This window comes from Heptranchias perlo, chromosome 42, assembly GCF_035084215.1.
Source record: "Heptranchias perlo isolate sHepPer1 chromosome 42, sHepPer1.hap1, whole genome shotgun sequence".
Lineage (NCBI taxonomy): Eukaryota > Metazoa > Chordata > Chondrichthyes > Hexanchiformes > Hexanchidae > Heptranchias > Heptranchias perlo.
Genome location: NC_090366.1, coordinates 10,454,574 through 10,594,491, shown reverse-complemented (window position 1 = coordinate 10,594,491; position 139,918 = coordinate 10,454,574). Strand labels below are relative to the sequence as shown.

Genomic DNA, 139,918 nt, shown 5'->3' with positions numbered 1-139,918 from the left:
GTTTCTGATCAGTGACAGACAGGAAAGTCTGATTCAGATGATGATTGTCTTTTGAGTTGAGTGGGCTGCATTTCGGAGCCTCATTTATGTATAGAAACCAAACTTAGACAGCACCTAAACCCGAGAAAGCTGCGTTCAAACCTGAATCTATCATGAAACGGAAGCGTAATGTGGTGTGGCACTGAGCCATCACTTATTAAATACTAATTGTTTCTGATAACATGTGTCACTCTACTTACGGAATACATTCAAAGTGATCTTTGCGGTCGCTACTTTGCCAGCGGGTGAGTCCATAGTAACCCAATAATCTCCGCTGTCCGAAAGTGCCACCGACCTCAAGAGGAGAGAGGTGTTGAACAGCAGCTCCACGTTGCGTTTGGTGTAAGCGATATTGAGATCGGGGGGTTCGACTGTCCAAGCGACGATAGACGCGGTGCCGAACTTCCAGAAGCCGCTTGACACCGGAGAGGAGGGTCTCACCGACAGGACAACGGAATCGCCGGCCGTCGCATTGATCACATTTTGATTCACCAGGACAGTGAAAGGGTGCGGCTGACCTGTGGAAATAATTACATTCGATAAAAGTTTAGTGAGAAATCAAATTCGAAACCAACTCGTGTTGGACCCACACGAGTGTTATCTGTGCTCTTTTATAGACATGATTTGTGTAGGAGTTACGATCTGAGCCGCTACTTAATAATCCAGCTGCTCCACTCCTTCCTTCACTGACACAGGTAGATGAACGCGACTCTCACCAGAAGATATTAAGAAGCAAACTGCAAACGCAGTGAGTCGGGACCGCTCCATCCTGACAGAACCGTTTCTGCTCCTGTTGCAGTCAGTTGCTGGTCAGCTCGTCTTTGCGGGATCACGTGAGCGGTTAACAAGGATAAACCAGCTGACCTCGACTTGCTGCTGGTCACATCTCCTTGGAAACGCCCATTTCAATGCAAGCCAAAGAGCAGAAAGCAGCCTGTTCCAGTTCTATTGTTCTCTTGCTTCCCCACAGAGCACTCTCCTCAATATTGAACAACTCTTCCTTAAACTCTGCTCACTACTTCCAAATAAAAGGTGTCGCTGTGGGGACCCACGTGTGTCCTCGCTCTGTCAGCTTTTTCGAGGGATAGATGGAACATTCTATGTTCCAGTCCCACTCAGATCCCCTCCCTGACCTCTTTCTCCGGTATGTTGATGACTGTGTCGGTGCCGCCTCCTGCTCTGACCCCACAACCGGAAAATGGAATCAACTTTGCTTCCAACTTCCACCCTCACTTACCTTCACATGGTCCATCTCCATCATTTCCCTTCCTCCCATTTCTGGGAATAGGCTGTCCACCAATGTCTCCTATAAGCCCACGGACTCCCACAGCTACACTCGCCCCCACCCCGCTTCCTGTAAGGACTCTATTCCATTCTCCCAGTTCGTCCGTCTCCATCGCCTCTATTCCGACGATGCCACTTTCCACACCAGTGCTTCCCATATGTCTTCCCTTTTTCCTCAGCCGAGGATTCCCCTACACTATGGTTGACCAGGCCTTCGACCATGTCCATCCTATTTCGTGCAATTCCGCCCTCACCCCTTCCCCTCCCTCCCAGAATCATGACCAGATTTCCCCATGTCCTCAGCGTTCACCCCAATATCTTGCACATTCAATGGATCATCCTCCGCCATTTCCGCCACCTCTAGCTTAATAACACCACCAAACACATCCTCGCCTTCCCTGCTCTTTCAACATTCCAAAGGGATTGTTCCTCCCATGACACCCTGGTCTACTCTTCCATCACCACTCACACCTGCTGCCCGTCCTCTGGCACATTTGCATGCAAGCGTGGGAAATTCAACATCCGCCCTTTTGCCTCCTTCCTTCCCACCATCCATTGGTCCAAACACTCCTTCCCGTTGAAACGGCCATTTACTTGTACTTCTTCCAACTTAGTGTACAGTATTCACTGCTCACAATGCGGTCTTCTATACACTGGGGAGAACAAACGCAGATTGGGTGATCGCTTTGCTGAACACCTCCATTCAGACTGCAAGGATTGACTGTCAGCTTCGGGTCCCTTGTCTCTTTAATCCTTCATCCCACTCCCAATCTGACCTCTCTCTCCATGGCTTCCTGTACTGTTCCAACGAAGCTCAATGCAAGATTAATGAAAAGTACCTATTCTTTCTACAAGGCACTTTACAACATTCCGGCCTTAACATTGAATCTAACAATTTTAGGTCTTAACCACCGTTCCCATTTTCTCCCACACAGCAGGTGCTGGTATTGATGGATGGCTGCACCGGAGGCCACTGAGAGTGGAGGAGGTGTGGCTGGTGCTTGAGCTGGGGATACTTTATTGGTACACGGCTGGTGGGGCTGGCGGATGAGTGGGTTCGCATTCCTTGGGTCTACCTGCCTTTATTCCGTCACATTCCTGGCCACGGCAACCCTCTCCACACTGCTTCCCGCCCTGTCTCCTACTCTGTTGGCCCAGTCGCGCACCAAGGTCCCAGATGCCCCGTTGCCCTCGCTGCGCCATTACCCGCTCGCACTTCCAGCAACTCACAGGGCTATGAAGAAATTGAGCTGAAGGAAGTAGGAAAAGTACTAAGTGAACTGGCAGACCGTGAGATGCCCTGCTTCATGAAATTGGGGGCAGCAGCAAAATCTGCTATCCTGGAATTCTCTGCCTAACATTATTTTGGGGGCGCCATGAACTTAAGGCGGGTAATTTTACTTTGGGCAATGGTGTACAATGGGTGATATCGATTTCGCCACCGAATTTACACGCTGCCCGATTTTGCCTAGTCTAATGGGCCGCTGATAGTGATATCACCCATTGTAAAACCACCGCTCAAATTTTAAAATTACCCCGAAGGACTGCAGCGGTTCAGGAAAGCGGCCCATTATCACCTAGGGCTGGAGAATAAAAGTAACCTTGCCAACATCCCAAGAACGGCATATTAAAAATTCTATCATAAGCACTTCAAACATCGCTGCTCTGGAGGGCGTTTCTGATCAGTGACAGACAGGAAAGTCTGATTCAGATGATGATTGTCTTTTGAGTTGAGTGGGCTGCATTTCGGAGCCTCATTTATGTATAGAAACCAAACTTAGACAGCACCTAAACCCGAGAAAGCTGCGATCAAACCTGAATCTATCATGAAACGGAAGCGTAATGTGGTGTGGCACTGGGCCATCACTTATTAAATACTAATTGTTTCTGATAACATGTGTCACTCTACTTACGGAATACATTCAAAGTGATCTTTGCGGTCGCTACTTTGCCAGCGGGTGAGTCCATAGTAACCCAATAATCTCCGCTGTCCGAAAGTGCCACCGACCTCAAGAGGAGAGAGGTGTTGAACAGCAGCTCCACGTTGCGTTTGGTGTAAGCGATATTGAGATCGGGGGGTTCGACTGTCCAAGCGACGATAGACGCGGTGCCGAACTTCCAGAAGCCGCTTGACACGGGAGAGGAGGGTCTCACCGACAGGACAACGGAATCGCCGGCCGTCGCATTGATCACATTTTGATTCACCAGGACAGTGAAAGGGTGCGGCTGACCTGTGGAAATAATTACATTCGATAAAAGTTTAGTGAGAAATCAAATTCGAAACCAACTCGTATTGGACCCACACGAGTGTTATCTGTGCTCTTTTATAGACATGATTTGTGTAGGAGTTACGATCTGAGCCGCTACTTAATAATCCAGCTGCTCCACTCCTTCCTTCACTGACACAGGTAGATGAACGCGACTCTCACCAGAAGATATTAAGAAGCAAACTGCAAACGCAGTGAGTCGGGACCGCTCCATCCTGACAGAACCGTTTCTGCTCCTGTTGCAGTCAGTTGCTGGTCAGCTCGTCTTTGCGGGATCACGTGAGCGGTTAACAAGGTTAAACCAGCTGACCGCGACTTGCTGCTGGTCACATCTCCTTGTAAACGCCCATTTCAATGCAAGCGAAAGAGCAGAAAGCAGTCTGTTCCAGTTCTATTGTTCTCTTGCTTCCGCACAGAGCACTCCCTCCTCAATATTGAACAACTCTTCCTTAAACTTTGCTCACTGCCTCCAAATCAAAGGTGCACTTCCGCCCTCACCCCTTCCCCTCCCTCCCAGAACCATGATCAGATTCCCTTCGTCCTCAACCTCCACCTCAACAGCTTGCACATTCAATGGATCATCCTCCGCCATTTCCGCTACCTCCAGCGTGATGGCACCACCAAACACATCTTCGTCTTCCCTGCTCTTTCAACATTCCAAAGGGACTGTTCCTCCAATGATACCCTGGTCTACTCTTCCATCACCACTAACACCTGCCGCCCATCCCCTGGCACATTTGCATGCAAGCGTGGGAAATGCAACATCCGCCCTTTTGCCTCCTTCCTTCCCACCATCCATTGGCCCAAACACTCCTTCCCGTTGAAACGGCGATTTACTTGTACTTCTTCCAACTTAGTGCACATTATTCACTGCTCACAATGCGGTCTTCTATACACTGGGGAGAACAAACGCAGATTGGGTGATCGCTTTGCTGAACACCTCCATTCAGACTGCAAGGATTGACTGTCAGCTTCGGGTCCCTTGTCACTTTAATCCTTCATCCCACTCCCAATCTGACCTCTCTCTCCATGGCTTCCTGTACTGTTCCAACGAAGCTCAACGGAAGATTAATGAAAAGTACCTATTCTTTCTACTAGGCACTTTACAACATTCCGGACTTAACATTGAGTCTAACAACTTTAGATCTTAACCACCGTTCCCATTTTCTCCTACACAGCAGGCGCTGGTATTGAAGGATGGCTGCACCGGAACCACTGAGAGTGGAGGAGGTGTGGCTGGTGCATGAGCTGGGGATACTTTATTGGTACATGGCTGATCGGGTTGGGGGGTGAGTGGGTTCGCATCCCTGGCGTCTACCTGCCTTTCTTCCACCACCTTCTGGGCCACGGCAACCCTCTCCACAATTCTTCCCTCCCCAGTCTGCTAGTCTGTTGGTCCCATCGTTCACCAAGATCCCAGATGCTCCGATGACCTCGCCTTATCGATATCAACTCACACATCCAGCAATTTGCAGCGCAAAAAAAAAAATTGGGCTGAGGGATGATGAAAATATAAAAGATGGGGCATACCGCGAGATGCCCCGTTCCGGCAATTTCTGGGTCAATATGCCTGAATGCATCTCTTCGGCTGAGGTGTGTGAGTGTTTCAGACAATGTAGAGCACATAGAATGGATGTTAGGCAGTTCTTCTTTTCCCAGAGAGTGGTGAGCCTTTGGAATACGTTTCCAGCTGGTGAGGTGGGTGTGGACTCTTGCATGCCTTCAAGAGTGTGCTGGAAGGTTCCCAGTTCTTGACTGGGGTCGAGATCACATCATATAGAAGGTAAGTGGCTTCACAGATAACACTTGTTCCATGTGATCTTTTGGACTGATTTTGATTGCCTGAAGGGGTCAGAGAGGAATTTTGCAGAATTTTTTTCCCATGGCTCGGTGTGGGGACGGCTGGGGCGGGGGAGGGGTCGTGTTCGAGTGTCTAGTCATGATGCTCCAGTCGTCTCTGTTAGCGGGAGGACAGCAAATGCAAGTCTCACTCTAAATGTGTTCGGTATGTAGCAGGTCCACCTGCCCGCCTCCTTGTCAGCACTGTCCGAATGGATAATTTTTTACGTTTCATTCCTTGGCCACAACTAGACTACTGAGTACAGTTCTAGTCTCCACATTACAGGAAAGATGTGATTGTATTAGAGGTGGTAAAGAGGAGATTTATGAGGATGTTGCCAGGACTGGAGAATTTTAGTTATGAGGAAAGATTGGATAGGCTGGGGTTGTTTTCTTTGGAACAAAGGAAGCTGAAGTGAGATTTAATTGAGGTGTATAAAATTATGAGGGGCTTAGATAGAGTGCATAGAAAGAACATATTTCCCTTGGCAGAGAGATCAAAAACCGGGGGCATGGATTAAAGTAATTGGTAGAAGGATTGGAGGGGAGTTGGGGAGAATTTTTTTCATCCAGAGGGTGGTGGGGGTCTGGAACTCACTGCCTGAAAGGGTGGTAGAGGCAGAAACCCTCAACTCATTTATAAAGTACTTGTATATGCACTTGAAGTGCCCTAACCTACAGGGCTCGGGTCGAAGAGCTGGAAAGTGGATTTAGGCTGGATAGCTCTTTTTCGGCCGGCACAGACACGATGGGCCGAATGGCCCCCTTCTGTGCCGTAAATTTCTATGATTCAAAGTGATCACTGAATTATTGCAAATTCAGGCTTGGAAATTGTGGTCAAGATTCTATAAGAAGTACGCCTGCAGTCCGGACTCGAGATGAAACTGGATCCGATGGGGCTACTCAAACGGAAGAAATTTCCACAATGTCCTCGCCAATAATTTCCCCTCAACACGTGTTACCAAAACAGATTAACTGGCCTCTCATCTCAGTGCCATTTTGGGAACATTGCCGAATTAGGATGTTTTTGCATCGCCTACAGAACAACGGTGACAGCGCTCTAAAAGTAATGCCAAGAGCTTCGAAACATTTCAGCAACACGATAAGGCTTGATGTTGCCTTACTTCTTGCGTCCCGTATGAAATGAGTGTTTAATGGATCCGTATCAACAATACTCGATTAGATCAATAATACCAAGATTCATTGACTCTGAAACTTTCTGGCAATGCTTTCGTGTAGAGCAGAGAGTTTGTCTCTTGGCCAGCAGTCCTCCTTCAACTAACCACCAAAAACAGATTAACGAATAATTTCTCTCACTTGTCACTTTTTAGGACCTTATGTGAAAATTGTCTTCTCCTTTTGCCTACATAATAACTGTGACTACACTTCAAAAATCAGCGTATGATGGCGTGAAAGGCACCAGATCAATGCAAGTTCTTTATTCTAACTATCAAGATATCGTAGTTTATTACTTTAATTTGAACTCAATTGCCGTAAGGTTTTATTGAATCATAAAGCACAGAAGGAGGCCATTCATCCCATCGTAGCTGTGACCTCTCTTTGAAAGAGCTATCCAAATAGCGCCACTCCACTGCTCTTCCCTCATAGTCCTGCAAAAACATTTCCTTTCAAGTATTTATCTAATTCCCTTTTGGAAATTACTATTGAATCTACTTCCACCGCCCTTTCAGGCCGTGCATTCCAGATCATAACTCGCCGCATAAAATAAATTCTCCTCATCTCCCCTTTGGTTCTTTTGCCAATTATTTAAATCTGTGCCCTTGTGAGTGGAAACAGTTTTTCCTTATTTACTCTATCCAAAGCCCTCATAACTTAGAACTTCGCTCCCTAAATGGAATACAGTTGTGAAATGATACTGGTCATGCCCTTGAGTGGGAAATAAAGATCCGTTTATTGCATTTTTTGTAAAGTGAAGGTATTTGAGGATGCATTTTAAATTCTTAAAATAAATTGTTAATGGCTTGCATTTTCTTTCTGTTGCAGCCTGAAGAAAGAAAGGAAACCTGCCGTGAAGGGATAAACGATAATGATCTATAATATTACTTCACATTGTGAAATAATTTTAATAGTTTGTTGTAAATTATGTGTAGCATTGAAGTACTGTTCAGTACAAGTTTTAAGGGAACTAAAGGGTTGACTAGAAACCTGGAATCATAACTTGCTAAAGGAACCGAGTTTGGTTAAAAGTATTAATTCATCGAAGGGACTATTAAACTGACTGTTCAAGGCGGCTTGCTGGGAATGCTGGCCAAATTCGAAAAGTCTTTTTCAGACTGTCAAGAAGGCTGTGGATAAGGAGGCCTGTGGACAGTGTGGGAAACGTCATAAACACCGGGTGCTGTTTTTGTATCATCAGTCTGTATAACCATGGGAAAGTGAGAGAGGAAAGTTACTGAAAACCTTGTTTTTGTAGGTGAGAATGGCATTGGAGCAGCCATTCTTACATAGAAGACTGTCCGGGAAGGAGACCTCGAGGACAGACTAGAAGAACGCCAATGAGGGTTAGGGTTAGGGTTGCGCCAACTACTGTACTGGCAAGGATCAGGAATTGACCAGCGTACTGCTAAAGATTAGACCACTGGACAGTGATTTACACTTACAGGTGCATTACCAATGAGCAGACATTGAATGATTTAACATATTTAAGGTGGTGGGAGAGCAAACCTCACACTCTATAGCGAAAAGTTTGAGAAAAAGACCAGCAGGACATAAGAACATGGTGGGGACAGAGAACTAGATAGGAATTCTATATGAACGTGGCAAAGGAAATAATACATGAGCGATAGAAGTAGGAATGGAAACGGAAATATCCAGTTCTTTTTTTATCTAGGAGGCACATTACGTTGCGAAGATGGGCAGCAGGAAGTTACAAAGAGACGTAGGCAGACTAAATGAATGGCCAAAACTATGGCAGACGGAGTGTGGGGAAATGTGGGGTCATCCACTTTGGATCCGAGAAATACAAATTGCAATAGTTTCTTAATGTGAGAGACAAGGGACTGTGGAGGAACAAAGAGATTTAGGTGTCCATGTGCATAGATCAATAAAAACTAGAACACATCTACAATAAGTAATCAAAAAGGCTAATGGACGTTGGTATTTATCTCAAGGGGGTCGCAATTCAAATATGAGGAATTGATGCTTCAGTTGTACTGAACCTTGGTCAGACCCCATTTGGAGTACTGCGTTCAGTGCTGTGCAGCGAACCTCAGGAAATATATATTGGTCTTGGAGGGGGTACAGTGCAGATTGACCAGAATGATAACATGAGCTAAAAGATTAAATTATGAGGACAGGCTGCATAAACGTGGTTTGTATTCTCTTGAGTTTAGATGGTTGAGGGTTGATTTAATCGAGATAATAAATTGACAAAGGAATTCGATATGATAGATACAGATGTTTTAGAGGTGTTTATTAAAGGATAAATTTTGGCTAGAACCCCTGGGGTAACTTGTCTACTTCCAGATTTCTTTCACACCAGCGTTACCCCTATCTTTTAGACGGACAATTGACCAGCAGGTATGTTTTGTATATTTCACTCTGCAAAGATTGGAAGAATTGGGAGTGCTACGTATTGAGCTGTACCTCTGTTGATGCTGTAAGTCGAGAGGACTTATTTATTAGCCTGATAGGTAAAGGGGCCACCTACTGTAGGAAGTTCATAGGTTCCTTCTCTGATTGGTACTGTGTTATCTGTTTCAGCTGAGGTAGAAAAATGAGCAGTACAATTAAGATAGAATTTGCATTCACGTATTGCTTTCACGTCTTGGGGATAACCCAGAGAGTTTAATGACTAATGACTTACTTTTGAAGTGATGTCACCGTTGTTTTGTAGGCAATGAAATCAGATAATCTGCGCACAGCAATTTTCTACAAACAGCAATGAGGTAAATGACCAATCAATCTGTCATTGACGGTGTTAGTGGAGGGCTAAGTATTGGTTAGGACATTGAGAGAACTCCTTGCGCTTTTTGGAAACTGCACAGGCAGAGGAGACCGCATGTCAAGACTAATCTAAAAGATAGAACCTCCAGCAATACAGAACTCCCTCAAAACTTCACTGAAGTGTCAGGCTAGTTTATGTACTAAACTCTTTGAGTGAGCGTTGAATTTACGACCTTCTGACTCAGCTGGACTCAGCACCCTTGGGCTAGGCAACTGAATAATTACCACGTGTTACTGTTGGAAAGGATATTGGTCGAGAAGACAATCAGGTCGGCTTGTGACCCCTTGTCTCCAGCCCCTGCCCCACCAGTTGAACTGTACCTCGTCAACAATCAATAGGAAAGGAAGGAAGGTAACTGGAAGAATCAATATGGAAATAGATGACATAAAGAAGCCTCATGAAGGGAAAAGGGGAACAACTCACAATTCATCAAAGAAGGGCAACGTTCTTGCAGACTCTAGTTTACAAGTGATGGAAAGAGAAAGACAAGAATCTGCCTCTAGTAGACCCATGGTCGCCTATCCTTTGGTGTTTATGCTGAGGCGTTTAAGACGATCAAAGGATTTGATAGGGAGGTAGAGAGGAACTATTTTCTCTCCTGGGGGAGTCCAGAACAACGAGTCATAACCTTAAAATTAGAGCTAGGCCATTCAGGGATGATGTCAGGAAGCACTTCTTCACACAAAGGGGAGTGGAAATCTGGAACTCTCTCCCCCAAAATGCTGTTGAGGCTGGGAGTCAAATGAAAATTTCAAAACTGAGATTGCTAGATTTTTGTTGGGTAAGGGTATTAAGGGTTATGGAATCAGGGTGGATAACTGGAGTTGAGATACAGATCAGCCATGATCTAATTGAATGGCGGAACAGGCTCGAGGGGCGGAATGGCCTCCTCCTGTTCCTATGTTCCCGTGTTCTTAATGCAGTACAGGAGTGAAGCAAGCATATTGAAATGGAACATTTTTACATAAGGGTGTAAGTCAGCACACAATTCCATTAATTAGTGGAAACATTAAAACACTGCAAGTTTCACTCCCATTCGCTTCGATTTAAATCGTTTTGCTCGGATTTCATAGAAACATTGAAAATAGGAGTCGGCCATTCGGCCCTTCGGGCCTGCTCCGCCATTCAAAATGATCATGGCTGATCGTCTAACTCAGTAACGTGTTCCCACCTTTTCCCCATATCCCTTGATCCCTTTAGCATTAAGAAATATATCTATCTCCTTCTAGAATATATTTAATGACTTGGCCTCCACTGCCTTCTGTGGTAGAGAATTCCACAGCTTCATCACCCTCTGAGTGAAGAAGCTGTGAGGAGCCGAGCCGAGCGGAGGGAGCGTCCGATAAAAGGCGGGATTTCAGAGCGCTGAGAACAGCTGAGAGGAGCCGAGCCGAGCGGAGGGAGCGTCCGATAAAAGGCGGGATTTCAGAGCGCTGAGAACAGCTGAGAGGAGCCGAGCCGAGCGGAGGGAGCGTCCGATAAAAGGCGGGATTTCAGAGCGCTGAGAGGAGCCGAGCCGAGCGGAGGGAGCGTCCGATAAAAGGCGGGATTTCAGAGCGCTGAGAACAGCTGAGAGGAGCCGAGCGGAGGGAGCGTCCGATAAAAGGCGGGATTTCAGAGCACTGAGAACAGCTGAGAGGAGCCGAGCGGAGGGAGCGTCCGATAAAAGGCAGGATTTCAGAGCGCTGAGAACAGCTGAGAGGAGCCGAGCCGAGCGGAGGGAGCGTCCGATAAAAGGCGGGATTTCAGAGCGCTGAGAGGAGCCGAGCGGAGTGGAGGGAGCGTCCGATAAAAGGCGGGATTTCAGAGCGCTGAGAGGAGCCGAGCCGAGCGGAGGGAGCGTCCGATAAAAGGCGGGATTTCAGAGCGCTGAGAACAGCTGAGAGGAGCCGAGCCGAGCGGAGGGAGCGTCCGATAAAAGGCGGGATTTCAGAGCGCTGAGAGGAGCCGAGCCGAGCGGAGGGAGCGTCCGATAAAAGGCGGGATTTCAGAGCGCTGAGAACAGCTGAGAGGAGCCGAGCCGAGCGGAGGGAGCGTCCGATAAAAGGCGGGATTTCAGAGCGCTGAGAACAGCTGAGAGGAGCCGAGCCGAGCGGAGGGAGCGTCCGATAAAAGGCGGGATTTCAGAGCGCTGAGAACAGCTGAGAGGAGCCGAGCGGAGCTGCGACCGAGTTCGAAGTGACGTCAGGAATCAGATCGGGACGCGACACAGGGGAGGCACCTGATTGGTGAGTAGGTTCAGGTGAGTATTTCTACTGATCGACAGTAACTGAAGTAAAAAGAAAGGGAAGGTCTGCAGGTCTTATAGGAAGTAGCGTTTATTTTTTAGTGAATCAAGGTCCCTAGTGTAGTTAACATTCTCTAAATTGAGAACAATTTAAAGGAGTAAACTCCTTAAAGGGAGTGGTAAGTAGTTTTTCTTTCCTTTTTTTTTCTCTTGACATTGTAGTTGTTCTTAAGCTAATTTAAGGGTTAAGTCATGGCAGGAGATCCCAGCGCCGTGTCATGTTCCTCTTGTGGGATGTGGGAATTCAGGGCTCCTTCCTGTATCCCTGATTCCTTCACCTGCGGGAAGTGTGTCCAGCTGCAGCTATTGTTTGACCGCTTGACGGCTCTGGAGCTGCGGATGGACTCACTTTGGAGCATCCGCGATGCTGAGAAAGTCGTGGATAGCACGTTCAGTGAGTTGGTCACACCGCAGATAAAAATTACTGAGGGAGATAGTGAATGGGTGACCAACAGACAGAGGAAGAGTAGGAAGGCAGTGCAGGGGTCCCCTGCGGTCATCTCCCTCCAAAACAGGTATACCGTTTTGGATACTGTTGGCGGAGATGGCTCACCAGGGGAAGGTGGCAGTGGCCAGGTTCATGGCACCGTGGCTGGCTCTGCTGCACAGGAGGGCAGGAAAAAGAGTGGCAGAGCTATAGTGATAGGGGACTCGATTGTAAGGGGAATAGACAGGCGTTTCTGCGGACGCAACCGAGACTCCAGGATGGTATGTTGCCTCCCTGGTGCAAGGGTCAAGGATGTCTCGGAGCGGCTGCAGGACATTCTGGAGGGGGAGGGTGAACAGCCAGTTGTCGTGGTGCATATAGGCACCAACGATATAGGTAAAAAACAGGATGAGGTCCTACAAGCTGAATTTAGGGAGTTAGGAGTTAAACTAAAGAGTAGGACCTCAAAGGTAGTAATCTCAGGATTGCTACCAGTGCCACGGGTTAGTCAGAGTAGGAATGACAGGATAGCTAAGATGAATACGTGGCTTGAGAGATGGTGCAAGCTGGAGGGATTCAAATTCCTGGGCCATTGGAACCGGTTCTGGGGGAGGTGGGACCAGTACAAATTGGACGGTCTGCATCTGGGCAGGACTGGAACCAATGTCCTAGGGGGAGTGTTTGCCAGTGCTGTTGGGGAGGGTTTAAACTAATGTGGCAGGGGGATGGGAACCGATGCAGGAAGTCAGTGGGAAATAAAGTGGTGACAGAAACAAAAGGCAGTAAGGGAGAGTGTACAGAACATGACCGGACAGATGGTCTGAGAAAGCAGGGCAAAGACCAAGGGAAGTCTAGATTAAACTGCATTTATTTCAATGCAAGAAGTCTGATGGGCAAGGCAGATGAACTCAGGGCATGGATGGGTACATGGGACTGGGATGTTATAGCTATTACTGAAACATGGCTAAGGGAGGGGCAGGACTGGCAGCTCAATGTTCCAGGGTACAGATGCTATAGGAAAGATAGAGCAGGAGGTAAGAGAGGAGGGGGAGTTGCGTTCTTGATTAGGGAGAACATCACGGCAGTAGTGAGAGGGGATATATCCGAGGGTTCGCCCACTGAGTCCATATGGGTAGAACTGAAAAATAAGAAGGGAGAGATCACTTTGATAGGATTGTACTACAGACCCCCAAATAGTCAACGGGAAATTGAGGAGCAAATATGTAAGGAGATTACAGACAGCTGCAAGAAAAATAGGGTGGTAATAGTAGGGGACTTTAACTTTCCCAACATTGACTGGGACAGCCATAGCATTAGGGGCTTGGATGGAGAGAAATTTGTTGAGTGTATTCAGGAGGAATTTCTCATTCAGTATGTGGATGGCCCGACTAGAGAGGGGGCAAAACTTGACCTCCTCTTGGGAAATAAGGAAGGGCAGGTGACAGAAGTGTTAGTGAGGGATCACTTTGGGACCAGTGATCATAATTCCATTAGTTTTAAGATAGCTATGGAGAAGGATAGGTCTGGCCCAAAAGTTAAAATTCTAAATTGGGGAAAGGCCAATTTTGATGGTATTAGACAGGAACGTTCAGAAGTTGATTGGGAGAGTCTGTTGGCAGGCAAAGGGACGTCTGGTAAGTGGGAGGCTTTCAAAAGTGTGTTAACCAGGGTTCAGGGTAAGCACATTCCTTATAAAGTGAAGGGCAAGGCTGGTAGAAGTAGGGAACCTTGGATGACTCGGGAGATTGAGGCACTAGTCAAAAATAAGAAGGAGGCATATGACATGCATAGGCAGCTGGGATCAAGTGAATCCCTTGAAGAGTATAGAGATTGCCGGAGTAGAGTTAAGAGAGAAATCAGGAGGGCAAAAAGGGGATATGAGATTGCTTTGGCAGATCAGGCAAAGGTGAATCCAAAGAGCTTCTACAAATACATAAAGGGCAAAAGGGTAACTAGGGAGAGAGTAGGGCCTCTTAAGGATCAACAAGGTCATCTATGTGCGGAACCACAAGAGATGGGTGAGATCCTGAATGAATATTTCACATCGGTATTTACGGTTGAGAAAGGCATGGATGTTAGGGAACTTGGGGAAATAAATAGTGATGTCTTGAGGAGTGTACATATTACAGAGAGGGAGGTGCTGGAAGTCTTAACGCGCATCAAGGTAGATAAATCTCCGGGACCTGATGAAATGTATCCCAGGACGTTATGGGAGGTTAGGGAGGAAATTGCGGGTCCCCTAGCAGAGATATTTGAATCATCCACCGCTACAGGTGAGGTGCCTGAAGATTGGAGGGTAGCAAATGTTGTGCCTTTGTTTAAGAAGGGCGGCAGGGAAAAGCCTGGGAACTACAGACCAGTGAGCCTGACATCTGTAGTGGGTAAGTTGTTAGAGGGTATTCTGAGGGACAGAATCTACAGGCATTTGGAGAGGCAGGGACTAATTAGGAACAGTCAGCATGGTTTTGTGAGAGGAAAATCATGTCTCACGAATTTGATTGAGTTTTTTGAAGGGGTAACCAAGAAGATAGATGAGGGCTGTGCAGTAGACGTGGTCTACATGGACTTCAGCAAAGCATTTGACAAGGTACCGCATGGTAGGTTGTTACATAAGGTTAAATCTCATGGGATCCAAGGTGAGGTAGCCAATTGGATACAAAATTGGCTTGACGACAGAAGACAGAGGGTGGTTGTCGAGGGTTGTTTTTCAAACTGGATGCCTGTGTCCAGCGGTGTGCCTCAGGGATCGGTGCTGGGTCCGCTGTTATTTGTTATTTATATTAATGATTTGGATGAGAATTTAGGAGGCATGGTTAGTAAGTTTGCAGATGACACCAAGATTGGTGGCATTGTGGACAGTGAAGAAGGTTATCTAGGATTGCAACGGGATCTTGATAAATTGGGCCAGTGGGCCGATGAATGGCAGATGGAGTTTAATTTAGATAAATGTGAGGTGATGCATTTTGGTAGATCGAATCGGGCCAGGACCTACTCCGTTAATGGTAGGGCGTTGGGGAGAGTTATAGAACAAAGAGATCTAGGAGTACAGATTCATAGCTCCTTGAAAGTGGAGTCACAGGTGGATAGGGTGATGAAGAAGGCATTCAGCATGCTTGGTTTCATTGGTCAGAACATTGAATGCAGGAGTTGGGATGTCTTGTTGAAGTTGTACAGGGCATTGGTGAGGCCACACTTGGAGTACTGTGTACAGTTCTGGTCACCCTATTATAGAAAGGATATTATTAAACTAGAAAGAGTGCAGAAAAGATTTACTAGGATGCTACCGGGACTTGATGGTTTGACTTACAGGGAGAGGTTAGACAGACTGGGACTTTATTCCCTGGAGAGTAGGAGGTTAAGGGGTGATCTTATAGAAGTCTATAAAATAATGAGGGGCATAGATAAGGTCGATAGTCAAAATCTTTTCCCAAAGGTAGGGGAGTCTATAACGAGGGGGCACAGATTTAAGGTGAGAGGGGAGAGATACAAAAGGATCCAGAGGGGCAATTTTTTCACTCAAAGGGTGGTGAGTGTCTGGAACGAGCTGCCAGAGGCAGTAGTAGAGGCGGGTACAATTTTGTCTTTTAAAAAGCATTTGGACAGTTACATGGGGAAGATGGGTATCGAGGGATATGGGCCAAGTGCAGGCAATTGGGACTAGCTTAGTGGTATAAACTGGGCGACATGGACATGTTGGGCCGAAGGGCCTGTTTCCATGTTGTAACTTCTATGATTCTATGATTCTATGAAGACATTTCTTCTCATCTCGGTTCTAAATGGCATACCCCGTATCCTGAGACTGTGACCTCTGGTTATGGATTCCCCAGCCATCGGGAATATTCTCCCTGCATCTAGTATGTCTAGTCCTGTTAGAATTTTATATGTTTCGATGAGATCACCTCTCATTCTTCTAAACTCCAGTGAAAATAGGCCTAGTCGACCCAATATCTCCTCATACGTCAGTCCTGCCATCCCAGGAATCAGTCTGGTAAACCGTCGTTGCACTCCCTCCATGGCAAGGACATCCTTCCTCAGATAAGGAGACCAAAACTGCACACAATACTCCAGATGTGGTCTCACCAAGGCCCTGTATAACTGCAGTAAGACATCCCTGTTCCTGTACTCAAATCCTCTTGCAATGAACGCCAACATACCATTCGCCTTCCTAACTGCTTGCTGCACCTGAATGCTAACTTTCAGCGACTGGTGTACAAGGACACCCAGGTCTCGTTGCACCTCCCCTTTTCCCAATCTATCACCATTCAGATAATAATCTGTCTTTCTGTTTTTTCAAACAATGTGGATAACCTCACATTGATCCACATTATACTGCATCTGCCATGTTCTTGCCCACTCACCCAACTTGTCTCAATCACATTGGAGCCTCTTTGCATCCTCCTCACAGCTCACATTCCACCCCAGCTTTGTGTCGTCTGCAAACTTGGAAATGTTACATTCCGCTCAAATCATTGATATATATTGTGAATAGCTGGGGCCCAAACACTGGTCCCTGCGGTACCCCACTAGTCACTGCCTGCCACCCGGAAAAGACCCGTTTATTCCTACTCTCTGTTTCCTGTCTGTCAACCAGTTCTCCATCCATGCCAGTAAATTCCCCCCCAATCCCATGTACTTTAATTTGGCACGCTAACCTCTTGTGTGGGACCATATCAAAAGCCTTTTGAAAATAATTGGCCATTTCTGATTTGTTTTCTTTCACTCAACATCGAGTTGAATTGGCCCAGAAATTGTGAACTCTTGTAATATTTGGGGTTACACTGTCCTATGTTTTCTGTAATTGAACAAGCTAAGTGGACATTGTTAATCCCTCCATCATGAACAAGCTGTAAATTCTTAGACAGTGACAACCAGTGACAGCTAATCCCTTGTCTGCAGCCTATACTGTGACTATCGTATTTAAGATCGCTGTGGTTGAAATGTTTAAACCCCTTTCAGCCACTGGGAAGCGCATTCCTTTCAGCTCTGTACCTGGGAGGATCTCAAAAAGTCCATTCCTTTCGTGGGGAAAGGCTGTTCCAGGGCTAATGGTGACTGAAAGGATTATTCTCCGTCTTGGTTGCAGGCTGAGTCCATCTGGAAAGAGGCGAATGGTTCCCTGGTCCGGACACCAGACTGGCCTATGGCTCGTGCTGAATGAAAGGGTTAATCCCAAAGGAGCAGGCTATCCTCTCCAGAACCGAAGGGTTAATTCCAGCCCTGGGGGGAAATTGACCATTAACTAGTGGTAACTGAAAGTGTTACAGGAACAATAGGAACAGGAGCAGGCCATTCAGCCATTCGATGCTGTTCCACCATTAAATGGCCGATCTGCACCTCAACTCCATTTGCTCTCCTTTGCTCCATATCTCTTGATACCCTTACCCAACAAAAATCCAGCGATCTCAGTCCTGAAAGCTCCAGCTGAACCCTAGCATCCACAGTCTTTTGTGGGAAAGAGTTCCAGATTACCCTTTGTATGAAAAGCATTTCCTGACATCACCCTTGAACGGCCCATCTCTAATTTTCAGATTGTGCCCCCTTTGTACTGAATTTCTCCCACCAGAAGAAATAGTTTCTCTTTATCCCCTGGGGTTAGTGTTGCTGATAGTTGACGAAGTTTGGGTCAATGATCGTTTCTTGTTTTCGAAGGTCCACAGGCGAGTGTTCAGTGAAGATTACTTTGAACATTTCCCCCTATTTCCAGTATAGGAGTTGCTGTGGACTGCAAGCAGACTGTAACCCTTAACCATACAACAACCTCACCTATGATTGTCACCTCGGGGCCAATTTTACGATCAGATGCCCTTGGTGAGTCAGAAAATGCAGCACATCAGCATTCAGCACCCGGATCGCGCCGGCCAGGGCTTCCCCTGGGATTGCCCGACTGCACGCTCGTGACTCTCAACGCAAGTTCATTACCATCAGGAAAATTATGTAATTGACTTAATTACGGACAAATTTAAAGAGTCAAATATTGAGGTGAGAGATCGGCACCAATGCCGACCCCAGTTAATCGTCTCAATCCATCAATTACGGAGCAAAGCTCCGTTTAAATTGCAGATGATGCAAGGCAGTCAATCATAATGACAGTTCAGCTCAAAGAGCCAACCGGCCGCACCCGGTTCAGTTGGTGCAGCGACGGCCTGTTTCCGGGAGTTAAGAGAGAAGAGAAATGATTTGAAGGCCCGACTCGACAACAAAGCAAGTAGCGCTTTATATAAATACCCATCTCCTGCCCCCATACACGGACAAAATTCAGTCCACGCCGAGTACGTCTCGCAGGGAGGCTCGCTTTGGCTGCCTCCCTCTCTTCCGTGGTCTTGTCCGATCTCGGGTGACTGGAGAGGGAATTATTGTCCATTGGACGCGGAGGGCCTCGACCATACCTGTTTAATCGGCAGAGATAACAATATTGTGATTAAGTTTTATAGTAAGCTTCTTTAGTTTTATTTGGAATATTATATTGCACGTGCCTCCTCAGAGGAAGACGCATTTTTAGAGCTGATTATTCCCAATAGTGACACCAGGGAACCAGATCGCTGTTCGGTGGACAGCCAGGAATCGGACCTCCGATATAGAGCCAGGAATCAGACCCCCAATGTACGGTCAGAAATCAGACCCCCAATATACAGCCAGGAATGAGACTCCTGGTATGCAGCCAGGAATCAGACCCCTGGTATATAAGAACATAAGAAATAGCAGCAGGAGTCGATCATCCGGCCCCTCGAGCCTGCTCCGCCATTCAATAAGATCATGGCTGATCTTCGACCTCAACTCCACTTTCACGCCCGATCCCCATATCCCTTGATTCCCATAGATTCCAAAAATCTATCGATCTCAGTCTTGGATATACTCAAGGATTGAGCATCCCTCTGGGGTAGAGAATTCCAAAGATTCACAACCCTCTGAGTAAAGAAATTCCTTCTCATCGCAGTCCTAAATTGCCCATACCTTATCCTGAGACTATGCCCCTTAGTTCTAGACTCTCCATCCAGCTGAAACAGCGTCTCTGCATCTCCCCTGTCAAACCCTCTAGGAATTTTATACACTAGCCCCTCAAACTCTCTCAGGAGAACCTCATTCTTAGTTCTACCTATGTCGTTGGTTCCCATCTTGACCACGGCAACTGCATCCTTCCCCTCATGCCGCATGTTCTTTTGCATCCACGAGAAGATATCCTTAACCCTGGAACTGGGCAGGCAACACAGCCTTCGGGATTCCCGGTCGCAGCTGCAGAGATCAGTATCCTTTCCCTTAGCACCATCACATTCCGTTTTACTCCCCCCCCCCCCACCACTTGAATTGCCTCCTGTAGCACGGTGCTGTGGTCAGTTTGCACATCCTCCCTACAGCGCTTAGGGACGCAATTCCATAAAGTCAAATTTAGGCGGCTGAAGTCACTGCCAACAAAAGTGGGTGCACCAAATCCCACGTTACTTATCTGGTCAGGGGAAGAAGAAAGTGCAGATATGATAAAGCCGGATGCTCCATTTGAACAATCGATCTCCCAAGCAGCACTCCATGTCATGCGAGATTATAAGATCACAAGACAATTACAAATGAGGAAGACTATTTGTAGCATTTCAGTTCATGCATCCAGCAATATCCTTACGATTCTCCACTGTGTCAGCAAATTGGTTGTTAAATTATTCCAGGATTTTGACCTTCACTGTTCTATCTGGGAGTCCATTCATGAAACTGTGGGACGGAGAGCTCACCGATATCTATCGTGAATTATGTTTCCCTAGTTTGAACCTGGAGTCCCTTGTCCTACTCACTGTACGTTTCCCTCCTCCTTTCAATACCATCTTGTCGCATCATGTGCGTTCCTATGGATTGTTCGTTGACTTTGAAACACATGCCTGCTTGCCTGCCTAGGTTAGTGCAATCAAAACATTCTCATGTCTTTCCACTTATGCCCATCAGGTTCGAATGTTCCAGGAACCAAACGAAACCACATTCTCACTAGCTACTGACTGAGTTGCCTCTCACCAAATCTGTCACAAGCTTCCACCATAATTTCGACCTCAAAGCGAGCAACACCACGTGAGACACACTTGGTGATAGTATGACTATTTAGGCTGGTGAAAATATATACTGAGGTTCATTTTCAATTTATCACTGGAGCGTAAAACTGGCGTTGCCTGTCGGGCGCCCGTTATACACCCCACCTGATTTTCCTCTCCATTCACATCAATAGACGCCCTACTAAAGTCGAAATTCCGCCCACAGTTGTTTATTTGAATGGTATGCTGCATATGTAAACTAATACCTATTTCTATATATACGAGGAAGAGTGATTATTTCATATAATTATTTATATTTTTTGATTTGTAGCTTCTTTCGCTCCCCTGGGGAGCAATGGACACATAAGTTGATTTGCTTCTGCTGTTATAATTCATATTAATCCGAGCTGCGGTAATTAAACTGTTAATAGATAATAGGCCAGTTCGATATATCTTTATAGCACAAGATATATCAGAAGCTGAGAATCGACCAGTTCAATTACATACTTTCCCAAACTACTTGTGGTCCCATTATTGCTTGGGATAGAAAGTACAGCCTTCTCTTTGAGGCAGGATGATGCAGAGGATGATGCACATATTTAGTGGTGATAATGCGTCCCTGGCAACAGTGATTCTAAATGAAATGAACCCCGGGGATTTTAACTTGGTTACTTGGTATGAAAGAAGAATCACCATGTCTCTTGCCATAGATTCTTACAGCACAGAAGGAGGCCATTCTGCCCATTGTGCATCTGCCGGCTCTTTGAAAGAGCTACCAAATTAGTCCCGCTCCCGCGCTCTTTCCGCATAGACCTGCAAAATTTTACTTTTCAAGTATCTATGCATTTCCGCTTTGGCTGGTATTTTCATAACGTATACTGACAGGAAGGCGGTTTTGTTTAATTTGTATATTTAATTGTTCGTTTTTAAATAATGGAGAAATAGGAGACTTATGGATATCTTCATTTTTTTTGTTCCAAGATTATGTTTTTTCTTCTCTCACAGATAACAGTCGAATACATTAACAAACCCACAACCGACCAATGTTACTTCTGACGGTAGAACCACATCAATTGTTTCAATATAATCAGGTCATTTATGCACGTTGCGAAACACCTCAAATAAATTCACCCACCTTTGATCCCTATCCCTTGATACTCTCACCTAATAAAAATCTGTGGATACCAGACTTGAACATTTCCATTAACTCAGTGTCCACAGCCGTTTGGGGGAGCGAGATCCAGATTAAGAATGCCCTTCTTTGTGAAAAACTCATGCCTGATTTCACTCCTGAATGGCCTAGCTCTAATTTTAATCCAGAACCCTTGTTCTGGATTCCTCCACTAAAGAAACTCGTTTTTCTGTATCTACTATATCGAATCCTTTTTTTCCATTTTAAACATCTCATTAAAGATCACCCCTCAATCTTCTAAATTCAAGGGAATACAAACCAAGATTACACAAGCTGTCCTCATAATTTAACCATTTAACCCCAGACATCATTCTTGTGAATCTGTGCTGTACCCCGTCAAGGCCAATACATCCTTCCTGAGGTGCAGTGCCCAAAACTGACCCCAGTATCTCCAGATGGAGACTGACCAAGGCATTATATATCTGAAGGATAACTTCCTCCTCTTTGTATTCCAGCCCCTTTGAGATAAAGGCCAACATTCCATTAGCTTTTTCGATTACTTTTTGCACCAGAGGACTAAATTTTACTGATATGTGTACCTGGGCACCCATCCCTTTGGTGCTCCAAAGTTCGTAGTCTCTCTGCAGCAGGAGGGGTGATAGATCTCCCACATCCTGCCGCCTGCAACTTCATAGTTCCCCAGCTCCACACAGCCCGCTTCTACCGTGTCCTTAAATATGCAAAAAGGGTTGTCCAGGTAGATTGATTGTTTCAACTTGATCCTGTCCCACCAAACGAATTTCCTTTTATCTGGAATCTATATCCCCCCTCCCTTATCCAATCCTTAACCACCTACATATGTGATTCTTCTGATGATCTCTGCAACTTTGATTAATTCCGTTTTCTAGTCCCTACCATCAGCTTTTTAGAATGGACGCACGATGCCTCTACACCTATATCCTTCATCAAGGCTTCCTGCTATCCATCTTCCTTAAACAGCGGGCCAACCAGCCCCATCTGTTACCATCCTTCTCCACCTGGCTGAACTTGTGACCATATTGAAAAACTTCCCTAACTGCGCTCACATTCTTCCGAGAAAAATGTGTCATTACAGGAAAATTCTTAGCTTCCAGTTATGTTTGTCCTTTTGTGGGATATGGAAAGACATGCATTTTTATAGCGTCATTGTCGACCTCAGAACATGTCAAAGCACTTTACAACCAATGAAGTACTTTTTGAAGTGTAGTCACTGTTGTAATGTTGGAAATGCGGCAGCCAATTTTTGCAAAGCAAGGTCCCACAAACAACATTGAAATAAATGACCAGATAATCTGTTTTAGATGTTGGTTGAGGGACAACTGTTGGCCAGGACACCGGGAGAACACACGTGCTCTTCTTCGCAAGTTGCATCTGCTCTGATGATATCACCGTCTACACATAATCTTTTGCCCCCCACAAACACGGACCTGAGTGCCCCCTCTCCCCACTTCATAGCCACCTCCACTCCATCAGCCTCGGCATTCAAAAGCGCACGGTCCACCATTTGCACCACTTGGATCATGATCCCACCACAAAGCATGTTTTTCACATCCTTTCCCTTTCCACTTTCCCAGATGACCATTTCCTGCACAATACGCTCGTTCACTTTTCCCACTATTTGCACAATTTCCCCTGGCACATTTCCATGCAACTGCCCATTCCTCTTTTAAATATTAGTATTATGCTCCTTCCTTAGTCTCATTGTGTATTAGTTCAGCCACTTAACCATCTCTTGTTTTCACTTTAAAATCATTTTACTTTTTCTTTATGTGTCCTATTTTTGACTGGCCTGTGGAGTGTTGTCAGTTTTATTGTCTTTGTTTTGTTTTCAATAATAGTGATGACTGTTTTGAATGGACTCTGTCTTATCTATGTGATTATGAATTCGAACAGTTTCCTTTGTAATGATGTGCTCCAGTGTGAGGCCAAAACAAATCACCAGGCACAGAAACATGTTGAGATAGTTCAAATAAATATTTTATTCTGATTAAACCACACAGAAGTTTGCAATAGGTTTCAAGACATTCTCAACATAAAAACAATCTAGATTCGTTTGAATAACTAGATTTAAATTGTTGAGCTAGCAACGGATTAAAGTTCTCACTTTGCAAGTTTACGTGTGAAATGACAACCAACACAATTCAGGTCACTCATCCCGACCGCGTTATCATCTTCCACATGATCCTCAGCTGCTTTACCTTAAGCAGTCACAAGACATGTATGGGTATGCCAATTTATAAAACACAGAAGCAGATAAAAATATATGATGGCATCTAAAGAAAATCAACGGGAGGGAGGTGCAGTAATGCCAATATTATTCGAACAGTAACTTTGCTCTTTAGTTTCAGTAGTGGTCAGTAGTCAGACCATTCCAAGTTGATAACTGCAAGCAGCCAGATTAGGTTGTCTGGATTAATAATTGGGGAAGTCATTGCGACATGTTTAGGTGTTAATCCACCTGATACTATGAATAAGTTAGTTCAATATATCTAGTAAATATGGTCACACATTAAATTTACTGAAAACATTTTTGTATGATCCAAAAGAGGCATGGGTTGAAGATTACAACGCTGACTGCTCCGCCCCCTAGCCCAGGAGCACTGAACCCAAGTTGTACCGATCCTATCATTGTCCGGAGCTCAGGCCCTTTCGCTCAGCACAGACAGGGATTTGAACATGGAACTATACACCACATTGGGCTGAGGAAGCCAGTTAAGAGAATGTTCAAATTATAGAATCATTGGATCTTACAGCATCGAAGGAGGTCATTCTGCACGTCGTGCCTATGCTGGCTCTTTGAAAGAACTTTCCAATTTAGTCCCACACCCCAGTTTCTCCCCCATATCCCCGAATATAAGTCCTCTTGATGTACATGTCCAATTGATTTTGGAAGTTCCTATGGGAATCTGCTTCTACTTCCCTTTAAGGTAGTGCATTCCAGATCTTAACAATGCACTGTGTGAAAAAGTGTCTCCTCATTTTCCTTCTAGTTCTTTTGCCAAATTATTTTAAATCTACCACCTTTAGTTACCGACCCACTTGCCAGAGGAAACAGCTTCTCCATACTTGCTCTATCAAATCCCTTCATAATTATGAATACCTTTATTATGTCTCCCCTTAACCTTCCCTGCTCTAAGGAGAACAATCCCAGCTTCTCCAATCGCTCCACATAACTGAAGTCCTTCATCCCTGATATCATCCTGATAAACCTCCTCTGTACCCTCTCCAAGGTCTTGACATTATTCCTGAAGTGTGGTGCCCTTAATTAAATACAATACTGCAGTTGAGGCCTAACCAATGATTTGCAAAGGTTTAACATGACTCCCTTGTTTATATATTCCACACACTTTCTTAACTGCTTTGTCAACTTGCCCCGCCACCTTCAAAGATTTGTGACTGTGCAGCTCCCTCAGCCCAATGTGGCATATAGTTCCAGGTTCAACTCCCTGTCTGTTCTTGCATCCTCCTCAAAATCGTACCATTTAGATAATACTGCCTCTCCATGTTGTTCCACTAAAAGTGCACCACTTCACACTTATCCACATTAAAATTGCATCTGCCTTGTGTCTGCCCATTTTACCAGTCTGTCTATGTCCTCCTGAAGTCTGCCACTATCATCTTCACTATTCACTACGTTGCCAAGTTTTGTGTCATTCGGAAACTTCAAAATTGTACTCCCTATACCCAAATACAGGTCATTTATATATAACAAGAAAAGCATTGGTCCTAATTGAAGTAGCAGAGTTAAGTTTCAATGCCATTGACTTCTTGTCCTCGTTATGTTAACCATCGCCCTTTCCTCTTTGCCCTTGAGTTGGTAATAATCAGGAGGCGTGTATCAGTGGCCTAGAGACACAAGTCATGGTCTTCTGAATCTAATCTTCACTGTACTAATTATGGTCGCTGTCTCAATAAAAAAATGACGCTGGCAGGAACCAATTGAACATCTCTGAATAATCAATGGTGGAAATATACTTTAGAAAGAGCGTATGGTCCAAATTAGTTTTATGACAATGTTAACTAAATTGGTGGAACTACTGCATACTCACATTGAAAGAGACTCCAAGTGACACATCATCATTGTCTTTGCCATAGGTCGTTCCTTCATTGTCGCTGGGTCAAGACTCTGGATCTCCCTACCTAACAGCATTGTGGGTGTAACTTGACCACATGGACGACAGTGGTTCAAGAAGATGGCCCACCGCCACGTTCTCAGGGCTATCAGGGACGAATCACAAATGCTGGCCTTGCCTGCGACGTCCACATACCGATAGATCATAAAAATCATATATTTTAGCTGCAAGAGAGCTCTTACAAAAACGCCGAGGCAGAACAAAGTAGCGTTTTATTTCAACCAAATAAAGCATTCACAGAGGAAAATGAGTATTTGGTAAAGCATAGAAATAAAAAACAAAAAAGAAATCACACCAAGCATAATATCTACTTCTTAAAGTGAATCTCCAACCTACATTGACAATGGAAAACTTTTGGTATATTCTGATTAATATAAATTTGGGAGCGTATTGAAGATCAAAACTCCAATCATGGAATGGTACCAAAGGCATCACGCCCCAATATGATCCGTTTGTTGTGGTGCCTATTTGGGGAAAGTCATGGAACATAGGAACATATGTCTTGCTAGGCGAAAAAGACCAAGGTCCATCTAGTCATGATGTGGAGATGCCGGTGATGGACTGGGGTTGACAATTGTAAACAATTTTACAACACCAAGTTATAGTCCAGCAATTTTACACATCGTTCACCTGACGAAGGGGGAAGCCTCCGAAAGCTTGTGAATTTAAAATAAAATTGCTGGACTATAACTTGGTGTTGTAAAATTGTTTACAAAGGTCCATCTAGTTCACCTTTTGCCATCCTGGTAGTCGTAAGATGCAACAATGATGGAGGTGTTGATTAATCATAGCAATCAATCCATATGAATTAGTTTACAATAGACCCAGACAGGGGAGTGAGGAAACCTCTATTGGTGGAGAGCCTTGGGAAAAATGGGTCCAAAGTTACCGCTTCCTCCCAATCATGCTGCTGCAAGTCATGTCTCAAATTACTCATACACTGTATCCGAAAATATTATATTTTGAAAGAAATCTGTCTAATTTACAGTTGAATGAATCAATACTAGCTGCATCCACTATCCCCCCAGGGAGCCTGTTCCATAGACTGACCACTCAATCACTGAAATATTGTTTCTGCAGATTAATTTTGAATTTACCCTGCTACAAGAGTAGGCCATGTCCTTTGGTTCTACTTGAAACAACTTCTCATGGTCTACATTATCTAATCCCTTTAGAATCCGAAAAATTGTAATCTTATTACATCTCCACCTTCTCTTTTGCAGTGAGAACATGCCGAATTGACATAATCCCTCAAATCCCTCAGTTATTCTGAATGCTCTCTTCTTTATCCTTTCAATAGCTGCAATATCCTTTTTGTACTGTGGCGATAAGAACTCTACACATTATTATAAGTGCAGTTGCGCCAATGATTTGTATGGTGGCAATATTAGCTCACTAATTCAGCTCAATATTGATCTTTAAATATATCCCAACATGTGATTTGCTTCACTCATTCCCACCGATCTTGCTATAGCTCCAATTTATCGTCAATCACGACTCCCAGGTCTCTTTAATTTCCCGTGCACATTGTTTTCGTTCCATTTAAGTAATAGCCCCTTCCTGGATTTTTTGTTCCCATATGAAGCACTTTGCATTTCTCCACGTTGAATTTCATCTGCCACCTGTCTGCCCAATTCCCAAGTATATTCAAACCTAACTGTAGTTTATCCTGTTCAACTGTGGAGTCTACCACCTTCATTAGCTTTGTAAGATTATCCATTGCGCCTGTGAATCCTGGCTCCAGATCATAGGAACATAGGAACAGGAGTAGGCCATTCAGCCCCTCATGGCTGTTCCGCCATTTGATAAGATCATGGCTGATCTGTGATCTAACTCCATATACCCGCCTTTGGCCCATATTCCTTAATACCGTTGGTTGCCAAAAAGCTATCTATCTCAGATTTAAATTTAGCAATTGAGCTAGTATCAATTGCCGTTTGAGGAAGAGAGTTCCAAACTTCTACCACCCTTTGTGTGTAGAAGTGTTTTCTAATCTCACTCCTCAAAGATCTGGCTCTATTTTTTAGACTGTGGCCCCTACTCCTAGAATCTCCAACCAGCGAAAATAGTTTATCTCTATCCAGAGTATCTGTTCCCCTTAATATCATTTATGAAGATTTTAAAGAAAAGAGTTCCCAAAAGAGACCCTTGTGAGACCCCACTGGTAACATTCTCCGAGCTGCTAACAATCCCAGTACTACTGACCTCTGGGTTCTGTCGGTAAACAAATTACATATCGATTGTAAAATATTTCCACTGATACCACTTTCTTTATTTCCAGTACGAGCCTTACCAGAGTAACTGTATCAAAGGCCTTACTGAAGTCCAAGTACACCACTTTCACTGCCTTACCACTATCAAGTGTTAGGACAATAAATACTGTGTTGTCTGCATCCCAAGAACAAAAACAAACTCTAAAGAATCAGAGCCAGGAAGCATCCATATCATCATGCAAAGATTCAAATCCATTTGTTGAGAGGGGAATGACACTAACCCTACATCACCCAAACCTTTGAAAAAGTTCTGACTGTTTCATCTTGACTAATAACTGAGAACCCATTGTTATCGAGTTGGTTGGCGATTCACTTTAATTCTGAATTCGCGATATTTCCTTTTGCGTTCAAAAATAATGTTTCATTCTGTTGTCTTCTCTTCTTGGGCACTTTCACCGACGTAAGTCGGGTTATCACAGCCTGCAACTGAGATGGCAGGAGCTACCTCATTCTTTACTTGACGTCTTGAAAAAGATGCAGAAACTTTGAAAAGTCAAGGAGATAATTGTGTAAGATCGGTTTCCTCCTCTGTTTATCATAAACATGCAGAGCTGTGTACCTACATATGGGCACACAGACAAACCCCAACCCAACTTAGGGAGGCGAACACCTAACTATTCAACCGAATAACTATTCATCATAACAACTGATGAGGTAAAATTATCTCTCTTTACCATCCATTGTCACGGCATAAATCCATTTGGGAAATTTTCCCGTGTGTACTACGTTAGGACAAACTACAAAATTGTTCCAAACAAACTCACTCACGAAAGACAGGGGATGAACAAATATTCGTCAGCACAACAACAGCTAGAATTTAATCAAGCCGTTAACGTAAAGAACGTACAGCAACAGCGCGATTTAGTTTTGAAGATTGCAAAGGTACAGCGTAGGTATAGTCCATTAAAAAGAAGGAAGCTGCTAGTAGCTGTGGGAAACAATGGATAATTAAAAGGTTAGAAACCAATTACAATTGAAGAATGGGGCCTGAAATGAATATAGTAATAATAAGGTAATAAACTAATAAAAACGAACATGTGAGAATAAGAAGAGTAGGAATGAGATAAGGAAAGTTCAGGGACAGTATGAGGGGGAAAAATCAAAAAATAAACTAGGAAGTATTTACAAATTACCAGTAAAAAGAGAATTGTTAAAAGCGAGGAAGGACCCCTGAAAAGAGAGGACTATATGTCATTATCAAAATATGGCGGATATTGTAGCAGAGGGGAGTGCTGAAGTGATATTATTATGGAATAAAGGCATTTTCTACATAAGTTAGCCAGGGTAAAATAAGGCAAAGTGCCAGGGCTTGAAGAGATACATCTTCAGATCCCGAGGGAGATGAAGGATGAAATTGTTGCAGTCCCTAGAAATTATTATTCGGGGTTCTATTCAGCGAATGTGCTGGATGACTGGAGATGGGCCAATGTAGTAACCATTTTCAAAAAGGGAAACAGCTAATCCGGGTTATTACAGGCCAGTTAACTTAACATCTGTGTTAGAGAATTTTTTGAGTCTTTAATTAAGGATGAAATCACCCACGTATCCAAGTAAAAAGAAAATAGATCGATGTAATCAGAAAAGGGGTATTGATAAGTAGGGAATCAGCTAAAAAGTGGTAATGGCAATTCGATGTCAGTAAGTGTGAAGTGATACCTTTTTTATAAAAAGAAACTCAGCAGGAATGATACTCTGAATGGAAGTGAACCCGGTGCTGTGAATTAGCAGAGAGATTTAGTGTGTCCAGGATCACTGGCCATTAATGCTAGCATCTCAGGTTAATGAGGCCGTTAAAAAGCTAACGAAATTCTAGATTTTATCACAAATAATATAGAATGCAATCATCAGATATAGTGATGAGACCATGCAAAACTATAATACTACTTTAATTAGAGTACTGGGCTCCACATTATAGGAAGCACATTGAAGCTTTAGAGGGGATATGACGCAGATGAGGTGTTACATCGAAACTACAGCACAGATACAGGCCATTCGACTCAGCTGGTCTATGCCGGCGTTTATGCTCCACACGAGCCTCCTCCCTTCCTACTTGACCCAACCCTATCAGCATATCCTTCTAGTCATTTCTCCCTCATGTGCTTATCTAGCTTCCCCTTAAATGCATCTATGCCATTTGCCTCAACCATTCATTGTGATAGTGCATTCCATTCTTACCACTCTTTGGGTAAATAACATGTTGCCTGATAAGACGATATAGAAACATGAAGAAAGACTTGCAAAGTTTGAGATTCTTCGTTTGAACAACGTAGGTTACAGAACCATATTTTAAAAGTGTTTAAAGTTATGTAAATATGGGGCAGGGTTGGCAAGAACAAATTGTTTCCTATAGTTGAAGGGTCAAGAACGAGGGGCCATAGATACAAGATTAAATGCAAGTGACTGGAATAGACAGAACACTAAATTCCAATACACAGGAAGTTATGAGGCTGTGGAATTTACATCCATGGTTAGTAGTTAGGATAGAAACTATGTCAATATTCAAGATTAGACTGGATAGATGCATGAAGGAAGAGGGGGTGAAAGGATATGGGAATAGGATGGGTATATACGATTAGGACTACTTGCTCATATAGAGGGTAAACATCAACAGGGACTGAATGACTTCTACGTATTTCTATGTTACAAGGCGCCTCATGGACACCGCGATGAAAAGGAATACCGAGCCGAGAAGTCAGAGGTCACCAGAACAGACGCAAAGCCTGCTCCAACAGATATATTTTGACAAAAGCAAAATACTGCGGATGTTGGAAATATGAAATAAAAACAGAAAATGCTGGAAACGCTTAGCAGGTCAGGCAGAATCTGTGGTGAGAGAAACTGAGACAACGTTTCCGGTCGATTACCTTTCATCAGAACTGATGTTAGAGGTGGACAATATTTAAGCAAATACAGAGCCATGGAAAGGTGGGGTGGTGGGAGGGGAAGAAAAGAATAAAAGGGAGAGGTCTGTGATAGGGTAGAGGGCAGGAGTGAGCAAAGGACAAAAAGGATGATGGTGGAAGGCAAAATGGGGTGATAATGGGACAAGTAAGCCTCTAACTTCTTGGCTCGGTATTCCTTTCCATCTATGAGGCGCCTTGTAACATAGAAATACGTAGAAGTCATTCAACACAAACAGTCCCTGTCGTTGTTTACCCCCTATATGAGCAAGTAGTCCTAATTGCATATTCCCAAACGAAATATGGGTCCAGAGGAGGTGTAAATGGTTGCAGCTGAATAGCAGAGGAGAAGAGATGCATGGAAATGCGACAACGATAGGAAGATATATTTGATGCATGCTCAGATGACAAATTCATAGCTCCACATGTTTCATGTACTGGATGTACTTAGGTGTACAGGGCACAATGTCAAAATTTGCAGATGACACAAAACTTGGAAGAGTAGTGAACAGTGAGGAGGATAGTGATAGACTTCAAGAGGACACAGAGAGGCTGGTGGCATGGGCGGATGCGTGGCAGATGAAATTTAATGCATAGAAGTGCAAAGTGATACATTTTGATAGGAAGAACGAGGAGAGGCAATATAAACTAAAGGGTTCCATTCTGAAGGGAGTGCAGGAACAGAGAGATCTGGGGGTATATGTGCACACATCGCTGAAGGTGGCAGGGCAGGTTGAGAAAGTGGTTAAAAAAGAATACGGGCTTTATAAATAGAGGCATAGAGTACAAAAGTAAATAAGTTTTGATGAACCTTTATAAAACACTGGTTCGGCCACAACTGGCGTATAGTGTCCAAATCTGGGCACCACACTTTGGGAAGGATGTTGAGACCTTAGAGACGGTGAAGAAAGGAATTATTAGAATGTTTCCAGGGATGAGGGACTTCAGTTATGTGGATAGACTGAAGAAGCTGGGGTTGTTCTCCTTGGAACAGAGACGGTTGTGAGGAGATTTGATAGAGGTATCCAAAACCATCACCGACCTGGATCGAGTAGATAGAGAGAAGCTGTTCCTATTGGCAGAGGGGTCGAGATTCAGAGGTCAAAGATTTAAGTTAATTGGCAAAAGAACCAAAGGCGACAGGAAGAAAAACTTTTTTACGCAGGGCGTGGTTATGATCTGGAATGCACTGCCTGAAAGGGTGGTGGAGGCAGATTCAATCGTGGCTTTCAAAACGGAATTGGATAAATATTTGAAGGGAAAATATGCAGGGCTACGGGGAAAGGGTGGGTGGGGTGGGTGAGTGGGACCAGCTGGATTGCTCTTGCAGAGTGCCAGCACGGACTCGACGGGCCGAATGGCCTCCCTCTGGGCTGTAACCATTCTATGATTCTACAATTCTATAAAGCTCTTGATGCGATTTCCCTAGCTTGTATGAATAAGGATGCTCCCGTCAACAGTATATTCGGAGGGTGACTGACCCGGAGGACATGTTCTCGATATATGAAAGTAATAAAATATAGAAACTTACGTTTTAGGCATGCATTCCAAATGAATATTGTCAGGACGCATAGGAGGATCAGCAGGGCCAGGACACCGAAAGCTATTCCGACGTAACTTCCGATTCCTATAAGGAAACATAATAATAATTACAACTAAATCACCATCACACCAATATCACCTTTTAATCTCAGGGAGAATTACAATGCTTTTCAATTATCTGATTTTGTAGTAAACACCTACAACAACCTGCATTTATATAGCGCCTTTAACATAGTAAAACGTCCCAAGGTGCTTCACAGGAGTGATTATCAGACAAAAGATTGACACTGAGCCACATTACGAGATATTAGGACAGGTGACCAAAAGCTTTGTCAACGTGGTAGGTTTTATGGAGCGTATTAGAGGAAGAGAGAGAGAGGTTCAGGCCTAGGCAGCTGAAGGCACGCCTGCCAGCCGTAGAGCGATGAAAATCGGGGAAGTGCAAGAGACCAGAATTGGAGGAGGGCAGACATCTCGGAGGGTCGGAGGGCTGGAGGAGGTCACAGAAATAGATAAAGCCGAGGCCATGGAGAGATTTGAAAACAAGGATGAGAAATTTAAAATCAAGGCTTTGCCAGGCCGAGAGCCAAGTAGGTCAGTGAGCACAGGGGTAAGGGATGGGCGGTTTCAGTTAACCCCTTTCTTGTGATTAACTGTAGTTTGACAAACAATAGGACACATTGTCCAACCCTTGCCTCCTGGGAAGGCACAAACGTCAATCGGACCGAGTGGGGAGATCTAGAGGGGATCGCTGCCCCTTTACAGTTCCCTCCCCTCACCCCGCGATGTCCGGGGCTTTCCTGATGACGTGGAGGTTGCCCTGAGCCTGCAATCGGTGCAGATCTACTGGACTCATTGAGATGAGGTGGCAGGGGCAATTCTCGGTGTCCCGATCAGCTGCGGTGCGGGTTCGCTGTTCCCACTCAGTGCCCCGGTAGGAATGGAGATGAAAATCTACCCCACTATTTCTACTTTTACCAATAAGCTCTTCTCTCAAGATTGGCTATTGAATTGTTCCTGAAGGAGGCTGCCGAACGTTACACATAACATACACACAACACACAAAAATGACTGCCCAGGAAAATACCCAACACACAAAAATGACTGCCCAGGAAAATACCCAGCCTGACCCATAGATGCTGGATCCTGCATGTGAGTGCCCATTGATCAGCGGGAGGGCAGGCCTGATGGTCTTATATTACTTTATATTACTTCTCTCCAAACCTTTGCCCATGGAGATTTTTTTTTATTTGTTCGTGGGATGTGGGCATCGCTGGCGAGGCCGGCATTTATTGCCCATCCCAAATTGCCCTTGAGAAGGTGGTAGTGAGCCGCCTCCTTGAACCGCTGCAGTCCGTGTGGTGAAGGTTCTCCCACTGTGCTGTTAGGAAGGGAGTTCCAGGATTTTGACCCAGCGACGATGAAGGAACGGCCGATATATTTCCAACTCAGGATGGTGTGTGACTTGGAGGGGAACGTGCAGGTGGTGTTGTTCCCATGTGCCTGCTGCTCTTGTCCTTGTAGGTGGTAGAGGTCGCGGGTTTGGGAGGTGCTGTCGAAGAAGCCTTGGCGAGTTGCTGCAGTGCATCCAGTGGATGGTACACACTGCAGCCACTGTGCGCCAGTGGTGAAGGGAGTGAATGTTTAGGGTGATGGGTGGGATGCCAATCAAACGGGCTGCTTTGTCCTGGATGGTGTCGAGCTTCTTGAGTGTTGTTGGAGCTGCACTCATCCAGGCAAGTGGAGAGTATTCCATCACACTCCTGACTTGTGCCTTGTAGATGGTGGAAAGGTTTTGGGGAGTCAGGAGGTGAGTCACTCGCCGGAGAATACCCAGCCTCTGACCTGCTCTTGTAGCCACAGTATTTATATGGCTGGTCCATAAGGCCATTCATCAAAGTATCTTCCCTGGGATGGACTCACTCCTGGGGCTTCCCTACCTGGGCGGATAGATACAAATGATTGTGGCGCCACTACCACTCCAGGTAGCACTGCATTGTGTTGAAACCTTCTCGGATATTGGCACTAAGATATGGCTTGTTAGTAATTAATTTCAATGGTGAAAACACAGTGAAACTCACCACGTCCAACAAAACAGTAGGAAGTCGAATACCAGTATATGGCTTTGCATTTGTAAACAGTATCCCACTTGTCCACAAACTGTTCTCGGGTGATATTGACAGTGAACCGCGGAGTGTTGGTTGCTGATCGATCTAAACCACCTGGTCCAGTCCAGACGAGAGTGGGGAATGGGAGTCCACCATTGTAGTAACAATCCAAGAGAACGTAATCCCCGGAGTAGGAAGATATGCATGATAAGTACGAACTCCGTTTAGCTGAAACGTTTGCTTTTGTTGAAAGAAACAGGGACAAGTTTAATTCAAGCGGGTCATTTAAAAATATATAGAAACATAGGATCTATCAGCACAGAAGGGGGCCATTCGGCCCATTGTGCCTGTGCCGGCTCTTTGGAAGAGCTATCCAATTAGTCCTATAGTCCTGCATTTTTCCTTTTCAAGAATATATCCAATTCCCTTTTGAAAGTTATTATTGAATCTGCTTCCACCACCCTTTCAGGCAGCGCATTCCAGATCATAACAACTCACTGCGTAAAGTAAAATTCTGCTCATCTACCCTCTGGTCCTTTTGCCAAGTACCTTAAAACTGTGACATTTGGTTACTGACTCTCCCGCCAGTGGAAACAGTTTCTCCCTATTTACTCTATCAAAACGCCTGATAATTTGAAACCCGCTATAGTGCAATGATCCTAGCACTGGACTGGCAATCCTTAGGCCATTGAGCTCAAGTCTCACCCATGACATGTTGTGCAATCTGTTAATTTGCTATGTGGCATGAGGAAAAAAATGTTCAGTACTGCGACCGCAATGTCGGCTCTCGATTTTAACAGTTAACTGTCAAAAATTGTTTTCTCCAGAGAACTGATGAAATGCCCCTTTTTGTGGGTTGGAAAAAAAATACCAACTAACTTACAAGCAGTTAACCATTTGTTACCAGTTATGGACTGACGTTCTGCTAGAGAACCACAAGTAATTGGGAACTAAAATTTCCCTGGTGAGTCTTTCTGAAAGCAATCGTGTAAATAAGGACAAAGGAAAGTTGGTCTTACCCAGGGTGACAGTGATTAACTCGTATCTCACCAAAAGCAACATAAAAAGATAACCTAATATATCTTCTCATCACTACATAATTCCATTCGTCAAATCGTTAGTTTATAACGACTCCTATTGAGCGACATATAAGGCTCAAGTATACATTATTCTTCTATTGAAAAGATCCGAGTAGCTCCGAGAGAACTTCAATGTCCTTTTCAGGGGGTATCATGTGGTTGGTGTACAATTGGGGACGGTTTCCCCGCAACAATATTCACCTCAAAATCGACCAGCCTATATTTTAGAAGACCATAAGACCATAAGAGATAGGAACAGGAGTAGGCCATTCGGCCCCTCGAGCCTGCTCCGCCATTTAATGATCTGATTTTTACCTCAACTCCACTTTCCCGCCTTTTTCCCCATATCCTTTGACTCCCTTGCTGATCAAAAAAATGTCTAACTCAGCCTTGAATGTATTCAATGACTCCGCCTCCACAGCTTTTTGGGGTAAAGAATTCCAAAGATTCACGACCTTCTGGGAGAAGAAATTCCTCCTCATTTCCGTCTTAAACGGGCGACCCCTTATTCTGAGACTATGCCCCCTAGTTTTAGATTCCCCCGTGAGGGGTATCATCCTCTCAGCATCTATCCTATCGCGTCCCCTCAGAATCTTGTATGTTTCAATTCTTGTATGTTTCTTCTAAACTCCAATGTGTATAGCCCCAACCTGTTCAATCTTTCCTCATAAAACAACCCTTCCATACCCGGAATCAACCTAAATAACCTTCTCTGAGCTAAATAACCTTCTCTGTACGCAGTACTCCAGGTGTGGTCTCACCAGCACCCTGTACAGTTGTAGCATGACTTCCCTGCTTTTATATTCCATCCCCCTAGAAATAAAGGCCAATATTCCATTTGCCTTCTGGATTACCTGCTGCACCTGTATGTTGACTTTTTGTGTTTCATGTACGAGTTCACCCAGATCCCTCTGTACTGCAGCATTTTGTAGTATTTCTCCATCCAAATAATATTTTGCTTTTTTATTTTTCCTCCCAAAGTGGATGACTTCACATTTTCCCACATTATATTCCATCTGCCAAAATTTTGCCCATTCGCTTAACCTGTCAATATCCCTTTGCAGACACTTTGTGTCCTCATTGCAACTTGCTTTTCCAACTATCTTTGTATCATCAGCAAATTTGGCCACAAGACACTCTGTTCCTTCATCCAAGTCATTGATATATATCGTAAATAGTTGAGGCCCCAGCACCGAGCCCTGCGGCACCCCACTCGTTACAGATTCCCATTTTGAAAATGACCCTTTTATCCCGACTCTTTGATTTCTGTTAGTTAGCCAATCCTCTATCCATGCCAGTATGTTGCCCCCAGCTCTTAACTTGTGTAGTGATCTTTTATGTGGCACCTTATCGAAAGCCTTTTGGAAATCCAAATATACTGCATCCATTGGTTCCTCTTTATCCACCCTGACCGTTACTTCCTCAAAGAACTCTGATAAATTTGTCAGACATAATTTCCCCTTCATAAAACCAGGTTGACTCTGCTTGATTGTATTATGAGTCTCCAAATGTCCTGCTACTACTTCCTTAATAATTGATTCTAGCATTTTCCCAATGACAGCTGTTAGGCTAACTGGTCTATAGTTACCTGCCTTTTTTTCTCACTCCCTTCTTGAATAGGGGTGTTACGTTTGCGGTTTTCCAATCCGCTGGGACCTTTCCAGAATCTTGTGAATTCTGGAAGATTACAACCAATGCATCCACTATCTCTGAAGCTGTTACGATTTCGCTAACACTACCGATCATAGCAAACCTCCACTAACGTATGATGTCGCTCATTCTTAGTGCCCAATGTTTTATTATTTCCTCACAAAGAATATGCCCATAAGTGTTACTTGGAAATAATCGCGAGGCAAATGATGGATAATTTGCCCCGACGATATCATTTCGCAAATGGCAACAAGGTCAGCTAACAGCGTGCTGCAGTCTGAGTTATAAGCGTCGAAGTTTACACCAGCAAAAGTTATCAGCTAAATTCTTACTGAATGAGGACCTGTTCTTACGTGAAAGAAGGGCCAAGTGCAAGAGGGCCACCAAAACGTTGGTTCTTCCTGTCATAATCGCAGTCGTTAAACGGACGCAATACCTTCCTCAGATCGAAGTCGGAATATCTCTACAAATATCAATGGCAGACAGAAAACACTGACACCCAAACGAAGGTCTCTCGCTGCCCAAGTTACATGGATTTTGAAATGCACTGCCGGTTAGCTGATTCCTGATTTTGACATCCAATTATCTCCACAGATGCTTCCTCCATTACGAAAGGTGTTTTACTCAATTGTGGACGTCGATTGGGATCACAGAGCGATTAAAGCAATCTCCGAATTTCACAAAGGCATTGGCCAATTTGGGACGCCAATTGTGATTGCAACTTGAGGCATTAGAAATAATGAACAGGACAGTGACTCAACTGACGTACTTAACCTGCATTTACGTGACAACCCTACCGCAGCAGAAACAGGGAGTGCCTGCAAATGGCATTTTAAGAATATTTTGTTCTCTTTGTTTCCGATTCAATGTGGAGAAGTTGAAGTGGTCTGCGGTGGAGTTTGAGGAAGTTCCGTCGTTGTTTGCGAGGTGGATTTCTCGCCTGTGGGTTCTGCTTCTGTTATATTCCCGTATTATTGCTCCACTTCAGTCGTTCCGGTTTTATGGTTCGTATTGGCAAGAGGAGCACAGCCCGGATACTTAACTCTTTGCAGTGGCTGTTAAAACATTGTTCACCTGGGATAAACAAAAGTTGTGGTGAAAATGACGCGAAACCTGTTTAGCTATAAATGCTAAGCAGAATCATATTCATTGCGGGGCACCAACCAAACTTCAGCAAATCTCAACCCTTGGTTTTCGGGACCACAAATTGTGATGATAGCCACCAACATTTTTTGCTGGAAGCTGATATAAAGGGCAGCAGGAATGACAGAGTGCATGCCTACCAAATGTGACAAGCAGCGACCTGCAGGAAGCATGAGAGTTGTTGGCGAGCGGTTGATGTGTGACACCTGCAAACCTGTCCAGCCCTAGTTATTCCGAATGGATGTCAATGTGGCCTGAAGGATCTGAGAGCGAATGTCTGACTTTCTGTGGGCATGGGCGGCAGGGTGAATTGTACGTTATGTGGGGAAATATGTGACCCGTGGTTTTGCCATAGCAAACCAGATCTAACCCCACTGCCCTGCTCGCTCCTCGAGGTCAGATTTTATGGCCCCTCCCAACGCCATGTCCACCCCCCCCGCCCGTTCGTTCGTACAGTGTGATAATGTTGTTTGAGATAATTGTGGAGCTCATCGTGAAACAAAAAGCCTCTTCTCACTCACAGGAAGAATCAATACCAGAACTAATCAGTGGGTGGCTTCAGACACCAGCGTTCTCATGACACTGGAAAGACTGGAGAATAGAAGGGAATTGCCATTTGGAAATACTGAGGCAATAAACCTGTGGAATTTATTTTATTGTCTGATGTCAACACCTTGGGAAGAAGATGCTGCCAGAGTCTCAGTAAAGGAAGATATAATTGAGATACTGGATAGGCTAAACATTGATAAAGAAGAGTTACTTGAAGGGTTAGCTGTACTTAAAGTAGATAAGTCACCCCGTCTGGATGGGATGCATTCTAGATTGCTGAGGGAAGTAAGGATGGAAATTGCAGAGGTACTGGCCATCATCTTCCAAACATCCGTAGATAGAGGGGTGGTGCCAGGGGACTGGAGAATTGCAATTGTTACACCCTTGTTAAAAAAAAAGTGTGTAAGGATAAACCCAGCAACTGTAGACGAGTCAGTTTAACCTCAGTGGTGGGGAACCATAATCCGGGACAGAATTAACAGTCACTCAGACGAGTGTGGATTGATTAGAGAAAGCCAGCATGGATTTGTTAAAGGCAAATCGTGTTTAACTAACCTGATAGAATTTTTTGATGAGGTAACGGAGAGGGTAGATGAGGGCAATGCAGTTGATATGGTGCATATGGACTTTCAAAAGGCGTTTGATAAAGTGTCGCATGGTAAGCTTGTCATCAAGATTGCGGCCCATGGAATAAAGGTGGCAGTAGCAACATGGAGACAGAATTGGCTTAGGGACAGGAAACATAGAGTAGTGGTGAACGGTTGTTTTTCGGACTGGCGGAAGGTGTACAGTGGTGTCCCCAGGGGTTCGTGCTGGGTCCACTGCTTTTTAAAAAATATATAATAATGATCTGGACTTGGGTGTATAGGGCAAAATTTCAAAATTTCAAAATTTGCAGATGACACAAAATTTGGAAGGGTGAGAAGGATAGTGATAGACTCCAAGAGGATATACGCAGGCTGGTGGCATAGGCAGACATATGGCAGATGAAATTTAATGCAGAAATATGAGAAGTGATATATTTTGGTAGGAAGAACGAGGAGTGGCAATATAAGCCAAAGGGCACAACTGTAAAAGGGGTACAGGAATAAGGAGATCTGTGGGTATATGTGCAGAAATCGTTGAAGGTGGCAGGGCAGGTTGAGAAAGCGGTTAAAAAAAAGCATAAGGGGTCCTAGGCTTTATAAATAAGACATAGAGTACAAAAGTATTGAAGTCATGATGAACCTTTATAAAACACTGGTTCGGCCACAACTGGAGTATTGTGTCCAGTTCTGGGCACCGCACTTTAGGAAAGATGTGAAGCCCTTAGAGAGAGTACAGAAAAGATTTACTAGAATGATTCCAGGGATGAGGGATTTTAGTTACGTGGATAGACTGGAGAAACTGGGCCTGTTCTCCTTGGAACAGAGACGATTGCGAGGAGATTTGATAGAAGTATTCAAAATTATGAAGGGTCTAGACAGAGTAGATAGAGAGAAACTGTTCCCATTGGCAGAAGGATCAAGAACCAGAGCTCATATATTTAAGGTGGTTGGCAAAAGAACCAAAGGTGTCATGAGGAAAAGCTTTTTTACACAGTGAGTGGTTAGGATCGGGAATACACTGCCCAAGGGGATGGTGGAGGCAGATTCAATCATGGCCTTCAAAAGGGAACTGGATAAGTACTTGAAAGGAAAACATTTGCAGGACTCAGGGATAGGGCAGGGGAGTGGGACTAGCTGGATTGCACTTGCATAGAGCTGGCGCGGATTCAATGGGCCGAATGGCCTCCTTCTGTGCTGTAACCTTTCTATGATTCTACAATTCTAGTTTTGAATAGCATAATCATACAGTTGAGTTAAGAGTGGCCGTTAGGTTTCGTCACAATGAAAATTCCTGTTTGAAAAGGGAAGCTCAATTCTCATAGGAACATAGGAACAGGAGTAGGCCATTCAGCCCCTCGAACCTGTTCCGCCATTCAGTTAGATAATGTCTGATCTGTATGAGTGGGTGTGTTCGTCTAGTTTTAGTGACAACCCCGACGTTGATAAGGAGTATTTGGACCAAATTGTTTGGACTAATGTGTCAGTTTCAATAAATTAATATAGCTGAACTCTAATTTTTTGATTTGATTTTCAGGTGTCAGGAGAAGTCTCAAGGAGGAAAAATATCCTATTTGAAATTGGAACCATAGACCTTAAGAGCACAGAAGGACGGTATCCCGCCTGTTCTATTTGTGCCAGGTCTTTGCTAACAGGTCAAAAGTAATCCTACTGCCTTTCCCTCTCCTCTCACCCAATATTATACTACTTCAAATATTTAACTGAATATTTATTCTGTTCAAGTACGTGTCACAGAACAGTCTACGTATTAATATCTTGTGGCATTTCTGGGGGACTGAAGAACACATTCCTCACTTCAAAGCCATATATTGTTCATTTTGTGGAACACTTTGTTTTTATATTGTTACATACAAGTACATCACAACACTAATCACAATTTGGGAATCAGAGTGGTTTTGGGTGGAGTATAGAAATTTCCCTCTAATACAGGCGGAGGAGTTGAGAGATGCACAACTGTACGTCGGCCTGTATTCTCTGGAGTTTAGAAGAATGAGAGGTGATCTCATTGAAACATACAAAATTCTTACAGGGCTCGACAGGGTAGATGCAAGGTGGATGTTTCCCCTGGCTGGGGGGTCTATAACCACGGGTCACAGTCTCAGAATAAAGGGTAGGCCATTTAGGACTGAGATGAGGAGAAATTTCTTCACTCAGAGAGTAGTGAATTTTTGGAATTTTCTACCCCAGAGGGCTGTGGAGGCTCAGTCATTGAGTATATTCAAAACAGAGATTGATAGATTTCTAGATATTAAAGGCATCAGGGGATGGTGCGGGAAATTGGTGTTGAGGTCGAAGATCAGCGACGATCTGATTGAATGATATAGCAGGCTCGAGGGGCCGGATGGCCGACTCCTGCTCCTATTTCTTGTGTTCTTATGCAGTGCCACCAATGGCGGGATGGCGTATTTACAACATGGTTGATTCGGGCAGTTTCCATGATAAAGGTGGACACAGGGATTTCGAATGCGAAAAGTTGAAACCAAAGGACCACAAAAAGTGACATGAGAAAGTAAAGAGGCTTTTTTTTAGGTAGGAAGTGCACGCAGACATACAAAAACAGTAACAGTTAATGCTAAAAGTCCCGGTTACTTCAGATAACAGTCTTAAAGACAAGTGATTTTTCAGAACCAGTACTGGTGGAGCTAATATTTCAAAGGCAAAAACTTAGGGATAAAGAAGGCGACTTTTATCTTCCATTGTTCCTTTATGTTGTTGTAAAATTGTATTTGTATTTTGTTACTAAGGGCTAATGAGCTATCGGGTATTATTAACCAGATAGCCTGTGTCATATTTACATTAAAATTAAAATAGCTTTAGCATAAGTCATTGATTGTAGGCGATTGGTGTTGGGATCTGTACAGCTTTCGTTCTTGTCAAACTTTACTAATTTTAAGGGGCTCAGATGAAAATGATACATTTCTGCTCGTAAAGACATTTACCCTATTCTCACTTAAAATAAATCACTACAGATAATGATTTTTTCCCTGATTGGATGTGGAAAACATGAAGCAGTGGCTTCAAATCTGGCAGAACCACGTTTCTGAACAAAGCTAAAAGGGTATTATTACAATATGAAAGCAAGTCTTTATTTTGTTTGTGATAATTATGCTGAAAGTCACTTTCTTCTTGACAGTTTGGAAGTAATGTCATGAAATTGCACCCGACAGTACATAGACATTGGTCCCTTCCACACTCCCTCTTTGGAGTGAGCCAACAGTAATGTGGCTTCAGATAGTGTTACTCCTCACTGGTGCTGGTCACTGATCTGCGGCTGGATGCTTTACATTGAATCTCTTTACGAAGAACGATGGAATTCCAAAAACTGTCGTAGCAAAAATAACTTGAATGCCAATCGACAATTTGTGGGAGAGAGTGCCCCATATTGCCTATGTAAGACGTGGATTCCAATTTTGGGAAGTCGGTCGTGGTTTCCACTATTTAAGAAATTTAACAATCCGTTTCAGCGGATATTTCACCAAATTTTTCAACTCCTCTCTGAATTTACTCTGGGTCGCTGCATAAATGCATGTGTTTGTGCAGCAGCTCAGAAGCAGGAGCATATACCCGACCTCTTGCAGGATAAAGACAGGGTCGTTGTAACCCGTGTAAGAATAAATATTTGTGATTCGATAGTATAAGTAATGAATAATAAACGTCATCCATAAGAGTATAAAACTGCCGGATATAGCGAAAAGTAAAATGATGGATTTTTTTCGGTTCTCCAATTCAGGGTCATTGGAATTGTGCGCATTGTTACCACGCAGAGCTTTGCGCGCCCTGTTGGCTATTACAATGTACCTCACAGTTAGTGCATTGAGCAGCAAAATCAGAAAGAATGGGAGGAATGGGGTCGCAATGCAATTAAAGGATGAAAATACTATCCACAAAGGCGCGGTATAAAAACTTGATTTCGTGTGGCAATACCACGGCACCTCGTTAATTGTGTACAAGGGTTCAAACTTGAAATACCAGGGAATGTTCTGCAAACAGCCCAGAACAAACACCGTCCCTACCACCATTGCTGCCGTTTTCTTCGTGCAATATTTCGTCTTCATCTTCCGGCAACAGATGGCTACAAATCGATCAAAAGTGAAAGCGACCGTTAACCAGACGGAAATGTCCCTGGATGCATAAATTAGGACAATTTTGAGACTGCATATCGGAGTGATCGACATGGAGCTGGCTGCGAAGTAAATAGCGACGATCCGATTTAGTATCACACCGGTGATAATGACCAGTAGATCCGCCGCTGCCATGCCCACCAGGTAGTAAGTGATGCATTTGGAGAGGCCGCATTTTCCCCGAGATAGAATCGCGATCGCCACAACGTTAGCTGAAAGCAAACAGGAAAGAAACGTGAAATCAGCCATCTACTCTTTTGATAAAAGACATCTGTTTGACTGGATAACGTAGACCGTGACAAGTTATTTCATCTTGTCCAGAAAACTAGAACCAGAGGACCCGGCCTGTGCTTGAAGGGGCTAAATTCAAAACAAATTTCAGAAAGATTATTTCAATGACCCAGTGTTCAATCTACGGAATAGTCTCCCCAGGGAGATGATGGAATCAGTTAGTATCGATTCATTCAAATACAAATTAGATATATTTCAGAAAATAACATTTTGGGATACAGTATATGTGTAATGTGAGACAGGCCATGTAGCAAGTGTAACATGCTTGGGAGGAACAGGTGAATTTAGGCCTTTGGTTCCCAAAGCTTCACCACTGAGGGTTTTCTCGCCTCGTGTCTGTGCCTGTTGCAGACTAATTGATAAAGAATGATTGCTATGATTAGTTAAGAACTCCATTATCGTTGCACCATGCAACTACCAGAATCGTAGAAGGTGAACTAGACTGATCTTGGTATCTTATGGTCTAGCATCCACAGGATGCACTGCAGCAACTCGCCAAGGCTTCTTCTACAGCACCTCCCAAACCCGCGACCTCTACCACCTAGAAGGACAAGAGCAGCAGGCACATGGGAACAACACCACCTGCTCGTTCCCCTCCAAGTCACACACCATCCTGACTTGGAAATATATCGGCCGTTCCTTCATCATCGCTGGGTCAAAATCCTGGAACTCCCTTCCTAACAGCACTGTGGGGGAACCTTCACCACACGGACTGCAGCGGTTCAAGAAGGCAGCTCACCACCACCTTCTCAAGGGCAATTATGGATGGGCAATAAATGCTGGCCTCGCCAGAGAAGCCCACATCCCATGAACGAATAAAAAAAAAGCAATTCCTATGTTCGTACGACAGAAATCTATATGAATCTTTCAGCTACGTTACTGCATCCAGAATGGGGACGGATTTCTTTATCTGTGCCAGCGCTTTCATGAAAGTAGGTTTCAAGATAAAAGGCAATAATATTTAAAAATATAAAGGCGCCCTGTGACTGTAAAATAGATGAATGTAAGCATTAAGGATGTGCAAGAATGAACCGAAATCATCTGAAATGAATACCGACAGTTTAAAAGGATGAGCGGTTACGATGTATTAAAATTGCTTTTAATAACGGACAACGATTCATGACACTAAATATTTAAGCTGAATAAAATGAAGCCGAAGTGGAAAATCTGCATTTTCAATAAATGCGGCGGAAACGCCTCAGAAACGTTAACGAGCACAGCCGATAACCGCGCTTTTCCCCCGGGGTTTACACGGCACTTACGCCGCAGCTGCGGTGGCCTCTCGGGAGAAATCGCGACGGAATTCCCGACATCCGTGTCCAGATTGGCCTTTGCCAAGCCAGAGCTACATGTGGATATTTTTTTCCAAGTTAATGTAGAGAAGTTGTTCATAATATTTATAATCATGCACTAAATCTTTATAAAATGCAATAATATATCTGAAAACATAGAAAATGATCCGTAATAATACTTGCAATTCGTCCAAAAGTAACTGGTGCAACATTTTAAAGAAAGGGAATTCAGCCTTAGAGAATTTCACCTTGCAATTCACTCCAGTTTCAATCAGCTGGATATTTTACGAAAAAAAGTGCAGTAGAAACTGAAAGAAACACAGTCCACCGTCAAAGCAGCAAATATCTGCTCTGCTATGACAAAATGCATTCTTAAAAATCACTTCAAAGGATAATTAGAAATACTTGCGTGGAAAGATAGCTTGAAAGCACTGAAGTATAAATAGGAGTTTCGCGCTCTTCCGCGCAAGTTACGGTTGGCGAGTACGATTTTAACTTTGGGCGATAGTGTAAAACAGGCGATATCGGATCGGCTACCCGTTGTACACCTCTCTCGATTTTGATTCTCATTGACTTGGGTTTATAACGAGGGTCCAACCAGATATCGCCCGTTTTACACTACCCCTAAAAGGCTAATTTTCCCCCGACCAGCGGGGAACCTCCGCGGAAATTCAGACGCATATTACATGCACCATCTTTTTTGAATGGTTTTCCAGAATCAATCACGTTACCGAAAGCGGGCGAAGATGAAAAATGGGCCACGGAAAGAGTTAGTTGGAGCTGAATCTTTGACTTGCAGTCGGCGCAATTTCACGAATTGTTCGGACACGAGTCACACGCTGTTTCTTTCACTCTGTCGAACTCGCTGCACCCAGCGGAATCTTAGAACAGAGCAACGTGGATGCATATTTGGGAGCATTGGTGTGGATACTAAATTGCAACTTATTTGGTGCCGGGGAATAATTCGGTGATTGCTTGCGTTAGCAATAAAAAGAATCTTGTAATATTAGCTATCTAAGTAAAAATAAGATACGTAAAATCCCCATGTATTGTGCATTGGACTGCAATTCGGAAGTGCCGACTCTTTCAGAAGTGCAGCTAGGCAGACGCTAATTCACCAGTAAGTGCAATAAATCAGTTAGTCGTTGCTTTGCATAATTAAATACGTCATTATCGTGACTTACCGGGAACACCGACAGTTGCGAGAACCGGGTAGTAAATAGCGTACACCAGACCAGTTACTGGTTCATGCATTTTCTGTCAGAAACGTTGATGCCTGTTAATGGTGGACACAATGGCCCTGAAAAACAACGGATCTCTTATGTATACTTCACTAACCTCCCAGAGGGGCCATTAGGCAACATCATTACTGACGTTAGTTACGCTTATTTGAACAAAGAGATAAAAATAAAAACGCAAATTAGGAAGTGGCGTGACTGGGATTCAATCTGATGGCCTACGACCACAACGGAGCACATTAACCATTATCCGATTACAGATGAGCACAGGTAGACTTGTACAGGTGGCTTAGAAAGAATGGACTGATTTCCGAAATTAGCGACCAATATTGGCGTCAATTAGATTAGAAACCCCAACAGAACATATGCTGGTTACAGCGCCTTAGGCTACTCAGCCACTCATTGGCCGCTCCCTAAAACAATTTTGCTGACAACAGATAATTTGACTGAACACCGCAGCTCCGAGCTGCAACTTCCCTCGTGCTCCTCTCCCCAGCAAAATCACACTGCTTTCCGATTGACTGGATGCAAGAAGCCGCGATCTCCGGGAATCGGTAGTGGGATGTGGCTTTTCACCATATATATTAATGATTTCAATGAAGGAATGCAGAGTTGCATATCGAAGTTTGGAAATGCCACAAATCATAGAATCATAGGCCCCTCGTGCCTATGCCAGCTCTGTGAATGAACTGTCCAATTAGTCCCAATCCCTTGCTCTTTCCATAGAGCCCTGCATTTTTTTCCAATTCAAGTGTTTATCGAATTCCCTTTTGAAAGTTATTATTGAATCTGCTTCCACCGCCCTTTCAGGCAATGCATTCCATATCATAACAAATCGCTGCATACATTTTTCCCTCATGTCGCCTCTGGTTCTTCTGCCAATTATCTTAAATCTGTGTCCACTGGTTAGCGAACTTTCTGCCAATGGAAACATGTTCTCCTTATTTTTACTCAATCAAAACCCTTCATGATTTTGAACATCTCTATCACATCATCCCTTGACCTTCCGTGCTCTAAGGAGTACATGCACAGATCCTCCCGTCTCTCCACCTAACTGAAGTCTTCCGTCCCTGGTCCGATTCCAGTAAATCTCCTCTGCACCCTCTCTGAGGTCTGGTCATCCTCCATAAAGTGTGGGGCCCATAATTGGACACAGTACTCCAGGTGGGGCCTAACCAGCGTTTTAAAAAATGTTTGGCATAACTTCCTCGCTTTTGTACTCTATGTCTCTACTTATAAAGCCCACGATCTCTGATGCCTTTTTAACAGCCTTATCAACTTGTCCTGTCATCTTCAAAGATTTCTATACATAAACGCCCAGGTCTCTCTGTTCTTGCACCCACTTTGAAATTGTACCATTTAGTTTATATTGCCTCTCCTCATTCTTCCTACGAAAATCAACCATTTCACACTTCTCTGCGTTAAATATCATCTGCCATTTCTGCCCATTTCATCAGTCTGTCTATGTCCTCCTGAAGTCTGTTACTATCCTCCTCACTGTTTGCTACATTTCCGAGTTTCCTGTCATCTGCAAACTTTGAAATTATGTTTTGTATACCCAAGTCAAGGCCATTAATATATATCCTAAAGAGCAGTGGTCCTAATACTGACCCCTGGGGAACACCACTGTATACTTCCCTCCAGTCTGAAAAACAACCGTTCACCACTATTCTCTGCTTTCTGTCCCTTAGCCAATTTAGTATCCACGCAGCAACTGTCCCTTTAATCCCATTGGATTTCAGTTTTGCTAACAAGCCTATTATGTTGTACTTTATCAAACGACTTTTGAAAGTCCATGTACACAACATCAACCACACTACCCTCATCAACCTTCCCCCTTACTTCATCAAACAACTCAATCAAATTAGTCAAACACGAGTTTCCTATCACAAATCCGTCCTGGCTTTAATTTATTAACCCTTCTAAGTTAAAAATCACAATGGGTTGTGTGAAATGGAGCAGCAAGCTATAAAGGTACATAGACAGATTAAGTGAGTGGGCAAAGCTATGCCAGACGGAATTCAATGTGGGAAAGTGTGAGGTCATCCACTTTGCATCTGAGAAAGGCAAATTTGAATATCTTCTTTATGGTGAGAGACTAAGAGCTGTGGAGGTGCAGAGGGATTTAGGCGCCCATGTACAAAAATCAGTAAAAGCTAATTTGCAGGTAGAAAAAGTAGTCAAAAGGGGAATGTTGCCCTTTAACTCAAGCGGATTGCATTTCAAAAGTGAGTAAGTGATGCTTTAGTTTTATACCGTCCCATTCAGACCGCATTGGGAGGAGTGCGTTCATTTTTGTGCATTAAACCTCAGGATTGATATATCCTGGGGTACAGCTCAGATTCATCCGAATGATACCAAGACTTAAAGGGTTTAATTAGGAGGACAGATTTCATAAACCTAGCTTGAATTCTCTTGAATTTTGAAGGATGAGGGTGATCTAATCGAGGGATTTAAAACGAAGAAGAAGAAGTTCCATAGGATCGATACAGAGAAACTATTTCTCCTGGTGAGGGAATCCGGAACAACAGCTAGTCCATTTAGGAATGAAATATGGAAGGTCATTTTTCACACATAGGGAGGGAAAAATCTGAAACTCTCTCCTCCCAAAAAGGCTGTGGATGCTGGGGGACAATTGGAGTTTTTGAAGTTGAGTTACAAAGGTTTTTGTTAGGAAAGGTTATCATGGGACATGGAACAAAGGCGGGTAAATAGAATTGATGTACAGATCAGCCATGGTCTAACTGAACGATAGAACAGCCTCGATCGAATGAATGGCCTATTCCTGCTCCTTTGTTTCTATGTTAATCCGATTTCAGTCCCTCTGAGTGCTCATTTAAATTGTAAGTTAATACACTCGTTGAATCTGGCCTTTGCGTTGATATTTAGCCCGCTGATGTGACTATAGACAGGAATGAGCCTAAATGAAATGTATTCATGTTTAAACTTGAGTTAACTCTTTGTTTTGGGCTGTACACAGTTCACAAGAGCACTCTACCTGAACACAGCCTTCAGAGTTTCATGTTTATTCAAGCAGCAAATGAAACTAAAGTATGTAAGATTATAGATATGTTTTTACATTGTTTTTATTACAGAACGAAGCCAGAACAGCTGATGTAGGAATTTTGGTTAAACAACATGAGATCACATAAACTGTGCTTTCACATCCTATGTTTGATCATAATGGCACTTCTGAGTAAAGTCATATTTCAGGAAGGGCAGAGATAAGAAGCAAAGGTTATTGGAATAGGGAGGTAACATTGGAATAGGGAGGTAACACTGGGACAGGAAGATAACATTGGAACAGGAAGATCGTGCCTGACCAACCTGATTGAGTACATTGATGAAGTTACAGAGAAGGTTGTTAAAGGTAGTGCAGTAGCTGTTCTATATATGGAGTTTCAAAAGGCATTTGTTAAAGTACCACATAACAGACTTATTCGGAAAATAGAAGCACGTGGTTTTAAAGGGACGGTGGTAACTTGGCTCGCAATTGGCTAAGGGATAAGAGGCAGAGAGTAGTGGTGAAGGGACGTTTTTCTGACTGGAGAGAAGTGTGCAGTAGGGCCCCTCAGGGGTCCGTATTAGGATCATTACTTTTCTTGTTATATATGAGTGACCTGACTTTGTACAGGGAGTATAATTTCGAAGTTTACAAAACTTGGCAACGTAATAAATTGTGAAGAGGATAGTAAAAGACTTCAGGGGGACATAGACAGGCTGGTAAAATAGGCAGACTCATGGCAATTTAATGCGGATAAGTGTGAAGTGATGCACTTTAGGAGGAACAAGTTGGAGAGGCAGAATAATTTAATGGTACTATTTTGAGGGAAGTGCAAGAGCAGAAGGACCCCGTGGGTGCATAGTCCCATTCTTTGAAGGTGGCAGGGGCAAGTTGATAAGGCAGTAATTAGGGGTATTGATTACAAAAACAAGTCATGGTAAACCTTTACAAATCATTGGTTAGGCCTCAGCTGGAGTATTATGTACAATTCTGAGCACCACACTGTAGGAAGGGTGTCAAGGCCTTGGAGAAGGTACAGAGGAGGTCATAGATTTAAAATAATTGGCAAAAGAACTAGAGGGGAAATGAGGAAATATTTTTTTTCCAACAGAGCGTTGTTAAGATCTGGGACAGACTACCTGAAAGGGCGGTGGAAGCAGATTCCATGGGAACGTTCGAAAGGCAATTGGACATGTACTTGAAGAGGTCTAATTTGCAGGGTTATGGGGAAAAAGCTGGGGTGTGAGACTAAATTTGCCCCCTCTTTCACAGAGCTGACACAGGCACGACAGGCCGAATGGCCTCCTTCTGTGCTGTAAGAGTCTGTGATTCCATTCTATGATAACATTGGAAAACGAAGATAACATTGGAACGGGGAGGTAACATTGGAACAGGGAGGTAACATTGGAACTCAGCAAGAATTGAACAATGTGCTAGTTAATGATGAGGATGCTTGAATGCTAAAATGGTATAAATGAGGGTCGAAAGCAGCACTCAGTTAGGAACTTTAGCTACCTTCAAGGAGAGGTACCGTGAATGGCCTGAACAGATAATTGCTCGCGATTCCCGGGGAGTTCTTTACACGTGAGCTTTCTTGACATAGGACGGGCGTGTACTGCTCCGTATGTAGCATTAATATGAATGTTTTGGAACAATAATAAATGTAGTTAATTGTCAGACATTGCTGTCTGGAGCGTCCACGAATCTGTTATTACAAAGTTAAGGATTAACCAACAAAGTATGATACAATGCGTCCAGAAATCCTGATCTGTGTTTCCACCTGATATTATAGCCAAGGCCAGATATTGACTCCTGAGTTCAGTCATCAGCACTTCTTTGCTGGATGCTGATCAGGTTCGATAAACGTCGAATTCTACTTAGCATCGCTGGTAAGTTCAGGAGGAGGAGGAAGGAGCAGATAAATATTCTATGGTGGGATTTTGTTTAACGTCGTTCTATTTTTGTGAAATTGGCGTAATTCCATTCCAATGGGTCCAACTGTAACAGAACTTCACGTCTATATATATATATATCAAAGAACTAACGCCGGTATTGGCTGCAGCCATCGGAGGTTGCAGATGCCGTAGGTTCATCTCATCAACGGAACACATTCTTAAAAGCGATTTCTTAGCGTAGTCACAGCCATAAACTCTCCTCTCAGGATACATCCCTCTGCATACACAATGGAGCTGACACGTAGCCACTTTCCCGGGAGACCCCAGCAGCTTTGAAAAGATAGGTTGTATTTTCCACCTTTACAAATAGTGGTTTTAATTTCGTTATTTTGTTCTCGTGAACAATCATTATATTCCTTTTTGTTATTCATTCTCGGTGGGGGTTGGATGTTAATGGCAAGGCCGGCATTCATAGCCCATTCCCAGTTATCCTTGAGACAGTGGTGGTGAGCCTCCTTCTTGAAATGTTGTTGTCTGTGAAAGTCATCACACAGTGCTGTTAAGTAGGGCGTTCCAGGATTTTGGCCCAGCGACGATAAAGGAATGGCGAATGGATGATGTGTGCAATGCAGAGGAAATGGTGCTGCTATGCGCCTGCTGCCTGCTCCTCCTCGGTGGTGGGCTAGCGGGTTTGTGTGTGCTGCTCATGAAGTGAGTAGAGAGTCTCTCTAGGTGGTGATTGTCATGGCATTTGTGTGGCGCGAATTTACTTGTCATATACCAACCCAAGCCTGGATGTTGTCCAGGTATTGCTGCATACATGGCAAGGATTGCTTCATTATCTAAGGATTTGTGAACGGAGCTGAACATTGGGCAATAATCAACGAACGTCCCAATTCTGACCTTAAGATGGAGAGAAGGTCATTGATGAAGCCGCTGAACTTAGTTGGGCCGCAAGAATTCTTGAAGCGATATCGTGGGGCTGAGATGATTGGCTTCCAACAACCGCAGCCATCGTCTTGGTCTGTCGGGTATGACACCAGCCACTGGAACGTTTTCCCCAAATGAAAAGACCATCTGGTCGATCAAGCGTGTCAGAAGCATCATGATAGACAATCCCTACCGAGCAGCAGCCAAGAAAACTGCTGGGAGAGAGAAACAAAACAGATTTAGAAAAAAACAAGACCAATTCGGGAAAGGAATCTGGAAAATTCCTGTCCATTTAAGCGATCAATACGAGTACAGGAGCCCTCGTTGGCCGTGCTTAAATGTAATATTTCACCTATATTTTATAATCCGTGATCTCCTGCCCAGCGAAGAATTGGCCCAGCTCACTGATGAAGCTGTGCAGAGAGTCAGGGCTCTCTATACGAGCCGGTAAGTCTAAAATCTAACCTAGCCCTACCGTTGTACATCAAGTTACATCGGAACTACAGCACAGAAACAGGCCATTCGGCCCAACTGGTCTATGAGGACATTTATGCTCCACACCAACCTCCTCCCTCCCTATGTTATCTAAATCTACCAGGATATCCTTCTATTCATTTCTCCCTCATGTGCTTACCTAGCTTCCCCTTAAATGCATCTTTGCTCTTTGCCTCAATTATTTCTTGCGGTAGCGAGTTCCACCTTCTTACCACTCTTTGGTAAAGAAGTTTCTCCTGAATTTCCTATTTGATTTGATACCGACTATTTTACATTGATGACCTCTAGTTTTGGATTCCCTCACATGTGGAAACTTTTTTTCTACGCCTACCCGGTCAAACCCTATCATTACATTAAAGACCTCCATCAGGTCACCTCTCAGCCTTCTCTATTCTAAAGAAAAGGGTTCCAGCATGTTCAATCTTTCATGATAAGGATAGCCTCTTATGTACACGAACCTTTCCTTCTCGACTCTATCAAATTGAGATAATGTATCAATAGGATAGCAATCTAGTCCTTTAACTATTTAATAGACTTCTATCATCATCCAAGGCCATCTGTAAAGTGAATAAACCTAGCCTTTTAACCCTATCTGAATAAGTAAGGCTGTTTAAGTCGGGATCGAATCTCGTTGCTTTCCTGAGCCTTTTCCAATCCCTGTATATCACCCAGCATATGAGGGGATCTAAACTGGGAGCATGATTCTAAATGTGGTCTAACCAAGGTCTTTACAAAGACAAAATGATGTGCTTTGTTTTACATTGAATCGTTTTTAATACAACCTTAAAAGCCTATTTGCATGGCTATGGCTTTTCGGCATTGATCATGGACCTTAAAATAATTATAATAATAATGCCAAGATCCTTTTCTCTCTCAACCGATTTCTGTTCCATATAAAGTATAAGCGGACGTGGGGTCCATTGCTGCTCCAATGCATAACGCTGCACTTTTATATGGTAAATACCATTTACCAGTTTGAATCATTCTCCCGGTGCATCGAGGTCTGCTTGAATAAATTTGTACTCCTTCACAATCCTAACACTTGCACAAATAATAGTGTCATCAGCAAACTTGCAGACCATTCCAGCAACAATAACTTACATTTATGAAGCACCTTTAACATTGTAAAACATCCCAAGGCATTTCACAGGAGCGATTATCAAGCACAATTTGACACCGAGCCATATAAGGAGATATTACTGACCAAAAGCTTTTTCAAGAGGAACGTTTTAAGAAACGTCATAGAGCAGGAGATAGTGGTAGAGAGGTGGAGAGGTTCAGGGATGGAATTCCATAGCTTAGGGATTGGTTGGCTGAAGGCGCGGCCACCAGTGGTGGAGCGATGAAAAAAGGGGATGCACAAGAGGTCAGAATTGGAGGAGCGCAGAGATCTCAGAGGGTTGTAGAGCTGGAGGAGGTTACAGAGATAGGGAGAGGGCGAGGCCATGGATTGATTTGAAAACAACGATGATAATTTTAAAATTGAGGCGTTGCTAGACGGGAATCAATGCAAGTCAGCGAGCACAGGGGGTGATGGGTGAATGGGTCATGGTGCGAGTTAGGAAACAGGCAGCAGAGTTTTGGATGAGCTTAGGTTTACGAAGGGTGCAAGGTGGAAGGCCGGTCAGGAGACCATTGAGTTCAGACGTAACATCCTATTTCCAGGTCATTTATGAAGACAGTGAAAAGAAATGGACCTAACAGTAATCCCTGTGAGCGACCACTGGCAACTGTCTTCCAAGGAAATCTAGAGCTATTAATAACAACTTCCCGCTTACAGGAATGCAGCCAATTCTTAATCCAGTGTAGTAACTTGCCACAGATTCCACAAGGATATGGCTTGTAGACTAATCTATTGTGAGGAACCTTCTGAAAAGCTTTCTGAAAATCCAAGTAGACAATATCTACTGGGAAACTCTCATCCACTAACTAGCCCCTTCTTCAGAAAATTATAACAAATTAGTAAGACATGACCTTCTTTTCCAGAAGCCGAATTGCGTGTCTCTGATGAATCCTCTATCCAGGTGATCACAATGAGCATCTCTTATGAGCCCATGAAACATCTTTCCTAATACTGACGTCAGACTAATGGCCCTAGAATTCCTTGGATCTGAACCCCGCGGCCCCCCCCCCCCCCCCCGCCCACGTCTTTCGAAAATTGGAATTTCGTGTCTGGGAAGGGATTCACTCAGGCATTCAATCTGCTGAGACAGAAGCGAGTCCCAATCTAAGGGAACAATCCAAGAGTCTAGTGAGTTGTTAAAGATTGGGCCTTGCAAATCACAACCATTCCCGGACTAGCAGTTCAATATATTTCAACGTACCTTATTCTGTCTAAAATGATATCCTCAGTTATTTTAATATTTACAATTTTGTAATCTACATCGAACCTATAAGTGGCAGTTGAGTATTGTCTAGTGGGGTGAAGACTAGTGCTAACTAATCATGTACACCACTGTCATACTTTGGGAGTCAATTTAAATCTGTTCTAAGGAGTCCTTCAATGGACCAATACAGTCTTTAGTGGACTGCCGACTCCCAACTAATCTCAGAAGAGTCTTTCCCATTGCTACAGCAATTGTATAAAGAAATAATTTGCATTCATATAGTGCCTTATCACCTCCACGCATGTCGCAAAACGCATCACAACCATTTTCCAAAGTCGAGTCGCTGCGGTTAAGTAGGCAAACGTGGCAGGACAAGGTATCTAAACAGAAAATTATATAAATCATCAGTTTCACTATGCATTTGATGTGGGAGTAATGTTGACTGAAGTCAGGGGAGAGTTCCCTGCTTTCTTCTGGATAATGGTGTGCTAAAGGTAGCTGAGATCAGCTGAGTTAGCACAAGTCAGGGATTAAACCAGGGACCTTCTTGCTCTGCATGGCTCATGAAGAATGTCGTGACAAACTTGTATTTGGTATTTAAAACTTTTCAACATCATTTAGATATTTTGTATTGAATTGAACAATAATAAGCACTTGTTCCAATTTGTTTGTTCAAATGCCTCATTTACATCAGTAATGATGTTACCTAATTGCCTCACTGGAGACTTCCCTCAAGTATATATTAGGGATCTCTTGGCTGTTTCAAAGAGCATGTGGCATTTGCGGTCTCCAGGACAAACAGAGGCATCGCTTCTGCCAGAAAATGCATGAACCAGTAACAGATCAAGTATATCTTATTTTCTATCCTGTTCTTGGCGCTGTCGGAATCCCAGGTAGGTCATTATTGCATTAGATATTTCATTACCAAAATCACTGTTTAATTTTTATGCTCAATTGCAGCGTTTTCAGTAACATATTCTCACTGTGTTCATGTATTTGCTAAATAACCATCTCTTCTGTAATAGGGGTGTAAACAACAATGTGTCACGAACCAACAATATTCACTAAGTTCATATTTTGTTATTGAAAGTTACATGTTATTGATGTGATAATATTTGCCTCTCCGACGTAAACAGTGCTACCGTTTTATTTTCCTCCACCAATGACTTACAATCTTTCGTGTGGAGTCATGCATAGTGGTAGCCGCATAAAATTGAAATTCACTGGGTGAAAAATGTTGTACAAACTGGGAAAAGCGAGCACAATGCGTATCTATCCAAATTGCCTTGACAGGTCAGTCGAAATACGCCAGCTAAACTGCTCCAACCTGCTGCCCCATGGATGGTTTACCACCTTCCCTTTCATCAGTTTAACTGATTTTGGAGGATCACATTCCTGCACTTTGGCAGGAAAAATCAGAGAGCAAGTTATTATCTTAATGGCGAGAAACTGGAAAGTACTGCAGTACAAAGGGATCTGGGGGCCCTAGTGCAAGAAAATCAAAAAGTTAGTATGCAGGTGCAGCAGGTGATCAAGAAGGCCAACGGAATGTTGGCTTTTATTGCTAGGGGGATAGAATATAAAAACAGGGAGGTATTGCTGCAGTTATATAAGGTATTGGTGAGACTGCACCTGGAATACCGCATACAGTTTTGGTCTCCATACTTAAGAAAAGACATACTTGCTCTCGAGGCAGTACAAAGAAGGTTCACTCGGTTAATCCCGGGGATGAGGAGGCGGACATATGAGGAGAGGTTGAGTAGATTGGGACTCTACTCATTGGAGTTCAGAAGAATGAGAGGCGATCTTATTGAAACATGTAAGATTGTGAAGGGGCTTGATCGGGTGGATGCGGTAAGGATGTTCCCAAGGATGGGTGAAACTAGAACTAGGGGGCATAATCTTAGAATAAGGGGCTGCTCTTTCAAAACTGAGATGAGGAGAAACTTCTTCACTCAGAGGGTGGTAGGTCTGTGGAATTTGCTGCCCCAGGAAGCTGTGGAAGCTACATCATTAAATAAATTTAAAACAGAAATCGACAGTTTCCTAGAAGTAAAGGGAATTAGGGGTTACAGGGAGCGGGCAGGAAATTGGACATGAATTTAAATTTGAGGTTAGGATCAGATCAGCCATGATCTTATTGAATGGTGGAGCAGGCTCGAGGGGCCGATTGGCCTACTCCTGCTCCTATTTCTTATGTTCTTATTTGATTGTGTCTTTTGCGTATCTGAATTTAAATATGTATTTTTGTGGTTAAAACATATTGAATCTAATTTATTTCGGGTGGTTTGTTTTATCTAATATTTAGGTAGAAATTCCTCTTGGGCGTTAGCGAAAATCGGGCGGTATCCCAACGCCCGTTACACGCCCCGCTCAATATTCGATTCCATTGACTGCTTTAGAACTGAATATTGGATGGGGCGTATAACTGGCGGCCGATACGTTACGATAGCGGCCTTTGTTCACACCCCCAAGGCAAACCCCCAACCCGAGAATGTTTTGGTTCCTTGCGGCTTCGGGGAATTTCCAGGCTAGGCTGCTGCCCCTTATTGAAAATGATCCCAGATGTTTACAGCAGGATTCAGTATAGGATGCACGGAAAACTGTATTCTGTTACATCAGATTATTATACTCCAAAACCTAAGTTTTGTAGACTGTAAAGCAAGGTTAGCAAATTAGTCTCTGTTGGCATTTATATCCCACGTGAGCAGTAGTCCTAATCGCACATTCCAGCCTTGCATTCATACCCCTTTAATTTCCAATTCCCTAACACCAATTTAGCTAGCATTCCTAAATGTTGACACGCTGTCTACTTCAATCACAAACTACGATAGAGCTTTCTCCAGCCTCACAACCCTCCGAGCCATTCTATGGGAAGCACCAGCCCTTGGGCAGACTGCTCAATCTTTAGGGGCCAGCCTCGACAATTGCCGAGTCAGGTATTGGGCCCGCGTCCTATTTCCACGCACTGATCTCACCAGCAGGCATCGGGGGAACAGGGATCACGTCTGTCACCCGTGGATGAGATCCACCCTCGATACGGTACACCAGGGGACAAATTTGCCTGTTTGCAATACACCCGGTCAGCCATCCAGCTCCAAATCAGCCGATGTGTTGCCGCCCGTTTTGCATTACCGCACCCAGTCTGATTCTGGTAACTACACAATCTCGCTCTTGTTTGCATCTGCCAAGACCAATGTTTTGTGATTTTAAAAAAATATTATTCTCGACTTTCTTATGCGATAGCTATGTTCATATTGAACCTGTTCTAGCATATTCCATTTAGGCATCCTACATCCATCATTATTTACTTTCATTGTTTTCTTTCAGTATCTGATTCAGTATTTATTCCATTCAATGCACTAATTTATTGCAGAATTCATTTATGGTTGTTAAACGTTATATTGAACTCTGGTACGTTCTCATCCATTTTAAATTCCTTATTTTATTAATCATTAATTTCAATTGATTGCTGCTCATTCATGTTCAACTTATGTTTCACTTTAAGTATTGTTTTACAATGGACTTGCGTGTACAGGGCACAATTTCCAAGTATGCAGATGACACAAAACTTGGATGTGTAATGAACAGTGAGGAGGCTAGTGATAGACTTCAAGAGGAAATTGACAGGCTGGTCAGATGAAAGTTAACGCAGAAAAATGCGAGGTGATACATTTCAGTGGGAAGAATGAGGAGAGACAATACAAACTAAAGGGCACAATTCTAAAAGGGGTATAGGAACAGACAAACCTGGGGGTATATGTACACTAATCGTTGAATGTGGCAGGACAGGTTGAGAAAGCGGTTAAAGAAGCATACAGCATCCTGGGCTTTATAAATAGAGGCATAGAGTACAAAAGCAAGGAAGTCATGATGAACCTTTAGAAAACACTGGTTCAGCCACAGCTGGAGTATTGTGTCCCGTTCTGGGCACCGCACTTTAAAGGAAAGATGTGAAAGCCTTAGAGAGGGTGCAGAAGAGTTTTACTAGAATGATTCCAGGGATGAGGGAGTTTAGTTACGTGGATAGACTGGAGAAGCTGGGGTTGTTCTCCTTGGAACAGAGACGGTTGCGAGGAGATTAGATGGAGGTGTTCAAAATCATGAAGGGTCTAGACAGAATGGATAGAGAGAAACTGTTCCCAATGGCGGAAGGGTCAAGAACCAGAGAACATAGATTTAAGGTGATTGGCAAAAGAACCAAAGGTGGCATGAGGAAAAACTTTTTTTAAACAGCGATTGCTTAGGATCTGGAATGCACTGCCCGAGGGGGTGGTGGAGGCAGATTCAATCATAGCCTTCAAAAGGGAACTGGATAAGCACTTGAAAGGAAAAAAAATGTAGGGCTACGAGGATAAGGCGGGAGATTGGGACTAGCTGGATTGCTCTTGCATGGAGCGGGCGCAGACTCGATGGGCCGAATGGCCTCCTTTCGTGTTGTAACCTTTCTATGATTCTATGATTTACTCGGTGGAACTAATGCATCCTTATTTTTAAATTCTTTTGAATTTTTACATTCACTAGACATTACTAATATCGATGAAGAAATGAGATAATCGTTGCTCGACTTACCAACCTAACTGTAACATTTAACGAAATTCCTGCCTAACTGACGCTTTTGCTGATAGGCTAGCCAATAATTGTAGTCTGTTTTTTTCTTTCCTATAGTTAACCTAGTGGCGATTGTGATCCTATCCCGTGGGAAGTGCGGTCTCTCCAAATGCATCACTTACTACCTGGTAGCCATGGCTGTGGCGGATCTGCTGGTCGTTCTCACTAGTGTGGTATTGAGTCGGATAATTGGCGTTTATTTTCCAGCTAGCTTCCTGTCCATTACGCCGCTGTGTCGACTCAAAACTGCCCTGATTTATGCCACCAAAGACAGTTCAGTCTGGTTAACGGTCGCTTTCACCTTTGATCGCTATGTGGCGATTTGCTGCCAGAAGCTGAAAAACAAATATTGCACCGAGAGGACGGCAGCCGTTGTTATAGAAACGGTGTTTGCCCTGAGCTGTTTACGAAATATCCCCTGGTACTTTGCATTTATATCTCTGTATACAATTGACAATGTACCCTGGTATTGTACCTTCAAATCTAGCTTTTATACTTCATCCGCATGGAGAGCGTTTTCTTACCTTAACCATATTTTAACCCCGTTCGTTCCATTGATTTTGATTTCACTATTCAACCTACTGACAGTGAAGCATATTTTAGTGGCCAATAGAATCCGCAAAGCTCTCCTCGGCAAGAAAAACGGTGAAAAGGAGAATGATTCCGAAATGGAGAATCGAAGAAAATCTATCATTTTACTTCTTACTATATCAGGCAGTTTTATACTCTTGTGGATGACGTTTGCTGTGCATTACTTATATCATCGAATGACGAACACTTATAATTACTCAGGTTCTGACGACCCTGTATACATCCTCCAGGAAGCCGGGTATATGCTTCTCCTGTTGAGTTGCTGCACAAACACGTGTATTTATGCAGTGACTCAGACTAAATTCAGAGAGGAGCTGAAGAACTTAGCAAAATATCCACTGATGTTAATTGCTAAATTATTTAAATAGTACAAAATAAAAAGAGACTTGCTAATTGGGTGGGGCATCTCAAATTGGGTACACACCTCCCATCGTACCCAATAGCCCTGCAAAGTCTTCCTTTTGAAGTATTTATCCAATTATCTTTTGAAAATTACCATTGACGCTGCTTCCGCCACCCTTTCAAAGAGTGCATGCCAGATCATAACAACTCGCTGTGGTATAAAACACCTCTTAATTTCCCATCAGACTCTTTTGCCAATTATCTTAAATCTGTGCGCTTTGGTTACCGATTGCCAGAGAAAAAAAATTCTCCCTATCTAGTAAATCAACGCTCTTCATAATTTTGAACATCTCTGCTAAATCTCCCCATAACCCTCACTGATACGAGGAGAACAATCCCAGCTTCTCCAGTCTCTCCACATAACTGAAGCCCTTCATCGTTGGTATCATTCTGGGAAATCTCCTCTGCCCCCTCTCCAAGGCCTTGACATCCATCCTAAAGTTTGGTGTCCAGAATTGGACACAATACTCTATCCGAGGCCGAGCCAGTAATTTAGATTTAGCATGGCATCCTTCCTTTTGTATTCTATGGGTAGATCTGGACTTCGTGCCACAGTTTAAAACAGATGATGGTGAATCAGCAGCCCGTTTTAAATATTCCCCGATTTTTAATTCCATTGACTTCAACTCCATGTAATCGTGTTGTTAACGTGATTGGACATATCGGAGACTCTTTTTTTAGTGTATCTTTATCATGTATTCTGCATACTGGTTTGCTGACATGCAACATGTCGCATCTGCACACACCACCGTGGTATCATATTATCATAGCATCATACAGCACAGAAGGAGGCCATTCGGCACATCTTGCCTGTGCCGGCTCTTTCGTGGAGCTATCCAATTAGTTCCACCCCTGCTTTTTCCACATTGCGCTGTATTTTTTCCCTTTAAGTATTTACCCAATTCCCTTTTGAAAGTTATTATTGAATCTGCTTCCACCTGTGTTAATAAGGTCCAGATTCCCATATGCTTTTTAAACAGCTTTCTCAAATTGTCCTGCCACTTTAATATATTTGTACAGATACACCCCCAGGGTCTCTCTGTCCCCGCACCCCTTTAAAATTGTGCCCCTTAGTTTATATTGCCTCTCCTCATTCTTCCTACCAAAATGTATCACTTCATACTTCTCTGCGTTAAATTTCACCTGCCATGTGTCTGCCCATCTATCCAGTCTGTCTATGTCCTCCTGAAGTCTGTCACTATCCTCCACACTGTTTACTATATTTCTGAGTGTCGTGCCATCTGCACAATTTGAAATAACATATCCAACTCCAGGTCATTAATATATATCAAAAGAATCGTGGTCCTAATATCGACCCTTGGGGAACACCACTGTATACTTTCCTTCAGTTTGAAAAGCAACCGTTCATCACTACTCTCTGCTTTCTGTCCCTTAGCCAATGTTGTATCCACGCTGCCTCTGCCCCTTTAATCCTATGGGCTTTAATTTTGCTTACAAGTCGATTATGTGGTACTTTACCAAATGCTTATTGAAAGTCCATATAGAAAACATCAACCACACTACCCTCATCAGGCCTCCCTGTTACTTTATCAAAGAACTCAATCAATTTAGTTAAACACGATTATGCCACACGTGACATCAATTACAAGCAATGCCTGTGCTTTCAGGCTAACTGCTCAAATGTTCAGGGCTGGGGGCGGGGGGTACCTGGAGGTCTTTGACGAGAATCTCCCACTTCATGGTCCCAATGTTTCAGTGGCTAGGCTATAAAATGTATAAAGTGCATTCTTCTCATTGTTCAGTATAGGCAAAGACACAACCATCTCCATGAGAAAGCTTTTAATGAACTAATCTCGTGATTCCTGATTTCCACCAGATTGTGCATTCATTATTGATTGGCATCCCTTGGTGCGTTTTTCCCAGGTGATGTATGTTGCTCGCAGATGTACTCAGGTGTCCTGTTCCCCTGACCCCTTGGTTCTGGTTATCATAAAATTTACTATTATCACCTATGATCACCTAGTGCTTTGATTTTAGACCCCAATTGGTGGTACAATTTGCCTCTGTGTACCTCATACACTCAGTATGTGGAGTGCTTTCAGTTTCCTTAAGAGCTAACCGTCATGGCATTGTTCCCCCCTTCAAGCAATTTGTGTTGGAATCTGATACAGGGAAATGAATGGGTCTTTCAGAGGCGAAGCTTCACCTCGCCTTATCATAATGCAGTGGCACTTGATGATATTGTTCTGATGTCTGCCGAAAACAAAACTTGGGCCATCCACTTGAGTCCTGAAACTTGAAAAATACTCCAGAAGAGCATGATGTCCTTACATTCAGCATTGCAAATTAGCATAATTTTGATTAGTAAATATTCAAGCAGACTTGAAGATCTAATCTTAATTTCTTAATGACTTGGGAACATAGAAGTAAGAATTGAATTCCTGTCATGGTTGTGCAAACTTTGAAAAAGTCTTGCGGATGGAGTCATCCACCGCAACAGCCGTTGCAGACTTGATACATGCCAATAAATTTAAAGAAACAGTGATTTGAAAGAGTTGGAATTGGTTTAAAAGGACACTTTGTAATTCTCCAAACTCTCTTTTACTCTTTTCTGACTCTTTCTGCATTGAATGTTGGTATAATGCGTCCTTGGGAAATGATAAACTTTGCTGCATTCAAGTTAATGTAAAATAAAACTTGCACGCGATGATGATACAATTAAAGTCATAGATATGATTTTCCCAATCAAGTGTATACGAATATTGTTAAATAAAGTACAGCTTAAATGGATCCAGACAACTCACCTTTGATCGTTTTTAACGTGCAAAGACAATTTTCAAACATTATCCGTAAAGGCACAAACGTTTTCCCAATTCGTAACATTGCTACATTAAGCGACTGTTTAACTAACTAAGTGGAAGGTTTCCAAAATTGAACAGTTGCAACCTTCGGAGTTTAAGATCTGATCAAACGAGCAAAAACCATTAGTTGATTGGATATGTCATCATTATCATCCTAATTATGCATCGCTCTGTAACACAATCCTGTTGGGGAAGAAAGGATTTCGTTTTTTCATCTCATTTAAAATGAAAAGTAATGTTTTCTAGCCTTATCTCTAGTGCATAAAAGGATATACCTTCAAATATGCCAGATTAAACCCCAATTTTTGTTAATTCATTTATCCACATTTGTAGCTGAGATGTGTTCAATACCCCTTATTTTATTAATTCTTTGGTGCAAGCGTTGAAGTATTTTGACTTGGGTTTCAGTCGGTACAGTCCAATCGGAAGATGTCTCCAGTTGTTGCCATAGAGATGGCAGAAGACCCTCCAGAACTTTCATGGACTCGGGTCCCTTGGGGTCCCGGTCAGTGACAAGATTCCAAAGGGTATTATTCGTTACCAAACATAATCCAATTTCTTCCAGCATGAATTAACTGTTCTAATTTCTTTACAAAGAAACAAAACGAGATGCAGCAGGACTACCTCAAATGTCCCAGCATTTTGGGGGCACAACTTTAAGCTGTAATTAATTAATGCCTTCTATTTAACTAGTTTTTTTTAGATATCAACTGCATTGGAGTTCTCCGATATTTAACACAACTTCAGTCACCTTATTTATACTGAACAATTCACTAGTATTTGCTCTGATATAGCTAAGATTATTGATTCCCTTTCATGAGTGATGAACTCAGAAATGTGAATTGTTACATGACAGTCCCATGTCACGTACCAGAGATTGTTCACATAATTTACTTATCAGTTTTCGGTGGTGGCCAGTCCCTGAAAATAGGTATTCATAATTTAAGAATTTGATCAGACTCTCAGTGTGAAAACTCAGGTTAGCTTGACTCAATTACTCCAATTAGTACAGACTCAAAAACAAAGGGATACAATATCTCAAATAGCACATACATGCATATATGTATATATACACATATGCGTGTGTATGCATATTTTTATATATGTACATCAAGTTAATAAAAAAAAGACAGCACGTGCTTACAAGATACCCATTAGATTACAAGTAATTTTCATCTTGCTCTTTCTTCAAGCACACCTAGCCATAACTGTAAATTTACTCAATATAACTGAGGAGAATCTCGGTTCTGCTGCTAAAACAAAGATTGAAATGCTTGTTCAGTCTTAATGTTAATTAAGCTAAGGACTTCAATAGATTAACACTGCAGACTGGGAAGGGGTCAGACTCAACCGCAGCCAGCAGCACCGAAAAGCGAACATTCACACACATTTGTAAACAGACAATACACTGAAGACAAAAAAAATCCTGTAGCCTTTTCCTTTTAGCCTTTTTCTCTAAAAAACAATTGTCAAATTTTGAAGTTTTCTACTTAAGCCCATTCGCTACTGATTTTAAACCTTAGGTTTACTTTGGCCCACCTGATTTGTTATTTGGTTTACTAGCTCAGAAGACGTGGGTTTGTGTAACACCCACGATGTTATCAGTGTCATTGGGGCATTGGTCAGAGTTGGTGTTTCATCCAAGCCTGGTGTGGCGAAGGCCCCGGTAATAGCCTTGTGGACCATTAATTTACCTTTCTTTTCCCTAATTATTTTGTTACACTTGGCGTGGCTACCCCAGAGTGTTTTTTTTAACGTAACTCCTTCACATCCTCTGTCTGCTGTGAAACGGCTGATAATAATCTGTCGCCCTCCTGCACAAAATCCATCATTTCCTTACCATGTTTTGAGCACTGTTCAGGTTGTTTTATTTCCGCTTGACGGATTATACACACCCCATTCTTTATCTCATGCTCTAATTCTTTCTTGTGCACAGTTAACATTCTCACGTCTCCAGCGAGTGGAGAGGCTGTTGCCTCTGGACTACATAACCCCGGCTTCAGGTATTAAAACTGGGCCGAGCATTCAGTATCGCGCGCTGATAAGGGAGATGGGGGAATGGGGATTAGCACCAGGTCGGGGGGAATGAGACTGAACACCAGGTCAGTGGGCGTGAGGCTGAGCACCGGGCTCGGGGAATGGGATTTAGCACCTGGTCTGAGGGAATGGGACTGAGCACCCGGTATGGGGGAATATGACTGAACACTGGGTCCGGGGGAATGGGACTGGGTACCGTGTTTGGGGGAGTGGGACTGAGCCCCAGGTGTGGGAGAATGGGACTAAGCACTAGGTCTGGGGGAATGAGACTGAGCACAGGGTCTGCGGGAATTGGAGTGAGCAGCGGGATTAGCTGCTTCTCAGAAAACCGAGGAAAGACATCTCCTTCATCAGGATAAAAATACAAATCATTATCTATTCCGGCAGGGATATGAGCAGTTGGCGACTGCATCTGAAAATGAAGCTGGAGAATGGTTTGCATTTTTCAATCCAATGCTACACTTTGCGTTCGAAATTGCTCATTCTCGTGGAGTAAATCTAGATTTATAAATTACTCTACTTGAGCCGACATGGATATTTTCCGAGAATCTTGTGATGAGTTTCCCTTTCCTCGTCTAAATTCTCACCAGTTAGCTTCTGAATAAAGTTCCGACATTCATTTAATTTAATTTAATTTCTTAGCTGTGACCTTAACTTTTCAGAGTGGAATAGAAGGTTATGCCGAAAGGGTTAAAGAGGAAGGGAGGAGGATAATGTGGAGCATAAAGAGCGGCATAGGCCAGTTGGACCGAATGGCCTGTGTCTGTCCTGGAGACTATGCAATTTGTAATATGTAATTAGCAAGCCCTGAACTATTAACCCACCGATTAATCCTTTTTGCTTTCAATGCAACAATTTTCTCTCTATAAACACTTCTTCGAATCGATAGAGGTGTTCAAAACCATGGATGGTTTTGATAGAGGAAATAAGGAGAAATTCTTTCCTGTGGCAGAAGGATTGGTAACCAGGGGATACAGATTTAAGGTGATTGGCAAAAGAACCAGAGGGGGAGATGAGGAAAATACTTTTTACAAGTTGTTGTGATCTGGAATGCACTGCCTGAAAGAGTGGCGGAAGCAGATTCAATAGTAAAGCGAATTGGATGAATACTTCAAGGGAAAAAAATGCAGGGCTACTGGGAAAGAGCAGTGGGACTAATTTGATAGATCCAGCAAAGAACCAGCACAGGCACGATGGGTCGAAGAGCCTCTTTTTGTGCTGTATCATTTATGATTCTACAGCACAAAAAGATCTTTACTTTTACAGGCATTGGTGGCGAAATTTCTAAAATTATCTTCCGTGCCTCGATTATCACGGTGGAGTTTCCCTTTAAACCGGTCAGCAAGTACAGCTACACTGCCTGCAAACAGATACAATACAATTAAACTGTAACGCGGGGAGTATACATTAATTCATGAATCTGCAATAAGCAAGACACGTGTCCCTTTTTTGGGGCTGAAAATTGTTAGGAATGTGAAACATTATAATATTACAGACAAAGGCAGCACCTGCATCTGTATGCCAAGGATGAATTCTTGGATGCTTTGCAGCAGAAGATACACTCACCACAGCTGAACCCTCCAGATGGCTTCCTTCTCTATCTCCCAACTCACCGAACAATGGGCTTGCTTCCAAGCTTAGCTAAAAAGGTTATTACATCGCCCTCCTGAACTCCTACTCTCAGTCTCCATTCCGACGTATTGTGGTATCGAGTTGTACAGGAAAACATTGATGTTTTCGAGTCAACATGACACATAAGGAGCCAAGGCCCTAAAACAACGGTATTGGATCTCCAATTTAGCGTGATAAAGCGAGTCTAAGGTTAAACATGTGCAAGATTAGCCTAGAAGCAGGTTGCACCCGGCCTGTGCAACAGGGACACTCAGTCTTTCAATTTTAAGGTTCATAAACTGCAGAAATAATCTTAGAAAATGGAACATAATTTCGCGTAAAGTGTTCTTCCTTATTATTTCTCAATCTTAATCTCTAACAGGGCGACCCAGCAGCAAATCGTGTCACAAATACGCTACACGCAATACTGCTTGGGGAAGAAATATTTGCCAATACAACGCCTGAGAAAATCCCTATACATTAATCGCGCTTTCTGTCGTTAATGTCACGGAATCATATATCTCCATCGGAACCACTGGGACAGGCAGGCAGAGGGTGGATTTAATGGGCGTGAAATTGGTCTTGGACAGCAGCGCAAAACGGGCGAAAGCGCATCAACCACTTGTTTGACACTGCGACTGATTTTCTTTTCCATTGGGCCAATGGAAAACGAATCTGGCGGAGTGCAAAACGGGCTGCCCATTGATGAATTTATGCCCCTTTGACTCCAATCTACACACGATCTACGCTGGTCTACTTTAGGGTTCCCTCGTTAGCTCGTCCCCTTCATTATTTACCTATATAGGAAGGAAGGGCTCAGCTTACACTTGTATGGAGACCACGTTTATCGTTACCTCTTCCGTTGATTGCATGCTTTCATTCATTTACAAAAATACCCCACGTACAGTGAAACGTGTATTTGCTGTAACGTCCTCCAGCTTACTGTCGTTCTGTTCAGCTGATCCAAACACCTGTATGTAGCTGACCCTGACTCCACTAAAATCGCCGGTGGCCACCTCAGACTCAGGCCAAAGCTATGTAACCTGAGCTGTTCTGCTTAACCATGAGTCCAGATTCGTCTCAGACGTGGAGTATCTCGTAGGGATGGATTATGCACATGCCTGAACTGAACAGAGTTTTATTGGGCACCTGAAGTAATCTGATAATATTTCTCTCTCTCTCGATCTCACCCAACTCCCCCCACCCCCCACCGTTACCACCCCCATCACACGCACAGATATATATATATATATATATAAACATAGAATTACATAGAATGTACAGCACAGAAACAGGCCATTTGGCACATCAGGTCCATGCCAGCGTTGATGCTCCACAGGAGCCCCCTCCCTCCCTCCCTACTTCATCTAACCCTATCAAGATACCCTTCAATTCCTTTCCCCCTCGTGTGTTTATCGTGTGCTTCCCCTTAAATATATCTATGCTACACGCCTCACCTGCTCCCTGTGGTAGCGAGTTCCACATTCTAACCACTCTCTGGGTAAAGAGGTTTCTCCTGAATTCCCTATTGGATTTATCAATGACTATCTTATATTTATGGCCCCTAGTTCTGGATTCCTCCGCGGGTGGAAGCATCTTCTCTACGTCTACCCTATCAAACCCTTTCATAATCTTAAGGACCTCTATCAGGTCACCCTTCACTCTTCTTTTTTTACGAAAAAATCTCTAGCCTGTTCAATCTTTCCTGACAATCATAACCTCTCAGTTGTGGTATCATCCAAGTAATTTTTTTGCACCTTCTCCAGTGCCTCTATATACTTTTTTAATGTGGAGGCCAGAACTGTTCACAATACCCCAAGTGTGGTTTAAACAAAGTTTTATACAAGTTTAACATAACTTCTCTGGTTTTGAATTCTATCCCTTTAGAAATGAACCACAGTGTTTGGTTTGCCTTTTTACGGCATTATTAACCTGCGTCGCTACTTTTAGTGTTTTGTGTATCTATACCCCCAGATCACTCTGCTCCTCTACCCCATTTAGGCTCTTATTTTCCAAGGATATGTAGCCTCCTTATTCTTCCTACCAAAGTATACCACCTCGTACTTATCTATATTGAAATTCATTTGCCAATTACACACCCATTCTGCAAGTTTATTAATATCTTCCTGTGTTTTGTCTCAGTCCTCTCCAGTATTAACTATACCCCCAATTTGGTGTCATCTACAAATTTTGAAATTGCACTTCTGATTCCCGAGTCCAAATCACTAATCCTTGTGGAACGCCACTTCCCACCTTTTGTCAGTCTGAGTAACCACCTTTAACCCCTACTCTCTGTTTGCTGTGTTGTAGCCAGCTTGTTATCCATTTTGCTACTTGTCCCCTGACTCCACATGTTCTGATCTTATTCATGAGCTTACTATGCCGTACCATATCGAAGGCTTTTTGAATGTTCAAATATATTACATCTAATGCATTAACCTTGTCTACCCTTTCTGTTACTTCTTCAAATAATTCAATAATATTGGCCAAGCATGATCTTTCCTTTTGAAATCCATGCTGACTATTCTTTATTAATGGAGAGGGTTGATGAGGGTAGTGCGGGTGATGTCGTGTCTACAGACTTTCAAAAGGCATTTGATAAAATAATAGACAATTTAGCAAAATTAAAGCCCATGGGATTAAAGGGACACTCTCAGCATGGATACAAAATTGACCAAGGGACAGAAAGCAGAGAGCAGTGCTGAACATTTGTTTTTTCAGACTAGAGGGACGAATAAAGTGGTGTTCCCCAGGGGTCAGCATTAGAACCACAGCTCTTTTAGATATGTATTAATGACCTGGACTTGGTTTCTAGATGTTTTTCTATTACATCTTTGAATAAGGATTCCATTATATTTCTTGCCACCGGTAGAAAGCTATATACATAGATAGATATACACGTAGACAGGTGGGTAGATGGATTTTAATATTGATATAGATATGGTTACATAACTGGATTAAATATGACAGCGCCTTCCACGGTTTGTTTGTTCAAATAACTGTTAACTAATATCACTGATGATGTTAACTAATTGTCTCACTCGGGGCTTCCTTCAAGCATATATTAGTGAACCTTCGAATAACTCATAAAGCACACGTCAGAGCCGGACGGAGATTCTAGCATGAACAGATGACATTCTTTCTGACAGAGAATGCATGAACCAGCGAATGGCCTGGTCTATGCTATTTGCTATCCTATTCTTGCTGCTGTCGGTATTCCGGGTAAGTAATTACGCTGTCAAATTCTTCATTATTCAAACAGCTGTTCAACTAATGATTGTTTTTGCTGCGTATTCAGTATGAAAACCTACCTGACTTTCTAAGCTTGCTACAGAATAATCTTTGCTGTCATTTTTCTTTCGCGAATCTACGTCCAATTGACAAGATATAATAACACAATACTGTTTATTTTATATGATTGATTTGATAAAGTTTGGTGTTCCTCCAATACGGACAAATGATTCAGGCTTATTCTGATTCTGCCAACGATTTGCAATCTCCTATCCTGACCTAGGCATTGCGCTTGGTCATACAATTAAAATACACCAGTGTAGCTGATGATAATGATATTACATAGGTGATACGGGAGTTCTAATGTTTGACAAACTTACGCTTAAACGTCTCAGAATGTAAGCTAAGGAATTCGATTCAAGAAGGTGCTTTCATGAAAGGGTTGCCGTAAGTATTTTTAGTTTTGTATTTTACACATCGGAATAAAATGGTTCTGGGTTTCAGAGTTCCAATGAAAAGCACTTATTCCAAATGATTGGTTTGAAGTAAATTGTAATCCTTTATTAAATCGACTCAATCAGGTCCAGGTATCTTTGTTTCTTGTTTTGACTATGAGGTTAACCTAAAATTAGGGTTAATAACAAACCCCTTTCGTACCAGATTCTTCTCTCTACTCTTTTAATGGAGGCGTCTCCCCTCGCACAATCAAGGCATTAACGGTTGCCTTACAGTAAGAAAGAGAGGACATTGACATGGGAGTCTTAAGCGCTGACAGTAAGTTAGGGACAAGGGAACAGACGTAGTCATTCAGCCCCGAGAGCTTGTTCAGTCAATCAATCAGACCATGGCACATCTGAAACTCAAATGCATTTACCTGGCTTTGATCCATAGCCGTTGATACCTTTACCCATCACAAATCTTTCAAACTTCCAGATTTATCTGCTGCACTGTGGTTGAAAAGATTGCAGCTGATTATAACGTGAGCGGAAATCACAATGATATCCAGTAAGATTAGATCATTGCATGTTGCTATATTTGACGCTATGTACTTAGGACCGAGTTTCAGAACATGCATCATGGTGGAGAAGTTTACCCACTGGCCGCGACCAGTGAGATTTTATTGCTGCAATTATGTCCATATATTTTGAAATATTCCAATTGGTATCCGACTGGCAGCGGTGCCATCACATGATTTGAAGAGTGGTGCATGACTAGGAGGTTTCTTACTTTCTGGTTTATTCCTCCTCCTCTATATTTTGCTGCTGCTGTTCCGTGGAATCTATCAGCCCTGGACCAGGGGGCTCAATTTTATGTGTGAGCCTGAATAAGATCAGTGAGCAGAGGCTTGACCACGGAGGCCATCGCCGATGAGCCGCTGTTAGCCTTATCCCTTTTCCACAAATACATACTTTCCAGCAGGCATCAGAGAATAGGGGAGCAAGATTAGGAACTCCCACGTTGCAATTCTCTACCTTTAATACATTGAGGGCTAGAAATTTGTCTTTGATAGCGCAAAACCGGCGGTATCGCATCGGGAGGTCTGTTATAGACACAGTCACATTTTCAGCTCCATTGAAGTCAAGAGGGCTGAATATCGGACGTATAACAGGCGCACGATGTGGTACCGTCCGTTTTGCGCTCCCACCAAAAAATGATTTTCTAACCCTGAGTCTCATTGTGATAACAGTTGGACTTTGTTGGAGACTAATTGATAGAGATTGATTGATATGATTGGTGAACAGCTCCTTATCTTTGCATCATGCGAGAACCAGGATGGGAGCAGGTAAACTAAGCGGACCTTGGATTTTTTTTGGCCCAGCAATTCCTATGATCTTTTTGTCGATTAGCTGCTTTCACTTCACCCCAAAGGACCGTGCCCAGATTTTTCAAGGATCGGACTTCTTCCTCCTGTCAGTCTTCTCAGCTGATTCCTCCCCCACTTGAAATTTCCAAATGCAAAAACCGGTCTCAACCTATTGTGCTCGGACCGACCACTGTCGATCCCGTGGAACGTCACTCTTACCGCTGGGGCTCGGTGTCTGCATTTTTTACATTTCCCGCTCTGCTATTCGATAAATGCATCAACGTTCCGTGTTATGTTTTATTTTATTCAGCTTATTAATCGCGCATTCGTTATTCCTTACCTTTTATGTAGTTCTAATTTGTGATCGATTCCTTTCGATTGTATTAGAATCACTGCATCGTTGCAGGATTCAAATTAGCTCTTCAGTAAGTTAGTTTGCTATCCCTAATTTTATGGTCGAGCTTCCGCGTGCATTTGAATTGATTTCAGTACCTTCCTACTGCGCCTTATCATTTAATGTTGAATAGAATCATAGAATGACAGAAAGGTTAGAGCACGAAGGAGGCAATTCCGTCCATTGAATCCGCGCCGGCAATCCAGCTAGTCCCACTCCCCCACCTTATCCCCGTAGCTCTGCAAAATTTTCTTTTCAAGTACTTATCCAGTTCCCTTTTGAAGGCCATGGTTGAATCTGCCTCCACCACCCCCTCGGGCAGTGCATTCCAGATCCTAACCACTCGCTGTGTAAAAAGTTATTCCTCATGTCTAAAATCTTAAATCTATGCCCTCTGGTTCTTGACCCTTCCGTCAATGGGAACAATTTATCTCTATCTACTCTGTCTAAACCCTTCATGATTTTGAATACCTCTATCAAATCTACTCGCAACCGTCTCTGTTCCAAAGAGAACAACCCCCGCTTCTGCAGTCCATTCACGTCACTAAAGTCCCTCATCCCTGGAATCATTCTAGTAAATCTCTTCTGCACCCGCTCTAAGGCCTTGACATCTTTCCTAAAGTGCAGTGCCCAGAACTGGACACAATACTCCAGTTGTGGCCGAACCAGTGTTTTATAAAGGTTCATCATGACTTCCTTACTTTTGTACTCTATACCTCTATTTATAAATCCAGGATCCTGTATGCTTTTTTAACCACTTTCTCTACCTGCTCTGCCACCTTCAACGATTTGTGCACATATACCCATAGATCTCTCTGATCCTGTACCTTTTTTAGAGTTGTGCCCTCCAGTTTATATTGCCTCTCCTCATGTTTGACTGAAATGCATCACCTCGCATTTTTCTGCGTTAAATTTCATCTGCCACCTGTCCGCCCATGCCACCAGCTTGTCTATATCCTCTTGAAGTCTATCACTATCCTCCTCACTGTTCACTACCCTTCCAAATTTTGTGTCATCAGCAAATTTTGAATTGTGTCCTGCACACCCAAGTCCAAGTCATTAATATATATCAAGAAAAGCAGTGGTCCCAGCACCGACCCCTGGGGAACACCACTGTACACCTCCCTCCAGTCTGAAAAACAACCGTTCACCACTACTCTCTGTTTCCTGTCACTTAGCCAATTCTGTATCCATGTTGCTACTGCCAGCTTTATTCCATGGGCCGCAATCTTGATGACAAGCCTTCCATGCGGCATTTTATCAAACGCCTTTTGAAAGTCCATGTACACCACATCAGCTGCATTGCCCTCATCTCCTCTCTCTATTTTCTCATCAAAACTCTCTATCATTTAGCTAAGCACGATTTGCCTTTAACACATCCGTGCTGGGTTTCCCTAATCAACCCACACTTGTCCAAGTGACTGTTCGTTCTGTCCCGATTTCTGTCAGAATGTTGCTTCATATTCGTTGGTCGCCTTTTGCTTCTTTATTGTTAACTATTGACATTTTATTTTGCACCTGGATTTCACTAGAAAACACTGGTTTTCAAATGAAATCCAGTTGCAAAATAAAGAGAATGATATTCATTGCTGGATGTAAACAAAACTCTTAGGGTAGATATTGGTCATGGGTGGGATTGCACCCATTATACACCCCACCCGATATTGTTCTAAATTTGAACCAAATATTGGGTGAGCTTATAGCAGACGGCCCATAGTTACCGCCCATTTTGCCCTATCGCCAAGATGAATTTCAACCCGCTTCAGTTCGCACAAAATCCCGCCAAATTGATAGAGAAACAGAAAACACTGGAAACACTCAGTCAGTCAGGCAGCACCCGTGGAGAAAGAAACAGAGTTAACGTTTCAGGTCGAAGACCTTTCGTCAGAACTGGAAGAAGTTAAAGAGTTAACAGTTAATAAGCAAGTACAGAACCAGGGAAAAGGAGGAGGAAAGGGAGGGGAGGGGAGGAAAGACCAAAAGGGGAGGTCTCTGATAGGGTGGAGGGTGGGAGTGATTAAATGACAAAGGGGATGATGGTGCAAGGCAAGGAGGTTGATAATGGGACAAGTTACAAAACAAGGAATGGGTCTAGAGGAGCTGTAAATGACAACAGCGGAACCATTACCAGCATCTGCAGTCCCACAAAAAAATGGGAGCAGTGGTTATGATCTGAAGTTATTGAAATCAATGTTGAGTCCGGAAGGTTGTAAAGTGTCTAATCGAAAGATGAGATGCTATTCCTCGAGCTTCATTGGGACAGTGTAAGAGGCCGAGGACGGAGAGGTCAGAGTGGGAGTGGGACGTAGAGTTAAAATGGCAAGCGACCGGCAGGTCAGGGTCACGCTTGCGGACAGACCAGAGGTGTTCAGCAAAGCGATTACCCCGTCTGTGTTTGGTCCCCCCATTGTGGAGGAGACCGCATTGTGAGCAGCCAATACAGTATACTAATCTGAAAGAAGTACAAGTAAATCGCTGTTTCACCTGGAAGGAGTGTTTGTGGCACTGGACCCAATTCTCTGCCACACTGATGCTTTTTTTCTGAGCGATTGACCAGTAATGCTTTTTTTAAAAAAAAAATCCTTTTCTTGACAGGTAACATAATGGCGATTGTGATCCTATCCCGAGGAAAGTGCGGTCTCTCCAAATGCATCACTTGCTACCTGGTGGCCATGGCTGTAGCGGATCTGCTGGTCGTTCTCACTAGTGTGTTGTTGAATCGAATAATCGCCGTTTATTTCCCAGCTGGCTTCCTGTCCATCACTCCAGTGTGCGCTCTGAAAAGCGTCCTGGTTTACGCCGCCAAAGACAGTTCCGTCTGGTTGACAGTCGCTTTCACCTTTGATCGCTATGTGGCGATTTGCTGTCAGAAGCTGAAAAACAAATATTGCACCGAGAGAATGGCAGGCGGGGTTGTGGGAACGGTGTTTGCGCTCAGCAGTTTACGAAATATCCCCTGGTACTTTGCATTAGAACCTTTATATTTCATTAACAATGTACCCTGGTACTGCAACTTCAAATTTAGCTTTTACAAAACGCCTCCGTGGATCGCATTTTCGTACCTCACTCATATTTTAACCCCGTTTGTGCCCCTAATTTTGATTTTGCTGCTGAATGCAATCACCGTGAGATTTATTTTAGTGACAAGTAGAGTCCGCAAAGCTCTCCGTGGTAAGAATTGTGTCGAAGGTGGGAGTGATCCCGAAATGGAAAATCGAAGAAAATCCATCATTTTACTTCTTACTATATCAGGCAGTTTCGTTCTCTTGTGGATGACTTTTACCGTACATTATTTATATTTCCGAATTACAAATTCTTACACTTACACAGGAAACAATGACCCTCTCTATGTCCTTCAAGAAGCTGGATACTTGCTTCTCCTTTTAAGTTGCTGCACCAACACGTGTATTTATGCAGTGATTCAGACCAAGTTCAGAGAGGAGTTCAAACATTCAGTGAAATATCCGTTTACACTCATGTCTAAATTAGTTAATGGTAACATTCTATTTTGAAATTCGGTATTTCAAACCAAGTGGTACACTCCCAATATTTTGTACAGTTGCTATTGTAATTTCTGAGAGACTGCAATGCAAATGAATATCGGACGGGGCGTATAACAGGCGGCCCATGCGTTACCGCCCGTTTTGCGCTACCGCCCAGGTCGAATTCCTACGCCGGAATATCATGGCTGCGTCGTATTGACAGCACAGACACGTGAGCTGATGGGCTGATTGGGAATTGTAAAACAAAGGCACCATTGGCTTCCCCTCCTCCGCCCCCTCCCCCCTCCATGGCACTGTCGCACCACAAGGACATCCGCTTTGAAAGGCGATGGCGTGAAATGACCCTTTGTCTTGCAGAGCAAATGTAACACCCAGTCGGTCTGGGCGTGGGCGTCTACTCTGTGCGGAAACAACGTGGCTGAGAAAGGACACTGAATGGTTTTTTTAGAGGCTAAGATTTACTCCACCGTGTGACCATGGTGTGAATAAACGCCAGTGTACTTGAAGGCGCTCCTCTAGTGCCTCTCGGATACAAGTAAATCGTCAACATCGAACAAAGCTTGAATCTCTAACTATAAAGGTTCTAAAATAGATTAGTGAAATATATTAGTCAGTTGGTAAATATACACTCAACTTAATTTCTTAAACTGAAAACTCTAATAAAGCACGATTTCTTTACCCTCAGCGTTGTAACAAGCAAAATAATCACTTAGTAAATACTCATTCTGATCTTAAATTCTTAATAACTGGGGAAAATGTATTATATCCATGCTGCCTATAGAAGGGTCCATGACTGCTAATAACGCGTAATATGTCCCTAAGACAGAGGACGGAGCCAGTCACAGTGCAAGCTGTGTCGAGAGTAAGGGCTTTCACACGGCACCGGATTGACTGCAAGATCGATTGAAATCGCCAATAACGTCCACACCAAACAGGATCTGATTCTATAACTGTACGATTGTAATTATTTAAACTCGTTTTTTCTCATTTTCTTGCTCCATGTGTAGTCCATTGTGTTGTAATGTATCCAGTGCCTTTAGAAAAACTGCCGCAATCAATTTGATGCAAAGTAAACTTGCACAAATATCATGATGCAATAAATTCACAGCCTGTATGAATAATACCAAATCAATGGTGTTCAGTGCAGTAGTGTAACGGTTCTAATACTGAACTAATAATCCAAAGGCTGGACTGATAAATCAAGGAACAATTGTCGAAATTCCACCACAGCAGTTTGAGACTCTGAATTCAGTTTTTAAAATTCTTGAACTATCAGTAAAAATGACCATGAAGCAGTTGGATTCCAATAAAACTTCAACTGGTTCACTAATATCCTTTAGGGTAGGAAACCTGCCGTCCTTATCCGGTATAGCCCACATGTGACTCCAGTTCCACAACAACGTGGTTGACTCTTAATTCCCCTCTGAAATGGCCCATCAAATCGTCCTCCCTATGATTCAACATTGGTTCCTCCCTCAATTCATTGCAGAAATAAAAAACACCACCAAATGCAAATTCAAATGCACATTTATAAATTAATACATGCAATTTTGCAAACAAAGTGACACTATTCACCCATGTGCATCCCCCTTAATGTCTGCCTTTCGCGTCTTTATCTTTCCTAGTGCTCCTTTGAGGTGCATCCCCAATGGCTGGAGCATGGGTGGTAGATGGCAGCTAACCTTCAATTGAAGACACTGCAGATGGCCTTGGAGGATAACCTCGAGCGGCTCTGGGCCGAGAGGGCCCAGCTCCAGGCTTACTCATGTCGGCCTGGGCTGCAGCAGTCTGGGCTGGCTGGCTGACTTGCAACAGCAAGGGCATTAGCGGAGTGGCAGGGGTGGGAACAGGAATGCTGTCTTCCTGAGAGAGGACAGCTGGTCGTCTTCCATGGCTTCACTACCACTCTCCAGTGGCGGTGCCTCAGCAATCCTGGTGATCTGTTGGAGAACAGATTGCTGGACCCTTTCATCAGTGGACTCAGAGCCACGATAGCAGGAGTCCGAGCTTCCAAGGCAGCAGTCTGATCTCCAAATGCAGCAGTCAGATCTTTGATCGCAGATGTTTTTTCTGCAATGGATGCTTTGACACTGGTCATCAGACATTGCATCATGGTGGGTTCCACAGGTGCGCTGATGGAGGTGACCACCCGTTCCATGTTGGAAAGGATGGGCTCCAAGCTCTGCGCAAAGCCCTGTTCCAAGTTGGAGCTGGGCTCCTCTATGCTCCTTGACATTGTGCGCAGGCTTTCTGGCAGGCTTCCCAGTACTCCAAGAATTAGGTTGTGTAGGCCCATCAGCCTTCTTCTGTAGCTTGGCGCATCGAAGTCATCATCTGAATCCTCTGCAGCAGATCTGGTGTGCGACCTCACCCACCAGTGAACTGGCACCTGCGGTATCCTTTCCCCCCCACCCTGGCTCCTGCACACTTGTGCCTGGTGTCTCACCACGTGCAGATCCCTTCTCTATCTTAGCCTCTAAAGTACACGTAGTGTCAGTCTCCGGGCTGGTGGCTGCGAGTGTAAGATCGAGTGATGGTGTCTCTTCAACATCCTTGTCTTCTTCCTCTGCCTCCTCTGACTGGGAATGTTCCAGTTCTTGGGTATCTGAAATGACAAAGCGATCGCTCCAGCACCGTCAGTGGCCATGGCCTCACAATTGGCCCTTCTAATGATGGCCAGCACTGTATTCTCTATGAGAGTTAAGATATGTGGGCGTGCTTGTCCTCCTCCTGTTCTTTCTTTCTGCCTCCTTTTATGTGCCACTTTCTCCTGCAAGAAAGAGGGAAGTGTGTCAGTGAGTGTTCTGTAAGATGTTTGGGTGATGTGGCTGTCATGGTTGAATAGCTACCAGTGTGTGTGAACTGTGAGTTGTGGGTGTGAGACTTGCAACAGTGGTAATGTGTGGGGGTCAGATAAAGCATATAATTTAAATGGTAGAGTATTAATTGAAAGAGATTGTTGGCAGGTGGGTGATGGTGGGTGATGGGGGTGGGTGGGGGGTGCAGTGAATTGAGCAGTGGATGACGCTTTGCCACTTGAAATTTGAACTCACTCACCTTGACAACTGGTGTTAAATCATTAAAATTATCCTGGACAGCATCCGTGTTCTTGGAGCTATGCTCCTGGCATTTACCTCCTCTGCTACTTCCTCCCACTGCCTCTTGAGCATGTGTCTGGGGTGCCTCTTGCCCCGCTGCGGATACAGGGTGTCCCTCCTTCTCTCCACCACTTGCGCCAAGATCTCCACGTTCAGCCATTCCTCAAAGTGTCAGATTCAGTTTTGAAACTGCTCCCAACACTCCTTGCAGCCACCATGCACCTCCCCTTTAAGATGTGTAGGTTCCCTTTAAGAAGCGCGAGCCACTCGGAATACCGGGTCTCCTGCTGATGGGTGCAGCGCAGGTAGTGCTGGCGGCAGGCAGCAGGCAGCAATCATTTAAAACATCACATGCTGCCTGTATGGCAACCAACGGGCTCCGGTTCATTACCTACTGCGATCCCAGCGCCCGTTTTCGGGGGTTAACCAATTTAACCCCCATTCAGTTTTTTTTTGAAATATAACGGGCGGCCGTTGTGACACGCAAGACAAATTTCTACCCCAAGTCCCGTCTTCCACGCTGAATATTCCTACCAACACTGTTCTAGTTGGGCTAGATTAAGAACAAATTAGGCAGTCAAAACGGGGCATCCACCAGGCGCTGTGGGATATCGCAGCAGAATTTGATAATCTGTAAACCCCTGCTTTACATATATACATATACAATTTTCAATTAACATGTGTTATCTTTGCACCCACGGAAATCTATCATCTATATTATCTCCACGGTATATTCAAATCCATATTGGTCCAACAGGCAGGACGCTGCTCCTTAGGAAATTACAGATTTTTTTTTTAAGAATTCTAGTTTATATTTTTGATATGTCCATTATAAATTGGCCACGCACAACTGAGTTGTACCTGAAAAATATTCACTTCAAAGCAATTTATTTCTTATCGACAATGAACGGTACATATGCTGTATATAAAACCTCCCCTGCGGTTGGCATCTTTAATACCCCCCACCATTTCTTCTTGTTAATAGGGTCAGTCCCAGGTAATGCTACTTTATTTTGCTTTCTTTTCCCTTTATAAATTCCTAGCTCCCAAGCCAGTTGTGGCTTCGGTTTGACACAGGAATGCTACCCCGCCGACAGAGGCTTTGACATTGCAATGTGCGTACATTGAGGTAGCAGAGCAGAATGGGTTTGTACAAAATCCCTTTCTATGCTATTTTAGAAAAAGCTTTAGGACGTTTTATTTCAATGAGTTAATGCTGCCCTTAAAATACCGGATAAAGGATCCGTTGGGCGCCAGTACGCTAATATTACATGGAATGTACAGCACAGAAACAGGCCATTCGGCCCAACTGGTCCATGCCGATGTTTATGCTCCACGCATTACATGGAATGTACAGCACAGAAACAGGCCATTCGGCCCAACTGCTCCATGCCGATGTTTATGCTCCACGCGAACCTCCTCCCTCCCTACTTCATCTCACCCTATCAACATAACCTTCTATTACTCTCTCCCTTATGTGTTTATCTAGCTCCTCGTTAAATGCATCTATGCTATTCGCCTCAATCACTCCTTGTGGCAGTGAGTTCCACATTCTAACCACTCTCTGGGTAAAGAATAATATTTGTATAGCATTATTTCTCAATGTTTGTTTGGAGTCAACTCAGAAGGGACCCCATTGTTGAACTGATCAAATGTTTCTATTTTAAAAAAAACAGCCATCTAATGGCGGCTGTGCATGCCCCTTGCTGGTGCACTATTATGGGCATTGCTTGGTACAGTCTGATGTTCACTGGTTAAGGCCAGAGCACGTAAACCAAGTAGCATTTCAACCTACAGAAACAAAACTTTCATCCCATGAATCTGGGGTGCATTTGGGGCTAGGTTCCACACCTGATGAGATACCGTAGCAACCTATTGAATCGTTTTATCCATCTCTATTAAGGAACACAATGAACTGAGATAATTTCACACTGTTTTAGTTCTCAACGACAGGCAATCAAAGAATATTCAAAGCCATCCTCCCCCTCGTCCTCTTGTTCTTGAATTCGGTCGGGCCGGTACCCACTCCCCAGGAAATACATGGAGACATATCGAACGCCTCCGTCTCCATTAGACTCGTATTCCATCTGCAAAATGAACAAAAGATACTTAAGTGCCACAGTACCAGGCCATCTGAGATACATTTTACCTTCCGAGAATCAGTAACATGTTATAATATAGCATTTTATAATCTTGACCTCAGTTCCCCACTGCCTACGCAAGCACTGCCCAATACCCAAAGGCCTTAACTCAGAAAGCTCTTGATTAATGTGTCCTGTGAAACCACTACCAACACACGGAAATGTTGGACAGGAAATCACCAACTGGAGAATCCAGCCTTTCCCATACAGTCCTGATGCATTGTACATCACCATATAGTCCTGTACATCACCATACAGTCCTGATGCATTGTACATCACCATATAGTCCTGTACATCACCATATAGTCCTGAGGCATTGTACATCACCATATAGTCCTGAGGCATTGTACATCACCAGACAGTCCTGTACATCACCATATAGTCCTGAGGCATTGTACATCACCAGACAGTCCTGATGCATTGTACATCATCAGACAGTCCTGTACATCACCATGCAGTCCTGAGGCATTGTACATCACCATATAGTCCTGTACATCACCATATAGTCCTGATGCATTGTACATCACCATACAGTCCTGATGCATTGTACATCACCATACAGTCCTGATGCATTGTACATCACCATACAGTCCTGATGCATTGTACATCACCATACAGTCCTGATGCATTGTACATCACCATACAGTCCTGATGCATTGTACATCACCATACAGTCCTGAAGCATTGTACATCACCATACAGTCCTGATGCATTGTACATCACCATACAGTCCTGATGCATTGTACATCACCATACAGTCCTGATGCATTGTACATTACCATACAGTCCTGATGCATTGTACATCACCATACAGTCCTGATGCATTGTACATTACCATACAGTCCTGATGCATTGTACATCACCATACAGTCCTGATGCATTGTACATCACCATATAGTCCTGTACATCACCATACAGTCCTGAAGCATTGTACATCACCATACAGTCCTGATGCATTGTACATCACCATATAGTCCTGTACATCACCATACAGTCCTGAAGCATTGTACATCACCATACAGTCCTGATGCATTGTACATCACCATATAGTCCTGTACATCACCATACAGTCCTGAAGCATTGTACATCACCATACAGTCCTGATGCATTGTACATCACCATGCAGTCCTGAAGCATTGTACATCACTATACAGTCCTGAAGCATTGTACATCACCATACAGTCCTGATGCATTGTACATCACCATGCAGTCCTGAAGCATTGTACATCACCATACAGTCCTGATGCATTGTACATCACCATATAGTCCTGTACATCACCATACAGTCCTGATGCATTGTACATCACCATATAGTCCTGTACATCACCATACAGTCCTGATGCATTGTACATCACCAGACAGTCCTGATGCATTGTACATCACCAGACAGTCCAGATGCATTGTACATCACCAGACAGTCCTGATGCATTGTACATCACCAGACAGTCCTGATGCATTGTACATCACTATACAGTCACTCCCCACCCACCCGAACGCATGTACTCTCCTGGGAGAGGCAAGAAACAGATAAAACCCAGGGCAATTAGGGGAAACAATCTGAACCAACTCTTTGCGATCCCTTTAGACGATCGAACCTAGTCCAGGAGACCACATTGACCCTGACTTATATTACACGGTATCTGCCTCTTGTGCCATACATCTGTGCAAAACTGAATGAGAATTCGATGCTTAATCAGTTGATGAAAGTAATATATTCTATCTCGGTGCGTGTGGGCTTTGTTCTGCTCACATTTTCCTCCCTTGTCCGTGCTTTTCTAGCGCTGTCTGAAGCCTTCCTTAGACGATTGGCGAGGGTGGCGATGGGGGGAGTGGATGTGGTGGTGGTTGGAGGAGACAGGAATCTTTCCCATTGGATGCCCCATGGGCTGGATTGCAGGAATGCACCGTGTTTGATCCCAATCACAGTTTACTTCAAATTTTGGCAGGTGTTTGCTTTAAGTTACATTTTCGTTGCTGCTCTGATGAATGGAGATGATGCATAAATAAGAAGCACGAGCTGGTGCCTAACTGCTTTGGAAATAATAGAGATTCAGGGAAGATCTTGCTTCTCTGAATTCTCAAAGCATAGGGCTACTAAAGTGTGATGAGCTATGTAAAAATACTCAACACGTCTCTCTACAAACCCAAAGTAACTTGTAATGTGCTACGGGTTCATAAAATTTGGAAACACTGCTAGCTTCAATCAAAGCAAACCTTTATGGAACCGTAAACTGTTATGTTCATGCATTTTCATCAGATTTTTCACAAGCCATGTTTCCTTCGGTTAACTAATTTTGAACATGTAACTTGATGTGACAATCGGTATAATATTCACACTCGTGCTCATGAAGGTGGAATTGGTCATGGACTATATATGTCGCATTAACATGCAAACTATATAGGAAATGAATTCGTCAGTGTTTTGATTTCGCTTGACCCAAAACGGTGTGATACATCAAAAACAGATGTATTTCATATATTCTGCAAGAAATATTGCAAGCTACATATTTCGATAGAATATACCCACACTTAAGAATAGGGCAATATGCAAAATAATCTATTGTTATTCTTCAGGAATAATGTGGAAAAGCTACTCACGTCGATTCTGTCCGGTTCGTTGAGGATTTCCCCTCCTGGTTAGAAAAATACCAAAAACAAATAATTAATCTCAATGGTTTTAGTATAACGATAAAATGTCCTTGGCGCTGCTGTCTGAGTGAAAGTAAGGTGCTAGTAATGCATCGAATCGGTATGAACCTGTACTACTAAAAATAGTCATTATGCATCTTCAAAAATCCCCACAATCGACAGTGGGCGTGTGAACTGTGTACATGCAGATGTTAAGAAGAAGTGAGAAAACGAGGAAAGATAGTAAGAGCGAGATAGAGCGAGAGAGAGAGAAAGCGCCTTGTGTTTTCCTAATAATAGCCTCACTTACAGGCTATAACATTATTTAAAAGAAGGTGGCTATCACATTACGTGCTAAACGGAGCAGGCAGGATATGTTCATCCTCTTTGGAAAGTACCTTTACATCTCAAATTAGCAATATTACAGATATGGTCTCTATTACGGTGATACTAATAGGTCGAATGGGGAGGCCAACTTTAACAGTGAAGAGCTTTTTTCCCTCAGAATTTCTCTTGCAAAGTTGCAGTTTTGCACAGAGAATGCAAAAGGGAAATCACGGGCAAAATAGAGAATTATGGGCTCAGATGCTGAGCAGTTCCAAGGTTGAATCAAGATGTCGATATTATCTGACATGGAAGTTGGATTTCAAGAGCCTTTAAGAGCTATAGTATGATGAGAAGTGTAAAGGGAATTAAAGAGGGATGTTACACAGTTTTGAGGTTTTGGTGAAACAATAATTTCGAATAGGACACTGCCTATTGAATCGTAACTTTAACACGATAGCGTGCTGGGAGAGGGAGAATATAACTTCGTCATCTGCAAAGACATTTAATTATGATGTGATTTTAAAAAAAAAAAATTGACACAGTAAAGAAAATAAATCACAGAATGTTTCAAAACTTTACTGCAGCATTCGCGATGATATAGCTTATGAATAGTGTAATCTTTTGTAAGTAGATGTTGGGAAATCTTATTGAAGTTCTCCCTTCTTACGATTCTTACAATGATAATTGTTCTGCTCAACTCTTTGGGAAGACAAAACAGGAATAATAGAAGCAATTTTGGTAACTGCACTTTATCATATATGTGCAGTTTAGTGGATAATCACATTTTAAAACAGAATAAAGAACATTTTAAAGTCATGTTTTTTTGTATATTCTATCTTGCTCCACTGCTCTGCTTGTAGCTGTCTAAATCTTTTTGCGTTGTTCTAGCTTTTTCCTGTTCATTTTATTTTCATAATTTATCTTTTGTTTCCCTCCGTCGTTTCTCCTGTGCTTTCCTCACTGCGGTTCTGTCTATTTCAAGACAAACAACGGTACAGACATAAAGCCAGACAAACAGACATGATAGATAGAAAGATGAACAGATAGATGATAGATGATAGATAGATGATGAATTGATGATAGATAGATAGGTAGATAGATGATAGATAGATCGATGTCTTATAAATAACCACCCAGTGCATCCAGTTCATCACTGGATTAGACTTCGAACAATTAGATTTCAACAGGAAACAGATAGAGCTTTAACTCTGGCTATTGATGCTTGCTATTTATACTTTAATGTTGTCTCTTTACACGGACAAGCAATCATAAGCACTACTGCTGAACTGGATTATACTTAACATACCCATTCCGTTGTTGGGAGGGTCCTGGGATGGTCTTGTGTTGTTTTCTGAGAATACAATTTGGACACAATTTGCCTTAATTTAAGATTGGAACCCAAGGCAATAACACTAAATCTTTCGCTCTCAATTTCATTGATTTGTGATTTAATAACCGATTCTCACCTCTGCTGCTTTTGTCCGTGCACAGCTGGGTTTGAGCTGAGGACGATAAAATGCACCATTAAGCACGCAATCACACCTTAACTTAAAAATGCTACGACTGAAATAATAAATAATTACGTTCAGATACATGGAACGAAATTCAACTGTGAACATCTCTCGAATTCAAAGAAACTTAAAACAACTGCTTGCCATGCTGTTATTTTTACAAAGATTTCGAAACACTAAATTAATTACTATTACTAATTTCAATTATATCATTAAGTTTGTGATGGTAGAATATATCCACCTATCTGTCAAAGAAATATATATGTCAGAAAAAAACAGTATTTTTGTATATCAAACGGATCCCAAAATTCAAAAGAACGCAATACACATTCTACTGCTTATGGGTTTCCTGCCCTGCGAGTTAGGTTCAAATGAACCTCAAATAGTCTAAATTATTCCCATACCTGTGATCCAAGTGAACCAGGTCCGTATTTCTATCTTGCGGGAAAAGCAGAGAATTATTAACATGGACCAATCATTTCTTCACCAAAGGTAATATTATAATAGATTATGAACTGATTCTGATAAATTCAATATCGTGACTTCATTTACCTGTACGGGAATTCACACATTTTTTGATGAAGTTAATGACTAATCCCAACCCTACCACGCAAATAGCCACAGCGATTATTGTAATCAGGTAATTTGAAATCTCACATTTTGAGTCGTCTTCACCTGTAAGTTAAAGAGAGGGAATTTGGTATTGACAGTATTACATTAAATAACAATTATCAACTTGAAGACCTGTGCGAAATTAGTACAGAGCCATTCAGGACCTTTATTTCAAACAAATATTGGTACTAAAATAGCGGACAGTGGAAGAAGAATTGCTTGAGACCTATTTTTGACCACCTAATTTCCTCATTCATTCAAAGCAGAAGGAGAGCCTGAATAGGGAATGAAGAGTGCTTCATCACTGCCGAAATCGTTTGTCCCCCAGAGCAGTGGGAGTGCTGAGGCGCAGCCGGGTGAGAGTGGCATTGGCTCCATGGGAGAGACACATCCTGTCCTTTCTCAGGATGACATAATGCCTGCTCGCCCGGGCAGCCTCTCAACCCGTGCTTTTGAAGTCAATGGAAAAGAAAATCGCCCGTTTTAGCGCTAACACTAAGAGGAATTTATCCCCAAACAAAACCGTCGCTAAGATCTCATACGGTTGGTCGTTCTAGCAAAATCGCAAATCTATTCAAAAATAACGGATTTGGATTTCTCTAGTTAAAGCAAAAGAGGAAACCACATGAGGATATTTGTGCTGTCCCTACACATAGTGATCATGCTGCTTCCTTCCTTTAATAATTCATTCTCGAGATGTGGGTGTTGCTTTAAAAGTCCACACATACTGCCACTCCCTAGTTGCCCTGAGAAGGTGGTGGTGGGCCTTCTTCTTGAACCGCTGGTAGCAGGTTTGATACAACTGAGGGCCTCGTTAGGCCACCTCAGAAGGCAGTTCGAAGTCAACCACGATGGTGTGGCAATGGAGTCAACCACGATGTGTGGCTGAGGCCAGACTGAGTAAGGATGACAGGTTTCCTTTTCTAGAGGGATATTAGTGAACCAGTTGGGTTTTTAACGACAATCCGACAGTTTCATGGTCACTTTGTTGATACGAGCTTTTTATTTCTAGTATTTTCTTAATTGAATTTAAATGATCAAACTGTCATGGTGGGATTTGAACTCCCAATTTTTGGAATATCCATCCAGGCCTCTGGATGACTAGTTCAATATCACAACCATAATGCTGCCATATCCCTCAATGAGCTGCACGTTAATTATTGGCATGAACTTTTTATGCCCGATAATATACTCACCAAACAATGCCCGTGTAGTTTCTTTCTTGCTGATGCCGTTTCGAACTATGCAGGTGTAAGTCCCGCAGTCCGAGTTGGTAAAGTTTCGAATCGACAGGCTGCGGTTGCCGTTCGTTAAGAGAAACCTGAGGCCGCCTGCGAGCTGTTGCTTGTCCTTCCGCCAAACAAACTGAGGCAAGCTTCCTTCACCAATGTTGCAAGTCAAAGTCAAACTGTGGTGGACACTCGAATTATCCTGGTAGACTGCGATTTTGGGAGGGGAAACTGGAACTGTAAAACAAACAGTTGATTTTTTTTTCAATGACTTGGCTTGCTCCTCGCCTCTCCTGTAGGTTTATCAGAGGTGGTCATGTACCCAGTGGGAGGCAACTTTCCCATTCCTCTCCTTGCCTCTTATATGAAGCAGTAAACTGTGCAACAATTATTAAATCAAATTGTTTCATACAACAAAATAAACGCTGATCTACAATATGCATTTAGCAAATCCAGGAGTATGCACTCCTATGGTGGCTATGCTTCACCGTATCATAAATATAGTGGATGATTTTGCCTGATGGATACTAGCCAAATCGCATACCTGTTCCTGTTCAGAGCAGAAAATAGGAAATAGGAAGCTTAAAGGCATCGAAATTCTTGAGATCGGAAGGAGGTTAGGGGTCAAATGTAGCGCGAAAAGGGGAGGGGGGACGAATTTGGGGCGGAACCTGGTTCAGCTGGCTTCCGCTTCATTAATAAGTTATTCTATTTCCATTGGGCGTTTTTTTTGTGCCTGTCACTTCCGTTGTGACGTTGCACAATGGTACTCTTTAGAGAGAAGTGGGGGCGGGGCGTCTGAAGTGTGAAGTGTGCTTCAGAGATCCATGTTCAGCTTAATTGGAGGAATTGTACTGTGCACTGAACTGCTCAGCTAAGAGCATGGTGGCAGTGCTCACTCAATTGGTCGCACTCTTGCCTCTGAGCCTGAAGGTTTTGAGTCGAAATCCCACTCCACAGACTTGAGCAGAGCATCTAGGCGGATACGCACCGGTGCAGTACTGATGGAGTGCTGCACAGTCGGAGGTGTCGACTTTCCGACGAGAAGTTAAATCGAGGCCCTGTCTGCCCTCTCAGATATCCCATCGCACTATTTCGAAGAGCAGGGGAGTTCTACCCAGTGTACTGACCAATATGTATCCCACAAACAACATCAGTAAAACATATTCCTGATCATTTATCTCATTGCTGTGTGTGGGAGCTTGCTGTGCACAAATTGGCTGCTGCGTTTCCTACATTATAACAGTGACTACACTTCAAAAGTATTTAATTGACTATGGAAAGCGCTTTGGGAGGTCACGAGGTTGAGAAAGGCGCTATACAAATGCAAGCCTTTTTTCCTTTATAGTGTTTGTGCCAAATTCCAAAAGTGTGTCCAGCCTCGAAGGTGAAAAACAATCGTCTTGGGGAAAAGTGCGAATATCTCGGGACTCGTCTTTCAGCTTTCCAGCTAACTACAACTTGCATTTATATTGCGCCTTTAACGGAGAAAAATCGGTTTCAGAGGTATCATCAGAAGGAAAAATGGATACCGAAACAAAAAATGAAATATTAGGAGTTGTTGGGCACGGAGCAGGGAGAGGGGGTGGTTTCAGCCGGTTTCATGCACCCCCCAATCACTTTGAGGCCATCTAAAGTTACGCACATAACCAGTAAGCATTGTAGGAGATTTTGAAGCATCCTGCCCGGCTGCAACAGGGCGGTAGCGCCGCCAAAATTAGTGGGGAACGGCGTATCGCCCGGTTCCAGCCCAAGCTGTAGCCGATGATATATTCGCCAGGGCTTATCGCTGGGCGGCCGGTGCGCCTTCCTGAGTCACACTCCAGGCTCTTTCAATATGCAAATCGGCGTTCTGTGACGTCAAGCAGGTGGGTTTTAAGGAGGGTCTTGAAGAAGGATAGGGAGGCCCAGAAGAGGAGTGGATTAGAGATGGAATTCCAGAACACAGTGCTTAGCTGACTGAAGACACTGTCGCCAATGGCGAGTGGGGGTGGGCGGGGGGCTACAGGGAGTGAGTTGGTGTTGTACGGCTGGAGGATGTTGCAATGATAGGGAAGCGAGAACATGAAGGCCTTCAAACATAAAGATGAATATTTAAAATTTGAGGCGGGGGAGCCAAAGCAAATCAATAAGTACAGTGGTGATAGGTGAGCATGTCTTATTGTGGAATAGGTTAGGGGCAGCAGAATTGCAGACGAGCTGACGTTTAAAGAATGTGGGGGAATGCAGGCCGTCCAGGAGAGCATCTAAATAGTCGAGATGGACATGCTAGCAGGAAACCTACACGTGGATATATGTAATTTGACTTCGATCATTTTTAAACATGGTTATAGATTACTGTGCGTTTCATAAACGGCCTAACCAATAGAAAACAATATTACTTACCAGAAACATCTAAATAAACAGATTGATATCTGATCTGACCATCAGTGGCCACGGCTGTTGCGTGATAGACGCCGCTGTCTTTGGTCTGCAGGTCTAAGAGCTTTAAGGAGCAATCGGGGAAACATTCTACACGCTTTTGATATTCCCCGAATATTTTGCAAGGAGCATGCTTCCGGCAGTTTATAAATCTATAACTTCCCTTATCCCACGTGATTTTCTGTATTGGTACTCCTGAGACTTGGCTAATGGACAATAAAACCGATTTTCCGAGGACTCCAGTCACGTGATGTTCTCTTGTCCTGATGACAAATGGATCTGTAATAGAGAAAGAAAGAGAGCGAGGATAATGAGTTCATTTTTTTTTTGCAGGTCGCACATTTTCAGTGTTTCCCTTGAAAATGTAATTATCTCTTGATATCGATCAATGGAGAATACAACTGCTTAAATTTGATATTATGTTCATTTTAGTTAAATTGAAACTTCTAATTTCAGGCACGAAGGATGATTTTCCAACTTTATAATATGATATGAAACTTTGGTGCAAGGCATACTGGGTGGCTTTGTGTATTTACTGCCTGGACAATGACTACACTTCAAAAGTACTTTGTTGGCTGTAAATTGGGACGTCCTGAGGTCGTAGGAGGCTCTGTTTCAATGCAAGTCTTTTTTCATCCTTCCTTCCTTTCTTTCCTTTGTTCTTTCTGTCTTTATTTCATCCTTTCTTTCTTTCGGCGTTAAGCATACGCCCGGGCATAGCGCAGAAAGCAATATTTGGCGAGGAGGAGTGCATAACGCTAACAGGACCGATCTGATTTTCCTTACGTTGAAATTAAGGAAAGAAAATTCGGCGGGTTCCCTAAGGGGCAATTGATCTTCCATTACAGATTTTCCTTTCTGCTCTTTGCACAATCGATGCTTAACGCTATCGGCACAATTCCCTAAATATGGCTTTAAATATGTCCTCTAAATGGCGGTTCAGCATAAATATGTCCTCAAAATGGAGTCTGAACGCTGGGAATTCAAGAAGAGCGAATGCTAATTCAATGAAGGTTTATATAAACAAAACATTCCTTACCAGTTCTAGAAGACAAGCCCTCAAGGCTGCCAAGTCCTACTGTTTAGGGTAAAAGACAGCGCGTGCGTGAGAAACAGACAGCAACAAAGTGAAAGGGAAGTTGGAGACAGAGAAGTGGTGGGCCGATTTTTAACTTGCCACCCAGCTGTAAAACTAGAATGGGAATAGAAATCGGACGACTTCTATAATTGGCGGCCAACACATACCGCCAGCTTTACACTCGGCAAGCAAATTCCAAATAGACGCCAGAATGTATGCAAGAGAAAAAAAAAAGAGTGCGTTATGCAGAAGATGAAATAAGGAGCATGAGAGGAGAAATATAAAAAACAAGGAAGGATGGAAGGAATAAAAACGAGAACTGGGAAGAATAGTCAGGGTAAAAGGGAATAAATGGAGTGAGAGGAATATCAGAAGTCGACTTCCACTCCTACTTGGCCCTCTGTTTCCATTGGATAACCTCCAGCAGTGCGCCCACTGACACACTGCCTCTCGAACAGTCACTAGATGTAAACTCTCTCTCCACGACGGTCACTGGATTTGGACTGCTTTGCCAATGCTCCAAGCGGACTCCGCCCTGTCTGCAAGTCAACTTCATCCCATCACCGGAGCACAGATTTTAAATTCGCACACTCTCAGAATGCCTTCTCTCTGTCCTCTGTTTAACAACCGGGCGATGTCTCTCCTAATCTGTTGCACGCCTACAAAACATGAATAATCGTTGTGCCCATTTGCGACCACGTTTTGGCTGCCGCTGCAGACCCGAGCCCATCCCTTCCATCTTCCAATTCTCTTTTGGCCCCTCTCAGGCCCTTCTTTCCTATTTCATTCCCGACCCAGTCATGGGACGTTTCATTTCTCCCCAACTAGGTTCTTTAGCCCCCTCATCACTACCTTAGTCCATCGCTAATCCTCTGCTGTCCAACTCTCCAATTCCCTTTCAAGGCTTGAAGCCGCCTTGGGTAAGTCTCGATATCAAAGATAACGCCGGCTCGTTTTCTCCACTTCCAACCGGCTCCTTAAACGCCTCTTACTTGCCCCATCCATCCTCACCTCCAACAACAAGTCCAAAGAGCCCATGGATTTCTCTGTCGCTAAAACTCAAATAATTTATTCCTCTGCCTCTGCTGCTAGTCCCCTTCCCCTTGCCCACCGAACCAAAACTTATGTAGGCTCCCCTACCATATTCCTGATGCTGGAGCTTTCTTTGGTTGCTCTCCTACCTCCCACCATGTCCTCCCCGAGTTCATCTTGACCATGAGATCCACCTCCTGTTCTCTTGAACGCAACCCCATGCCTCTTGAACTGGCCCCATGTTAGCTGACATTGCAAATGGTACCCTATCCCTTTATGTCCCTGGCTCTTTGCAAACCACCATCATCACCCCATCCTGAAAAATCCCACCCATGATGAACCATATTTTCAATCCCCCTTTCTTCTTCGTTTCCTTTTGGAAGTCACTATTGAATCTACTTCCACCATCCTTTCGGGTACTGCATTCCAGAATATAAAAACTCGCTGCGTAAAAAAATCTCCTCATCTCCTCTTGGTTCTTTTGCTAATTATCTTAAATCTGGATTCCTCTGGTTACCAACCCTCCTGCCAGTGGAATCTGTTTCTCTCTATTTACTCTATCAAAACCCATCATTTTGAACACCTCTATTAAATCTGACCTTAACCTTCTCTGAAGTAAGGAGAACAATCCCAGCTTCTCCAGTCTCTCCACATAACTGGTCCCTCATCCCTGGTACCATTCTAGTAAATCGCCTCTGCACCCTCCGTGAGGCCTTGACCTCCTCCCTAAAATTTGGTGCCCAGAATTGGACACATTACTCTAGCTGAGGCCTAACCAGTCATATATGAAGGGTCGGTACAACATCCTTGCTTTTGTACTCTATGTCTCTATTTATAAAGCTAAGAATCCCGTATGGTATTTTTAAATAGCTTTATTAACTTCTTCCGCTACCTTCAACGATGGACAATTGTTACTTACACATTTTTGTTACTGAACCGTTCAAAATATATTTTAACACAAAATATTGCAACCAATTAAATTATGATTATTGTTCTGCCCTAATATTGTAACCTAGTTTTGAAATGCACTCCGCTTTTCATTAACTACATTAAGATTAAAGATGTTCAACTGTAGAATTACTAATGGTAAAATATATCTATGCCATGCCTATGTATCTGCTCACAAAAAGCTGCCTGTAGCTCACTAAGATTTTCCACTGGCAATCACCACGGTGAGAGCGCAGTTCCTTGGGGTCAGTTCAAAACGCCTCGCGTGGTCAACTAACAATTTCACTTTACATTGATGACGTTCTTTGCGGCGGGATATGTTCCATCTGATAGACATTTAGGTTCAGAAAAAAGCACGCGATCAGGGCACACAGACCTTTTTCTTCTAATCTGATTAATCTATGATTCTCTCACACTCATTCTTTGTATTGTTACAATTCTCGATTAATCTTCCCATCACTCTTACTTCACTTGTACCGCGGTTTTGCGACTCTTATTTTTCTTTCTGATTTACCTTTGTTTCTGCTTGTTTTTCACTATTTTTCACTTTCCTTCTCTGTCCTCGCAAACCCCAGTCAGTCTATGCTTCTCTCTTCCTGTCCTATGTACCGATTGCAATGTTATTCTGTCGTGAATGTTAATTGCAATATATATATATATATATATATATATATGTGTATATAAAGTGCACAAAAAGGGTGGTGGAAGTAGATTCAATAGTGAATTTCAAAAGGGAATTGGATACATACTTGAAGGGGAGAAAATTTGCAGCGCTTTGGGGGCAGAGCAGAGAGTGGGACTAATTGGATAGCTCTTTCAAAGAGCCGGCACAGGCACGATAGGCCGAATGGCCTCCTTCTCAGCTGTATGATTCTTTGATATATATTAAAACAGCAGAAATAAAATTGAGCAGGAAAAACCTGCCCAATCCCCACGGCTGCATATTTTCCTTTAAAATATGGCGAATTTTAACATAGGAGTTTATCGGACAGGAAAACACCCAGCAGTATAACGCCAGAATTTAAAAACATTCAGTGATCATATATTTCATTGGTCCCCCCATACTACGGCGTCAGTTTCAAGTCGCAGTTCGACATAATTTGTTACTTGTGGCATTTTGACTGTGAGCACGAAATTTCCCCCTTAGTACCTATGAAAAACAACTTGCATTACATGTAAGAACATAAGAACATAAGAAATAGGAGCAGGAGTAGGCCAATCGGCCCTTCGAGCCTGCTCCACCATTCAATAAGATCATGGCTGATCTGATCCTAACCTCAAATCTAAATTCATGTCCAATTTCCTGCCCGCTCCCCGTAACCCCTAATTCCCTTTACTTCTAGGAAACTGTCTATTTCTGTTTTAAATTTATTTAATGATGTAGCTTCCACAGCTTCCTGGGGCAGCAAATTCCACAGACCTACCACCCTCTGAGTGAAGAAGTTTCCCCTCATCTCAGTTTTGAAAGAGCAGCCCCTTATTCTAAGATTATGCCCCCTCGTTCTAGTTTCACCCATCCTTGGGAACATCCTCACTGCATCCACCCGATCAAGCCCCTTCACAATCTTATATGTTTCAATAAGATCACCTCTCATTCTTCTGAACTCCAATGAGTAGAGTCCCAATCTACTCAACCTCTCCTCATATGTCCGCCTCCTCATCCCCGGGATTAACCGAGTGAACCTTCTTTGTACTGCCTCCAGAGCAAGTATGTCTTTTCTTAAGTATGGACACCAAAACTGTATGCAGTATTCCAGGTGCGGTCTCACCAATACCTTATATAACTGCAGCAATACCTCCCTGTTTTTATATTCTATCCCCCTAGCAATAAACGCCAACATTCCGTTGGCCTTCTTGATCACCTGCTGCACCTGCATACTAACTTTTTGATTTTCTTGCACATTTTCTTGCACATTTCTTGCACATGTCTTACCATTGAGAACGATTTGGCACAGCAGCATCTTATAAAGCAGGATAATCTGCCCGGACTCTAACATCCTCGCTCCCTTTATCCAGCGGCATGCACCCGACGTGGACTCTGCGCAGCCTCTGTAGTTGTGTGAACGGAGCAGTGTCAGCTCTTGTGAAAATTAACCAGCGATTGCTTGCGTCAAGCGCATTGCTATAGAAACTTGCAACCGCAAGCTAGCAAGCACCGGATGCATAGTTTGCACAGCGGTTGTATCTTATCTAGGGCAGTTTGTATGAACATCGATTGCAGAAAGACGCAGATAATTGTAAAGCTTTGAAAGATTTTATAGGTGTAATTAGCAAAAAATGAATACACGTTAAAGGAAATAGGGGGTTGGGAGGGGGTCGCGTGTCATTGAGAGTCGGGGTCGAGAGTCATCTGGGGGGTCGGGAGTCAACGGGGGTCGGGAGTCACATGGGGGGGGGGGGTCTGGAGTCATCGGGGGTCGGGAGACATCTGGGGGTCAGGAGTCATCGGCGGACTGGAATCATCGGGAGTCACCAGGGGTCCGGAGTCATCGGGGGTCCGGATTCATTGTGAGGGGGGCATCGCTCATGGTGGGTGTGTTGGGTCTGGGGGCCTGAAGTAGAAGGGAATCCCGGCCTCCAGGGGTTAAAAATTTAAAAAAACTATAAAAATGAAGGCCCGCAGCTTCTTTGAAAGCTTTCAGTGACTACCCGCCTCCTGGTAGGTCTGGTTGGGCGCCCGCCCCTCCTCCTGCCTCTGTTAACACCGAAAGTGCGTGGGTTGGACGCGGGTTACAGTCGGGTGTAGATTTTTTAAATTCTTAATGCCCCCTACCCCAACCGACCCGTTCTTCCTGGTTAAAATTGAGGCCACAGTCACTTATTTTGTTCATCAACGCAGCAGCCACAAACAACAATTATTTCAATTAATCAAGTGACACACAAGTGACAGCTTCACCTCACCCTTCTAGCTACACGTAATTGATATTTTAGATAAAAATGAAGAAAATTGCAGATGCTGGATATATGAAATAAAAACGCAGAATGCTGAAAACACACAACAGGTCAGTTATCATCTGTGAAGAAAACAAATCAGTTGATGTCCAACGTGCAGATCCTTCGTCAGATTTATAATTTTAGGATAGGATAGGTTTATCCTTATTTTTTGCAGGTTTAATTTATTATAACTTTTTTATTTCCCTCTTTCTAAGTTGTATTGGTCCAAGACCCGTATCCCAGGCGAGAACCAACGTGATGGATTTGCAGCCAACATCAGAAATACTCTGTGTCCCACCATCAGGGGGCGCCGCGAATATATCTGGCGCCAATGTCCGACTGATTGCCTATCCTGAAGGAATTTATATTGTTGCCATTCTCACAATAGACCCCTTAGGTAATGAAAATTTATGGATACCAGAATTGGATATCCCTGCAGACCTTTAGAAACGTCCTTGTGATTAGTGTTTTTATGAACGGAGCTCCCTGATCCTGATGGGCATTTCACAAAATGTTCCTGTGTGTCCACAAGTACATTTATACATCTTCTTGTGTCTTTGCTTTCTGCAGAGTGTTAAAATCAAGTCCATTCTAAGAAGTGTGGGAACATTGCAATTCGAGTGATATATATATATATAAAAATGTATACGTCTATATACATATATAAAAACAGTGAATATTGTCTGTTTTGTAGAAATGGATCGAACAAAAGTTTTATTTTTAAAATATTATTTAGAACATTGTATTCTAAAAGCTATAGAATTGTTTCCAGTGGCAGAAGGGTCAGTAACCAAAGGACACAGATTTAAGGTGATTAGCAAAAGAACCAGAGGTGACATAAGGAAAAAAAAATACACAGCGAGTTATTGTGATCTGGATTGCACTGCTGAGAGGGTGGTGGGAGCAGATTCAATAGTAACTTTCAAAAGGGAATTGGATAAATATTTGAAAATAAAATAAAATATTAGGGCTATGGGGAAAAAGCAGGGGAGAGGGACTAATTGGATAGTTCTTTCAAAGAGCCAGCACAGGCATGATGGACTGAATGGCCTCTTACTCTGCAGTATCACTCTAAGATTCTATTGGCATAATATTAAATAGGAAAAATCGGGTGGGTTGGGGGGCAGTAAAAATGGTAAAAATCTAAAACACGACCCCAACCCTTCTCCAACACGCCCACATCCGTATTAGCAGAGATGGGACGAGGGGCGGGTGACTCACCTGCTCTTAGGGGGCGGGTCAGTCAGCAAAAGCTTTCAACGAGGCTGCGGGTCTCCATTTTGACAGTTTTTTTGCTTTTAACCCCTGGGAGCCGGTATTCCCGGGCCTTCCCCTTCACGCCATGTGAGAGGAGGTGAGAAGGTCGGAAACTGCAGGTAAGTGCCTTTATAGCTCTGCTTGTGGGCCCAGAGAAGCATGAGTGCTTCCTCCAGGCCCAACAAGCCTACGTGCAGCGACCACCCCCTCGATGTCCGACCCCAACCCACGATCTCTGACACCCACACGATCTCCAACCCCAACAATGTCCGAGCCCCCTGATGACCCCCGACCCTGGTCCTCCAATGACTGAGCCCCCGTCCAATGACTGAGACCCCTTCCGATTACTGAGCCCCCACCCTATAAACCCCAGATGTCTGAGCCCGCCCCGGTGTCTAACAACTACCACCCCCCCCCCCCACCCCGATTACTGCCCGATGATTGACCTCATCCCCCCCGTGACTGACCACCCGATGACCCCCCGATGACTTACCTCCCCCTACCCTGCCATGACTGATGCCTCAATGACCCCCGATGATTGACCCCCTCGATGACCCCCGGCACCCACATGACTCCCGACCCCTGATGACCCCACCCCTCTCATCCAACTCCTACCTGTTCAAGTGCTCTTCCTTCCTCTTCCCCGGTCCGACTGAGGCCAGCCTGTCAATCAATTCCATTCAATCATAGAATCATAAAAGGTTACAGCACGGAAGGAGGCCATTCAGCCTATCGAGTCCTCGCCAGCTCTATGCACGAGCAAACCAGTTAGTCCCACTCCCCGACCTATCCCCGTAGCCCTATATTTTTTTTTCCTTTCTAGTACTTATCCAGTTCCCTTTTGAAGGCCATGATTGAATCTGCCTCTACCACCCCCTCGGGCAGTGCATTCCAGATCCTAACCTGAGGAGTTATTCCTCATATCACCTTTGGTTCTTTTGCCAATCATCTTAAATCTATGCCCTCTAGTTATTGACCCTTCCTCCAATGGGAACAGTTGCTCTCTATCTACTCTGTCTAGACCCTTCATGATTTTGAACACCTCTATCAAATCTCCTCTCAACCTTCTCTGTTCCAAGGAGAACAACCCCAGGGCGGGAAACCATCAAAAAAACACGTCAAAACCGTAAAGACTTATGGGTTTCCCGTCAGGAATCCCTCCCACCCCTCCTCAGCACCCCCGATAAAATTATGCTCATACGATTCTATATATAAGGCGTTAGTTATAAGTGTGCAACAACGAGGGATGACTCATTAAAAACATAACCAAGGAACTACGCTGCTGACTCCCACTCCCCCTGATCTGGCCCTTCACCCCTGGTTTCATCAGGTGTGAATAAGAGGTGGTGGGCAAGCCGCCCAGGTAAGTTTAAAAATCGTTCTAAGTACGTAATCTGTCACAAGTAACCATGATGTGGAGATGCCGGTGATGGACTGGGGTGGACAAATGTAAGGAGTCTTACAACACCAGGTTATAGTCCAACAGTTTTATTTGAAAACTGTTGGACTATAACCTGGTGTTGTAAGACTCCTTACATTTGTCAGAAGTAAGTGCATTAAGCAGCTCAATGAGGTACATTTGGCTCTTTAACTATCATCCCGCCGGCACTTCCGTATTCAGGACGCCTGCGCGCACACAGGTGCGTCCGTGGGGAACTCGGAAGTCGGCGAGTTGGAGCCGGGCTCCGAACCCGAACTGGGATTTCCCCGATTTTCGGAGCACCCCCGCCCGCAACGCACCCCCAATTCCCCGCTAAAATTGAGCCCATGGTGCGGGTATTTCAGAAAGAGACCAACCCACAGCTACGTTTCCTGGGTTTGACTATGAAGAGCCTATCCCAGCGGGAAAGATTGAGTAGTCAGCATTAGACAAGGTGAACTCTGTTGATGCGTATTTCTCGATAGATTGCTTTGGAACCCATCAGAATGACGAATTTCAACACAGGGAGTACAACTGCCTTACCGTTAATATTACGTTCAACCACCTGGATTATTTTAAACCTCATTTTCTTTTCTTCGGCTGTGCTGATTATAATAAAATTCACATAGGCAGAAGTATTTCAATTATGAACCATTTACTAACACATCACACTATGCCTTCTTGAGAAACCCTTGCGCCCACAGCACAACGTAATCAACCGATACCATCCTTGCTGCTTACCACTGAGTTGTAGCGGGGCTGTTTTAATCGAGTCGGTTTATTTAAGACACGTCGAGCAAACGTAAAGCATCAGCAAACAAAACTAATCCCAGTGTGATATAACTACAAGGCAACGCCCTTTTCCCCATTGCAGAAATCTCATGGGTGGGAAGAGATGAAGATCTGAATTCTGAATATTAAGGGATCTTTGGTTCTTTTCGTCATTTCACGAATTTGACAATCAGTGCCAGCAGATATTTCACTACATTCTTCATCTCTTCCCTGAATTTATTCTGGGTCACGACGTAAATGCACGTGTTTGTGCAGCAGCTCAAAAGGAGAAGCATATGTCCGGATTCTTGAAGAATAAAGACAGGGTCGTTGTAACCTGTATAGACATAAGTGGTTGTGATTCGGTAATATAGGTGATGAACTGTATATGTTGCCCATAACATGACGAAACTTCCGGATATACTGAAGAGTAAAATAATGGACTTTTTTCGGCTCTCCAACTCCGGATCAATGTTATATTCAGCACTGTTAATGCCCCTCAGTGCCCGGCGGACTCTACTGGACGCTAATATATGTCTTACTGTCAGCACGTTGAACAATAAAATAAGTAAAATTGCAAGGCACGGTGTTAATATATGATTAATCCACGAAAATGCTATCCACGTAGCTAATATATAAAAACTAGATTTGATGCCGCAATACATTGGTACATTGTTAATAAAGTACACAGGTTCAAGTACAAAGTACCAGGGGATATTTTGCAAATAGCTCAGAGCAAACACCGTGCCAACAACCACAGCTGCCGTTTTCATGGTGCAATATGTCGTTCTTAGCTTCTGGCAACAGATGACAACGCATCGATCAAAGGTGAAAGCGACTGTTAACCAGACAGAGCAGTTTCTGGATGCATAAACTAAGACCGTTTTAAGACGGCACACCGGAGTAATGGACAAGGCGCTAACTGGAAGGTAAATGCCAATGACCCGGTTTAATATCACACCGATGATGACGACCAGCAGATCGGCTACAGCCATGGCCACCAGATAGTGAGTGATGCATTTGGAGAGACCGCACTTACCCCGGGACAGGATCGCAATCGCCATTATGTTAACTGCAAGATAGAAGAAAATTACTGACTAGACTCCCAGCAGAAAGTATCAATTCGCAGGATTTTGCCTGAAGTTCCAAGTTTCATAACTGCATCAATGGAAGGGAAACAAACGCATCCGCCGACACGGTCGCTTTCTGGTGACTGAAAAGGGATAATTTTAACCTAACTCGCCGGGCGGCAGGACCACCCTATCGAGTGGAAGGCCGGTTTTACACCCAGCCCAATACACCACTCCATTCATGTCAATCATGTGCAAAATCAGGCGGGGCGTAAAACGAGCGATGCAACCGATCGTGTCAGTTTTCCGACGGACAGTTGAGGTTAGTTTCAAAATAAAACTAAATATTTAAAATGTGCACAATAAGAGAAATAAAAGCATGGTAGGTGACTGATAAATATAAAGTAAAATGGAATAAGGGGGAGGAAGGATGGAACGAAATTAATTAAAATGGAGGTCGAAACTTAAAATCAGTGCAATCGCGATTTTCCAATATATCACGCGCGGCGTGCCATTGAAGTCGGTAGAAATGGAAATCGTGCAGTTTCTGGAATCCGCAACGCCAGTTATGCTCCCGATGGCAAGCTGGAGATTCACTAACATGATACCCGGGATGTGTGGCTTTAGCTGTAGAAAGCATGCAGGAGAACCTGGAGCTTCTTTCATAGAATTACAAAGAATTTTACAGCACAGAAATAGGCCGTGCGGCCCAATAGGTCCATGCGGGTGTTAATGCTCCACAGGAGCCTCCTCCCAACCTATCAACATATCAGCTGAGGATGAAAAATGCTACAGTAGAACATTTATTTGCCACACTGGACCAGCAATGTGTTCACGTAGATGCTCCCATTGGCACTACATGAACTGGCGGCTGTAAAACATATTGGGGCAGAAATCGCTCCTTAAATAACGGAGGAGCTTAACAGCGATTTCCGTTTTTAGCGGCGAATTAAAGAAGCAAGTTCCCACGTTAACACATGCACAGTGATACGCGGAAATCCGGAACTTGTTCCTACTGGTTTGCCGGCGATATGACAGCTTCGAATTAAAGGGCCATCGCACGCTGCAATCAGAGAAATCATTGGATGGAGAAGTGGCAAATTATTTGCCCAGCTGGAAAGTAACTAATTACGCCACCAAATAGGTATGATTAAAAATACCAGGTCTAATCTAAGTTTTAATAGCGCAGTAAGTCTTAATGACTGCCAAACAATTATAAATGAACTTTTAAAAATGTGAAGTCTCATATTACTCCTTATTTTAACAGTTTTTGGTCATTAAATTATTTTAAATTAAAAAAAAACTCTTTTCCCTTCTGCCTCTTTAATTTAGTTAAATTATTTCTTTGGCTTTTTACACAAAACAATTTAATTTTTTGTTTACAATGACATCCAGAATACTAACTTTTAATGGATGAATTCTGCTTGCCTGCTTGAGCAATGCAGCCTGAATCTGTGGGCGGGACTTCTCTTTCTGACAGATTTTGTAGGCGTGTCTTCTCCTCACACACTTTTCCAGCCTTGCGGCAATTCACGCTGCTCAGAGTCAGGGCTGATAGCGCATCTTTTCTTAAAGTTCAAATTCAAGCAATTCAACACCACAGACCCAGCTGTAAGCATTTTCGTTAATTTAATTCGCAGGAGCTGCGGAGAACGTTGCCTCGCAGCTCTGCGCAATTTCCTGCAAAATCAAACAGTTCATGGCCTTAGTCGTGGCTCAGTGGCAGCACTCTCGCCCCGGAGCAAAATGGTCCTGGGTTCAAAGGCCCATTCCACAGACCCGAGCGCACAATCCAGGCTGACACTGCGGTTTCACCAGAATAGGGAAGTTTAGGAGGAGATCTGGTCGAAGTGTTCATAAATTTGAGAGGTTTCAATATGGTATATAAGGGGACAAACGAAACTATTTCTACTGGTGGAGGAGTGGGATAACCATAGGACAACAATTTAAAATCATTGCCAAAAAACCACGGGAAAAGTTAGGATTCTTTTAGGCTGGAGGTGTTTGGGCATGAAATAAACTACCAGAGATAACGGCGGAAGCGGAATTCATAATAGCTTTTACATTAGTTTTGGAGTGAAATATCTTTATGCAACTGCACGCAGTTTTAAAGCATTTCTTCTCTGATGCTGTCTGTTTGCAATCAGCTGGAGTGATTTCCACTAAACTGCTCACCATGAGCCTGGAAGTCGCTGTGAGTGATGACATTGTCGGATCTTATTGCTCCCATATCATGTCCTTCCGTTATTGTCACGATTGCCTTTCCATGTTGGTGTTGATGTCACGAGTAGCACTGAAGGGTTGACTGTGGCAAATGCATCAAGATAGAAGTTAAAGCACAACTTGGAGTATTGTGCACAGTTCTGGTCTCCCTATTATAAAAAGGATATAGAGGTACTGGAGAAGGTGCAAAAAAAATCATAAGGATGATACCAGAACTGAGAGGTTACAGCTAGTAGGAAAGATTCAACAGACTGGGGCTCTTTCCTCTAGAAAAGAGAAGGCTGAGGGATGACCTGATAGAGGTCTTTAAGGGTTTGATAGGTTCATCATAGAGAGGATGTTTCAACTTGTACAGGAGACAAAAACTAAGGGCTACAAATATAGAATAGTTACTAATAAGTCTACCAGGGAACTGAGGAGAAACTTTTTTACTCTGAGAGTAGTTAGAATGTGGAACTCGATGCCAGATGGAATAGTTGTAGGAATAGCATAGATGCATTTAAGAGGAAGCTAGATAAGTACATGAGGGAGAAAGGAATCGAAGAATATGCTGATAGGGTGAGATGAAGAGAGGTGTGAGGGTGCTCGTGTGGAGCATAAACGCCGGCATGGACAAGTTGGGCCGAATGGCTTGTTTCTGTGCTGTACATTCGATGTAATTCTATATACATAACATACACGGCAAGAGACGTGAACGAGTTAAACACTTACTTACATAATGAACAAACTGCAGAATGACTTACCCGGAACACCAACAGCTGCAAGAACTGGATAATAAATGGCGTAAACCGCACCCTTTACTGGTTCATGCATTTTCTGTTAGATTCAGGTGGTGGAGACAACGGGTCAGGGACATGCACGGTGATACAGTACAAAGTGTCCCTGATATATACTTGAGTGACGTCTCCAGTGAGACAATTATGCAACATCGTTACTGACGTTAGTCACAGTCATTTGAACAAACAGACTGCTTTCACTTTACTGGATTTAATGCAGCCCAGCAAACATAAATCATGTCACAGATTTAACAACCCAAAATTATGTTGACAACATTTAAAAAAAAAAGACTTCTCCTTCAGTCATTTACCATTGAAAGGGTACTAATTTTATCCTGCCTGTTTTCAGTTCAATGATCTAATTTAGGCTGGTGGCATCATAGGCGGCCCATTACAGAAAAGGCCCGATTTTCATTGCAACTGATTTCAATGGCACGCTGCGAGTGGCAAATCCAAAAATCGAGGTTGGGCTGATTTTAAGATTTTACCTCCACTTTAATTAGTTTCGTTTCATCCTTCCACCGTGGCCCCTCGCGTTCCATTTCAACTATTACTTTACGTTTTGCAGCCGCCTACGATCATTTGCCTTTTAATACATATTTTAATTATTATTTAGTTTAGAATTCGCAGGCTAGAAAGACAGGCACATCAGCCAGTGAGCTCCCTCCTGATCGCTAGCCAATGATCGCCGCTGAGAAGTAGACGTGGGCTGGTGAACGCAAGAGAGGCGTTCTAACGTGATTCCCCCACGGTCGAATAGCAAATAGACATTGATGCGCTCAGCCCATACTGGGAAAATGGTGACTTCGGTAAGACACTGGAAAGTGTCGAGGGTCAATGGAAAGGAATTCCAGCATCAGAGGAAGGGGGAAGGAAAGAAAATACGTAGAATTACATAGAATGAGCAGCACAGAAACAGGCCACTCGGCCCAACCGATATTTGACACGAGCCTCTTCCCATCCCTCTTCATCTAAACCTATCAGCATGACCTACAATTCCTTTCTCCCACGTGTACTTACCGAGCTTCCCCTTAAATGTGTCTATGCCATTTGTCTCAACTGCTCCTTGTGGTAGCGATTTCCACATTCTCACCACTCTCTGGGTAGCTGAACTCACCCAATTTGGTTGTGAGTTACATGCACAGAGCAGGAAGGGCCCAGGTACCATCGCCGGCCTGTACTGAGATAATTGATCTCACCCGGTGTGGTACTGAGTCACGCACAGAGCAGAATTGCACCAGGTTCCATCAGGGGCCTGTGCTGTAATCTAATTACAATGGGGTGGGGTATTCGGCCACACATGCAGCACTAAGATTCCAGTTTCAATCCCTGGCCTGTGCTCCTGTTTCGGCGTTGAGTCCCACAAAGCAGACAAGGTCTCTGGGTCAAATCAGGCCTGTAGTGAGTTAACTGATCTCACACGGTGTGGTATTGAGCCACGCAGAGCAGGAGGGCGCAAGGATTCTTCACCGGCCTGTGTTGTGTTTGCTGATGTTGGTACTGAGTCACACACAGAGAAGGGAGGGCCCAGACTCCACCAATGGGCTGTGCTAAATTAGCTGATCTCACCCGGTGTGGTACTGAGTCCCACACACAGCGGGAACGGCCCAGGGCCCATCACGCCCTGTGCTGATTTAGCTGAACTCACCCAGTTTGGTACTGATTCACAAACACAGTCCAGGAAGGGCCCAGGCTCTATGCCCGGCTTGTGTTGTTATCTTATCACAATGGGGTGTGTTACTCAGCCCAGAATGGAGCAGCAAGGGCCCAGGCTCTGCCCTCGTCCTGTGCTTGGATAACTGATCTCACCCCGTGTGCCGCTGATTCACACACACAGCCGAATAGCACCTGGTTCCATCCCCAGACTGTGCTGTTATTAAATCACAATGGGATGTGGTAATCAGCCCTACTTGGAGCAGCAAGGGCCCACGCTCCATCGGCGGCCTCTGCAGAATTAGCTGATCTCACCTGGCGTGGTACTGAGACCAACAACTATGCAGAGCCCAGGCTCAATCACGGCCTGTTATAAGTTACATGATCTCACCCCGTTTCGTAGTGAGTCATAAACAAAGCAGAAAGGGCCCAAATTCCATCGTCGGCCTGTGCTGAATTAGTTGACCTCACCCGGTGTGGTTCTGAGCCACACAGAGCAGGAAAGGGCCAGGACCCATCCTCGGTTTGTGCTGAGTTAGCTGAAAATTGCCCAGGTCTATCCTGGCCACAAAGGTCACATGAGGAAAAACTTTTTTACACAGCGATTGCTTAGGATCTGGAATTCACTGCCCGAGGGGGTGGTGGAGGCAAATTCAATCATGACCTTCAAAAGGGAACTGGATAAGTACTTGAAAGAAAAAAAAAAGCACGGCGATGGGGAAAGGGTGGGAGAGTGGGACAAGCTGGATTGCTCTTGCATAGAGGCGGCACGGACTAGATGGGCCAAATGGCCTCCTTCCATGCTGTAACATTTCTATGATCCATGAAATCCCATCCGGCCTATTACCACCCCATCAGTCTACTCGCAATCATCAGCAAAGTGATGGAAGGTGTCATCAACAGTGCTATCAAGCGGCACTTACTCACCAATAACCTGCTCACCGATGCTCAGTATGGGTTCTGCCAGGACCACTCAGCTCCAGACCTCATTACAGCCTTGGCCCAAACATGGACAAAAGAGCTGAATTCCAGAGGTGAGGTGAGAGTGACTGCCCTTGACATCAAGGCAGCATTTGACCGAGTGTGGCATCAAGGAGCCCCAATAAAACTGAAGTCAATGGGAATCAGGGAGAAAACTCTCAATTGGTTGGAGCCATACCTAGTACAAAGGTGGTTGGAGGCCAAATCATCTCAGCCCCAGGACATTGCTGCAGGAGTTCCGCAGAGCAATGTCCTAGGCCCAACCATCTTCAGTTGCTTCATCAATGATCTTCCCTCCATCATAAGGTCAGAAATGGAGACGTTTGCTGATGATTGCACAGTGTTCAGTTCCATTCCCAAGCCTCAGATAATGAAGCATTCGACACCCACATGCAGCAAGACCTGAACAACATTCAGGCTTGGGCTGATAAGTGACAAGTAATATTAGCGCCAGACAAGTGTCAGCAATGGCCATCTCCAACAAGACAGAATCTAACCACCTCCCCTTGACATTCAATGGCATTACCATCGCCGAATCCCCCACCATCAACATCCTAGAGGTTACCATTGACCAGAAATTTAACTGGACCAGCCACATAAATACTGTGGCTACAAGAGCAGGTCAGAGGCTGGCTATTTTGCGGCGAGTGACTCACCTCCTGACTCCCCAAAGCCTTTCCTCCATCTACAAGGCACAAGTCAGGAGTGCGATGGAATACTCTCCACTTGCCTGGATAAGTGCAGCTCCAACAGTACTTAAGAATCTCGACACCATCCAGGACAAAGCAGCCCGTTTGATTGGCACCCCATTCACCACCCGAAACATTCACTCCCTACACCACCGGCGCACAGTGGCTGCAGTGTGTACCGTCCACAGGATGCACTGCAGCAACTCGCCAAGGCTTCTTCGACAGCACCTCCCAAACCCGCGACCTCTACCACCTAGAAGGACAACGACAGGAGGTGCATGGGAACACCACCTGCACGTTCCCCTCCAAGTCACACACCATCCTGACTTGGAAATATATCGCCGTTTCTTCATCGTCGCTGGGTCAAAATCCTGGAACTCCCTTCCTGACAGCACCGTGGAAGAGCCTTCACCACACGGACTGCAGCGGTTCAAGAAGGCGGCTCCCCACCACCTTCTCAAGGGCAATTAGGGATGGGCAATAAATGCTGGCCCTGCCAGCGATGCTCACATCCCGTGAATGAATAAAAAAAATCTCACCCAGTTTGGTTCTGAGTAACGTATACAGTGCAGAGAGGGCCCAGACTCCATAACTGGTCTGTGCAGAAGCAGCCGATCTCATTCGGTAATGTACTGAGCCCCACACAGAGTGGCAACGGGCGAGGATCGAACCCGGTCTGTGCTGATTCAGCTGAATTTGCCCACTTTGGTACTGAGTCACAAACACAGAGCTGGAAGGGCCCAGATTCCATGCCCAGCTTGTGCTGTTATCTTATCACAATGGCGTGTGTTACTCAGTAGCCTGTTGTAAATTAGCTGATCTCAGCCGATGTGTGTCGGAGTCTCACACAAAGCAGGAAGGGCCCAGTTTCCGTTCTCGGCCTATGCTGAAGTAGCTGATCTCACCCGGTGTTGTACAGAGCCTCTGAGACAGAGCATAAAAGACCCAATTCCCACCCCACTGTGGTTAGTTTGTTAATCTGCCCCGGAGTATTACCCTCTCTCTCTCGAAATATATATAATATGCATCGTTTAGTCTCTCACTCTCTATATTTACTCTCTCTCTCTTTCAGCACTTCCCTCTCTGTTGTTCTCTCTCACTCTCGCTGTCTCTCTGTGCACTCTGTGTCTGTTGGGCTCTCCCTTTCACTAACACTCCCTGCGCACCCTGTGTCTGTTTTCCTCTCCCTCTCACATTCTCACCCTCTGAATATTATGCTCTGCTGAGCTCTCTCCAGCACACACACTCTCTCTGCATCCATTTTGTCTCTTGGGCTCGCCCTCTCTCTCGCACACACAGTATTTGTATACTCGGTGTCTGTTGGGGTCTCACTCTCTCTCTCACACACACAGTATTTGTATACTCTGTGTGTGCTGCCCTCTCACAAACACTCTCTGTATATGCTGTGTGTGTTGGGCTCTCCCTCTCACACACACACTCTGGATACTCTGTGTCTGTTGGGCTCTCCCTCCCACGCACACTGTATATACCCTACGTCTGCTGGAGTCGCCGTCTCTCATACACACATTCTGTATACTCTGTGTCTGTTGAGCTCTCCTTCTCATACACACTATATAAGCACTTTGTGTTGGCCTCTCCCCGTCTCTCACGCACACTCTGCATAGTCTGTGACTATTATCCTGTCCCTCTCACACCCACACTGTACGGCCTGTGTCTGTTGGGCTTTCCCTCTTGCACACACTCTCTGTAAACACTGTGTCTGTTGGGTTTTCCCTCTCACACCCACACTGTATGCTCCGTGTCTGTTGGGCTTTCGCTCTCACACCCACTCACTGTACACTTTGTGTCTATTATCCTTTCCTCCTCATACACTCTGTATACTCTGTGTCTGTTGTCCTCTCCCTCTCTTATACACTCTCTGTATACTCTGTGTCTGTTGTCCTCTCTCTCTCACACGAACACTGTAAGCTCTGTGTCTGTTATCCTCTCCTCCTCACAAACACTCTTTGTATACTTTGTGTCTGTTGCCCTCTCCCTTTCACACACTCTCTGTATATTCTGTGTCTGTTGGGTTCTCCCCCCCTCTCTCTCTCACACACACTATATACTTTGTATCTGTTGTCCACTCCCTCTCACACACTCTCTGTAAATTTATGTGTCAGTTGGGCTCTCCAACTCACACACAGTATCTGTATACAATGTGTCTGTTCGGCTCTCTCTTTCTCATACATACTCTCTGTAAACTCTGTTTCTGTTGGGCTCTCCCTATCTATCACACAGGCAATATCTGTCTACACTGTTTCTGTTATCGAAGCCCCACTGGGTACTGCGCCCCTCACAGAGCGGGCACGGCCCACGACCCATCCCGGCCTGTGCTGGTTTAGCTGAACTCACCCAGTTTGGTTCCGAGTCACAAACACAGAGCAGGAAGGGCCCAGGCTCCATGCCCGACACGTGCTGTTATCTTATCACAATGGCGTGTGTTACTCAGCCCCACGTGGAGCAGGGAGGCCCAGTTTCCACCCTCGGCCTTTGATGAACTATCTGTTCTCACCCAGTTTGGAACTGAATCACACACACAGCAGGCATGGCCTAGGCTGAATCGCAGCCTGTGTTAAATTAGCTGATCTCAACCGATGTGTGTTTGAGCCGCACACAGTGTAGGAATGGTCAAGGCTCCGTTCTCGGCCTGTGATGAGATAGTTGATCTCACCCAGTGTTGTACTGAGCCACTGAGACAGAGCATAAAAGGCCCAGTTCCCACTCGGCCAGAGTTGAGTTTGTTAATCTCCCACGGAATGGTACATTCTCGAAATATATATAATATGCACCGTATACTCTCTCACTCTATATTTTACTCTCTCTCTTTCAGAATTTCACCATGTGTTTGTTGCTCCCCCTTTCATACTCGCTGAATCTGTATACTCTGTGTCTGTTGGGCTCTCCCTCTCACAAACACTATCAGTGTACCCTGTGACTGTTATCCTCTCCCTCCCACACCAACACTCCCTGCAGATTCTATCTGTTGAGTTCTCTCCCTCACACACAAACACTCTCTGCACCCACTGTGTTTCTTGGGATCGACCTCTCTCTCGCACACAGTATCTGTATATTCTTTGTGTCTGTTGCCCTCTCCTTCACACACACACACTCTGAATACTCTGTGTCTGTTGTTGTCTCCCTCTCACACCCTCACTGTATACACTCTGTCCGATGGGCTTTCACTCTCACACCCACTTACTGTATACGCTGTGCATATTATCCTTTCCCTCCCACACACACTCTGTATACTTTACGTTTGTTGTCCTCTCCCTCTCTCACACACACTCTGTATATTTTGTGCCTGTTGGGCTTTTCGCTTCGCACTCACTCACTCTATACTCTGTCTCTGATATCCTTTCCTCCTCACAAACACTCTGTATATTTTGTGTCTGTTGTCCTCTTCCTTACACATACAGTATCTGTGTACTCTGTGTCTATTTGACTCTCCCTCTCTCACACAAAGACTTTCTGTATACTCTGCTTCTGTTATCATCTCCCTCTCACACACACTTTCTGTATTATTTGTGTCTTCTTTCCTCTACCGCTCTCATACGCGCTCTGTATACTTTGTGTCTGTTATCCTCTCCCTCTTTCACACACCCTCTTTTCTTTTGGGCTCTCCCTCTCACAGACAATATCTGTACATAATGTGTCTGTTTGTCTCTCTCTCTCTCTCCCATACATACGCCCTGTATACTCTGTTTCTGTTGGCGTCTCCCTATCTCTCACACACGCAATATCTGTATACACTGTGAATGTTAACTCACACTCATTCTCTCTGTATACCCAGTTTCTGTTATCCTCTCCCTTTCACCCGCACTGTATACTCTATGTCTGTTAGGCTCTTCCCCTCTATCACACACACTCTATGTATTCTTCGTGTCTCTTATCCTCTCCCTCTCACACCCACGGTGTATATTCTGTGTCTGTTGAGTTCTGTCGCTCAGACACAAAGTATCTGTATACTCTGTGTCTGTTGGGTTCTCCCCCTCTCACACCCACACTGTGTACTTTGGTCTGTTATCCTCTCCCTCTTACACACACACTCTCTGTATACTCTGTTTCTGTTGCCCTCTACCTCACACACAATATCTGTATACACTGTGTCTATTCGGCTATCTCTCTCCCTCTCTCTTGAAAACATACTGTCTGTATTCTCCGTTTCTGTTGGCCTCTCCCTATCTCTCACACAAACAATCTCTGCATACTCTGTTTCTGCTTTCACAGCCCCACTAGGTACTGCGCCCCATACAGAACGGGAACAGCCCAGGGTCCATCCCAGCCTGTACTGATTTAGCTGAACTCACCCTGTTTGGCACTGAGTCACAAACACAGAGCAGGAAGGGCCCAGGCTCCATGCCCGACACGTGCTGTTATCTTATCACAATGGTGTGTGTTACTCAGTCCCACTTGGAGCAGGAAGGCCCAGTTTCCACCCTCGGCCTTTGATGAACTATCCGTTCTCACCCTATTTGGTACTGAATCAGACACACAGCAGGCATGGCCCAGGCTGAATCGCAGCCTGTGGTAAATTAGCTGATCTCAACAGATGTATGCCTGTGACGCACACAAAGCAGGAAGGACCCAGGTTCCGTTCTCGGCGTGTGATGAGATAGCTGATCTCACCCAGTGTTGTACTGAGCCACTGAGACAGAGCATAAAAGGCCCAGTTCCCACTAGGCCAGAGGTGAATTTGTTAATCTCCACCGGAGTGGCACTCTCTCTCTCGAAATAAATATAATTTGCACCGTACACTCTCTCATTCTCTATATTTTACTCTCTCTCTCTCTTTCAGAATTTCCCTCTCTGTTTGTTGCTCCCTCTTTCACTTTCGCCGTCTCTCTGTATGCTCAGTATCTGTTGGGCTCTCCTCACAAACACTCTCTGAATACTCTGTGTCTGTTATCCTCTCCCTCTCACACCCAGACCCTCTGAAGATTCTGTGTCTGTTGAGCTCGCTCCCTCACACACACAAACACACACACACATTGTCTGCAGACACTGTGTCTCTTGGGCTCACTCTCTCTCTCTCTCGCACACACCCCCTCTGTATACTCTGTTTCTGAAATCCTCACTCTCTCACACACAGTATCTGTATACTCCTTGTCTGTTATCCTCTCCCTTTTACACACACTCTTTCTATATTTTGTGTCTGTTATCCTCTATCTCTCACACACATTCTCTCTGTATCCTCTCCCTCTCACACCCACTCTCTATACTCTTTGTCGGTTGGGCTCTCCCTCTCACATGCACACTCTCTCTATACTGTGTATCTGTTATCCTCTCCCTCTCACACACAAAATCTGTATACATTGTGTTTATTCGGCTATCTCTCTCTCTCTCGAACATATACTCTCTCTATTCTCCGTTTGTGTCGGCCTCTCCCTATCTCTCTCACACACAATCTCTGCATACTCTGTTTCTGTTATCAGAGCCCCACTAGGTACTGCGCCCCACAGAAAGCGGGAACGGAACAGGATCCATCCCAGCCAGTGCTGATTTAGCTGAACTCACCCAGTCTGGTTCTGAGTCACAAACACAGAGCAGGAAGGGCCCAGGCTCCATGCCCGACACGTGCTGTTATCTTATCACAATGGCGTGTGTTCCTCAGCCCCACGTGGAGCAGGAAGGCCCAGTTTCCACCCTCAGCCTTTGATGAATTAACTGATCTCACCTGGTTTGGAACTGAATCACACACACAGCAGGCATGGCCCAGGCTCAATCGGAGCCTATGGTAAATTAACTGATCTCAACCGATGTATGTCTGAGCACGACCCATAGCAGGAAGGGCCCAGGCTCCGTTCTCGGCCTGTGCTGAGATAGCTGATCGCACCCGGTGTTGTACTGAGCCACTGAGATAGAACATAAAAGGCCCAGTTCCCACGCTGCCTGTGATGAGTTTGTTAATCTTACCCGGAGTGCTACTCTCTCTCTCTAAATATATAAAATATGCATCGCATATTCTCTCACTCTCTATGTTTTTCTCTCTCTCCCTCTTTCAGTATTTCCCTGTCTGTCTGTTGCTCTCTCTCTCTCACTCTCGCTGTCTCTCTGTATCTGTTGGGCTCTCCCTCTCCCTCATACTCTGTGTATATGCTGTGTGAGTTGGGCGCTCCCTCGCAAACACACTCTTTGTGTTCCCTGTGTCTGTCATCCTCACCATCCCACACCCACGCTCTCTGAATACTCTGTGTCTGTTGAGCTCTCCCCCTCAGACATACACACCCGCTGCATACACGGTGTCTCTTGGGCTCGCCCTCTCCCTCGTACACACAGTATCTATATACTCACTGCCTGTTGGGCTGCCCCTCTCTCACCCACACGCACTCTCGGTATACACGGTGTCTGAGGGGCTTTCCCTCTCCCTCGCACACACACTCGCTGTATACTCTGTCTGTTGGGCTCTCGCTCTCTCTCACACATACACTCTCTGTATACTTTGTGTCTGTTATCCTGTCCCTCTCATACACACTCTCTGTATATTTTGTATCTGTTATCGTTTCCCTTTCACACACACTCTCCGTATACTTTGTGTCTGTTATTCTCTCCCTCTCTCACACACAATCTGTATACTCTGTGCCTGTTGGGCTCTCCCTCTCGCTCACATATACAGTATCTGTGTACACTGTGTCTGTTCAGCTCTCTCTCACTCTCACAGTCCCACTGGGTGCTGCGCCGAACACAGAGCGGGAAAGGCCTAGGATCCAGTCCGGCCTGCGCTGATTCAGCTGAACATACCCAGTTTGTAGTGAGTCATAAGCACAGTGCACGTCGGGTCCCAGGATCCATCACACGCCTCTGCTGAGGTAGCTGTTCTCACGCTGTGTTGTACTGAGTCACACACAGAGCAGAACGGGCCCAGGTTCCATCCCCACCCTGTGCTGTTATCTCATCACAACGGGGTGCGGTACTCAGCCCCACACAGCGCAGGAACTGCCCAGGTTCCACCCTCGACCTATGGTGAATTAGCTGTTCTAACCCTGTGTGCAACTGATCCCCACACAGAGCAGGCAAGGCCCCTGCTCCAACCCTGGCCCGTGGTGAATTAGCTGATCTCACCCGGTGTTATACTGCACCACTCAGTGCAGAAAAGGTGCAGTTCCCGCCCGGCCTTTGTTGAGTTTGTTAGTCTCAACTGATGTATCTCTCTATCTATCTATCTATATATATATATATATATAATATGCATCGGATTTTCTCTCACTCTCTATATTTTACTCTCTCGTTCTCTCTCTCTCAGATTTTCCCAGTCTGTGTGTTGCTCCCTCTCTCACTGTCTGTCTATAATGTGTGTCTGTTGTCCTCACACTCTCAAACACACTCTGTGTACCTGTGTCTGTTATCCTCTCTCTCTCACACATACTGTCTGTATACACTGTGCCTGTGGACACTCCCTCTCTGACACACACACTCCTTATAAACTCACTGTCTGTTCGGCACTCCCTCCGTCTCTCACACTCTGCTTATTCTGTGCCTGTTGGGTTTTCTCTCTCTCTCACACACTCTCTCTCTGTATACTCTGTATCTGTTGGGATCTCCCTCTGAAACACACTCTCTGCCTACTCTGTGCCTGTTGGGTTCTCTCTCTCTCACACACACACATTGTCTGTATACTCGATCTATTGGGCTGTCCCTCTCCCTCCCACACACTCTTTGTATTTCATAGAATCATAGAAAATAGGAGCAACAGTCGGCCATTCGGCCCTTCGGGCCTGCTCCGCCATTCAAAATGATCATGGGTGATCGTCTAACTCAGTACCCTGTTCCCGCTTTTCCCCGATATCCCTTGATCCCTTTAGCATTAAGAAATATATCTATCTCCATCTTGAATACATCTAATGACTTGGCCTCCACTGCCTTCTGTGGTAGAGAATTCCACAGGTTTACCACCCTCTGAGTGAAGAAATTTCTCCTCATCTCAGTTCTAAATGGCATAACCCGTATCCTGAGACTGTGACCCCTGGTTATGTATTCCCATCCATCGGGAACATCATCCCTGCATCTAGTCTGTCTAGTCCTGTTAGAATTTTATATGTTTCAATGAGATCACCTCTCATTCTTCTAAACTCTAGAGAATATAGGCTTAGTCGACCCAATCTCTCCTCATACGTCAGTCCTGGACTCCCTCCATGGCAAGGACATCCTTCCTCAGATAAGGAGACCAAAACTGCACACAATACTTCAGATGTGGTCTCACCAAGGCCCTGTATAACTGCAGTAAGACATCCCTGCTCCTGTACTCAAATCCTCTTGCAATGAACGCCAACATACCATTCGCCTTCCTAACTGCTTGCTGCACCTGAATGCTCGCTTTCAGCGACTGGTGTACAAGGACACCCAGGTCTCGTTGCACCTCCCCTTTTCCCAATCTATTACCATTCAGATAATAATCTGTCCTTCTGTTTTTACAACCAAAGTGGATAACCTCACATTTATCCACGTTATACTGCATCTGCCATGTTCTTGCCCACTCACCCAACTTGTCTAAATCACATTGGAGCCTCTTTGCATCCTCCTCACAGCTCACGTTCCACCCCAGCTTTGTGTCATCTGCAAACTTGGAAATGTTACATTCAGTTCCCTTATCCAAATCATTGATATATGTTGTGAATAGCTGGGGCCCAAGCACTGACCCCTGCAGTACCCCACTAATCACTGCCTGCCACCTGGAAAAGACCCGTTTATTCCTACTCTCCATTTCCTGTCTGTCAACCAATTCTCAATCCATGCCAGCATATTTCCCCAATCCCATGTGCTTTAATTTTGCACACTAACCTCTTGTGTGGGCCCTTATCAAAAGCCTTCTGAAAGTCCAAGTACACCACATTCACTGGTTCTCCCCTATCTATTTTACTAGTTACCTCCTCAAAAAACTCCAGTGGATTTGTTAAGCATGATTTCCCTTTCATAAGCCCATGCTGACTTTGTCCAATCCCGTTAATGCCTTCCAAGTGTTTTGTTATAACATCCTTTATAATAGACTCGAGCATTTTCCCCACTACTGATGTTAGGCTAACTGGTCTTTAATTCCCTGTTTTTTCTCTCCCTCCTTTTTTAAATAGTGGGGTTACATTTGCCACCCTCCAATCTGTAGGAACAGTTTCAGAGTCTATAGAATTTTGAACGATGATCACCAATGCATCCACTATTTTCAGGGCCACCTCCTTTAGTACTCTGGGATGTAGATTATCAGGCCCTGGGGATTTGCCAGCCTTTAGCCCCGTTAATTTCCCGAGCACTATTTTTTTACTAATACTGATTTCCTTCAGTTCCTCCCTCTCATTAGACCCTTGGTTCCCTACCATTTCTGGCAGGTTATTTGTGTCCTCCTTTGTGAAGACAGAACACAGTAGGTGTTTAATTGTTCTGCCATTTCTTTGTTCCCCATTATAATTTCCCCCATTTCTGATTGCAAGGGACCTAATCTTCACGAATCTTTTTCTCTTGACATATTTATAGAAGCATTTACACTCAGTTTCTATACTAATTTACTATCATACTCTATTTTCTCCCCCTTAATCAATCTCTTTGTTCTCCTTTGCTGAATTCTAAACTGTTCCCAATCCTCAGGCTTGCCGCTTTTTCTGGCAATTTTATATGTCTCCTCTTTGGATCTAATACTATCCCTAATTTCTTTTGTAAGCACGGTTGAGCCACCTTTCCTGTTTTATTTTTGCACCAGACAGGAATGAATAATTGTTGTAATTCCTGCACACGTTCTTTAAATATTAGCCATTGCCTATCCACCGTCATCCCTTTTAGTAAAGTTCCTCAATCCATCCTTGCCAACTCGCATCTCATACTTTCGTAATTTCCTTTGTTTAGATTCCAGACCCTAGTTTTGGATTCAACTACTTCACTCTCCATGTTAATGGAATAAATCTTAAGGGAATTCAAACCTAGTCTATGCAATCTGTCAACTGTTTGCCTTTCCAGTCAATTTGATCAGCCTCACCGTCACTCTACAGACAGTTCAGCCAACTTAGCACACACCAAAGATCAAACCTGGCCTTGAGATCCATTGAAGGACATTGCTGGATACACCTTTCAATATTGATTTTGGAAGGAATGTTACCAAAATAACACTTTTAGGTGTTTCCCTTAAAAAAAGTTTAATAAACTTTAAACACATTCAATTGTATTACATCATTAGAATGAAAACAACTCGCTCAGTTTGTTTGTGCAAACGAGGGGAACTAACATCAGTAATTATGTTACCTAATTGTGTCACTGGAGGCTCCCGTGACCTATATATTGGTTCTACCGCAAACCATGTGTTGAGGCAGTTGAGACGTAATCGCTTGTGAGAGAGAATGCATGAGCCAGTAACTGGTCAGGTGTATGCAATTTACTATCCAATTCTTTCGGCTGTTGGTATCCCAGGTAAGTCGTAATCTTACCAGGAGTGCGAACTTGCGTTAAACTGTTTCATTGTTCTTGATGCGGATATGATAAATGAATCTGTCTGGGTGAGTGTGTTTGCTGAATAGTCATATATTCTGGGGTAATCGCTCAATGGCTAAGCTATCCTAACTTTACATTATGTATTTAATGTAACCTTTTACTGAAATCATAGTTATTTCCGCTCCAACATAGACAGCATTTCTCAAACAGTCTTCTTCAAACGACTTGCTACCTCGTGTCCAGAATGAAACGTGGCAGCGACTTTTAAATATGTGTTGATAGATGCTGAGTTTTGCTTTAAACTTCCATTGGGTGTAGATCGATGTACAGTGTGCAAATGTAGGGGTTGAGGAATATTGAACTGTTTCACCATGTAGGTTAACGATTCAACTCCAACCAGGTGCATGGGTGGGGCGCTTTCCATCGTCTCCCCTGTCAATGATATAAACTATTCCAATAATTAAAACAAGAATCTTATTGTATTAACTATATATCTGAAGTAAAATGTATTCAAGTTTCAGTTGTTATGTCAATCATTATTTCTAGTAATTATTTTGAAATAATATAGAAAATACATTCATTTGACTACGGCTACCATAGCTATCTCCCCCCTCCCTCTCTTGCCCTCTCTCTCTTTCGATTTCTCGTCTCCCTTTCTTTCTCTGTCCTTCGTTGTTCCTTTTTATTTTTCTCTTCCTTGCAAAGGATCCGTTCTTATTTTAACTGGATGACAATGCGAAGTGTGCTACTTAAAACCTGTTTTTAATATATATCATTTCATCCCAAACGCGAGTTAACTCTTTGGTTGCGGCGGATAAGCACCAAGTCAGTCCTGCAGCAACCTTGTTCAACCAACGCCACGGACAAAGCAGGCGTTCGACAGCTTTACCTGATCGCTATTTCAGAGGCGCAAATTTGCTGCAGAACAAGTTAACCATCATCACAGTCCAAACTGTACTTTACTGGTCGAAGTCTTTGAGCTGTTTGGGCGTCGTGTGTAATTTCAAACGCCAGTTATTATTTTTACAATTTGCATGTTATTGTCGCATTTAATATTGATGACATTGACACATGATTCAAAGATTTAGTCAGAGATAATAAGCAATTATTTTCAGCTTCCTCCTGTTGCTCCGTTATCAGGACCCACAGGCTCTGTCAGCCTTCAGATGCCTGTCCTGTTATTGATGCGCCCTCTTCCGCACCCCCACCTTCAATAGGGAGGTTTATCAATCTCTTGATCATAGAGGCCATTTTATTGATTAGCTACATCATGTCCTCGCCAGTCTATCACACTCAGGCGCTTTTCACTCGTGCTGGTTACAAGTAAGAACGTTGACTGATGTCCCTTCCACCGCCGGCATCTCTGAGTCCGGCTGTGCTATCTGCAGAAGGCATGATACTTGCCCACTGACCCATCAATAAAGCTCAGGAGTATTAAGCTTATTTACAATATAATTTTACTGGAGGACATATTGCAACATGTAAATTCTGCTCGTTAATTGTAAAGAGTAGCTCAGCGCATGTAAAGTTTTATATCAGTTCTATGTCGCCTCCCCCACTCTCGACCCCCATCAAAAAATAGTTTGAAAATGAGATCGAGCAATCGGTTTGCTAATCAGTGATGTGCCAAATGCCCTCAGATCTGGAGACCAAGGGTGGTCAGTCAGCGGCGCTTTCCTCATTCCAAAATATTCCTGCCTGATCTGCAGCCACAATCCGAATTCACTCATTTCAGTCCACCTGCCACTCTCCAAATTTCTGTTCGCCTGGCCCCGGTGTCTGTCATTCATTACGTTTCCTGATTTTATTGGGTTTTTCCACCTTCATTAGTTGTATTGTTAATCACAAACTCGCTTCCCATTGCATTTTATTTCATTCAATTAACTTATTTCAGATTCATTGTTGTTTATTTTATTGTTTGTTTGAAAATCATTGATTCAAATTAATCTTATTGCCTTCAATTCGGCATATCATAACTCAATTTTAAATTTATTTTAAAACCTTTTCTAGTCCAATTCTAGTACCAAATTTGATTTCCTGTTCAATCTTTCTTTTTCTCATGACTTCCAAATATCATATTAAATTAACCCACCCCATCTTGATTTTAAAAAGAGAGGGAAGAATAAATATAGCGCTTTTCACGAGCTAAGGGCGTCCTGAAGCGCTTTGCAGCCAATGGAGTATTGTGAATTGTCATCACTGTTACAATATAGGGAAATGCGGCAGCCAATTACGCACAGCAAGGTCCCACAAACAGCAATGAGGCAACAACCAGTTAATTCGGTTGAGTGAAAAATATTGGCCAGGGCACTGCAGCACTCTCTTAGTACTGCATAGAAGTGTCAAGCGAGAGTATATGCGCAAGCCGCTGGAGTAGGACTTGAACCCACAACCGTCTGACTCAGAGGCGAGAAGTGCTGCCCACTGAGCCTCGGCTGACACGGTTGCAATTAGCAACCTACATTTACTCGGAAATGCTGGCTATATGTTTCTATGCGGAGTGTAGTTATAAACTTTTGAATTGAACACATCCTGATTGTGAACTGATACTGTCTATTAAAGTCTGCCAAGAATTAATTATCTTGCTTTCTTTGCTTTCCCTACAGTTAACATAATAGCGATTGTGATCCTGTCCCGAGGAAAGTGCGGTCTCTCCAAATGCATCACTCAATATCTGGTGGGTATGGCAGCGGCGGATCTATTGGTTGTCGTCACTGGCGTTATACTCAATCGGATCATTGACATTTACTTTCCCGGAAATTTTCTGTTGCTTACTCCGATATGTAGGACCAAAACCGCCCTAGTTTATGCAACCAGGGACTTTTCTGTTTGGTTAACAGTCGCTTTCACCTTTGATCGCTTTATAGCCATTTGTTGCCCGAACTTGACAAATAAATATTGCACCAAGGAAACAGCAGTTGCGGTTGTAGGCACGGTGCTTGCCCTGAGCTGCATGAAAAACATCCCCTGCTACTTTATATATGAACCTCTGTATATAATTAACAAATTGCCGTGGTATTGCCGGATAAGATCAAGCTTTTATACTTCACGCCTATGGTTAGCATTTTCTTATTTCGACTGCATAGCGACCCCTTTTCTCCCATTTTTTGTTATTTTGCTACTCAATGCTGTGACCGTGAGATATATAGTAGTGGCCAGTAGAGTCCGCAGGGCATTGCGGGGCAACACCAGCTCTGAAAGCAAACCTGATGCTGAGATGGAGAACAGGAGAAAATCCATAATTTTACTCTTCAGTATATCCGGCAATTTTATACTGTTATGGCTGACGTACACGATCCATTACTTGTACTGTCGAATTACTAATACTTATTCTTACACTGGTTACAATGACCCGATTTATATCCTTCAAGAAACCGGATATATGCTTCTACTTTTGAGCTGCTGCACAAACACGTTTATTTATGCAGTGACACAAACTAAATTCAGAGAGGAGTTAAAGAAAATGGTGAAATATCCAATGAATCAAATTGTTAAGTTTTTAGATAATTAGAAAAACTATGGACTAGCTGGTGTTATAATTTAACTTTTCATATAGCAGGCAGCCTCTTGTAGAAATAACAGTATGTTGGCCTCTTTTCAGAGGTTTTATGTTTGATTCTCAAGTGGCTCTTTTCATTTCCCTCTATATCGACTAAGGTTCAATGGTCGTTTTCAGGAAATAACTAAACAGACTTAGCTCTTGGCTTGCTCAGAGATTCCAAGGCTGAACATGATACAGTTCCACGTACTCCTTATTATAATAAGTCCACGATATTAAGGATAATACGATGTCAACGCAATGATCAAGAACACAAGAAGGATAAAAGTTATTTTGCGATAATAGTAACATAACTTTCGCTCTGTTTAACAAGACATGTCTTGGTTCGCCTGATGCCAACATATGTGTATACCCATCACCATGCTGAAACATTTCTTAATAAAATTACTGACAAATTTGTACTCATAGAGTTTAAAATTGCCTGTCATGGAGTTCACACTATCCCTCGCACTAACACACCTCAGTTACTTACGCTTAGGTGAGACTTGGAAAGATTCAAGGCTGAGGTTCCCTCCAAGGTGTGAGGGGAGTTGTTGCTGGTGAACAAATCGTAGAAACCAAATCGACCACAGGTAAACTCTCTGCTCTTTATTTAGCTGGGACCACGCTGCCCTTTAACGGCACAGGTTCAATGGGCCAAACGACGGGGTATTTCTGCCTTAACCTTCTATGATAAGAAAATTAACTAGCTTGATTATGTAAGCCAACTGGAAGCAGTCTATGCACCTTCTTGTAAACAATTTTACAACACCAAGTTATAGTCCAGCAATTTTATTTTAAATTCACAAGCTTTCGGAGATTTTCTCCTTCCTCAGGCAAATGTTTCAAGATCTCCTTGAAGCCTACGCATTTATACATATTGAACAATAATACATGGTGTTTACAGACTGCCCCTGCAACTGCCCGTTGCCAAGGCAATCACCGTGTTCAGACAGAGAGGTGTTACCTGCAGAACCTCCGAATACACATTCAACAAAAAAACAAACAGGGAAAAAAAACAGAGAAAAAAAAAACACAGAGAGAGGCAGAAACATCCGGAAGGCAGAGAGAGCCAGCAAATGACCCATTATATTAAAAACAGATAACATTTGTTCGCTGGTGGGGTAACGTGTAGCGTGACATGAACCCAAGATCCCGGTTGAGGCCGTCCTCATGGGTGCGGAACTTGGCTATCAATTTCTGCTCGACGATTTTGCGTTGTCGTGTGTCTCGAAGGCCGCCTTGGAGTACGCTTACCCGAAGGTCGGTGGATGAATGTCCATGACTGCTGAAGTGTTCCCCGACTGGGAGGGAACCCTCCTGTTTGGCGATTGTTGCGCGGTGTCCGTTCATCCGTTGTCGCAGCGTCTGCATGGTCTCGCCAATGTACCATGGTCTCGCCAATGTTCCACATCATATGCACCTTCTGACATCACCTCTGCTTTAATTACTGATTTGGATGCTAAAGGAAAAAAATTTACTGCACGCTGTAGGCGAGCAGTGCAATTTATATGGTAATGCTTTCCACCACAAAAGGACTCGATTACTTCCCGATAGACGGAAATAGCTGTGAACTGGTGGGTCAGTGTACCTGCCAGTGCATGCAACTCCGGTATCGTCGAAACACGAACATTAAAATCAAAAGAAAGGATGTCCCTCTGACAGTAGAGTGACAGGAGTGAGATGAAATTCCTCTGCTGGATATCTTTAATGATCTATTTTGTGAGGCATGGGCTCTGTTCGTTTGTGTAGCAAAATCGTATCTTCAATTGCGATTTTATCACAACATCCATGGAGATCAATTTGGCCTGAGTACATTGAGCAATCTATTTCATTTATACACACATTTATAGGACTGTACCCGTTAGATACTGCTATTTGCATGGGTTGCTATGTTTGCCTTATAGTGATAATGACTACTCTAGTTTTTGCTTGTGCAATCAGTGACTTCGGACACCAGAAATAAATACGCTGACATAGAAGATTAATTCAAAGCATTTATTTGCAGTAATGTGCAGATCAAGTGTGCATTGTCTGACGAAGGGAGTATATGTGTTGTGGCGGAACTCCTCTTAATCAAAGCCTGTTCTAAATCCAGTGGCAGGCTCAGCCATTTTTATAGCTAATTTTTATTCATGAATTGTCGTCTCTGCTCAAGGACACCCGACAGCCACCCCTGCATTCCTCGGCAATGTCAAGTCAGTTCCAATTTAGCTGCTTATCCTTCAAGAAACATCATCTGTTTACACGCATTTCGTCCTTATCTCGATTAAACTACAAATTCCCCATACGGAAGAGCCGTTTCACAGCTTATCTGTACACAATTAACAATTCGTTTCCAGTGATGCACCCCTATTAAGAACATCGGTGCCTGCACAATTAAGGCATATCCAGAATTAGATGGCTCAGCTCACATAAACATGGCAATTCTAAAGGTTGATGACTTCAGTATTAAGAATCACTTTTAGTTCGAATGTTTAGGGGCCTCCATATCGGGCAAGCGTAAATAACACGACAACAGTTTACTTGCCTAGCTATCAAAAGCTCACTTGATTATAGTCCCCAGTACCGCCGCCACCCCCCGGCCCCCCACCAACGACCACCCCCCACCCCCAGGCCTCAAATCCCGTTGACCTCGTGTTCCAGGAACGGCGGCAAACAGGAATAGTAGGCGACCAGCGCTCTCAACGTGATTTACCACCATTGCTATCTGTTGATGTTCTAACAGATGTTTAGACATCGTCCGGACAGAGCCATTCTGGTCAATCTCATTGGCACCGTCTCAAAGGCTTTGACAGTCTTATTAAAATGCAGAGCCCAGAATCGGACATAATACTCCAGCTGAGGCCCAACCAGTGAGTGATCACATCACATCACATTTTAATTAGATAGCTATCGTGCGCTCCTTTCAGCTCTCTAATTATTGGAATTAAAAGGAAATTAAAATAACCCATAATACCCAGAAACACCTACATAGGAGCAGCTGGAAGGGTCTGCATTGCAGATTGCAACAGCTGTTGCAATAAATTATTCAGAATACCGACTGCAGTAAGACCAGGAAAGTAAACAGCACAAACCCGATCAATTGCTGGTGCATGCATTTTCCGTGAGAAATAACGTTGCGGAGGCGGGGGTCCCCACTGGAGGACTCTCTATCCGGGGATCCTCCGGTGTGCCATTGGGGATCTGGGGTGGAGAGTGTTACACGGAGCAGTCCCGACCAACAGGCGTTTACACCATTTCACGGACTACCAGGCCGCCTGCAATTTCTGCGGCCTGGATGAGTCCGTGTTTCATTTGTTCACAGGGTGTGGGAGGCTGCAGCCCCGGTTCCACTATTTAAGGGAGCTGCTCCTCAAGTTCTGGCTGCACTTCAGTCCCACGCTCCTGATCTTTGGCCGCCCGGTGAGGGAGGCGGGGGCGGGCAGGTGGGTGGACATCTTCGTCCTGGGCTTGTCCAAGGTGGCTATCCACAGGTCCAGGTCAGACGCGGGCTGTGGGGGTGGTCGCTCTGACTGTCAGCCTCTCTTCCAAGGAATTCTTCACGCCCGGGTGGCCCTGGAGAGGGAGCACGCGGTGTCTACCGGTACGTTTGAAGCTTTCCGCGACCGGTGGGCACCGCAGGGGCTGGAGTGCATCCTGGACCGAGATAATAAAATTATAATTTGATACTTCTTTTTGGGGTTTTTTGGTTTGCTGCACATGAGCACACCCTAACCCCCCTTCTTATAAAAGGGGGGCCTAAAACACTATGAAAAAAAAAATCATTAAACAGGAAAAAAGCGGCTTCACACGTACTCTCTGATGTAGCGAACGGATTTGTATATATAGTTAATGGGAGTTTCCAGTGCTGCAGTGAAGTCACCATGTTAGCGATGTGAGTGACAGCGGCCTGTTAATGGAAATTAATGCAAGCTAATAGATTTGCATTGCAGGCTTGCTTTGGAAGGATAGTTGTATACACGTCACAGTTGCACGGTAGAGATCGATGCCACAACATGGGTGCATGGAACGCAGGTACATTTTATAGAATGACTTACTTCTGTCAGAGCAAGTTTTGCAAAATCGTGGCTAGTCTTACGTGGCCAGTGAATGTTTGGGTCCAGTCGCTGCTACAGCTCGGGAACCTTGAGTACAAATATGAGAAATATTATCGGAGGAAAAAAGAGGCTTTGAGTAGTGAGAGAAGAGCGCCGTTGCAATGGAAGAGATCAAGCATACCATTCGTATATCGGATAAATTGAAACTTCTGCAGGTAAATTACTAGAAATAATTCCTGATCCTTAAGGGGCGTGAAATAAAACACTTCAGAAATTCCATCCAACCCGCTGGAAAAACCAAGCTAAGCGATGACTGGAAAACTCCAACCTGGAGGCGGTCAACCCGCAAAAAAGAGCGAGTTCGGTGGGAAAAAGTTGGGGTGAAACTGACCAATGGCTCCTGCTACTTTGTTTGGAAAGATCCGGGCCTCTTATCCCCAACGCGAAGAAATCGTTTGGGCCTGTTCCCCCATCAGTCTAATTCCAGGTGCTCCCAGTTGAAGGTCGTCAGGAATGCTTGAGATGCACCAGTTAGCCAGGATTCCGTCACACTAATCAATTTGGCAGCAATTGTTCATTCAATTAATATTATCCATACATTTTGCATCCGCATTTGCGCCTAAAACATAGACTTTGCCAGTAACGCAAAACGGGCGATAGCGAACCGGCAGCCCGTTTTGCAACACGTCCCATTGAAGTTTTGGAAAGACAATATGGTGGGATGTAATACGCTGTTGCCTATTTTGCATCAACGCTGAAAATCAATTTGACCCCTTGAAGTCGATTTCTCACGTCCCACACCTAATACCGAAATAAGAAAAAGTAACCGCAGCAAATGGGATGAAATGTTGATGAATTTGAGCAAATTTATACAGCTGGGAAGGGAGTGTAAATAGTTAATTAAGTTAGAAGAATTGATGTTACCATAGAGTAAAACAGTTTACTTGATCTACTTAGAGACAGCACGGAATCCACACGTCAACAGAATGTAGCAACAACACTAACTGCAGTTACGCAACAACATGAGATGAGTGTTTCATGCCAAAAAGCTAAGTATGTGTGAAAATTGTGTCAGAGGCATTTGTAAGCGTGGGCAGAGTCCTGTTGTCACAGACTCTAAAGTATTATGTTTGTCAGAGAGAGAGAGATGCTGTTTCTGTGTTAAGGATTCTATAGAAAATATTAGCTATATCATAGCATCATATTAAGCAACAGTCGGTTTCAGTGTGCATATGTAAATATGCGAGCAGTCGTCGTCACGAAAATTTGGTGGGGTACCCAAGCTGAGGGATTAAGCATCCTTCCCATACACCCTTGTCCAATCAATGGGTTATATCGATGTATTTTCCAATGGTGTTTGCATTTTCCAATGGGGTCACCACTGACCAGAAACTTAACTGGACCAGCCATATAAATACTGTGGCTACAAGAGCAGGTCAGAGGCTGGGTATTCTGTACCGAGTGACTCACCTCCTGACTCCACAAAGTTTTTCCACCATCTACAAGGCACAAGTTAGGAGTGTGATGGAATACTCTCCACTTGTCTGGATGAGTGCAGCTCCAACAACACTCAAGAAGCTCGACACCACCCAGGACAAAGCAGCCCGCTTGATCGGCACTTCATCCACCACCCGAAACATTCACTCCCTTCACCACCGGTGCACCGTGGCTGCAGTGTGTACCATCCACAGGATGTACTGCAGCAACTCGCCAAGGCTTCTTTGACGGCACCTCCCAAACCCGCGACCTCTACCACCTAGAAGGACAAGAGCAGCAGGCACATGGGAACAACACCACCTGCACGTTCCCCTCCAAGTCACACACCATCCCGACTTGGAAATATATCGCCGTTCCTGCATCGTCGCTGGGTCAAAATCCTGGAACTCCCTTCCTAACAGCACTGTGGGAGAACCTTCACCACATGGACTGCAGCGGTTCAAGAAGGCGGCTCACCACCACCTTCTCAAGGGGCAATTAGGGATGGGCAATAAATGCTGGCCTCGCCAACGACGAATAAAAAAAAAATCGGCAAAAACCTCAAATCCATTTTAGACGTTCCAGACCTAGGACGAAAATGAGAAAAATGCAATGCAGCAAATTGAGCACAGTATTTATTAATTTCGGCAAATTTACAGAACTGGAGTCTGAATGTAACTAGTTAAATTATTTGGAAGAAAGGCTATGAACAACAATGTCAAACGACTTACTAACAAACGTCTCCAATTGCATCACTATTGACCGAAGGTGAGGAAACCACACGGGTACAGGCTGCAGCAACAAAACTAACCGCAGTTCTCCAACATACATCTCGTCTGAGCTGCCAAAAGCTAAATGTGTGAAATGTGAGTCAGAGGCGTCTGCAAGCGGGGGCAGAGCTCTCTGTTAGCAGTTTCCAATACATTATGTTCATAAATAACAGCACATTTGGTGTGTGTGTTTTTGACAGAGAGAGAGGGCGAATCTGTTTCTGTGTTAAGGACTCTTTAGCAAATACTAGATGTACCATGAGAGCATATTCCGTATCAGTCGGTCACACGCAATGCATGGCTAGGATGTGCTAGCAGCCTGCCTCACCAGTATTTGGTGGAATTTCACAAGTTGAGTGAGTAAGCGCTCTTCCTACAGATTGGTGGGAATACCTCACCTCCAGCTCGTCCGATGGAATTCTTGAAGAATTCTAACCAATGACTGGGAAGAATAACGCAGAAACCTGAATGGTCTTTGTTGTGAAACAGGATTTCCATTGTTGACAGTGAAACCCTGGAACAGATTCCAGCCATGAGGAGTTGCGTGTTTCTCTCCCTCATGACACTGGCAGACGGTAAATAATTTTTTACGAATAATTTCTGCAAAAAATGACTGATATGTTGTGGGAAGAGTAGAGGAGAATTCCTCCTGCAAATGATACGTGACTATTGACTTTCAATCTTGCGAAACAATTACATGGGTATTAAATGCATACTTTATAGGTGTTTTAATTCCTATTCAAATGGTATTTATTGGACATTACGAATTATTTTTAATGAGCATTTTAATCCATCTTTAATATTAGGTTAACTTATATTTAATAAGATTTTAACGATCAGTATTTATGACAATCTTATTGGACATTCACTTTCTGTTTTGAGCATTTGTATTCAGTGTTATTATGACTATTCAATTTGCATATTAGTGTTTCTTAAAACTGCTATCAAAAAGGTATAACTGTGGACATTTAAATCAATATTTTGATTGATATTTAATTCGTATTTTACTTGATTTTTAAAGGACGTTTGTATTGCTATGGTGATGGGCGATTATTTGTCAATTAACAGATACTTTAATAGATATTTATGATATTACAATGGGTTTTGAATGGATAATTAAAAGAGGGCTAATGTTTTTTTTTCAGTTGTTTGTTGTGCTCAATACACTGTGGTGATGCCAGCTATTGTGTCGGCAGTGCCGGGTTCATGTGCGCAGATCCCGTGTACGTTTCATCATTCAGCCTTTACCCCCAAGCCAAGGGGGAAGTGGATAAAGAGGGGCCGTAACACCAGGGACACCATTATCTATGATTCGACATATCCATATGGACAGCGTTATAACTATGGTGGGAGAGCGGAGTTGAAGGGCAACCTTGCGAAAGGACAATGCTCCCTTTTGTTAAAGAATATCCGGAAGCGTGATCAGGGTACATATTACTTCAGCGTGCAAGGCCACTGGGGCTGGATTATTACTACATATAAAACTGTCCGTTCTGAAGTCTTCCTTTCTGTTTCTGGTGAGATTTTCCTTTGTTGCTTTTCTACATTTTATTCCAATGCTTCAGTGTGAATCAACCAACGTGTAAAGTGGACACATTTTGTGATGTCCCCGGCCGAACTCAAAGGTCAGTTGCAACACAGGGTGCGGCGATACGGATAAGCAATGCAATGGTTCATATCTTAAAGACAGAAATATATGGAAATGACAGCAGTAAAACAGGCCGTACAGCCCAACCAGTCCGTGTTGCTGTTTATTCTCCACATGAGCAACACTCCTAATTGCCTGTGCCTGGCCTGTTCCCATATCCCTTTATTGCCATTTCCCTTTAGCGACCTATCTAACTTATTGTTAAGTTTTCACATGATGATAACTTTTCAACTTGTTGACCGAAACGTAAAACTGGCTGTGCGGGTCGTCCGCCTAATACAGAAACCAACAGATCTTCATGTTCATTGAAATAAAAGGAAATGTAAATCGGGCGGTTGCTGGAATGGGCGCCTGATCTGGACCGCCAGCTTTGACCCCGGCGGCAAGTTCAGATTCAGTCCGTTTCTATCTCCTCTGTCCATTTTCTGCACAGGATAAACACTCCTGTCAAAATCTGTTTTGCCCAAATGAGTTCTGCCCAATTTTTGAAGGTGTTCCACATATTTGTACTTCCTCATACTTCCTGTTACCAGCCAGAATCCACGCGAATCCGCCCTGTCGCCTTCCTCTCGAGCAGAAACCAAAACTCGCTTTCTTATTCCAACTGTGAACTAACTATGGTTCTCTTTCGGAACTCCGTCACATCTCGATTTTCATATTGTACACCTGTTGTCGTTAAAATCAGGACTCATGTAGCTGGTTCTTGCCCTTTTCCACTGGAGCTGCGGTTCACTGCCTCGTGAACTTGAACCCACCAATTCCTCTGCCCATTCACATCAACCAGCGTCCCAGTGTCCAAACAAAAATCTGCCAACTCATGTTTACTGACAGTGAATTTTATCTACCTCTTATTTCCGCATTCTCCAATCTCTCCATTATCCACTTGCAACTCCCTTTATTTCCCGTAGTTATTTGATGCGAGGAACATTTAACTTTGGCATGGCTGTCAAAATGGCGGAATCGGATCAGCCTTTCATGATAATTGAAAGTAAAATGGGCGGGACGTATAGTCGGCAAACGATCCGATGCTGCCAGTTTTGCACCATTTTCAAATGTTAAAATCACATCCGAACATACGAATTAAGAGCACGAGTAGGCCATTCGGCCCCTCGAGTCTGCTCTGCCATTTGATAATATAATGGCTGATCTGATTGCGATCTCAACCCTACCACTATATACAATCATCGATGTACACAGTGAGTAAAAGCAGACCCTGAACATAACCTTGTGGGACTCCGTACTCATGTCAAGCATTCTGAGAAACTGCACATAACTGCGACTCACCGCTTCCTCCCTTCTAAACAGTTCGAATTGCAGTTTCTGCTGTGCCCTTTATTTCTAACTTTTTAACATCTTCTCCAATATTCTCCTGCGTGTTAGGTTGTCAATTGCATCCCCATAACGCTTCAAATTCTGTAATGCCTTTCTAGACGTGTCAAGGACGTGAAAGTGGAAGTGCTGCTTCAGGCGACTCCCCGGTCTTAAGATTGAAATTACCTAATACGTCCGTTTGCTACTGTTCTTACAGACAAGCCACGGATTTCAGGTCATGGGGAACTGACTTCTGGAAAAGCAGCTGGACTGACCTGTTCAATCACTCACAGCTGCCCATATGACAGACTGCAACTGAGGTGGATTGATTACAATGGGTCCCTTCCTCTTCCATGGGACACTAAAGATGGACCAGAAATTGTTGATGAACGTTCCGGTTCTTGGAGAGTTTCATCGGTGCTCACGTTCACTCCATCATCCGCTATTCACGGGAAAAGTCTAGGATGCTCAATTTTACTTCATGGCTCCCCAACTTCTTCTCCACAAATTCTTACCTTGGAGATCAAATGTAAGTGTCTGCTGAGTTTAATAGACCTCACCTGTCGGCCGACTGGTTGAACACTTGTCCTTCCACCAGAAGCAATTTATTACAGGTTTAGTACCGCATCAATGAATGCACCGAGAAACCCCCGTCTCTATGCCGTGAGAGCTCACTTGTATAATCAGTGAATCGGAGTGGCTCTCAGTCAATTCTTGTCAGTCAGATTATTTTGGGAAGATTCACATCTATGAATTAATGTTTGGTTTATGTCATTGTTAATTCCTATTCTGAGATCTACCGGTGACGTTCTGAGTTTAGTCAGTCATAAAGGGATACAAAAAATGCCAAGGCGAGTTCGGGTCTAAAGCTGGTCTCAGCTATGACACCAGATATCAGCTCTGGTTGGGCTTCAGAATTGACCTGAATGATGCATCATTGTTAAAGTACGTACGCCACAAGGAGACATAATTCGAAGAGAGAGGTAAATTCTAGAAGATACACATTTTTGTTGTAACATTAAATTCTGGGGCAGTAAAATATGGAGTTTGCAATTTAGACGCGGCCTCTTACCCAACATGATGATTTATTGATGATCTGAATCATGCTTCACGTTTTGCATTATTGCCTGTTTCAGATGGACTGGAAAACCCAACCGTCAATTCCTCTATGGTAGCGGTGGAAGGCAGCTCATTATTATTATACTGCACGGCATGGGGAAAACCAGCGGTCAGTTTAAGATGGGTGAAAAATGGTGACGAGATCAGCACATCTTCCACCAATGAACTAAAGCGGACATTCCACAACATTAGTTTAGAAGATGACGGTGAATATTGGTGTGTGGCTGAAAATGACCTGGGCACCGCAAACAGCTCCACACGGATTTCTGTACAATGTAAGTGTGCATGCATTTCTCAATTAGGTAGCAGCCTTTCAGTTCACAAACTCTCGATCAAAACCCACGTTTCTCTTTCCTGCTTGCTGTAAAGCACCAATGTGAAATGAGCTTGGGATTGCGTCATCCCTTCCTTATGGATATAGTACAAAACAACCTCGATATTTCCAATAATGGAAACTATGCTGGCCAACTCGCTGAGGGTGACAGTTGTAGAATGTGCACAATGTGAAATAAATGCAGCAGGCAGTACCCTCCTGATTGGGACAGAAGTACATTTACTGGGAGCTTTACTCAAAATCTAACAGTTTTTAACTAATACTGGCAGTCTGAAATAAACAAACTCCATTTCTTAGAACTGACATCCCTCATTTTGCTGAGCAGGAATTCGCCAATAAATACCGAATAAATGTGGTGTTATCTCAAGCTCCGTTACTTGTATTATTGTTCAGTTAACAATGTAACATTCAGAGACACCGTCCTTTAAACTGTTGCCCTGTTAGCTGGACATCTATAGAAGGGTCACGTCAGTCCAGCACAAAGGAAGATGTTTAATGCAGTATTTAGGCACTGCAAATGTTTGACATAATTATTTCATACTGAAGTCTCTATTTTTTTAGATAAACCCACAATAGTATCAGGCCCGACCTGCAACAGCTCTGAGAAGTGGACTGGTTGTAACTGCAGTGTCACAGCCAATCCACCAGCAAACATTACATGGGGCCTCAATGGGAGTATCATCACTGGGAACAGGTCAGATATGAAAGTCATCTCCTGGGCGGTGAATAGTTACCTGGTGCAGAGCTCCCTGACACTGACACACCCAACTGGAACTGGAACTGGAACTGGAATTCAAATCTCATGCGTTGCAGCAAACGTGCACGGTGATTGTGTCAGCAAATACCAGCTGCACTCTATGGGTACGTGTTGAATTTATCTGTAATTTGAATACAGTTAGAGAGTTGGTCCATCATAAGAACATAAGAACATAAGAAATAGGAGCAGGATTAAGCCATTCGGCCCCTCGAGCCTGCTCCCCCATTCAATAAGATCATAGCTGATCTTCGACCTCAACTCCATTTTCCAGCCCGATCCCCAGATCCCTTGATTCCCCTAGAGACCAAAAATCTATACTGGTCATCACTAGCCCGTCATTCACTCGTTGGGCCAGCAGGATGTAGCGAATATAATCCCTAATTTTTGATTAGCTTTATGATCCGAACATGAAGGAAGTTTCTTCCTCATGCTCACAAATGTGTTTCCCAGATTGATGTATTAGCCCCAATACACTAATGAAAATTAATGTCTTTTCCGTCATTTTAGGAATATTCTTATTCTCCTGGACAGAAATATTCAAAATAGGAGGAGGAGCCTGCGGCCTAATTATTGTAATTGCAGTCGTTGTCATGGTAAAGGTACAAAGGTATGTATGTTTCTTAACTGCATAGGCGGGAGAATAAATTAGACAACTTTAAAGGGGACCCTGAATCAGAAAGACTATGGATCAGAAACTCGTTTGAATCATCACTCACTGAGGACAGTGATCATCTGTCTGAATTGGAGCAGTGTGGGGAAAGTAGGAGGGGCAATCGTTTCCTGAACAGCCACTCGTCTCCCAGCATCAACCACAGAGTAATATTAGTGGCTGCTTGATTCCGGCTTCCTGTACATTCGTCCTGTTACATGATGGGTGCTTTGTTTCGTTATGTTTAACCTGGTCATTTTTGGACTTCAGTCTCTCGGTCTGCTCTCGTGGCTGATCGCTCGAGCCCTATGTCCCAGGGAGTGTTTTCCCCGCCTCGAATATCTGGGTAAAGTTTGTTGCATGCCCAAGCAATGGACATAGAATCGCGGTCAGTTTCCTTCAGGCGTTGCTAATATTGGGCAGCCCCGCGCGAGCCTCCTTGTCATGGGAAGATCTCACCATAAAATCACACGAGAATTTTACTTCGGCTTCACTGATCATGCAATTTCATGAGTCAGTTAAAAAACAAACAAATAGTATAAGTAACGTGAAACATTTTTACAGTAGTTGTTAAATTTGTTTGGCTGCAGGAGTAGAAAATTATATTCATAATGGGGTGCGACTGATGTGCTAAATTATATCAGAAATTCATTATGTAGCGGTGATTATCCTATTCTTATCAGTTACTTATGCTATTTTGCCTGTCTCGCTCTCTTTGAAAGCTCCACACAAGCTCCCTGCTTTTAAATCGTCGGGCTGATAATTATCTTCATAGGTGTCCGGCTCCAATTGAATTCGAATAACTATGTGTTCGGTTTACCACGAGCTGCCAATCAAAGTTACCCTTCCACAAATCAGACAGAATGTTTCTTTTGAAAATGAATGAAATGGCTCCTCCGATAGGTGGAGCCCGACAACAGCCAATGATCGGCAACAATCATTGCAAAATGAGATTGTGTGAATTGTTCTAGCTTTTAACCCCTCGTGTACCATGACATAATAAAAAAGCCAATTACGTCCTAAATAATACAAAAGTGCATCTTTCAGAGATAATATAGAAGGATCTCAGAACAATTGATGAGAAATATTGATTGATACCCTGTTTCAAACTCCGATGGTTTGAAACCATCTACATGATAATGGCGAGGAATGTGTTTGCAGATTGAAACTCTACCTTCTATTTAACAAGGTGCTGAATAGGTGAATATGCCTCCTCTGTATCTTATTTAGCACAATCAATCTTCATCCAGTGCAGACAGCACAACGTCATTAATGACCTTCATCCATAAACAAAAGTTCTCTTTTGAAATGTGCTCAGGTGGATAGTTACATGAAATGATTTGAGACCTGATCTGTGCTGATCAGGAAACCTAAACGAAACAAGCCTCTCCTGACCCATTGAGTTCCTTCATCGTACAGGCACAGCATAGTTTACGTCAATTTATTCCAATTAATTATGCGAATTGCAACATTTGTATTTATTATTATTCAGGAAGAAACAAAGTGAAGCTGTGCGTGCCTCGGAAACGCCTGATAATTCGGTGATCTACGCTGTGGTACAGAACGCACGAAACGCTCAGGTAAGTGAAGCCACGCTGGAGTGACATTTGTAGGAGTTTAATTGTGTTTTCAGCCAGCAAGTGAGACAAAGCAAGCAAAACCCAACAGATAAATGGATGTTTCAGAAACTTGGTGGCCGGTGTTTTTGAGGGAGCTGCACTCTCCTCACGCCGCTAAGAGTGAAACATTTCTTCAGACTCTGTACGCAGTGACCTAGTGAATGGGATTAGGGAGTGTTTCTCACGTTGGCATTTCTGATCAAACCAAACTCATTGAACAGATTGAGTTTCCTATCTCACACACAGAGGCCAGAAGATACTTTATCACCATCCCTTTGACATTAGGTCTCATGGGTTAGATTTTCCACAAGGTCACAGGCGTTCATCAATATTCACAGGTGTCAGGATCCGCAGAAGGGATAATACATTGCAGATACACAGCATTATTTGCAATTTCCCAACTGCATCTTGGTGTCAATGTGGCTCAGTTGTGCCTCACCTTTGAGTCAGAATGTTGTGCTTTGTTCCAGCACTCGAATATATAACCTCGGTTGAAACTTCAGTGCAGTACTAAGGCAGTGTTACAATATCAGTGGTTCAGTTTTTTGGATGAGACTTTATACCAAGGCCCGGTTTGGTGCTGCATGTGTAGGTAAACGATCTCATGGTACTATTGTAGGAACGGAAGAGGGCACTCCCAGTGCCCATGCAAACATGTTTCCCTCAATGGACAGCATCTGAAACAGATTAATTCGCCATTTGTCTGAATTACTGTGGCTGCATTATTCTACACAGTGACTACACTTCAAATTTATTCATTTCATGGCAGCGCATACGTCTTATTAATCATATAATCATACAGCACAGAAGGAGGCCATTCAGATAATTGCGCTGGTGCCGGACATTTGAAAGACCAACCCAAATAGTTTCACATCCCTGCTGCTCTTCCCATAGCCCTGCAACTTTTCTCCTTTTGAAGTATTTAAACAATTCCCATTTGAAATTTTCAATTGAATGTGCTTCTCCCATGCTTTCATGCAGTGTATCCCAGATCATAACAATTCGCTGCTTAAAAAAATCTCCTTCACTCCACTTTAGTTCTTTTTACGAATTATCGTAATTCTGTGTCCTCTGGTTACCGACCACCCTGCCAGTTGAAACAGTTTCTTCTTATTTACTCTATCTAACCCCTTCATAATTTCGAACACCTCTTTCAAATCTTCCCATAACTTTCCTGGCATTATGGAGAATAATTCGAGCTTCTCTAGTCTCTCCGCATAACTGAAGAGCCTCATCCCTGCTAGAACTCTGGTAGATCTCCTCTTCACCCTTTGCAAGGCCTTGACATCCTTCCTAAATTGTGGTGACAGAATTGGGCATAGTACTCCGCCAGGGGCCTAACAAGTGATTTCCTTACTTTGATATTCTATGCCTCTATTTATTAAGCCCAGAATCTCATATGTTTTTAGCATCCTTATCAACTTGTCCTGATATATAATTGCAAGTTCTTTCTTTCTTGCATGAGCACTTCAAAACGCTCAACTCATTCGTCAGGGCCAATAGAAAACTACCAGAGACACTATAACGTGATTTGCTCTGGAAAGGACAGCACACTCCCATTGTGTTCAGTTCATATGCGCAGTAGCGCCAAATCTAACACAAATGCCTTTCGTTACAGAGCGACGTTCAGTATCCCGAGGCTGGCCTTGAGGCTTTGATATCGACCAAACCAGCTCATAAGGAAGAGGTTCTGTACGCATCTATCGATATCTCAAAATTCCGCAAACAAGAACGATATATCCAAAATGAGGAGACCTGCGAATACGCAACAATAAAACATAATTAACAGGAGATACACTGTCAGGCAGATGTTGTGGAGACCGGCAATACTTTAACACACCTGATGTTAAGGCCTGTAAAAATGGACATCTTCCAGAAACTATGTGGAAATGTGACCACTGCTCTTTGTTGGAATAATTTGATATACAATCAGGAATTAGTTGAAAGACAATACGTGTGATATGTTCGTCAATGTAACTTTTCAACATTTTTTCTCTATTCTGTGTTGAAAACTGTTTTCCAAACCAATTCCAATATCCTCATTGTCTGTTGATGTGCTGAAAAGAATTGGCCGACAGTATGAAGCCTCACGGTCGGGGACTGGGTTGCAAAACAAATTGCAAAACACTCTATAAAGTGACTTTTTTTTTGCTGCCAGGCCTGAAAGCTTCAATTTATGTTAATGGAGAAAACCTATTTTCTCGATTAAGATCCTTGCACCCTCTCATACATGTGCGTCATGCTCCAAAATTTAATCCCATCTCTGAGAATCATAGAATCGGACACCTCCGGAGGCGATTTGGCCCAACGTGTCTGTGCTGGCTCTTTGAAACTGCTATCCAATTGGTCCAAACCCCTGCACTTCCAAGATAACCCTGCAAATGTTTCCTTTTCACGTATATAGACAATTCGCTTTTCCAATTTAATATTTAATCTGATTCCTCAACCGTTTCAGGCAATGCATTCGGGATCATAACAACTTCCACGGTAAATGATAAATCCCATCGCCCTGTGGGGGGTGCGGGTGGGGGCGAGTCTGTGTGGGGCGAGTGTGGAAGTTGTTTATGAGGGAGGGTGTTTTGGTGGTGGGGGAGAGGCGTCTCCGTGTGTGGGAAGGGAGGGTACATGTGGCGGGAGGGGAGGGTCCGTTTGTGAGGAGGCGCCTTTCCACGTGCAGGGGAGGGGAGGGTCTGTGTGTGTGTATGGGGGAGGGGGCGAATGGCAGGGGTGCGTGTGAGGTGGTGGGGCGTTTCGATGTGATGGGAGGGTCGGGTCCGTGTGTTGGGCAGGGAAGGATCTGTGTGGGAGAAGGGGCGGTTCGTAGGGGTGGAGGGGCGATTGCGTGTCGGGGGAAGGAGGGCTTCTTGTGGGGGATGGGTGGTGGTGGGAGTCGCGGGCACGTGTGGAGGGGTCGGAGGGACCCGACTGTGAGGGAGGTGGTGCTTGCCCGTGAAGGTGGACTGGTCCTTGCGGGGCGAGGTGGGTCTAGGTGTGGTGGGGCGCGAGTGTCCGTGTGTTGGGGGAGGGAAGTGGCGTTTCCCTGTCGGGGAGGGGCGGGTGTCCGTGTGTGGGGAGGAGCGGCTCAGTGAGGGGGACGGCGGATCCGTTTGGGGGACGGGAGATTAGTTGTGTGGTGGAGAGGTAATTTTCTGAGGGTCTTCAGGGAGTGACATCGCGCCATCTCTTTCTAACTTATCCTGCCCCCAAAAGTTGGAGCCCTTCCACGGTCAGTTGGTGAAGGGGAAGCAAGGAAAGCACAAGTAGCGCGGCCCTTATTGCAGATAGGGTCCTTGCTTTTCCGCAATGCACTGTGGGTACCTGGCACTTCCATTATTGTTAAATTATTGAGCCGCACTTGGCAGGAAGTTCCAAGGCCCCTGGCCTGTGCTGAGAGCTCATCTCACCGACCATGGTACTGCGACCCACACAGAGCTGGGAGGCCTAGGCTCCCGTGCCACCCCTTTGCTGAGTTTGCTGCACTGACACAGTGTGATCCTGAGCCCCTCACAGACGAGGAAGTCGGCAGGATCCAACCCCGGCCTCTGCTGTTACCTCACCTCAACCGGCGTTGTATTGAGTCCCCAGACGGAGCTGGGAGAATCCTGGTTCCATCCCCAGTCTGTGCTGAGATCATGAAGCTGTCCCGGTGTGGCAAAGAACATCGCACAGAGAAGGAAGTGCCCAGGCTCCATCTCTGGCCTATGCTGTTAGCCCGCCTCACCCGGCGTGGTCGGGAACACCACGTACAGCTGGAAGGCCTTCGGTTCCAACCCCGTCCTATGTTGTGTTAGTTGATCCAGTCAGTGTGGTAGTGAGCACCACACAGAGCGGAAAGAGCTTGGATTCCATCACCGGCCTGTACTGAGTTCGCTGATCTCACTCACTATGGAACTGAGCTCCACACAGAGTTCAAGGACCCGAGATCCATCCCCTGCCTGTTCTTAGCTGATCTCAGTCCGGGTGTTACTGAGCCCCACAAAGAGCAGGAAGGGATCAGGCTGCATTAACGTTGGCAGATCTCAGCCTTCTTGTTCTGAGCCGCACACACAGAGCAGGACGGGCAGAGGATCCATTCTCGGCCTGTGCTGACTTAGCTGATCTCAGCGACTGTGTTATTCAGGCCCACACAGAGTAGAAAGGGCCCAGGCTCCATCCTCGGCCTGTGCTGACGGATCTGATCTCACCCGGTGAGGTACTGATCCACAAACACAAAGCAAGAAGGGCCCAGGCTTCACTCCAGACCTGTGCTGAGGGAGCTGATCTTACCCATTATGGCAGTGAGCTCCACATAGAACAGAAAAGGCTCAGGTGTCATCCCGGCTCAATGCTCAGGTAGATGACCTTACCCAGTGTTGTATACACCGAGTGTTTCGCTCTCTCATTCTCTCTGTGTACCCTGTGTCTTGGACTATTAGCTATTTTACACGCACTCTCTGTATACTCTGTATCTGTTGTGTTTTTCCTGCAATTTCGGATTTTCATTCAGTATATGTGTCTAATTGATGGCAAGTTTTGGTTCTATTTTAGACCCTGCTCCCTCTGTGTAAGTTCTGGAACTTTTAATTTCCTGTTAGACTCTGCATCTGTTGCCCTTTTCCTATCATTCCAGGTTTATCTTCATATCTTTTGTTACTTTCTCTCCAACTTTATCCCTCTCTGTCACACCACCTCCATTTCTATCTCCCTCTCTGGTACTCTCTCTCCATCTATCCCTCATTCTCTCTCTGTTAGTCTCTCTCCACCCATATCTCCCTATCTGTTACTCTCTCACTATCGATGTCTCCCTTTCTCTGTTACTTTCTCCCGATATGCACCCCCTCTCTCTCTGTTAATATCTCCATCTCTATCTCCCTCTCTCTGTTAGTTGCTGCCCATCTGTTTCCGCCCTCTCTGTTAATCTGTCTCCATCTCTATCTCCATCTTTCTCTGTTACGCTCTCTCCATCTCTTTCTATCCTTTACTCTCTGTTACTCTCTCTATCTCTACATTTTCGTCTGTAACTTGCTCTCCTTCTCCTTGTCTCCCCCTCTCTCCAATCTTATCTCTCCCTTTCGCTCAATTACGCTCTCTCTCCATCTTTATCTCTATCACTCCCTCTCTCTCCATTAATCTGTCCAACTCTATCTCTCCCTTTCCGTGCATTACTCTTCCTCTCTCTTTTTCTCTCCCACTCTCTGTTACTCTTATCACCACCACCATCTCCTTCTCTCGCTGATGCTCTCTCTCCACCTATCTCTTCCTCTCTCTGTTACTCTCCGTCTATCTCTACCAATCCCTCCGTCTCTGTTACTCTCGCTCCATCTATCCCTCCCACTCTATTTGCTACTTTCTCTGTCTCCATCTCCTACTCTCTCTGTTACTCTTATCTCCATCTCTATTTCCCTCTTTCTCTCTGTTACAATCTCTCCGTCTATCTCTATCTCTCTCTCTCACTCTGGTACTTTTATTTCCTTCTCTATCTCCTTCTCTCTGTGTTAATTTCTGTTCATCTCGTTCTCTCACTTCCTCTCTGTTACTCTCTGTATCTTTATATTTTGATCTGTTACTTGCTCTCCTTTTCCATGTCGCCACCTCTCTCCATCT

At 43.9% G+C, this 139,918-nt stretch overlaps 7 protein-coding genes across 12 annotated transcripts; 4 read left to right on the top strand and 3 right to left on the bottom strand.

Annotated features, from left to right (window-relative positions):
* Window positions 1-42,703: 42,703 nt before the first annotated feature.
* Window positions 42,704-46,227, bottom strand: LOC137306138 (probable G-protein coupled receptor 139). Its single transcript, XM_067975196.1, has 2 exons — window positions 46,158-46,227; window positions 42,704-43,602 (listed from the first exon to the last, which is right to left on the bottom strand). The coding sequence occupies exons 1-2, from the start codon at window positions 46,225-46,227 to the stop codon at window positions 42,704-42,706; spliced, it is 969 nt and encodes a 322-aa protein (XP_067831297.1).
* Window positions 46,228-55,685: 9,458 nt separating this feature from the next.
* Window positions 55,686-60,432, top strand: LOC137306137 (probable G-protein coupled receptor 139). Its single transcript, XM_067975195.1, has 2 exons — window positions 55,686-55,755; window positions 59,531-60,432. Exons 1-2 carry the CDS (start codon window positions 55,686-55,688, stop codon window positions 60,430-60,432), a joined length of 972 nt encoding a protein of 323 aa, XP_067831296.1.
* Window positions 60,433-70,088: 9,656 nt separating this feature from the next.
* Window positions 70,089-75,877, top strand: LOC137306136 (probable G-protein coupled receptor 139). Its single transcript, XM_067975194.1, has 2 exons — window positions 70,089-70,158; window positions 74,961-75,877. The coding sequence occupies exons 1-2, from the start codon at window positions 70,089-70,091 to the stop codon at window positions 75,875-75,877; spliced, it is 987 nt and encodes a 328-aa protein (XP_067831295.1).
* A 5,010-nt stretch (window positions 75,878-80,887) lies between these two features.
* LOC137306289 (limbic system-associated membrane protein-like) lies at window positions 80,888-94,937 on the bottom strand. Of its 2 annotated transcripts, none has more exons than XM_067975458.1 (9): window positions 94,827-94,937; window positions 89,800-90,114; window positions 87,382-87,651; window positions 86,126-86,248; window positions 85,978-86,011; window positions 85,529-85,564; window positions 85,369-85,413; window positions 83,706-83,740; window positions 80,888-81,053 (listed from the first exon to the last, which is right to left on the bottom strand). In XM_067975458.1, exons 1-9 carry the CDS (start codon window positions 94,888-94,890, stop codon window positions 81,037-81,039), a joined length of 939 nt encoding a protein of 312 aa, XP_067831559.1. In that variant the 5' UTR covers window positions 94,891-94,937; the 3' UTR covers window positions 80,888-81,036. The 2 variants fall into 2 exon arrangements, with proteins under 2 accessions (XP_067831559.1, XP_067831557.1); XM_067975456.1 differs by having other exon boundaries at window positions 85,978-86,007.
* Window positions 94,938-99,140: 4,203 nt separating this feature from the next.
* On the bottom strand, window positions 99,141-102,606 carry LOC137306288 (probable G-protein coupled receptor 139). Its single transcript, XM_067975455.1, has 2 exons — window positions 102,521-102,606; window positions 99,141-100,347 (listed from the first exon to the last, which is right to left on the bottom strand). Exons 1-2 carry the CDS (start codon window positions 102,573-102,575, stop codon window positions 99,446-99,448), a joined length of 957 nt encoding a protein of 318 aa, XP_067831556.1. The 5' UTR covers window positions 102,576-102,606; the 3' UTR covers window positions 99,141-99,445.
* A 14,358-nt stretch (window positions 102,607-116,964) lies between these two features.
* LOC137306287 (probable G-protein coupled receptor 139) lies at window positions 116,965-121,038 on the top strand. 2 transcript variants are annotated; one of them, XR_010958854.1, is made up of 3 exons: window positions 116,965-117,053; window positions 119,681-119,751; window positions 120,732-121,038. XR_010958854.1 is itself a non-coding variant. In XM_067975454.1 (2 exons), the coding sequence occupies exons 1-2, from the start codon at window positions 116,984-116,986 to the stop codon at window positions 120,583-120,585; spliced, it is 975 nt and encodes a 324-aa protein (XP_067831555.1). In that variant the 5' UTR covers window positions 116,965-116,983; the 3' UTR covers window positions 120,586-121,038. The 2 variants fall into 2 exon arrangements, 1 of the variants encoding a protein (XP_067831555.1); XM_067975454.1 differs by having other exon boundaries at window positions 119,681-121,038.
* Window positions 121,039-124,561: 3,523 nt separating this feature from the next.
* On the top strand, window positions 124,562-136,489 carry LOC137306179 (sialic acid-binding Ig-like lectin 13). 4 transcript variants are annotated; one of them, XM_067975255.1, is made up of 8 exons: window positions 124,562-124,629; window positions 128,044-128,415; window positions 130,075-130,386; window positions 130,994-131,251; window positions 131,872-132,171; window positions 132,575-132,674; window positions 134,209-134,296; window positions 135,954-136,489. In XM_067975255.1, exons 1-8 carry the CDS (start codon window positions 124,611-124,613, stop codon window positions 136,119-136,121), a joined length of 1,617 nt encoding a protein of 538 aa, XP_067831356.1. In that variant the 5' UTR covers window positions 124,562-124,610; the 3' UTR covers window positions 136,122-136,489. The 4 variants fall into 4 exon arrangements, with proteins under 4 accessions (XP_067831356.1, XP_067831357.1, XP_067831355.1 ...); XM_067975256.1 differs by lacking the exon at window positions 124,562-124,629 and adding an exon at window positions 124,649-124,867; XM_067975254.1 differs by lacking the exon at window positions 124,562-124,629 and adding an exon at window positions 126,734-127,473.
* Window positions 136,490-139,918: the final 3,429 nt, after the last annotated feature.

Excerpts from the sequence above, each read along its gene's own strand:
- LOC137306138 (XM_067975196.1), bottom strand. The coding sequence starts at position 46,227 with ATGCATGAACCAGTAACTGGTCTGGTGTACGCTATTTACTACCCGGTT. Across the intron at positions 43,603-46,157 it reads CGCAACTGTCGGTGTTCCCG|CTAACGTTGTGGCGATCGCG; the intron begins GTAAGTCACGAT and ends GTTTGCTTTCAG.
- LOC137306137 (XM_067975195.1), top strand. The coding sequence starts at position 55,686 with ATGCATGAACCAGTAACAGATCAAGTATATCTTATTTTCTATCCTGTT. Across the intron at positions 55,756-59,530 it reads TGGCGCTGTCGGAATCCCAG|TTAACCTAGTGGCGATTGTG; the intron begins GTAGGTCATTAT and ends TCTTTCCTATAG.
- LOC137306136 (XM_067975194.1), top strand. The coding sequence starts at position 70,089 with ATGCATGAACCAGCGAATGGCCTGGTCTATGCTATTTGCTATCCTATT. Across the intron at positions 70,159-74,960 it reads TGCTGCTGTCGGTATTCCGG|GTAACATAATGGCGATTGTG; the intron begins GTAAGTAATTAC and ends TTTTCTTGACAG.
- LOC137306289 (XM_067975456.1), bottom strand. The coding sequence starts at position 94,890 with ATGTTAGAGTCCGGGCAGATTATCCTGCTTTATAAGATGCTGCTGTGC. Across the intron at positions 86,249-87,381 it reads AACTACACGGGCATTGTTTG|GTGAAGACGACTCAAAATGT; the intron begins GTGAGTATATTA and ends TTTAACTTACAG. Across the intron at positions 86,008-86,125 it reads ATGTGTGAATTCCCGTACAG|AAATACGGACCTGGTTCACT; the intron begins GTAAATGAAGTC and ends CCCGCAAGATAG.
- LOC137306288 (XM_067975455.1), bottom strand. The coding sequence starts at position 102,575 with ATGGGAGCAATAAGATCCGACAATGTCATCACTCACAGCGACTTCCAG. Across the intron at positions 100,348-102,520 it reads CAGCGACTTCCAGGCTCATG|TTAACATAATGGCGATTGCG; the intron begins GTGAGCAGTTTA and ends TCTATCTTGCAG.
- LOC137306287 (XM_067975454.1), top strand. The coding sequence starts at position 116,984 with ATGCATGAGCCAGTAACTGGTCAGGTGTATGCAATTTACTATCCAATT. Across the intron at positions 117,054-119,680 it reads TTCGGCTGTTGGTATCCCAG|TTAACATAATAGCGATTGTG; the intron begins GTAAGTCGTAAT and ends CTTTCCCTACAG.
- LOC137306179 (XM_067975254.1), top strand. The coding sequence starts at position 127,431 with ATGAGGAGTTGCGTGTTTCTCTCCCTCATGACACTGGCAGACG. Across the intron at positions 132,675-134,208 it reads GTCATGGTAAAGGTACAAAG|GAAGAAACAAAGTGAAGCTG; the intron begins GTATGTATGTTT and ends ATTATTATTCAG. Across the intron at positions 134,297-135,953 it reads AGAACGCACGAAACGCTCAG|AGCGACGTTCAGTATCCCGA; the intron begins GTAAGTGAAGCC and ends CTTTCGTTACAG.